The 112,415-nt window shown below is 40.2% G+C and overlaps 3 protein-coding genes and 1 long non-coding RNA gene across 4 annotated transcripts in view; 2 read left to right on the top strand and 2 right to left on the bottom strand.

Annotated features, from left to right (window-relative positions):
- Positions 1-12,805: 12,805 nt before the first annotated feature.
- LOC135990924 (uncharacterized) lies at positions 12,806-21,121 on the top strand. Its single transcript, XR_010606466.1, has 3 exons — positions 12,806-12,913; positions 15,061-15,126; positions 18,514-21,121. It is a non-coding gene; the product is annotated as an uncharacterized LOC135990924 (long non-coding RNA).
- A 13,108-nt stretch (positions 21,122-34,229) lies between these two features.
- Positions 34,230-79,836, top strand: CDHR1 (cadherin related family member 1). Its single transcript, XM_065639224.1, has 17 exons — positions 34,230-34,290; positions 35,034-35,129; positions 43,848-43,993; positions 44,840-44,890; positions 46,211-46,300; positions 46,806-46,892; positions 48,489-48,605; positions 50,241-50,384; positions 54,190-54,268; positions 57,194-57,294; positions 59,021-59,224; positions 62,129-62,281; positions 65,187-65,351; positions 67,517-67,584; positions 70,210-70,438; positions 71,373-71,627; positions 78,821-79,836. The coding sequence occupies exons 1-17, from the start codon at positions 34,230-34,232 to the stop codon at positions 79,370-79,372; spliced, it is 2,598 nt and encodes an 865-aa protein (XP_065495296.1). The 3' UTR covers positions 79,373-79,836.
- A 3,816-nt stretch (positions 79,837-83,652) lies between these two features.
- Positions 83,653-86,808, bottom strand: LRIT2 (leucine rich repeat, Ig-like and transmembrane domains 2). Its single transcript, XM_065639449.1, has 3 exons — positions 86,726-86,808; positions 85,543-86,324; positions 83,653-84,464 (listed from the first exon to the last, which is right to left on the bottom strand). Exons 2-3 carry the CDS (start codon positions 86,309-86,311, stop codon positions 83,653-83,655), a joined length of 1,581 nt encoding a protein of 526 aa, XP_065495521.1. The 5' UTR covers positions 86,312-86,324; positions 86,726-86,808.
- Positions 86,809-108,616: 21,808 nt separating this feature from the next.
- LRIT1 (leucine rich repeat, Ig-like and transmembrane domains 1) overlaps positions 108,617-112,415 on the bottom strand; it is a 10,324-nt gene continuing 6,525 nt past the window's right edge. Inside the window, exons 3-4 of the mRNA XM_065639402.1 lie at positions 112,075-112,380; positions 108,617-109,599 (exon numbers count right to left, since the gene is read on the bottom strand). Of these exons, the coding sequence (XP_065495474.1) occupies positions 108,617-109,599; positions 112,075-112,380 (1,289 nt within the window). The remainder of the gene's footprint in view (positions 109,600-112,074; positions 112,381-112,415) is intronic.

Genomic DNA, 112,415 nt, shown 5'->3' with positions numbered 1-112,415 from the left:
TTCCTCCTCAGGTTCTACCTGTGGTTTGGGGAGTTAGCTAAAGTTCATTGTAAATGCCACCTGAGATACAGTGAGAGAAGTGGGAAGGCGGAAAATAAGCAAACTGAAAATGGAAGACTAGAAGCAATGAACCAAGGTCATTTTCAGACTCACCCAGAAGAAGAAAAAGTAATTAACAAATGAGGTCAAAGAATATATAAAATTGTAAGACAGCAGTGTGTCAGGGGAGTAGTTGGAAGACGAGAGATGGAATGAAAACACAGATTACAGCCTGCTAACCTGTGATTCAGAGTCTGTCAGCTGGAAGTCTGAGGCATCTGTACATAAGGCATTAATTTTATGAAAGGAGCAGCAAATGTTGTGTTACGTCTTTGCAGCTGAAAAGGGCTTTTGCTGTTTGCTAAGGTGAGTTGGGAGCTGGGGAAGAAATGGAGTGCAGAGGTAAGTATTTCTGAATCATCAAGGGAAATAAGGGATGCATCCTTAGATTCCCATTACTAATACTTTATGTTCAACAGCCACAAAGAGTCTCTCAAAAATTTGAAAAAAGTAGTTTGAGTTCTTTACCATTACATTAAGGTATGCTGCAGAGTGTCTTTTTACTTGCCAAAAAGAATACAATCTTAAAATTGCAGTTTTCATAGAGTCATTCTTTCTGGAGGTGGTATGCTAATGTTTTGTAAGATTCATTAGTATTTTGTTAAAAGCTTGTGCCATTCTAAAAAGAATCTGCATTTTGTGTATGAGATTTTTTTCTAACCAGGTGGAAGCAGCTGCTTGTGCCATAAGGAGAATAAATCAGTTGGAGCAAATCGTCTTGTTAAATTTAGAGATAAATGAAACTAATTTTTGAGCTGTGAGAAGGCAGAGAGCATTAAGAACATGCAGGATACAAAGTTAATTTAACTTAGACTAGTTATGGTGAACAAACATAATTCTCTGCGAGTATGTGCTGGAATCCATTTTCAAAGGGAAAGGGTATGTGATGTAGAATCTGCAGGTTGTAGTTGTGCTCACTATATTAGACACAGTGAGGACAGCACCTGGGGAATAGTAACTAGCAAAGACCAGAATGAAGAGCAAGACCAAGGTTATAGGTCTCCTAGCAGTTTATGATGAGTTGCTAATCACTTGGGAGGGTGTCCTGGAGCAGGCTTTAAAATATCTTCCATGAAGTTTTTTCAGCAAGTGTCCTGCCACTCCTCAGTTTGTGCCCTGCAGGTAAAGCCTCTGTACAGCAGCCAGCTGATGTGCCTGGGAGTCTGGTGTGTGCTGTTCGTGGTCTCCAAGCTCTGTGTGTTCACTCTTCTGTCCCTTCACAGGTCATTGTTCTGGATAGCCTTGCACTAGTAAGGTTGGGCTGGTAGCTGTATTGATTTTGCTTGGTTTTAACTTTCTTCCTGCAGACAACTTGGCAAAGATGGAATAACAGATGTGCCCCTTTCCCCCTAGTTTCCTTTGTGATTTCTGTTCTCTCTGTAGTCTTTCAAGACCTTAGATGTGGTGAGGGACAGTTTATCTGGTAGCTGTCGGCTTCTAAACAGCATACTGAAGCGAGGCAGGGCTTCATCCAAAAAATGTGCATTGGATGCAGTGCTAAGTGTGTGACGCGTGAGGGAAACATTTTCTTCTTGTGGTAGTCCAGTCCTCTAGTTCAAGCAAGATGTGATTTAGGAAACTGGTTTTGACAGCAAATCTGCCAGAGCTCGCACCTCCATGACAGGGTGATGAGAGGAGCTCTGTAACCTCCTCATTATGGAAGCGGATGTGTTCCCATTGCGTGTCAGTTTTTCCCCCAGAGTGGGGAAAAACACAGGCACCTAAAAAGGGGGGGACCTATCTCTCTTGCCATTTACCATGGCTCTCAAAGATTTGTCTTTCACTCTCAGCCGCTGTTTGAGAAGGCACTTCTTTGCTTTTTCCTTCTTTCAGAAACATGAAAGAAGAATACAAGACACTATAGGGTCTTTTGTACAAAACAAGTAGTCTGGTTGCCCAATGCTTAGTTCCAGAAAACTGAGTATGACAAAATTTTAAGTGGTACAATGACAAATGTCTGGGCAGGCGTCTTGCTCTTAATTTTCCTGAATAGATAAGTTATTCAGCTGGCAAGCCTCCCAAGCAGAAAACACTGTGCAGCTGTCAGCCCCTAGGGCTTCTGGAAAGATTTTGTGATTGATCTGCATATCAATCTCTTTTGTAAAAACATAGATAAACCCTGTCTGTACTGATCTGACTGGAGGTGGTTTCAGGGATAGTAAGAGGAGTTTGTCCTTCTGAGTAGGTATAAATGCCGTTACTTGACCATGGTGGCCTCTTCCTGGTTCTTCTGTACATTGTGGATATGTTGATCATTTAACACAACCGAAATAAGTTGACCGTGTGAAGTCCAGAACTTGCACTAAGGCATTTAGAGGCTAAGGCTGTCTCCATTTCTATAGTGGTATGTGTTTCAACTTTGCTTCATCCTGTCAGCTCCTACAGAGAGACATTTGTCTGAGGAGAATATTTCATCATTTGCTTTAGTGTCAGCTACTTTTATCAGCTTGCATGAGCTAGTTCAGTGGGCACCATTTCAATGCAATGTCCCCTGAAGCATTTATGGTCACTTCAATTGTAATTATGTGACTAGGAAGGAGTGGAAGAAAAAAACACGTACTTCATCTACAGTGGTTTTACTTTTAGCTAGAAATTTGATGGGGTAGAGAACTCTGCTAAAGCTTTTATTGAGATACCAAGTTTTGTCTGAATCAGTCTTCATAAGAGCCATAAATTATAGGAGAGAGAACTTTCTGCATTTCAGCTCAGCTTGTATATCTTCTCATTCCCTGGGGTCTCAAATGTAGTTTGCAAACATATCTGGAATTTTGTTTCCTTATGTTGTCTAGGGTGAGAGGAAGACTCTGATCAGTTACTCTTACAAGATCTTCGGAAATCCTGAAGGGATGTATTGCTTTAAGAAATGCAGTTGTTGTTGTTTGGTTTTGTGGCTTGTGGTGGTTTGGGTTTTTTTTGGGGGGGGGGGGGGCGGGGGGGCGGTTCTTTTTGGTGTTTGGGGTTTTGTTGTTGTTTGGGGGTTTTTTTGTTTGGTTGGTTTTTTGCCCTTTTTTTTTTTGTGGCATCATTTTTCTTAGAAAGGATGGCAATGGATGAGGATGTACTCTACTGTAGGAGGACAAAGTGATCTTTATCTGTGGATAGACCATCGCTTAGGCAGGAATGAGGTGGATTGATAGTGATGGTAGATGCATACCATCCTGTGTCCAGTCTAGGTGGGATGGTGCAGTGACTTTAGGCTTGCAGTCAGTAAATTAAGACCTATGACTCAAAAGCCATTACTTTGAGACAAGGAAACTATGGTGCCTCTGCTATCTCACCATTGCAGTGGTGGCGAGTTAGTGTCTAGAAGAAGTCCAGTACTTTGATAGATACCTAGAGCACTGTACAACTTACAAAAATGTATAACTAGTATTCTTCATGGAAGTTAAATATTTAATGATTTTTTTATAAGACTGTTCATTCACACATACACAAAAAACCCTATCCCCTATCTTTCAGTTAAAGTTCCTGTGTACAAGTTAGTAAACATAAATGCCTTACAGAAGTGCTAAAGAATTGCTCAGAAGCCTAATGATGGTGTCTGCAAGAGCAGACCAAACAGTGTCAGAACCGACTGAAGGAATTAACAAAGATAACATGTCTTTCCGAATCTATTCCCATTCATGACTGGCAAAGGAGAGGTTGTTAGATCTAAAAGTCATCACTCTGGGACATGTGTGAATGAGACATTTGTGCTTCTAGCCTGTGTCAGTTCTGTGTTACACTTGTGTTCAGAGGCTGTTGTTGGTGAAAGGGTGGTTGGCCACTGCTGGGTCAGTGACTGATCTCGGAGCCTGGGGTGAGCAGGTTCCTTGCCTTTGTAGCAGCTGCCAGATGACAAGTCTGAACAGCCATCCACACTGAGGGTTGCCACAGATTGATGTGCTGTTTTCTGTGTTGTAAGAGCCTATTCCCACTTCATTACGATGACTAAAGGTCACCGAGGTGGTTGGATGTTGAAATAAATCCAATTCTTAACATAAATACTACATGGAAGGGTTATTTAAATGCTTTTTTTTCCAAGATGAATCCGTTTCAAAATTGAAATGAACTTCTGGCGAACATTTCTAAATTGTAAGTTTGCTATAAACTGAAGATCATTTGTCGAAGAAAAAAATAAGCTACCTTATCAAATTCTTTTCAAATATCAAAGAGTTTTTAAAAAGTTGTCCTGCTCTTTAAAGTCAGTGGAAATAGGGAGGAATGATCTTGGTGTTGGAGAGCAGTTCAAGCTGTGTAAAGGTAGTAGGCTTGCCAAGTGTTATTGTTTTATAGGTGTGCTATTATATAGGTTTCATGAAGGCCAGTGCATATTATCTCACAGCTTCCAGCAGTGTTAGAGGTGGGGTAAGTTGGGTATAAGTTGCCAACATAATTATGTTGTGTCTTCGTAAGATGAGATGTAAATTTCATTTTGTATTCTGCTGTGCAAACTGAAAAGATGTGTATGAGTCAGGTCTGGCCTTATACAAGCTGACTGTGAAAAACACTTTCTTAGGAAAATAACCGATCTATATGCTTGTTAAAAAAATTGAAGTAAATTATTAAAAAATATGCAGCTGCTTATTTAGGTCACAATTTGAAGTAGAATTACTGAAAAACATCATGGAAATCACTGGAAACATCAGCTGTAGTCAATATTTAGGATCAGATTTTCATTTAATTGCAAGATAAATATATGCCCTGTCTTTAACGTTCTTTAGCACACGTAACAAAATAAGGAATTCCTGTAAAAGATGGGGAATTAGTCAAATTCCGTTTACATATCATTGAGTCATGCCTGGAACTGCAGAAAGTCCCACAGAGTTTTACGGTCATAATTAGGTGTATCATTTGTCCTTTTTATATACATGTAAGTAACAACACAGAAGCACTGGCTGCAGTGCTGAAAAGGAAGAAAATGGAAAACGAGCAGGCGTGAGAAGTGAGCTGAACGTGTTCTCATGAGCAGCAGTGACAGGACTGGGCAGAGCGTGTTTGGCCAACTGAGTGTGTGCCCTGTGGAAAGAAAGCAATGTAGCCAAGGGCCTGAGGCAGAGGCAGAGCTCTGAGACAGTCAGGAACCCTCCTGCTACTGCTGTTCGGTGGCTTACAAAGGAGCAGCAGGGATGAATATTGGAAGGAAGAAAAATCAGCCCTTACAGTAAAGGCAAACATTTATCCTGGCCTAGGTAATGGATAACCAACACCTGCGTGCGATCTGAACAATGGAGGGAGAAAGGAAGGGTAGAGCTGGTGACAGCAAAGAATAGCTCATCCTACCACAACAGCAAGGAATTCCTGAATGCCAGGGAAATGAGGAGACTGCCAGCTGTATAGGCAGGAGTTAAGTGAGGGAGCCTTGCAAAAATCGCAAATTAAGAACCTACTCGCCTAATTCTCTAGTAGGTGAATCTAGTGCTTTAATATTATGAATGTTGAAAGCAGAATAAGCATGTACTTAGCTCTGTGAATGTGAAGTGTTTGTACCTTCTTCAGGTATGCAAAAAGTAGTAGTGCCTTGTAGGCAAAGGCTGTATTTTGTAAAAATTGATGTGAACAGTTATGATTATATCAGCCAACTTTGAACCTTTCCTTAGGGAAACAATGAATGTGTACAAATGTGAAACAAGATTAAGACTGGATATTAAAACCTGCTTTTAAAAATCATAATTTAAAATTGATTATTTGAAGCACTTTAATGTCTTCCATAGTGCATGGGGACCTACTACAGTCCATTGTGGTTCCAGTCTTATGAGGTCCTAATTTAATTATAGGCTCAACTTTTGCCATAGCTGTAGTGTTCCTTAGTATATTTGTTATGCTAAAAGTCCCCTTGAAAAGCAGGAGATTTTAACAAACACCTGAGTAGATAGCAAGTTGGGAGGGGGAAGAAACAACAAATAAACCAAAACCCACATTAACTTGAGCCACTTCTGGCATTCTAGCCGTAATTAGGTATGTCACTCTGAAGTATGTGGATGTATTTGTCGGTGTATATATATACAGAACACAAGGCTTGTTTGTACAAGAAAAGGGAAGGGACAGGGAAGCAGTCTGTCTTAGAATTTATGGGTTTCGGGAAGGCGGTTGCTGAGAATTGGCATGGCTACAGCTCGGTGCGGCAGGGCGTGCTGTGGAGCCCAGAGGGCTGCTGCGGCCAGGGAGAGCATAGCCTTCTCAGCCGTGGGTGACAGCAGCTTCTGCTCCATGGGAAGCCTGGTGCTGCTGAGACAAACCTGGCTGTCTCCCAGGGGAGAGCTCTGGCTTCTTCTAAGACCCCAGGATAACTTGTTTCAGCGTGGTGTATGCATCTGCAGGTTTCTAGCCACAACATATTATGAGAGGTTATCCTGGCTGGACGATTTAGCCCACATGAGGAGTGGGAAAATTTATGCCTGAACTTTCTCTCCTGTGAGGAATGGTGGTACAGTCTAAGCATGTATATGATTTGAGACTTGTTCAAAAAAATGAACACTTAGGTTTTCATGCGCTTGTGTTTTATTGAAAAGTCAAAATATTTCTGAAAAAAAAAATTTTAAAAAACCCCAGACTTGTGCCTTGGGAAAAAAAAAAAACACACACACACACACACACAACTACAACAAAACACAAACCACGAATCAGTTTAAACAGATGCAACAAAAACTATTGTTCACTGTTACCAGGTCATAATGAAGGAAAAAGGAGACGGGGGTGGAACTGGATGACGGAGGGAGAAAAAGGCATGGAGTGGCAGAAGGGAAGAAAGTATCAAAAGAGAACAGACTCAAGGGCAGAAACTGGAGGTGACTACAAACACCAGGTGAAGAGATACTTAAAAAGGTAACCCAAATGAGTGTAATTACCGGCACAGACATGCTGAGTGGGGGACACAGGCAGCCAGCAATAATAAAGCTTATGGGCAGATTATGTGAAATAAAGATAAGAATCAAATAACGTAAGACTAAAGATAGTTTCTCTTAAAGAAGGTGATGTGTCTTCAGCAGAATGAATGAAAGTATCTGGGCTGCAGATGCTGTACGCATTAGAGAAGAGCAAATAGAGAAATTTACTGTTCCGCCATACGCTCAAGTAACAATCACTGATCCTCTCTGGTCTGAGGGCTAAAAATATTTTGCAGGTAACATCATCCTGTTTGCTTAATCAAAGCTGTGGAGGTGGTGGCAGTCTCCCTTGGCATCAAGCAGACTTGGAAGTTTGTGGGCAATAACTTCAGACGCATCTGGTGAAATCCTTTGTGCTCTTTTTGGCACAATAGCTTTTAAGAAAATGGTTGATTTGGCTTCTCTAAACTCAGAAGTACAAGTGCACACTGAAAGGCAGAAGCGTAAACCATTTAAACTGTTTCCCTGGGCAGACAGCAGAGCTTCCTACCACCTGCTTTGTTTCCCCTCTGTGGGGTATTTGGGTGTGCAGCGATAAGTAAACAGGTTTGCCTCATTTCCCGTCACAGTAGCTGGAAGGCTTGGATTGTTGTCACAGAGGAGACCAAGTAGCAGCCTGCCTCCTTCAAGCAGAGAACAAAAATTGGGCATCCAAGTAGCACATGCTGCTTCCTTGCTTGGAGTGGATGGTAAAATTACAAGGCGGTTATCTATATTTAGAAAAATAAGTCTTTGTAAATACTCTTGTTGCCAATATTCCATCATAAATATTTCAGAAGAAAAATGTTTCTTTTTTCAGGTAGATATTGGAAGCAGATGTAGTGCATTTAACATTCCGATGCATTTCCAGTTTAATTAAACAAGCATAGCTGGAAATATCTGTAGCCATTGTGATGAGAGGTCCTCTTATGCAGCTCATCTCCCATCTTACCTGGTTACCTTCCTCTTCCATGTGCACACAGGAAAAGAGGGTGGTGGTTCTATTCAGTGCTAAAAAGACATGAAAAATTCTTTGGGTATTGTCATGGTTTAACCCCAGCTGGCAACTAAGCCCCACACAGCCACTTACTTCCCCTGGGTGGGATGGAGGAGAGAATCAACAGGGTAAAAGTGAGAAAATGCGTGAGTTGAGATAGACAGTTTAAGTAATGCAAAAGCCACACAAGCAAAGCAAACCAAGGGCTTCATTCACCGCTTCCCATGAGCAGGCAGGTGTTGGCAGGTGTTCAGCCGTCTCCAGGAAAGCTGGGCTCCATCGCATGTAACTGTTACTTGGGAAGACAAACACCATCACTCTGAATGTCCCCCCCTTCCTCCTTCTTTCCTCAGCTTTATAAGCAGAGCCTGATGTCATATGGTGTGGAATATCCCTTTGGCCAGTTGGGGTCAGCTGTCCAGCTGTGTCCCCTCCCAGCCTCTTGTGCACCCCCAGCCCACTCCCTGATGGGGTCAGGAGCAGAAAAGGCCTTGGCTCTGTGCAAGCTCTGCTCAGCAGTAACTGGAACATCCCTGTGTTATCAGCACTATTTCCAGCACAAATCCAAAACATAGCCCCATAATAGCTACTATGAAGAAAATTAACTCTATCCCATCTAAAACCAGGAGAGGTATAAAGTCTTAGTAGGTTTGAGTTAATATTTGCCTTTTATGAGATTGGTTTTGTTTCTACTTCACCTTTATGCTTAAGGAAGAAAGCCAGTTGAGTGAGGCAGCTGGCATTTTAAGAGGCAGAGCTGAGATGCACTCAGTGATGTGGTTTTCCTTTTTTATTTTTTTGTTATCAACAAAGATATCTTGATATGAACAGAGTCATTCTTCAGGCAGGAGTGGAGAGGTGGTAGTTCTGTGTTAACACAAAAGCATGAGAAGACCTTGAGTGTGAGTTTCAGAAATAATCACCTTAAAATCAGTGAAATTAAAATTGGTTTTGAGAGTAAAAAGCTTTAAAACAGTCAGAATAGGTAACAAGATTTTTTTGGCATGAGAGATTTAACCATTTATTGTTAGGGAGACTATGTCTTTTCATTACTAACCAGGTTTTTTGTTCTGAGTTATCATTAAAACACTGTTCACATGGTTGCAACCTATATATGGTTATGCAAAGTCACAAAATTGAATTGTCAGTAAAGCAAGACCTTTCCTTTCTTTTTCCTTCAGGAAAAGCAAAGCAATACAGCTTTTGTAAATAAAATCTCTGTATCATGTTTAATGTACAGCTTTTGTCTGGGGAAAAAAAAAAAAAGTAGAATTAATTTAACTAGCAGCATATGTAGTAATACATCATAAACCACATTAATTTCCTAGGTTTTCACAGGCTTAAATCCACAGATAAATTAAAGACTTCAAGATTTAAATGATATTTGATTCAAAATTTTATAAGTGCAGTGGGTTGAGTTCTTTGGAATTAGGCATATAAAATTTTTTACTTTCTTAATTATTGGAGCCATACTGAGAATCGCTATTAACTGCTTATATCTAGACTTCATTTGCAATTATAATTATTGTCCTATATTGTGCAATGTCATCGTGCATACATGAGCTTGCCTAGAACTTTCTCAGAAAGTGTAATGGAGATAAAATACTGTAGCCACTAATTGAGATACATAGTTACTTCAGTGCTACCACTATTAGGGCAGTCTGATTGAATGTTGCAGAAGAATGACTCTCCTTCCTCTCCTTTCGTGTGCATTATCGACATTTCAGATCTTTGCAAACCTTAGCAAGCAGGTATACTAGCCCATGAAATTTCCCAGCTCTGTTTTACATGCTCAGTTTAGGTTGGTTTTTGTCTGTTGTTTTTTGTTTTTTTTTTTTCCTTGAAAAAGATAATGTCTACTTGTTCTCTGCTACCTGCAGATATTTGGTATATGTAGTGAGATTGTTACTACTCAAAATCTCTCACTGGATATTTTGAAGGAAAAGATGTAATAAAACCAGCAGACAACTCTCTTGTTTCTGTCCTTTTTAGTCACCAGTGAGGAGATAATTGCAAGGGTTGAATGCTGTGCTAAACCTTTAGCAATGTGCCTGCCTGGACCTTTCCTCCCTGTGTTTTATAGTAGTTTTACTGACAGTGAATTACCATCCAGCCTGCTTTTCTTCTATTTAACTAACAAAATTGACCTAATAAGTGGAAGAATGAAAATGGTTTGTAAAGTCACATGTTCTATCTAAAAATCTCATTTTCTTCCCCATACCCTCTTTCTTCCTCAGCTTTGCTGTCAAGTAGTACAGGACTTAAGGGTAACTACCACATCTTCACAAGAGTATCAGCCTAGAAAACTGAGAATTTCCATCTCGAGATCTTGGTGTAATTTAGCACCCTATACAGGAAAGTCACTTGCCATGTTGTTGAAATGAAGTGAGTACTTTCCTGAGCAAGACTGGACAGAAATATGGCCAAAGGTTTCCCTAAATTGGAGTAGGGTGGGCTGTGCCAGGTAACTGGCACAAATGCAAGTTTGAAATTCTTTGGTAACAAATCAACCTTGTTCTGCTAAAATGGAAAATTCCTGATGAAATGGAAAGATTATTTCAGGAGAGTCAGGCTGAAGAGATTCTGCTGTTGCCAGCTTAGATTTGATTCTGTGCCCAAAGCTACATGGGCCGAACTTTCTTCTCCATTTAGAGTTCATCTAAAGCGATGTGATGTTTCTGTTGGTACACTGAAGCTGTAAATTTTATTCAATTAATAAAATGGAGTGCAGGGATGTTTTCATGTCAAAAATAATGCTTCTAGTTTATGTAACTAGTTCTAGTTTATATATTTTATGTAACTAGTTCTTTTTATAAAACACTTAAATGACAAAATCTACGTGGGTAATGCTAATGATTGTTCCCATTTTAGAGGGGAGTATAAAACTCTACAAATTAAAGATTGATTCTGTGTTAACCAGCAAAAACGTTGACTTTAAAAGTACAAAGTGAGGGCTCACATCCATATGTTTCAACTATTCAAAATAAGCCTGAGATCATAAAAATGACATCGATGCTTTGTTGCCCCATTCATCTTTCTCCATTTTGACGGAACTGTGAAAGTACTTTCTGAGAAGCTTAGCATTGATGTGAACTAAAAACCTTACAACAGTCTGAATGGTTGAGGTGTGCCACTGGTGAGGCAGGGCTGTTCGAAAAGCATTCTGAAGATACTACTATCTGTAGCAAGTGGTGTTAGTGACTTCATCCAAGAGCCTTCCTAGTGTCAGCCTTGGCAAAAAAAGACTCTCAGGCATTAGCTATCTTGCCCCTGACAAGCAGAAGAGCAGGAGGATGTGAAAGCTCTGATGCTGGAAATATTCAACAAATGTTAAAAGACCGTCCTCTTCTAGGAACAGTGTGAAACACAGCTGGCAAATTTTAAATTCTTTTCATTAACTGTTTTGTTGTAGCCCTTTCAAAATGCTACTTAACCAAAATACTAGTTAGAAAGTAACCCAGTGCTTTCTGTAACATGTCGTTTTGGTGGAGTTTGCCAAATCCCTCTGCTTGTTAGAAGTTCTAGGCAGGAGTGTTTCCCTGGCAGGTAGTCTGTCTTGTGATACCCTCCAGGGATGGACGTTACACTGGAACACGCTGCCTGGGAATTACAGGGTCACCCGGATGGAAGTGAACGCTTCCTGGGATTTTGGGTGACGATACTGGGATTTTGCAGCTGAGGTGGGGATCAGTGTCTGCCCCGCATGAGTTGCAACATTTCACACTGAAACTGGAGCTGGGAGCAGCCCACAACAAACCTTCCTTGGTTTGTTTGTGTTACACATAATTACCATTTCTGTGGTCACATGTTTTAACTAGAGTTTGCACTTTTTAAGTTTCCTTTTTATAAAAAACGTATACTGTCACTGGTTTAAAATAGTCTTCTCCCCTGTCAAAGAAAACAATGCTTCAGGAAGAGAAAAGACATTTTCATCCAATATGTGGCTATTGCTGGGTAGGAACATAGAAATAAGCTTTTGGGGCTAAAATTGGTAGATAAAGGGGTGACCCGATTTGGAAGGCTGCTGATCCAGTGCAAGAAACAAGCCAAATCCAAAACCTGAAATACAAAACCTTTGAAATTTGGGGGAGAGAGGGAGAGGGCAAGGTACGTGCAGCAGAGTGAAAACTTCTGCTGCAATTCCAAGTCTGAGTGGCCTGTATGTAGAATATTCTGGTATTTGACACCCAAATCTTATCAGAATAAATTGTAATGCCTTAAGAGATTCAGGTCTGCATTTGATTCCTGCTTGAAGCACTTTTTTTTTTTTCTTTCTTTTTTCATGCACACTCCCTGAACCTTGATACTCTGTTGAATTTAATGGACTTCTTAATCTTGATTGTTAACTGGAATCTCTGTACAGACTTAATTATCCAGATATAATAGATACTGAGAAGTTAATAATAAACTCAGAAATCTGCTCCTTAACCAGCTGTCTTGTTAATTATGTTGAACAACACATCTGCAATTGCTTTGATTTAAACAGTCTGGGTTTTGTTTGCCTTTTCAGTTCCAGTTCACTGTCCGTGCAGCTTCATTTAGCTGTGCTCTTACCTTTCTGGGCATGTAAAGGAGCAGACAAGGACACCTAAGGAGGCCGCTGTGAACCACAGGACAACTGCTGGGCACTAGAGCATGCCTGTATGCTCTAATACTCAAAGCCAGGTGCTCCTTTTTAGGTGGTAATGTAGCTAATTGCTGTCTGATTTTGAGTAAATGCTTCTTGGAATAGGAAGGGCTGTTACTTTTCATCCCTTGAAGTGCGATACAAAGGCCAAATCTCCACCCATTTTGAACACAGTGTTCCTTTCGATCTACCTTATAAAAAGGTAAGTTTGTGCTGGAGGGAGACCAGAACAGTCCTTCAGCCTCCTTGAAGACATCTTGTGACTAGTTGGAAGGATGAAGCTCCTGACACTTTGTGGCTTTTTGTTTATCTTTCTTTTGTGCCTCAATACCTTTACTGCAGAAGGTACAGTATATTTTCCTAGCAGCACAACTGTCTCTTTTCCTGTTCTTTACTTTCGTGATATAAAATGCTTATTCTCTATGTTGATTTTAATTAAAGAAAACAAACAAATCTTGACAACTGGAAATGAGAGAATGAATTTAGGAAGGGATTTAGACTACAGAATGTGGGTACATATCAATGCTTTGGTTTATACAGTAGTGTTTCCTCTCTGCTAATGCCTGTTGCCTGTAGTACAGCATGATTAATTTTTACCTTAATCTGTGTTCTGAAACCGGCTCGTCTGAAAAAAAAAACCTGTTATATTTTTCCGGTAGATAACCATCTGCCAATCTAAAAATAATATATTGTCTGAATAGTGAGAAAAGCATTAATGGAAAAAGTTTCTACCCACAAGGAATAAGGGAATATGAAGCCGTCAGGTCACCAGAGCTGGAGTAAATGAGAAATTCCTTGTAGAATAGTGACACAGGTGAGAGTAGCTCTTCTGGCTTTCAATCAGTCTTGACTTTTTTTTGTTTGGTTGGTTTTTTGTTGTTTTTTGTTTGTTTGTTTTTTAACCACACTTTAATTGCTGTATTACCTTGTGGCACCAGTTACTGTTTTGCAGTATTCCAAAGTGCAAAAATTCACAGAGCAGTTTAAATCTTAAAAACGGAGGTTTTTCCATCTGTCTATAGCCTCATCTCTGGAGATGTCATTCTGGGTTTGCAGGGAGACAGTTTAGTAGGATTTTTGAGTTGAAAGGTGTAACTTTTGGAGTTACCTGTTCAGATTTGATGTTTGATATTGTAAATCTCAGAGACCCGCTATGATTGTTCTATGGTGTTTATTTTATACAAGATGTAGAGAACGAATATGAAATAAGAAAAAACAAGCTAAAAGTTCAGAGGTCAGGAGCAGATTTGGCAGCATGGCAGGAGATTTGCCATGTTTCATATTTTCTAGAAACCTTGTAAGAATCCCTTTATCTGTGGATATGCATGTGGAGAAACGTGGAAGCTGTCTTTCAAACTGATCAAGTCAGCTGCCCAGTGTTCTCAATTACCCAAGTCTCTTCTGAGTGGTAGAGTTGTTTGCCAGAGCTGTGGTACCTGAAATCCTTCTGCTCCCTTTGCATTTTCTACTTCTACTTATTGAGGCTTCCCTGACCCCTTGAGGGAAGACTAAGAAACATTGTGAAGGGAGTTAGAGAGTTTCTAGATGTGTCTGCAGGAGCATGCAGAAGCCTGTCCAGGAAGGACAGGAGACGGCAATACCCAGCAAAACCCAAATGAATATGTGCAGGATCCTGTAATAATGTTCCTTTCTTGTTAATGTGCATCCTATGGGTTTGGTGCTTCACCGAGTCGGAAGGTGTGGAGGTGTGCAAAGGACACTGAACGTAGGAGTGCCTGGGTGTGCAGGATGAATGAACTTCCACATAAAACCTGACCGGACACCGCAAACCTCTTGGATGCTAGAGCAGGCACCATCACTAGCCTTGGCTGTAGAACTGTGCCACAAGAATTTCCAGGAACATTGAGCATATGTGACACTTTGAGAAATCACCTACTACTGTACTTTCTGCTCCATCTCTGCCAGAGTCAACCTTTCTTATGTGTTTAATGCATCCAGCACATAATGTGTCAAGTGCAATCAACAGCTCACTTATTTAGGTCTAGTAGGGAGGGAATAATGAAATGGCTTTGTCTGTCCAAAGCAATTTATGGTACTCTCCTGTGCATATGGACAGAGAGATAATATTTTTTTTTCCCTCTTGGTAATCTTTTACATTTTCATTAAGTGATACAATTATAAAAGGAGTGCAGAGTCTTTTTCTTGGGTTAAAACTGCTGGAATTTGATGCTTGTATTGCCTGCCAACATGTGACATTTCAAAGGGTAAAAAATCTTCACAATGTATCTGGTGTATCTACTTGTAATGATGGAAAAGAACAAATTAATTTCTGTTCCATGCTAGGAACAAAGCTCTGCATGGATGTAAAAATCAGTCATGATGATCCTTTGTTTCATAGATCTCTCTGTTCAAGGATTTCAATACTGAATATGATAATCAAAATGTCTGTGGAATCTAACCCATTCAGTGTATATATACAGCTATTTTCATTATCTGTCTCCACTGGTAATGTGTTATTTTTTCACCCTTAGGTCAGAAGGCTAAAAAACGCATGTGCTGCTCAAAACTACCCAAACTCAACCAAAAAGCACATGAAGGTAATGAGATTTACAGTTTCATTACGTTAATTAGGTAAGCATTACTGATAAATCACAGCACTTAGAGGTTTTCCCATCTGCAAACTTTGCAGAGTTTTCCATGCAGGTGAGTATTACCTTCATTGTACCACTGAGAAACTGTTCTCTTTTCTCAGTCAACTTACTGACTGTTTTGATTGGGAAGATGTAAGAGTAGAAGATAATCCATTGATTCTCACAGTATAAAACATTCAGGAGAAATATGATCTGGTCTGATCAAAGCATAAAGTGTTCATATTGGTTCCTGCTTCTTAGAAGGTCTTACTGTTGTTTTGAGGGCAGGAAGGATGATATCGTAGCATAGATCTGCATTGAGAAGAACAGAAGCTGCAAAAGTGAAAGTTTTATGGTGGCTTTGCCTCACTGTATTCCATCACTATCTGTGTGGGGCTGTATCCCTCTCCATGTTTTGAGATATCGGCCAAAGTATGATTCTGTAAATTCCTAGAAATTCAATTTTTGAGCTGCAGGCCTGCCGGGAACAAAGATTACCTGGGACTGAATTTGTCCTAAATATGGGTGGCTAAAGGCTGAACAGGTAAAAGAATACTTGCATTGAAGTATTATACTTGGAAACCTCTTGTAGCCAAATGCCTTCCCTACCTAGAGCAAGTGGAAGGGGAGGGCCACCCTATAGTCTTGACACCATTTATTCTAAGGAGAAATACAGGAAAGCTGTAGCATTCAAAGTCAGGGCAAAGCGCTTTTTGCTTTTTAAAGTAGCTGCATTCTGGATGGGAGTTTCAAGTGGTTCAGTTTCTCTTTTCAGAAAACCAGTCTTCACTTCTTTTTTTTCTTTCCTTGTTTTCTGACTGTCTGGTGATTCACTGTGAATTCATAGTCAGATGCAAGTACTTCCAGCTACAAGCTCAGTATTCCCTGCCTGTGTAAGTTTTGTTTACTTAAGACACCCTGTGTAAACACCCTGTGTACTTGCACAGGGCTGCAACCACCTTCATGTGCTTGGCTCTGGAACAAGATAATGCAAGGAGGGAGTAAGTCGGCTAGGACATAACTTAGCTTCTTGTTTAGTTGCACAATGGGAGAATTAAATCTGATATCCAGTTCTAGTTAGAGCTATTTCTGATAGCAAAAGGAAGATTTTCTGCAGAAAGAATCAGTGTTTTCCAAAGCAGTTATTGAAATTTCTGCCATTTTATCAGTGCTTTCGCTGTATGGCAGTTTTATCCCTTAGCAATCTTGTCCACTTTCATATATCCTTACCATGGTGATTTGGCACCATCACTAGTGTGAAAACGGTCAGATTGCTTCTTCCTAGACATCCATAGTATCTCTGGTTTCAGTAAGACGCCAGTAAAAAAAAGCTAAACCATTAACAAATCTAGGATAAAAGGATTAGGCTATGTTCTTTAGAGTAACAACATCTTAAATTTTAAAGTTTCTAAATTCATTAAAATGGCTACCTGATAACTTCCATTAAACTCTGAACATACAGAATTTTATCTAAAATAGTTTGTTTCCTATTTATTTATTTACTTACCCTTTTTTAGTCTTTTTGTCATACAATTACTAATTTGAAGTTGCCAGCAAATTCATGCCAGCTGATAAAATACCTTAAATGCTTTATTCCCTTTTGTATTTGGATAACTTAGGTGGAAATTCGGGTGTTTCTCTGCAGTTTTTCTTCAGCTGGTGCCTTTCCTTCCTTTCCAGTCTCCTAGTGCTGAATCGTGGGCTTTGTTTTATAGGCAAAGTCCCATTGGTATCGGGAGCAGTGAGCACATTGCAGACTTATGTCTGTGGGTCAGGGATTTGTAAGAGTTTGGGGCACCTTTCTTATTTAACTGACAGTTGTAGTAGCGACTGAGCATTTGAGCTATAAATGATCCACAGCAGCAATAGTGGGTTCCCAGCCCGTCCAGGACTGGGGAATGCAATGCTGAATGCACAGAGGTGGCTCTTGTCACTCTTGGCATGAGATGGATCATGTGTCCTACCTGCCTGAACATATCACCTTTCCAAAGTACTGAGATGTCATGCAATGAGCGTAACTATTACTTTTCAATCTGAGGTACCTTCTGCTATCTGACAAAACAGCAGGCACTTAGGCTTTTTTTTCATGCAACAGGCATGAAATCTCTCTGATAGAAAGTGCTTCCAAAGAGAATGTTCCTTTGAAAGCAGGCTGCTGTTTCCTGGGGGTAAAATACAATGACATTGGTCTCGCAGAGCAATGGAAAGAACTATGTTGAGGGGGAGAAAGAAGTACAAAGGAAGCACTCCATTAAAAGCTGTGAATTCACCACAAAGGTCTCCTACAAAGGGAATCTGAAATGCCTTCCTCTGTTGCAGACCCAATAATAGGTGATGATTTTTCCTTGTCCCCTGTTAGACCACCTGATTCTCTGAGCACTCCAGCCTGCTGACTGTAACCATCTCCTGGCCGCAGCTACAGCCCAACCTTTTTTAGGTCAGGGATTGCTGCTTATTTGCTTTCTACAGGGTGCACCTGCCTGCTGCACGTGACTGCTTGTCTCTGTTACACATCTGCTTGTGTGAAAATGCTTGGTCTGAATTCATTTTGACTCTTACCAAGAGGCAGCTGTAAAAGCTTAGGCCTAATGCAGCAACTGCCCAAAGCTAAACACAGTGTTTTGTTTTGAATGCAGTTCTGGCCTGGAATTCTACAATGTTGGCTTTGTTTTGCATTGTTATTGTTGTTATGAGATTTCTGGGTGACTTGTGCTTCCAGGTTCTGTCTTTTCTAGGGGAATATTACTTGTTTTATACAGTCTGCAGGCAAAGGACACTGACTGTTCTGTCCTGTGCTGCTCTTTGTGCCGGGCATGTGCCTGCAGAAAGCTGCAAAGCCACTCAGAGACTCAGCTTAGGAAGGGGGATAATTTAACCATACTGGCTACTTCTTTTGAAGCAAAACCACTGATTTCCTAGAAAGTTGTTCTTCCAGCAGAAACCAATGTCAGCTTGTGGCTTCTGTCCAGAAAATATGTCAAATGTGATCATAGTAAGGGGAAGATAATCTGTAATGGTGTTGATTGTGGGACTTGAGCTCTGGAGGGACAGCAGTACGGCCCCCGTGTCTATGAAGACCTTCATCTGACTGTGGAAACTTCCAGGAGCAGCAATCATACTTTCAGTGCACCCTTGGTATAGGGAAAAAATGCTGCTGGAAATGGGTGACCTCCAGCAATCTAATGGAGAAGGAAAAAAATGCAATCACATGCCTTTTTTAAATTTTCAGATCACTGATAATTTAAGCCTACCCATACAAACATGGCTCAGCTTCAGGTATAAAAGTTTTGTGCCATTCTGCACACTCCCAAATAAACAACTCTGTTTTCTCTCCTTTCCATCTTTGTTTTACAGGTATGTATTTGAAAAGGATTTCAATGGAGAAAAGAAAACACTGCAAGCTTTGTCCTCAGCGAGACACTCTGATGTTTACTGGACCCCTTCCACAGTTAAAATGAGCAGACTGAGAGCAGGGTGAAAAGCATCTGCCTGCCAGCACATCTCACAGTGCTTTGCTTGGTTGAGGGTCCTCCTTTCACAGATAGGACATGAGTGTATATTACTTTTATTCTTTGTTTGGGAAAGGCTTCAGTCAGTACCGTTTATTCATTCACTCAGACTTCTTTATCTCATTAACATTAGTCTGGCAGCTAAACAGTCAGGAAGAGCTGTCTGGTTGTCGCTGGACATGTTGCGTGTTTCTCTGCACCAAACAGGGGTCTAGCTCCTCAAAGAAGAGAAAGAGGAGAGCTGGTTGAAGAGCTGGCTGAATCACCTTGTTTTGCATTTTTGGATTGCATATAAGGTGGGAAAGGGCTGATGTTATTCTTTCTAGTTATCAGTATATATGCATATTTAACCTTTTCTTTGAATGATTTATTTTATATGCACAAAGGGATTTTGTTTGTAGCTAGGCACACGACGATTTTTCCTGCAGCTTTTGCTCTCAGTGCTTGAAATCCACTTGGAAGTAGATTTCTAGCAAGTAAGAAAGAGCTCACCGTTTAGAAAGGGCTGAGAAACTAGATAAGCAATTTGTTAAAATAATGGTAAAGAACCAGATTGAAATGCAGTGGTAAGCTTTTCAGTATCTTCTCTGAGGGTTTAAATCTGGCTTTAAAAGCAGAGGGGCCTGTTCTTTAACTTCCTAGAAGAATGTAATCAAGTGGTTACTAAACAGCATACTGAAAAGGTGTTAAGGCTAATAAAATGAAATCTCTTTCTCCTGAAGCCAGAAGGCAGCTGTTCTTTTAAGGCACCAGAGCTGTGTGATCACCTCAATAAACAAAACTTACTGGAGCATGAAATAAATGCCAAGAATAATACCAAAGGGCTGAATAACAGAGAAACTGAAGCACCCTCTGCTGACACCATTAGCAGTGATTGGGGTCTTCACTCATCTATCTTCTGTCCTTTCCTAACTGTCTTCTGCATGTGCTGATACCTCTCTGCCTGGAGGTGAGTCCTTAAAACAGAATTACTTGGTTGTTCATAAATTCAGTTTTCCTTCTGGCGAATGTGAGGAGGAGTAGAAAGCTTTTCTGCTGTTGGGCAAATGGCAGGTTGCAAATAGTAAATTTTCCCTCAGTACTCGGAGTACTACTGTCTCTCTTAATGTAATTTTCAGTAGGATAGAAATGGCCTTGGTGCCCTTCAGAATTTGGAGGAGTTGAATAGGGATAGTCAGAGGCCTGCTTTAACACACATAGGGTGTGAGGGTCAAGTTTATGGGCACTTATATCTGGCCATGCTCTCATTGGCAATGTTTCTATTGTACTGAGCAATCAGACCTATTTCTGGGTCTTCTGTGTGCTTGTTATTATTTTATTTTCTTTTTGGTTTTGAGATTAGATAGATCTGATTCTCAGCTTCCTATTTTTGAAGAGCTGGCCATGCACAGAATTTTTATGTCAAGGATAAAGGAGTTGCCAGTCCTCCTTGCAAGATTTCCAAGTCAGGAGGTTGGTGAAGCAGCTGTGTCTAATTGTTGTGCTGCTGATCACTGGGTCAACATATTTTATTTCTATTTTGTCTCTTATAGCTCACAGAAGGAATCTGTAGAATACAAATGACGAGTAAATTTAAAAAGCATTTTTTTGTATTAAATATGTTTGCAGCAGGGTTTTACTCTATAAAATGTGGCCATGTGTATTTCCAGCTCTCTATAAAGCATTGCTAACAGGTATGAAGATTCTCTTCTCTAATGTGAGCTTAAGCCCATTTCTTTTATATCTGAAAAATGCTGTATGATCTTTCTCTTTGCCCCACACCGTCCAACCAGTGAGCTTCACACTCTTCAATCTTTCTTCGGGCAAGATGTTCTCTTTGATAGCAAACACATAAGCCCCAAAGACCACTAGCACAATTACAGAAATACTGTGGGTCTCTGGAGGGATCCCAGGACATCATTTAATACACTTCAGCATTTTTACTCACCAGGTTTCCCAGACTGGCCTTGATCTAAGGTTGAGGACTATTCAAGTTAAAGATGTTGCTTGTACGAGGTCATTCTCTTGGTTGAACAAACTAAAGCAGGAATCCTCAAATTATTTCAGCCTGCATTGTTACTGCTGCCCAAACACGCTTTTTTGCTTTGTCCAGAGGTGTCAGGATGTCATGTGTCAGCCCTCGAAGGTGATTCCTCAACAGAGTTTGACTCTTAGGTACCAGGCCATTTCCTCATGTGTTAGAGCTGCCATCATGCCATCACTTACAGGCACCTGTTCTTCCATTTGTTTTCTTTTAATGTCTATGTATATTTGTTTGGTGTTATGTGAGGAGAAACATATTTGCTCAGTGGCTTTTCAAAGTACGCAAGCTGTTTGCTTATATAAAGTAGTAAATTTAGCTTGTCCAAGCTGGCAAATGTATTTTTCTTATATCTTGTGGTTTTGTGTGCACTTGACTGTCAAGCAAGAAAATTGCACAGCCTTCAAGTTCCAATAAAGATGTTTCTAAAGTATGTCTATGCCTGCCAGAACAGATGTCGGATCACGGTCTGACCTTGTCGACTTAGTGAGCCAGGCAGTCCCTTACTTTGTTTAAAGCTTAATACACCATCTAACACCAAATCGTTCCATCTTATTTTGTCACTATGGCTGTGAATTGCAGGAGCACAGGAGAAATGATGCCTGCCGACAGAGGCTTAGCGTAGTTGGGTAGCAGAAGAAATAAAATTATGTATTCTTTATACAAAATATTATCCCAAAAGGTGTAATAGGGGTTCTTGCTGTGAGCTTTTCAGCCCTTTAGACGTGTGGCCCACAACTGATGCAAAGGCCTGCATATAGTTGAAGAATTCAGGATTTTAGCTCTGGAGAAATTCTGTGTATCTGAAGAATGGACTACAACAGCAACTTCTTGTGATTGCATTAGCCAAGGAAAACTAAAATCTTGCAGGGACAATGTAATCTCAAATAATAAATTTAGGTGAAATATGAAAGCAGAGGGATAAATACTTCCTGTTATAGATGTGTAAGAGGTACATGGTATATAAGTGTCCTAGCTTTGTTAAAAAACAAGTTCCTCTTTTAGTGAATTTCCCTGTCAGCTGAAGCCTTCTAAATAACTGCAGTTTTCCTGAAAGCTAGATACATGTTTTGGTAGACATAGCAGTGGAATGCGAGGTCATTGATACGGATGGATGCACATCTCGTGAGAGCAGTGAACTGAAACAGGTGACCAAAAAACTGACCAACTAAAGTATTCCACCCCATTCACGTGATACTTCATGTAAAAGTGGGGGATCATGAGGATCTCGGCTCTTCTCCCTATGGCCGACATTGGGAGAGGACCTTGCGAGTTGTCCCTGTGAACTGAGGCCTAGTGACAGACTGAATCCAGCTCCGGTTGGCTGCAGAGTCCAGTCCAGGACTTCAGGTGCCGGCCCTACATCTGCTGGAGCAGTTGCCAGGACTTTCAAGATTGGTTTTGTATATTTTGTATTATTTTCTCAATTTTTATTAGTAGCATTAGTAAAACATTCTTAATTTTTCCAACTCTCTTCTCTCTGTCCTTCTTTCCCTCCCAATCGCCTGTCCTTAGTGGGAAGTGGGGAGAGGGAGGGGCTGAAGGGGGAAGTGGGGGAGATGGGGTTAACAATACATCTGCCACGGTTTATTGTCACCCCGCAATCAAACCACGGCAATAAGATATGTAACTCTTGCCAAAACTGAGCGGAGTCTCCTAGTGACTTCGGTATTCATTGGATCAAGTCTAGAGATCTGTTGCCTGATTCTCTTTTGTCCAGTGTTGTTGCCAACTACCCACTCATGAATAGCTTCAGAAAAGTATTGTCAGATGGTGAACACAGATCAGATGCATACGCACCTTTTACTGAAGTTTGTTCAGAAGAGAATTGTCCAAAGCTTAGCACTGACTTTCTTCTCTTGTGGGTAAAAGGTGAGGGGAAAACCTCCTTACACATCAGACTTTTTTTTTTTTTTTCCCTCAGATTAGCCAGTTCATATTAGATATGAACAGTTGTCTTCATCACAGCTAATTTCTCTGCAGGACTCATCAAGTATTTTTTTCAATTGCTGATGGGGAGCAAAGAGTGCTCCCTAGTCTTCCATTAAAGGACATGAGCAAAGATGTTGATTCCAACCAATATGTCTGTGGTTCCCAGTAGCCCTTCCATATTACAAGACTTATGGCAGCCTTTGGATAACCTACATTGGTTTTGAATGCACAACTGTCTCATCATGCTTTGGCTTTTGATCTTAGAGCAGGGATATTGACACAGAAGGAATTCCCAAAAATTACTTCCATTTTCAATGTCTCAATGGTGGGAGTCTGTGCTAGAAAAGTTCAGTATCTGGATATGGATTTGTCCAAGTCATCATTCAGCTTTTGTGCCAACATTTGTTTGTGTGTTTCAGATGCACCGACTGTGAATATCTTCAGGTATGGGGGCCTTTATTCCACATTTTCAGGCTGATGCTCCACAAGGGAGTGGCTAAGGCCAGAGATTTGCTGTAGGATAAGCACCTTATGTTCACAATGCCATCTGGTCAGCCTCTGAAAGCATTACCAGAGAAATCAGGTCACTATGTGCCTATGAGAGATCCTAAACTGCACATGACTTGTCTGTCTCCTGCAACCTGACACAATCACAAAAATCTCTGTAGTTGCAAGAAGCTGTCATACCAAGCCCAGCTTCTGTCAGGGGCTCAAACTGCACCCAGGATGTTAGTTCAAGAGCTGATTAGTCCCAGCTGGCAGTACAGCTCATGGGTGATGATTTAAACCTTATAAAGGAGGCGTTCAAGCCCAAGCGTTCAAAACTTCAGTGCACACAAAATGCCTGTTCAATGGATGGTTGTAATTAACTGCCCACTAGACACTTGTACAATCTCTTAATTATATTAATGTGCATACGCATTTGTGTACTGCAGTGAAAACAACTAATATATCCTGGCTGATAGGATCTCCAAGTCCAAAAGCTAAACAGCAGCAGGGTTTCCCTCATGTGACAGGCAAGATGGCATTTAGAACTTTGGTCAGCGAAGAAGAGAGGTTTATTGCTGGGTTCTGTGACGTTGTTTTGGCATCAGCACTGATCCCAGCCTCGGGGAAAAAAAAAATACATATTCCTGAGGCACCATTTGGTTAGTCTGTAACCAACACGGCTTGCCTGGTCTCTGAAAATCAAATCTCTGTAGCATACTCTTAAAACCAACTCCCAGAACTGAAGTGCACTGGAAAATGCTGTCTTCGCTGGGTGAGTTCTCAAGAGAAAACTTCCTGCTTGTGTTGTTGCAGAGCCCTGTGTTGCAGTCAGTGCCAGCGGTGTGATATGTTCACAGAGCAATGCTAAATCCTAGTTGTATCCAGAATTTTCCCCAAGATAACTTTGTACCAAGGTTAAAATATTCAGCATTATCCTTTGACTTAGTTAAATATATACCAATACTGCTGCTTTCTCCTGCAAAAATCTTGAGGTGAGTGGTTGATGAGCTGAAGCTATGGCTAGCAAAGCGCTATGTGTGTGGTTCACCTTAACCTCATAAGCTCCACCTTTGATGATCTTTGGAAGGAACTCCCCTAGATTTCTACCAATTTAAGACTCAATGGTTTTGAGAAAAGATCCTTAAGTCTGAGAAGTGAAGTCAACCAACTCTTTGTAATCTTATTATAAAATGTGCTTTGCACCTTTACCAGTCTGTTGAACAAAGCTTTCTCTCTGCTTCACTACCCAACTTTCTTTCCATGCTTTCCTCTGTTACTAGGTATGATTTTACAGTTTTTGATGCCACATCTTCCTCAGTGGCTGTTCTCGCTGACTAGAAAAGTCATCTTTTTTCTCTTGGTGTGATGGTCCCCCACCCATTCTTTGTCTGTGTGGAATCCTATATCAGAGATTCTTCTGCTGTATGAATTTCCTCAAGTTTTTCTTATTGTGCTGAACTACTTTAATTTGACTTCATGAATTTCTGCCCTTGGAACTGCCTGACGTGCACATTGTCAAAAAGCCATGGTATAAAATAGTGCTGCATTGCATTTGTTTTTTCCAGACATTTTTGTACCAAGGACAGTTTCATTTACAGGATATGAGCATCTCTGTTTCAAGGCACCATATAATCATCTTAAAGTCACAGTATGAGTAGAGATTTTTCTGTCATTTAATTTGTATTTCAGCCTTCTCTGCAATAACTTTGGATCATGTAATCTCACTTACCAGATAATAGATCATAGAATACCAGATTGGAAGGGACCTCAAGGATCATCTGGTCCAACCTTTCTTAGCAAAAGCACAGTCTAGATAAGATGGCCCAGCACCCTATGGAAGTCTGTTGCCAGGTGTTTTATTCGTTCTTCTAATTAACATCTATTGTTGAGATTCTTGCTACATAGTTCTATTGATTTATTTTGTTGACAGATTGTTGTAAAAAGATTAATTCAAATAAGCACGGTACTTTGAGATAAAGTACTTGAAGGTGTGGGAGGAGACAGAGCACAGTGCTCATAGGTAAAGCTAGTAGGCATGAAGAGCCAAACTCTGGGCTCTAGCCAGGTTAAACTACTTGTTTTGAGAACCAGCATACATACAGGACTATTGACTGTAGAAATCTCTCCAAGCAAAGACTAGATGGTTGCTGGGAAGTGTGTGTGGGAACGGAGTGATAGCTGCATGCATTTTTGAGATAAGGTAAAAAAAAGGCTGAGTATTTAGGCCTGTTGTTATAGACAGAAAAATTGTTGAAATATAACTTGCTTTCTAGGGGAGAGACAAGCACTGTTTTGGTGTAAGGCTGCCTGAGTACTCAGATTTGCTCTTGTAACAGCAATCGAAGGCAAAGACTGAGGTATGCCCCAGCCAGTTGGATTTCCGAGATCCTAACAAGGTAAGTACCACAGCACTTAGTCCAGTTTGAGAGTTGCTGAGCTATGGGGTTCCCTTCTAAGAATGGTTAAGGCACATGCCTGCATTCCCAAGAGAAGTCATGAGATCCGCCTGCAACCACAGTGCTGCACGTTTACCTGAGTAAAATCCAGGGACTGTGCCAGCCCCAGGGGCTGAAGTTCTGGTGTGGTCTAGAGTCGATCTCTAGCAAGGGCTTTGGTTCACCTGTGGGTTTTGCATTCATGCCGTTCTGTACTGAGCAGCTGAGTTTGGTTATACACGGCAGTGAAAGGAGCATGTTTGATTTTCATACATCCCCTGGTTCAACAAGTCATATCACTGCCTTGTAAGCAGGGTATCTACACAGTGGTGTCCATGGCATGCACGTCAGCTGGATTTCTGGGGAGAACACAAGCGTTTTCTTGCTCTGCCTTGACAACTCTTGTTATTCTTGTCAGCCACACTGAGTAAACTGTAAAAATCTTGATTTATTCATACCCTAACTCTGACTTATATGTACAATTTTTACAGGCAAAACAATGAACAATACTAGTTTTTACATAAATAACCTGGACTGACTGTCTGCTGCTAAATGGCATCCTTCACACAGGTATGTATCGTGCTTAATGGCACCACGTCCATCAGTGATCACACTGCCAAAGTGAAGGTAGGCTATCTAAATATACCTGGATATTCTAGGGACTATTTGTTCTTTTTCTAGCCCTGTCAAAACAAAATTAGGAGAGTGATATGTAGCTTCCAAAGCAGCAAGGTTACTGAATTGTAAAGAGATTTTGCAATGGTCTTTAAAAGCCTCTAAACTACTAAAATAGCTTAGCAGGAAATTTAATTACTTAACCGCTGTGGCAAACATTCTCTTCTCCCCAGTTACCCATAGCACCTTTTTTTGCAAACACTTTAAAACACTCTTTGGCAGACCGTAAGCAGGAGGGGCCATACCTGTGGTGAAGCACTGGGAGAGTTACTTCTTTTTCCCAGGAATTCTCTAAGCCTTCTCTGCTGTCACCCACTGTGAATGACAATAACTCATGATAAATCATGCAGGCAAATGCTTTGAGATTTTTGTTTTGCAAGCTAGCATTTTTTCAGAGGGGGTGAAAGTACTCTCTCTTTACATATCTGGAGAAAAAAAACCCATAGTTTTGTTGGGAAGCACTTTGACATCTGTTTGGAAATCACTGTGGAAATGCTAAAATTGCTAGGTGTTTGGTGTCTGCTCTCCTTCTGTTTTCCTCCTGTTGTCATTTCTTATTTCCTTTGGAGATGAGGACATCACAGCTGTGTTTCCCTCATAGCAAGACTGTATAAAACTGTAGTATGGCGTTAAACGTATCGTGGCATGCGAAATAACAGGGCTGTCTGACCACACAGAATAGCGTTAGTCAGTTTTTAGGACCACTTTGCCACAAGAAGTCCTGGGTTCTTCCTGTTCCTCACCCATTATCTTGGTGTGTTTGCTTTGCTACCGGGGTAACATTTATTGGTTCCTGATGCAGTACAGTGAGTCATTTCTCACAGTTTGTGCCTGTCAGAAACACTGTCAGAAGTCCATTAAACTGGGGCCCACAGAGAATGAAAAATTGGTTTTATTTAGAAATATGTGTAGAGTTTGGCATTTAAAATACTCCCACAGCAAGAGAAGATTCTGGTCTGACTCAAATACATTAGGCCATCTAAGGAGTTAGGGACAGGAAAATCTAATGGGTTTTTGTGCCTTATGAAGTACTGACCATAATTTGGTCTCAGTCTGTGCATGCTTAAACAATAAAGTGGGTATTTCTTCCTTCAGGGTCTGTCTTGTAACCTCATGACAACATGTCACTAGCAGTTACTGGAACAAGACTTCTGACTTCCTTCTACCTTTTTATGGCAGTGAGAGCGAACACAGGTGAAGTTTTTACTGCAGGTAGACTTCCAGTTCTGGTTCTTTTTTTTTTTTTTTTTTAAAAGCTCTCACCTTCAGATTTGGTTATGATTATAAAGTGCATTTTCACAAGTATGAGATTTGTGTGTGGATGTGATTGTGTACCTGCTTCCTTAGAAAGCCTTGGTATCATTTGAGAAATATGAAAAGTTTCTTGCTATATTTATTGCTTTGTATGTCAGGTGTATATGGGATATGAGAAAATAACCTGAAAGAAATGTAAAACCCAGTGTGAGGATGTTACGTATATCTAGACGTGTGGGTACATATTCCATGTTAAGCAATGGGACAACTCCAAAACAGTTGGGAGCAGAAGAAATATAATTGTTCATGCATATATTTTCTTTGTGTTAATTTATTCAGTAATCCTTCAATGGTGTCTGACAGTATGAAGCTTTCTTGGCTTATGGAGAGCTGGGTATGGTGCTGATAAGAGAGCCGTGGGTGCCTGGTCCAGTGATGGTGTGCCTGTGGAAGGGATGCTGGTGTGACACCTCTGCAGCTCCCTGTGCACCACCACCCTTCCTGCCAGGGGTTTCTCTGTAATCGTGCTCGTGACAGTGCTACAATAGAGGAGCAATGAGGGAGGTGCTTGCCAGGAGAAAAAAGGTGCACGGACATGCGAAAGGGTGATGGAGACCAGCTTTGCTCTGGATCAGGTGTGAGATGAGGCTGTGAGGTGGGAGGGAATGCGCTGAGTGGAACATGTGCGATACAAACAGGAGACTGCAGAGCTGGGAGGTTTATGATCTTGATTTCTCTGGCTTTCCTGCTTATTCTCAAAGAAGTTACCCCTTCTCTCTTTCCTCCTCTGCTTCCGTTGCAACAAAGGGCATACTCACTCCTCACAAATGGCTGGAGCAGAGGGCTCTAACATTAAGAGTCAGTACAGCAGGATGGAAAACAGAGTTTTTTTCCCTGAGAAGGGCTGGAGGGAATCCATGTTTGCGTTCCGCCTGAAACTTTCAGTTTCTCTGTGGAATAATATTAAGCACAATATTTATGTAAAAAATGAAAATCTTTCAAACTGGAATATGATTTTACTGCAATATGAACATCTTCTGAAGAAAGAAGCACCGGAGTTACAACTAAGGTTCTTTAAACTCCTTGAACCAAACAGTATGGTATTACTTTCAGCTTTCTATTACTGAGCTGAGAGAGGTTTATAAATTTGACCAAGATCATTAATGATTGCATTACTATCTTTTGATGACTTTAATGTGAATTTAATGATCTTGGGCTGATTATTTATAGAGGGTCTGTGGAAGAGATGAAAACTGAACTTAGACCCCTGTGAGCCAGAACTGTAACTGTGAGATGATTTTCCTTTCAGATGTAAAAGTGTTAAACTCATTCAATTAATAACACAGTGAGAAGTCGAAAGAGGTGTTTATTGGTTTGCATTTGAATCTTGCAGGACTATAAAATATTCCAAGTGATGGGAGTGGGCTGTGGAGAGATGTATAAACTCTTATGTAGGACATGGCATATTTGTTCTGGCAACAGGGAAGATCAGAGTTTGGTGATCATGGCCAAAGGCTCGAGCGTGTGTCTCTGATTAGATTTAACCACCAAAAACGTGGGACTCTTTCTCTTTTGCTGTTTCTACCGTACAATGGTATTGTGAATCTGCTTCCCTCTTATAGTTGGTAATTCAAAACACGGAAATGGTGATGGACAGTGAAGACATCTGAATGAATTTAGGCTCTTCTCTCCTGACGTCAGACTTAACTCAGGTTGCTGTGGATCCCAAAGCACTTCCAGAGTTTCTCTCAGCAGCCAGACGGAAGCTATGGTGCTGTGCTAGGAAAATGCAAAGGATAGCTCATGTAAAATTCTTCACCACCAAAAAACAGTTGTCTGAAATGGTCGTCAGCATTCCTGGATTTTCACCATCATTTGTACTCTGTAGTAGTGGAAGTTGGTGGAGAGTGATGATGTGCCCCAGTATAATTCAACTCTCTGTCTTTTGTGGGTAGATTTTGAGGGGAAGGGATGATGTGGTTTGGACAGGCAAGAGTGTTTTGTTTTGTTTGTGGTGGGAACTGCACATTTAAACTTTATCTCAACTCTCTGCTTATACTGACTCGGCTCTGCTGAAACAAGGAGCACTATGACCCGCCCCCGGTTGCGGTCAGAGAGTAAACATCCAACCAACAAGTGTGTTTGTTATATTTACTTTCCCTTAGCACAACCTGCTGCTGCTAAGATGTTTGGAGAACAGCTTGGACAATTCTTGCTTGCACCATGCTGTGGAACTTGCGAGTGAACTGACCCTTTGGTGTGCAAGGAACAGCCCAGCTCTGGTTGCAGCTGTGTTAAACTCAGGATTGTTAGGGTATCTGTCTTACCTGTGGTGTATGTCCCAGACCCACCCTGCTCCCTTTCCTTTGCTTTCAAAGCTAAATCAGAACTTCCCTATCACATGCAAAGATGTGACAACAGGGAATGTTTTGAGAAGGGTCTTGAAATTGGCTGAAGCTCCACTTTTGTCCTTTGTGGAGCAGTTCTTACTTTGTGCAGAATGCCTTCAGGTACTCTCCTGCCTCCCACACGCCCTGCCTTCCACATCCCCCCTTAACATGTGATTTAGAGAGGGAAGGCCAGAGTGTGATTTGGACTCTCTCTGCACATGCTGAAGTTTATATGAAGTCTGCAGCACTTTTTACGTTGAATTTATTTATGCACACACACAAAATGCTGAATATTCCTCTCCAAGGTAACACTTAATATCGTATGCACCCAGAACTGGAGGACAAGTATAGGAAAAAGAGTGGCTTGAGCTGTTATTATAGGAATGTGAACTTCAATTCTTATCAATACTGTCCAGAGTCTAGAACTGAGGGGTTTTTAACTCAGATAGAAGCAGGCAGAAAATTCAAAGACTGTACATCTGAAAACTGATTGAAACGCAACTCATGAAAGCCTCGTATTTTTATGCCGAGCAGGCATTCCCCAGGTAGGCAGCTCTAATGTGATTGCCCTGAGGTGGAAGGGCCACCCACACTGTGGAAAGGGTAATTTATCTCTGTGCCTGCTCAGGCTTTGTCCTCCTTGCTCAGCCCTATGGCGCAAGTGGCAGCGAGTGCTGTCTGGGATGCCAGTGACTGAAGAGGGGCACTTGCTCATCCCCGGCTGTGAACAGGCATCTTCCCACCCTCCCAGGAAGGGAAACCCTGAGCTCTTATTGCTAGTGCTGCACAGGGGGGTGGAGCTGTGCTCTTGTGGCATCTTATGTGCAGTTTTAGTGGTGGCATCTGTTGCCAGTTCTAGTCTGGCCTACGCTTTGGGATTGGGCTCAAGAAGAGCTGTCTTGGTGGGGTCCACGATTCCCATATTCAGGGATGTGGAAACGGAGAAAGGTCAGCTCTCAGTACTGGTGGAAGCCCATTTCTTGTCAGCCATACTTGCTTAAGGAAGGCTACTAATCTTAGCCTTAATTTGGGATTTAGGGCCAAGAAAAGTTCACAATGCACCAGTACCGGTACCCCCAAGCTGCGATCAGAAGGGGTGAAGTCTGCAAAAATTTTCATTGCATTATTGTAGTGTGTCCCTCAACGTTTAACTTTTATTCTATAAAAATCTGGGTTGTCTAACAAACTCTAGTAGATATTGCTAATCAGTGACCCAAACACAGAGCTTTCGTTGTGAAAATATTGGATCTTTCTAGATTTGTTTTCATACTGGACAGTAAACAAAGAGAACACCTTGGAAACTAATTGGTTCAGATCAGATGGGTATATTTCATACTTTTGTGTTTCTTGCTACTGGATATGCTAAAAATATATTAAATAGAAAGTTTTTTCTGCATAGAGAAAGATATTCTTCCATTCCTAAAACTGTTGGGACAGAATATATTGCTCCCCTGAAACCCCCTCCTGCCTCTTTCCTTCCTAAGGAGAAAATTCATCAAAATCAGCCTGGCTTCATAAGCTATATTAGCTTCGATCAAAGAATGTTTTCTGGCAGAAAAACACATTCTGTCAAAGTGTTTCTGTGTTAGGTATGTATCTGAGTGTGCATAGATGCATATTAGCTAGGTTTTAAAACTCTAAGGGGATTAAGAGCTCAAACTCATTGAAATTCAGGAGGAGTGAGACATTTTGCTTCCTTGGAGATACAGGCCCCAGAGATTTAGATCCCCAGGGGATGCAGCCAGGGAAACAGACAGCTATTAACTTTGACAAGAGCTCAGCATCACTTTTTCTAGGAAAATACTCTGTAGAAAAAAAAAAAAAATGTTGTCAGTTCTGAAGTGAGGAGGCAGGTGAGAGGACATTTGGGTGCTATTTATGTTTCCTTTTGGGCACCATCAGGCGCATTTTTGTGATTTTTATCAGTGGTTTAATATTACTGTTGACAGCGGTAGCATGGTTAAATCTGTAACAGGGGCTACATTTATTAATAAATCTGTCTTCTGTTTGTGTATCCCCTCCCACACAATTTTCAGCTTTGGACTCCTGTATCGTGAATTTAAATGCACTAAAAATACATTTGTTTTTCTTAGTTGCCTGCTGCAGGGTCCCCTGAGCTTCACAGGCCACTGCTGAAGTCACACATTGGTTCGATGTGGAGCCTATGCAAACACAGCTCTGCAAGAACAGTCATACAGAATCACACCAAAGATCTGGTCTTGTAGGGGATAGTTAGAAGAAGATCAAGATGACAAAGAGCCTATCCCTGGTTTACCTTTTGAGCTTCTGGCTGGTGGTAATTTAGTGCTTTACTGAGCCAGGGTTTGCATCTGTATCATCACATTTACTAGTCATCGATGAACCTAAGCTTCATTAATTTTTCCAATCCATTTTTGAGCCTTTTTAAGCTTTTGCTCTCTGTACCACTCTCTGGCAAGTTCCACAATGAATGGTGAGTTTTATTAATATTGTGCACATGAGACTTATTTCTACCCTTCTAGGAGCCTTACAGTTGATTTGTTCCGTAGGCAGGTGTCCTCCCAGCAGCGCCAGAGGTCCAGAGGAATCTGAAGATGCAGAAATGCCCTGCCCACAGCACGGGAGCATCACAGCACTGCATCTGCAGCAGAGACTTCTCTCCCACAACCTCCTCTGTCATTCGTTCACACTGCAGCTTCAGCAGCTGGTGGGTAAGGTATGCTATAAATATGTGGCAGGATCTAACAGCCAGCTCCCTCTGCAGGAAAAATACGTAGAAACTGCTCAGCCTCTCCCTCTGCTGTGTGTGTGATGAAAGCCAGCCCGGGAGCGCTGCCCACCTTTAGCTCTGCACCCCACAGGCAGGTGCTGGGAGATGACACTCTGTAGGGTTATGTCTAGGGAACACTTACCTCCTCTCTTCTGAAACCACGGCAAATAATGATAAAACATGTGGATGAAGTAGGGAGCCAAAAATCTCCACCATTGCACAATCTGAAGCTGTGTCCTGGCTCTGCACTTGCTTTCTGCATTTCAGACTGTCCTCAGGGGAGCAGCGGCTGCTCCCTGCAGCCCGACTGGGCACTGCGGGACACACAGCGTCCCACAGAGTTACATAGGACCCAGGTGCCCAGCATGGCCAAGCAATGGTCTCCTGCTGTGAGATGGCCTGAGGGGTGGGCAGCACCATCCGTTCCTCATGCAGTTCTGCTGCAGCCCTGCCTGCGGGGACAGGGGGCAACCAGGATGCTGGTGGCTGCAGCCATCTCACCAGCACCCGCGGCAATGGTCTCAGCCGGGAAGTGGAGCTTCTGTCACTTTGTAAAGGATTGCAACGCAGGAATCTTTGACTGATTAATTTCTTAGGCATTTCTTTCACGCAGGTTGTTAATTAAAAAACAGAAAACTCCATTAACACATCCTTAAAGGGCAAGTGCTTTGCCTCAGGTCAAGTTTGAACAGCTAAGCCTCTGGGTAAACATCTTGATTGAAGCGAAGTATTACCACTGATGAAGTTCCTTTTAGGCAACTAAAAGCTTTCTCTGTGGACAACTTCCCAGGCTGGCAGGTTTTTTAACCCTTTAATTTATTGTATTTTATATATTTTAAACTAGTGCAAACACTGTTTATGTGTGGAAAACCAAAATAAGCAATGAAAAAAAGCTACTTTGTTAACTTTTTTCATGTGTTGGTGGATAAACACAGTTTTTAGTATGTTGGTTAAAAATTACCAGCTAAATGTAAAAGATACTTTCAGAAATTCATGCAGCTTAAGAAATAAATAATCAGGCCAGCTCATGAAAAAAATATTTTGATCTCTGCATTTTTACTATGCAATTCTCTGGGGTTTTTTTGCTATCATAAATGTGATTGTTTCCTTTAAAACAGTAAACCTGGTTACTATTTGTTCCTACTGTTAAATTTTCTTCCGTTGTAGTTTCTCAAGACTGCCAAAGCTAAAATAAAGAGAAACCTCTTTTAGGTCTCAAAAATAGAGGACTGGCTTAGAGAATTAAAGATGGAGTTCAGAAAGAAAACAACTTTCTTTTATACCTTCTCTCTGACTTGTGTGTTTGGACAGGACAAAATAGAGTATTAACAGCAAAACCTGTGAGAGTTACACTGATTCTTCCAGATCTTGTCTCAAAAATGAGTCCCACTGCTCCCCTGCAAAGTAATTGGTCTAATTAGGTGCTAGGAAGGAGCTTCTTTAGATTCCTCAGAAATTAAGACGTGTCATCCGCTTAACATCTTAGCATCTGTTTCTGCCTCTTGCATATTTCTCCACTGCATCAGTCTGAAGGACGCTTTCCTGGACCTTTCAGAGAGAAAATCAAAATAAAACAACCCTTGAAACAGAGAAGAAATCGGCCCTTTCTTCAGTGGGATGAAGCATGTAAGGCATTTCACCCCCTCCTTGTTTCTCAGTTTGGTGCACATTTGCCTGGGTGAGTACAAGAATCACTTTGTTAAGTAAAAATTAGGAGGATACAAGAATAACCTTAAATCCTGTAGTAATCCTTACTGTTGTGGTAATGTTTTCCTGAAATATTTTCCTTGGCAAGTGATCCCTGTGTAAATGTTACCCTCTGTGTTTATATATTTGGAGTTTTGTTTCAAATGGGCTGTTTTGAATCTCTAACTGTCAGTCAGTAGAATGACAACTAATTTGTTGTTTCTTTTTTTTTTTTAACTTTGTTTGCTGTTGTCTGGCAGCAAGTAAGTAACTATTTAATTATGGCTAATTGCTCATGCAGTAGGCATAATTTTAAGACAGAATGCACGTAGAGTACTGGGTAAGATACCGAGGCACTGGGAAGGTTTCAGACTTGCATGTGTAGAGTAGGGGAGAGGTGTACAGTCATTGCAAGCTGAAAAGATTAATTTTGCAGTGAAGCTGTCTGGAAGTGATTGAGATTGCTTAGAGAGATCCTGCTAGTTGACTTGTTTCTGTTGTGGTTTTTTCCCTTTCTCTATTTGGTGCCGCGTGAATACTGGCACAGTGGCATGTAGAAGTAATTTTGTTAAAAATATCTGCACAGATATAGTTCTGAAAGTCCATTGCAGCAACTGGGTATGTTAGGCACTCGTAGTATTCCCCAAACAGCTCATGTTTACTGAGAGTCGGGTAACAAAACCAAATAACTCCCACCTACAAAATGCTTTTCTTTGGCTTCTGTTTTGATTGCAGTTCAGGCAAATTATGCCCCCTATTTCTTTGATAACGGAGCCAGAAGCACAAACGGGAACATGGCACTTCTCAGCCTTTCGGAGGACACACCTGTTGGTCAGTATTAAAATGAGTATGTTTAAATTATGAAACTGGAGCTGCTTGCTCTTATGATTAGCAACATATATTTTGTTGTAGGTTGTTGTTATATACTGTGGTCTTACACGTTTTTCTCTCAAGCTTTTAATTGGCCTGAATTTAAAATGATGTGTATGAATTGTAGCTGTCATTTAAAACTTGAATTGTAGCTCCCCCTTTCTTGGTCCACCAATCTTCACAGCATCAGAACAGAGACCTTTGGAGTCAGAAATAAATTAATGGTGGTGAGGGACTTCTTACCAATTCTGTAAATGCTTATGAGAAGAAAGCCTAGTTGCTAGTAATTTTATCAGCCTTGCTAAAAGCAAGCTGTACATTGAAAAGTAACAGAGGCCTGATTTTCTTTAAACACTTGTCACATTTTTCGTGTTACAATACAAATGGTAGAAAATGTTTCTACCTGGAGTGAAAATTGCTTTGTCTGAATAACTGGGGTTTTTTTAAAAAAATTGTTTAGTTTTGTTTTATTGAAAATTCAAAAATTGATGCATTCTTCAGATTTCAGCATTTTAAGGCAGGTCTATTTATGCTTCTTTTAGCTCTAGTTGCATTAAGAAAACTTAAATAAGAGCAAAAAGGTGATTTATAATAATATTTTCCATGGGGGAAGAATAATTTCCTAATATTGAAAAAATTTTATATAAGATATATTACTGTGATAAACATCACCTTTTCTTTGAACATTGTACTGAGGTTTTGATTAGGATTTGCTCCTGTTCGTAGCTTTTACGGACTAAATCAGAAAAGTACTTAGCTATTGCAAATTGAGTGCCATTTATTAGCTGTCTTGTGTATAGTGGAGAGAGATGGCTGTGTGGGAAGGGGTGCTCCAAAACCTTCCCTGCCCAGGGCATAGGCAGCTGGGGGAGGTGAGGGTGAAGGAAGGATACAGAGGGCTCGGCCTCCCCTGGAAGACCAATGCTGCCGCCTTTACCTTCCTAAACATGGCCAGGGTCGGTCACTGCTTTGGGAAGCAGCTGCCTGGGCTTTGCTCAATGTCTCAGTTTCTGGTGCAATGGTGTTGGTGTTAGTGTCAGCCAAGATCCACACCAGGCACGCCAGGGCGTGGGGAGGGGGTGGTTGGGAAGCAGTGACTTCTCCTTTGCCTGCTCAACCAGAGAAAAGGAGGAGGAGAAGGTGGCACATAGCATAGCAGTGACGCATCTAGACAATGAACTTAAAAAGAGCTTGCTTATGATGCAGCAGGGATTTGCTATAAACTCAGTGAAGCTTAACTGGAAACCTCAGCTGAAGTCCAACAATAATGTAGTGGCACTTGCAAGTCAGAAGCAGACCGAGGAGCTGCAATTTTTGCTGGACTTCTGCCCAAATTCACATGGAAACCACACTTGCTCAGCCTTGGCGATCCGGACAGCTCTGCTGGTTGCTGGAGTAAGACTGGTCAGTGGAATCACTTGTCTAATAGTGTAGATAAGGCTTGCCATGCCAGACAGCCACAAAATGGGACCCTGACTCAGTTTGTGTGGGGTGGTGGTTGCCAACCCCACCACTCAAACCACAGGCAGTACAACTCGCTTGCCATCAAACTCCCATCCCCTGGTGTGCTGTCAGCTCGCAGATGTTTACTGAGCATCACCCTCTCGCTGCCACCTCTGGCAGCCCCCTGTGTGGGAATGGGGAGCTGAAGATGGCACAGAGCCACAAGACAGTAGAAAAATGTCCTTCCTTCCTTCCAGGACTGCAGCACCACATGGTCTCTCAGCACTCCCTGCAGCAGCGAAGTACAGCAGTAATTTTTCAGTGCTGGGAACCAGTGTGTCTGATCTGAGGCTCCAGGCAAAAAAAGGAGAATGCGCGTGCCTCGACAGCAAAACAGCAGCATGACGGATCAGAGCCTGTGTTAGCGTTCATCTAACTAGCCTGTGTAAGAATAATGACAAATATATGATGGACTTTTTCATGTGCTTTTGTGTCGTTAGCAACCAGGCTAGGTACATAGAAGTCCCTGGAGAGTTTAGTTGCAGCGGTGACAAAGCTCAAGCTGCTCCATCTTCAGTGCTGCTGTGCCTCACCCCTGCTAGCTTCATCCAGAATGTGTTTGCATGTGTTCACACTGGCTGACTTGTACTTCTAATTTCCTGTATAAGTTTGCTTTAAATGGCAAGAGAGGAGCAGCTTCTGGCTTAAAGGTCCAAAGGTGCCACCAAAAGCATTTCTCTGAGGTGAAAGTTTAGGAAGTGTTGAGCTTATGCTTTTGCAAAGGGCCTAAAGAAACCCTTGGGAAAGCGAAATAAGACCTGCCTTTTGAGAAGTCCAAATGTGGTAGCTTTGCCATGGAGCTGCCGGTGCTTCTTTGGGCTAATTCCCAGAACACCTTGGCTAAAAGTTGTGAGTACCACAGGGTCCTTTCTTCAGAAAGCACTTTGGGAAGTTCCCTTGGGACGTGGCTGCTTGGGGTTTACTCAATGCAAACAGCTGCTGCTATTCTCTGACCATGTCAGCACAGCCACTCCTCAGGGGTTCTTTGCCAGGGAGTCTCCCAGAGGAGGGCACAAACAACACCAGCACTTCTGTGCTGTGGTGCTGGTTGTGCATTCAGCCTTGCATAGAGCGAGAAGAGCAGTGTTCACATCAGACCATAGTTGGAGCTTCATACCAGATCTCAGTGAGAGCTCACACACTGCCTGTACTAAATGGCTGCCAGGCTGGCCCTTTTCTGTGGCCCCAGTGATGGGTCTCGCACCGTGGAGGAGGCTGTTACTCTTCATCCCTCTGCCCTGTCTCCTCCAGAAGAAGGAGAAGGAATCTTGTCTCCCATGTCTGTGTGCAGTCGCGAGTATCCACACCCCAGCAGTCATCTTTCAGTTTGAGCAGGTTGATCAGTGACAAAGCAAGGCAATTAGAACTTCCATATATTTGATTCTGGATGGCTTCATTCAGGCTTAGGTGCTGCACTAATGGACAGATTTCCATTATGTATTCCCTGTGCTTACACAAAATTCGGAGTCATAGGCAGGATGGTTTTCTTGGCAGCAGCCAGTGTCTGATCTGAGCAATGCCAGGGACAGCAGCTTTAATAGACCTCCGGGAGTTTTACAGTCTTTGGTCCCACTGAGATTACAAGCAGCTGGCAAAGTGGTGTGTATTAGTTATATTCCCAGGCATCTGTAGGCAAGGGACTTGCAACATTTTGGAGCACTGAAAGGAGATGATGGATTCTCTATGTGACTATAGAAAGAGAATTTGCAGTGCTGCAGCTGCATGAACTCATCAAATTAAAGAAAATCACATTATCATGCTCTTATCATCCTTAACTTGACTTTCTTTTTGCTTGTGCAGTTGTGCTTGCTTATAGATAGCTGTGATCTACCGAGTTACATGCATTGTGACATAATCTACCATAAAAACAGCAAGTACTGTTTCTGTGATGGCTTGAAAGTCTCTGCAGATTCCCAGATCCCATTTATTGCTGCAGAGCATGAGACCCCTCGAGGTAAGAAGAGCCAGATCAGCAGCCCCTTCCAGTGCAAGAGTTAGGAAGAACAGGAGAAGTTATGAGCTGAAATAGCAGTTGCAGTTTGTGTGGCTGTTTGGCAGGGCAGACCTGTGATTAACTCTTTGCAGAGTTGCTTGTGTACATACAAAATGTACATGTGCTCCTAAGCAAGGTCTTAAGGCATGTGTGGGATGCTATTTCAGGTTGTTTGTTTCATCTTACCTCATTAATCCCTGTAAGCCCTCATAGTGGGGACAGAGAGGAACTGAGAACAGCTGCAGAGCAAGGGATTGAAGCAGACTCAGGCAGCGTCAGTTTGTTACTATCTCAAAGCCCAAGCATCATTGGCGTTCTGGAGATCTTTACATACCTCTCATCCTTGCATTTTTCCTTTCTGTTTTTCCCCATGCCTCCAAGTATGCACTCTTCTGCATTAGATGCCAGTTTGCGGTGGCAGTTCTTTGATCAAAGCTACAGCTGCCAGCTACCTACCACTGCCTGACTGACCACTTCAGATCTCCCCATCCTTCAAGCTTCCTCTCTAGTTCCTACATGCTCCTGGTTTTATTTCTTTCCATCATTCACAGTTGGCTGCACAGAGCCTTCTTGTCCCCTCAGGTAGCCATTGTTCCTTCCCTGTTTTGTATCTCTGATCCAGCTGATGTTCCCCAAACCCATGAGAGTCCTGCTAATGTGTTTCCTGGTCCTTCCTGCAGCGCTTAGCAATCCCACGCTGGCACTCTGCCATTTCTCCATATGTGTTTCTGTGAATGAATGAAACTGCGATGAATTTTTTCTGCTCACAATTTATTTCCAGCCCTCCTTGTCACAAAAAGTATCTGAGTGAAATAATTAGCATGCTTCTTTTTAAAATAATTCCTTTCTGACTAGAAATGACACAGACATGCACAATTTAGCCCAAGCTATGTCTTGAAATCTAGAGACCCACCAAGACCTCACATTCAGATGACTCCAGAAAGGCTAAATTGTGCGAAAGAGCAAAAATATTCAACTTGTTTCAGAAACTAAAATTCCCTCCCTAGGAAGGAACTACCAGAACAAGATGTTAAACACAGCCTGCCCTCTGCATCATTGCAGCAGAGCTGACACTGCAAAAAGCGCAGCCCCCTGCCAAGCAGAGCGCTGCACAGAGACACTGTGGGCTCATAGGTGCTGTTGCCTTCGCTTTTGTTTTTATGCTTCTGACAGAAACTGCAGATACATCAGAAAATTCCCCTCAGATGGCTTCTCCTTGGAGTTGGTTGCTTTGGGTGCCACGGGGGACACATTCCTGGGTTGGCGTTCTGGGCCCCATGCCAAGTGCTTGCCGCTGGACCTCCCTCTCCCCACTGCAGGCACTTGCAGCTGTGGGGCCCATTTCAGTGGCTGCAGTAGCATCCATGGCTTTGGGGCTGCCCATCCTGGCCATGTTTCTGCTCCACTAGGCAGCACGGAGTGCTAAGGCGCAAGGAGGGAGCAGGAATTGCCTGGGTGTGCTCAGGAAGGAGGAGTAGCTGATAGTGAATGGGAAAGGAGATGTTTTCGAGATAGTCTTGGTGTGTGGTCCGTGTCCTCCAGGAGCCTGAGCTCCCTTTGCTTGGGATGAGCCTGGAGTGTAGAACAGCTGTCTGCAGGTTTTGTGTTAACTGTCTGTCACCTTTCCTGGTGGGGAAATGAGCCTTTGGCTGAGACAGGTAAAGAGCAGGTGTGTAGCCCTGGGTGAGATGGCATTTGCTGTGGCATTGGGAACAGAGGTGTCCTGTCCTGGCAGCATTGCCATGGATGTCTCTCTCAACATCTTGTTAACAGATGTCAGCTGTGGTGGCAAAGGACAATTGGGGGACTGAACATGAGTTCAAAATGTGCCTGGCTTGTTTAACTTGGCAGGGAGGCAATTTGATTGCTGAGTGTCGCACAGCAGAGCAGGAGAGTGTGTCTTCATGGAGAGGGCAAAACCAGCCCCAGAGCACATGGACAGAGGCTGGCCGTGAATAAATTTAAGTCAGAAATAAAGTAAGACAGAGAAATGGCATCATGGGTCAGCCGTTCAGCCTGAGTGCCAGTGGCAAAGTGCAGATGACTTTTAAGATGGAATAGAGAAATGGAGTTAAAGCCTGGCGTGGCTCCTGGGAGGCAGCTGTAGCAGGGAGCATCATCCAGCTCCTCAGGACTTCTTGTCCCGGCCTGTGGTGCCATCCCCTACAACTCAGAGCATCCAGTTCTTCCAAGTGGGGCCCTTACATGGAATTTGCCATATCCCGCGGTAAAGGCTCTTCTATTTACTTATCTTTCTGACATAGAGAGGCTGTTTACTTGGTATTCACTGATAAGATTTTAGCTATTTTATTCATTTATTTCTTTTTCAGCAAGTGGAGGCAGCACACCGAGAGAAGATTTTTTTAATTGGCATTAACACTGTGCTGAGAAGTGTTCCTAGGGTGTTAATGGTATGGAGAGTATTGTACAGTGAAATTACAATTCAGACAAAATTAGAAATTATAATGATCTAGAAAAGAAATTTTGATCCACAATCCAATTTAAAAGGCATACAAGCTTCCTGTATTATGAAAAATGAAGAAGTATTAGCTTTAGCTAGGAAGCAAGCAGTCCAGTGTAAAGATCAATGATGTCCTTCATTACATGCTCAGAAACCTCAGTAATCTCAGTCTGAACCAATATCAGTGTTTCTTCTCATATTTAGCAGCAAGAAAATTCCTAGAGAAAAAATTGTAGGAGAGAAAATTGTAAGACTGGAAGAACAAGCCCGGGTTCAAATGTATTCACCTAAACTTTCACAGTCTATTCTTCCCTAGCACATGCCTTGTGATCTCTGAGGACCACTTTGCAGTTCCTGTGCCACCAGTGTTGGTAGTTTGGGGCAGCCCCAGGCACAGCACTAGATCATATGCCTGATTGTTGCCCACAGGCTCCATGAGACCCCACATGTGGGTTGTGGTGTCCATCCTGTTTCTCCACTGCACCGGCAGCGCCGCTGAGCAGCTGCAGACATCCCCACGAGCTGCAAACAGGCGGGACAGCCAGCCCTGTGGAACAGGGAAGGGACAGAAGAGTGAAGAAGAAGGGCAAAAAAGCAACTAAGAAGTAAAAACTTCTAATGACTGAAAAAGGCTGAAGAAAAGCACTGTATTGATAATGAGGTCAGTGAAGTGCTGACAATTGACAACTGAATTCTACATTTGGCCCCAGCTGTGATGTTAAGACAAAGCTTTTGAAAAACAAGAATACACGCAGTCAGTACTGGTGCTGCAGAACCTTCAGCAGTCTTGAAATTTCTGTCTGTAATGTCAACAGCTCTATCAGGAGGCAGGTGTCTTTGCATTTCCTTGCATTTCTTTGTACTTACACAATTCAGTTGTTGCAATCAGCAAAGTGTCTCATCATACTGCTCATTGTCTTTCCCTAATTTTGGGGGGTCTCAGTTGCAGATGTGTTGTTATTTTCTACTCTGTTTTGTGGGAAAAGTCCTAGAAAAATATGATGTTTTGTAGTTTTGTGAACCTCTTGCAAATCTTGCCTATTTATTGGCTGGCTGAGCCAGCTCATAAGAGGATCGGTTTATGCTCCTTTGGGCCCATTGGCTTTTGCACTGTGAACATTTTTCTGCACAAAGTATTCCAAATATTGTCCTGGTAATTATCATAAGAGAGTTTACTCATAAGTAAGCACAGATCTCATGTGACTTGGCATAATCTCTTGCTATGCAAAGAAGATGGCCGTGTTTTCTAAGTATCAGGACTGATGCCTGAACATTGCACATCTGTTAAGCCCACTGATCTGTTTGCTTCACATTTTGCATGCCAAGGAATAAGCAAATGAGGAGTGAGAGATTGCATTGCAAAACTGAGGAAACATTCAAGAAGCTGACCTGTCAGTGCAAGGGGCAGGAGCTCAGCCAAAGCTCTAGAGCTAAACAGCTGATGGATCTGGTCGCAAAAAACTCCACTGCAGAGAGGATATGAGAAAAAGATTAGGACGTTTGAGTACAAAATTAAAAATCTCTCAAACTCAGGGCCAGAATAGTTCAAAACTGGAGTTTTATCGCTTCCCTTTGTAGTGTTTTTCCTTAACTTTATGCTGCTTTCTTAGCAGGGATCCTGCCGTCAGATCTTTGTGTCCTTTGCACAAGCAAAACCCACTACTAACCATTGAGTCACTTGGCTACCGTGTTTCCAGTGCAGACAACTTTGTTAGATGTAAAGCAGAGTTTCTGTTCCAAACCTCTGCAACTTGCATATCTCAGGTTACTTACCCAAGGCAGAGCAGATGGGAAGGAAACAACAACAGTGTTCTGTATTTCAGGCTCAGTTAACTGATATTTCTAAAATGCTTGAAGTTATTTGGCTGAAGATATTAATGCACAGTAGAATGACAGACATGTAAGTTTAAAAAATAATACTAATAAATCCTCACAATGTTCTGAAAACGTGGGTGTTAAAACTCCCCCAGGAAGTATCACTTCTGATAAACAAAGTCAGTTTACTGGAAAAACTGGCACCAATTTCTCAAATGTTTAAAAATAGAAATAACAATCTCTTTTTCCCCAGCTTGTGAAAGAAATACATTGATGAGTTTATAGAGCTTATGCATTGCTATGAGCATGAGTGGGTGTGTTAAGTAGAGAATTAAATGAGAGGGAGCTAATGAGGAGGAGCAAAGTAGGAAAGAAGAATTTGCATCTCTTGGTTCTGAAAGTCTGCAAATGTCCTTGCACCTCCTGAGCCTCAGAGCCCAGGTCCAGTCCTGTGGGAGGGGGCCTTCTGCTGCCAGATCCTCTGCCTGCTCAATTGCAATTTCATTGTCCCCATAGAGCAGAAGTGAGTGAGGGCCTTTTTGTACTGCTGAGATTGTCACCCAGTCATACAGCAGCATCGCTTCTGACTCACCTGAGGTGAGAGTTAGTGAAGAGCTTGTCATCTATGTAAACACTATGATGTGAACAGTATTGATCTAGGTGCAGTTCCACAGGAAGGGGCCTGAACTGAATGAAACTAGCACTGATAAAATTCACTTAAGCAGTAGACTAAAAAGTGGCAATCAGAAGTATGAACTGTCTGCTTTTCTGTATTTCCCAGTAAGTGGGTTTGATTCACAAAAGCTTTCCCTACTGCAGGGGAGCTAAGTTCCAAAGGAACAGACCAGTGAAATCTTCACTGGTTGAAGTAACCACAGGGAAATGCTGTTGAATGCCAATTTTTCAGGTACCCATGTGTACACTCTGAATGGAACTGATCCAGAAGGAGACCCTGTGACGTACGGCCTGGCCTATGAAGCTGGATCAAGACGCTACTTTTCTGTTGACAAGAACCTTGGAAATGTTACGCTGATTGAGGAGCTTGACAGAGAGGTAGAGTGAAATGGCACCACTCTATGTGTTAAATTTCCTTCAGTTTAATTTGATCTATGGCTTTGAAGGACAATGCCAGCTTATTTGCCCTGAGACATCTAATATACTTTGCAATTCTGAGGCATTTTACTTCACCCATCATGTTATTTACCAGTTGACTTGCGCCACTGACATGGCTGTCAAATTTTTGAGCAGCTGTCTGTCCAGCTTTTGCCATATAGAAGTTTACACTTTATTCCTGTTTTCCCCCATCTGTACCCCATCAAGAGCTTAGGGGCAGTTACAGTTCTCTAATCCTCAGACAGGGGACTGCTCTGTCATTAGGAGGAAGTAGAGATTTGTGTAAGCAGTGTTCCGGGTTACTTTTCTGGTTACATCATAGCCCTTTAGCCCATGTGTAACCATGTGGGTTAAAGATGCTCCCAGCAGCAGTGGCCTGAGGCAGCCTTATTCTGGGAACACAGACACTGAACCCTTTGTGTCTTCTTCACAGGGAAGGGTACACAGTAATTAGTAAGCCCTTCAAAATGCTGTGCACTGAGACAGAACAATTTTGAACCAATAGTGCCTTTTTAGGGAGTGCTTCTTGAGAAAGATGACTGATTTTCACTAGCACTTTACAGGACAACAGAGATTCCCAGACCAACCATCTCTTGACAGTAGCCACAGAAAGTCCAAGGAGCCCCACAGCTGGAACATCTGAGGGGTCTTCCTAGCCTCTGCTATGATTGCTTTGTGGTACTAGTTGTGACTTTTGTCTGCCTGCCGAGACACATTTAACCTTGCAGTCCCTTTTCCAATCAGGGCAAACACCATCTCTAATAAAGGAATTTTCTTGGTTTACAGAAGGAAGATGAGATTGAAGTTATTGTCAGTATTTCAGATGGCCTGAGTACAGTAAGTATTTAATGATGCTGTAGCTTGTCAAACTGTCCCTACATACATCCTCCTATTAAATTACCTTACAGGGACTATCTCATTTTATCACAAAACATAGTCTCATTAGTCTTACCTCCTGTTTCAAGAGTTACTGAACTCCCAGTAACTCATGTCTCACTCCAGCTCCTTGCTCAGCTATTTGAGGATAATTACAATGTGGTGTGAGCCGAAAGACTGACTTAGTGGCCTGCTGACTTATAGCAGCTTCCTATGGAGTTTCACTGTCAGCTCAGTAGGATTCATACCTAAGAAAGATGTGGAGGCTTTTTGGAGAAAAGCATGACTTTATAGGAACTAGTACTGGACACTCAAGACCTGGCTGTCCCTCTACCCCTGCAACGCTTCTCTAGCATTGCGTTTAGAAGATTTGCTTAGGCTAAGGTTGTAGGGATTTTCTTGTGTGCTGCTTTGATTATGTTTAATCATCAAGGACTTATCTGAGACATTGCACGAGCATCTAATCCTAGTTCTGCAAACTTCCTTGGCATTTTCAGTTTACAGACAGATGCTGTCACAGCCAGGATATTAGTCTGCCAATAAGAGGACCTGGGCTTCATCACTAGAGATGCCACAAAAGTGGGACCCTCTTACTATCTGCAAGACAGAGTAACCCTAGAGCTATTCCCTGTCTCAAACAACTTAATTGAGATTACTGCAACAAATGTTTGGGAGATGCTAGTGTCCTACAGGCACAACGGCCCTGGCAACCTCTGTAAATAGGAAATAATGGGATCACATCCATGTGGCGACTTGTAAACAATTAGGAAGTTCTGTTGATCAAATATGTTTAGTTTTGTATTATATTTTTAGAAAGAGAATGCAAGATGGATTGTTATGTATTAGCATACCATTTGTACATGCAAGTTATGCATGCTATTAAGCTAGTCTCATGGCATCAAATGAGGCATTAATGAACGTTCTTGGCTGTCGGGTACAAACTTTTGCAGTCTTTTATGTATTCTTATAAAACAAATCATGTTATCTTGAATGCCATAAGAAGAAGAGAGACTTCTGAAAATCAACCCCAATCTGTAATTTATAAAATACTCTGAAAATCCTTGTTTAGTTTGGAGACATCTGAGTGTTCTTGACAAAGCAAGTTCTTCTGGATTGTGGGATTTTCCGTGTTTTCTTTTATGTGCTCAATTTTAGTAGTGCAAAATTATTCTATTACAACATAATTTTTCATTGCCTTTGACTACACCTTAGTAGGCAAATTAAGAGGTACACGTTGAAAAACATCTTGGGTGATAATATGTTCTTCATATTCTACTCCAGGTTTCTGAAAAAGTCAGGATCCTTGTAATGGATGCTAATGATGAGAGCCCGGAGTTCATCAATACACCTTACATAGTCCAAGTCCCAGAGGTTGGTGAGGTTCCTTTGCATACTGGAAGTACATTTCAGTAGGGTGTAAGGAGGAGCTAGTACGTTTTCAGTAAAATAACAAGATATGTAGGGCTAACTTGCATTGTTTTGTTTTAGGGTTTGGATATATATTTAATATTCACTGCAAACTTAGGGAATAAGTCTGTAGGTACTTAAGGTGTGCTATTTTGTGAGAAAGCTCCAAGATATGAGTCATTGGGAGTTTTTAGAATTGACTTTAGTGGGAATAGGATGCACTCGGTCTTAGCTGAGATTTCCTGTCATTTTTATACCAAAACATTTTTCCTCCTTCTTGTTCATTTCCAGTTTCCTCCATTTTTAATCTCTTCTCTCTTTTCTTTCTGCTCTTTGATTCCCTCAATGCATTTATATTCATTCTACCATCACTCTCTTTTTCTACCTCCTTGCATGCTCATTTTTCATTTCTTCTAACTCACCTGGTTTTTGACTTCCGTGTGACTCTGGTAACTCTTCCTGGTCACAGAACACTCCCTCCGGCAGCAGTATCTTTAAGATTGAGGCAGTGGACAAAGACACGGGTTCTGGAGGAAGTATCACCTACTTCTTGCAGGTAAGGTATTACCTAGATGTTCAAAATCATCTCTCATTTACTGCACCAGAAAACAGGCACTGACCAAAGGGATATTGTCTGATTGCAAGCAGTCAAGTGCAGTCCAGGCAGCAGAAGTGGGGAGCTGGAGTTGCCACTGCCACTTGCCAGCAGGACTCCTTTCTTTGGAGTAATAGGGAGAGCAAGTCTAACTTGTAATCTTGTGTGCATATGGGATTTCTAAAGCATGAAATAGCTTTCTTTAGAAAGCAAAATGTACTGGAAAACCCAAATGGGCACTTCAGTGTAGCAGGCTGGTGCGTATTGAGACCTGGATCAACAGTGTGAAATATGAGGTACTAAGTCTTCTCACTGACAAAGCCATACCTGCTTGAAACCGGCCTTTCAGGCATTGCCCACTGGTGAAGAACAGAAAGGGCTTTCTATTTAAAGCTGAATTTCTTTATTACAGACGTTCTGAATGCCAAAAGGGCAACTTTTTGCATTATGTCTTTCAAATTCCTTCTTCCTATAGGCAGCTTCATCCAGATCAGGTGCAGTTCCCCTTATTCAACACGGAAAAAAAAACACAACTTGTTGCAATGTTTCCTGCGGATACAAATATGGAAACAAGTTGCAAGATATTTACATAGCACTAAAGCTAATCCTATTAAGAGTTTGAGCATACTATGAAAGAACACCTTGAGTGCCTTGTTGAAATTTAGTTTTGATTTTGCCAATTCTGATCCATTTAAAGTACAATATGTGCAGGATTCAATATTGCACAGAGCTTTTTCCAGTAGGCTGAGAGACTATGAAGCCAAGGAACAGCAATTTCAAACTTCCATGTCTAGTTGATATATTTATGTGGCAAAAAGGTTACTAAATATGTGTAATTGTTGAAAAAAAAAAAAGTTGCCAGGTGTATTGGCACAATCTCTGGGAATTCTCAAGTTGTACAGAAAAAAGCCTCTCTGAAAGTCTGATGTAGGCAGGGGGTGATATCTACTGAAAAGGCTAAGATTAACCGACAAGTGACTGTTGTGTAGGGATACCCAAATGGAGATGTGTTTATAGATATCTCCAGCCTGGAAGAATGGAGGGAGATATTTTTTAGGGCTTTTTGGAAATCAAGTGTCTTTTAGGTTATATTTGTATATGGCAAAAATCACCAAAACACCACCCTATTGACAATAATCTGTGCATGCAAATTTCCTGCTCTTTTTTTTAAGCCAGCAGAACTTTGAAACACTAAGGGATAACACCTTTTTTCCTCTTCCTTTTCCTTTCATCCTTTTTTTTTTTTCTGTTAAGCTTCCCTACCTTTTTCCATGCAATAAACTGTGTTAACCAGAGTTCAAGATTTTACAATGAAATACTGAAAGACTTTTAAAATCTACATTGCAGGTAACTGATTTATTCTGAATAATGAGAGACTCGTGGTTGGTTCATGAATTGTTCATAAACACACAGAGGTGAAATTCATCAAATATATTATTCACCTAAACCATATCATTATTCTAGTCTTTTCCCTTAGCAGATGAAATAAAAGATGAATCCCTACGGCAATCTTATTTTCATTCCTGTAATATCTCGCTTTTTCTTTTTTTCTTCTAGAACATCCATGCTAATAAGTTTACAATAGACCGTCACAGTGGTGTCTTGCGCATCAAAACAGGGGTCACCTTGGACTATGAGAAATCAAGAACACATTTTGTCATTGTGGTTGCCAAGGTATAAAGCTTTTATCTGAAACTAGAGGCGGGGGGGGGTGTATTTGAGTAGGAGTGATTAGTTCAAATACAAATGTGACTTAAAGGGTTGCTGAAACGTGAAGCATAACATTGAGGCAGCAAAGTCACTCCCTCTGGAACATCTGGAGTTGTAGAGGGTAACATGAAAAAGTGAGGGAGGAAGGGTGACCAGTGTCTGTTGCTCAACAACATCTGGAGACATTCGGAGTGGGTTTCTCACATTTCTCTCAGGCCCCAGTGCCAGGATAGTGAGCCCCACTGCAGAAAGTCACCTGTGCATGTTGAGAGTCACCTAGAAGTGAAGGGTTGGTGTGTGCAGCCCTGGTTTCATAAGCGTCAGCCTCTGGGCAAACACAGGTGCCCAGGGCCAGCTTGTGCTGCCCGGGGCATGGCCCTGCCACAACCAAGGCAAACCCCTGGCAGGCAGGGCAGGTCACGGGCATCAGCCACCGCAAGTCACAGGGCACAGCTGAACCAGACGTCTTTTCCTGAAATATCTGTGGATGCTTCTTTCTTTCACTCCTCTGCTGCCTTGTGGTAGGAGCTTATTGAAATCCTGCAAATATTGCTGCACGTCCCTTCTTGCTACTGTCATTCTCAGCAGTGCTGTGCCTGTGGCACAGCTGAGGATTCATAACAGGCGTTAAAAGTTTATGGATTCTGAAGTAAAGTCTCTCAGAATCCTGTGGGGACCTGTCACACAGACAGGAAGGACAGTTTTGCTGCTACTTATGGGAACTTTGAGTTTCTCATGTTTTATGAAAAATGTACAGATCCTTTTGTGTATTTATGTAGCCAGGGTTTGTTTGAGGAGAAGTAACAGAATTTGGTTGAAATGCTGCCTTTTGAGCAGTAAAGAGGAAAAAACTGAGCATCTCTTTCCCAAAACATGGAATTTTTAGAGTTGGTACAGCAGACATGCTGAGCAATTCACACTCTTATGCACCAGCATGACTACTGACCTCTAGCTGGTGCTCTGAGACTCAGGGTGTTAAAAGCTTCTGAAGTTGTGAGTCATCTTTCTAATTGGCTCTGCTGTATCAGTAGCACAGAGTTGATTGTAGTCAAGTCCGCAGGGACTCTTTATACGCTGCGGCTATCTAACGGTTCTGGGCTGTACAACTCCTCTGTGCTTTCACTTTGTCACGTAAGAGTCCCTAGGAGACTTTGATCATGTGCACTGTTAAATTTTCCCCTGGAAATGCACTATATTGCTACTGCACGTTGGTTTGTATTTACAAGACTATGTGTGGGATGAAAAGCTGTAAACTTCAGTCACTAACTTTTTGCATCTGTTCCTAGCATTCTTTTTCCCCAAAAAACCTTGAATTCCCTGTCCCCTGTGTTCTTGATAAAAGATCACATATGACTGCGTTTATTTGCACAACCACTTTTAATTACTTCTGAGACATCACAAGCTCTTTTCATAATCAAAGAGGGGGTAGGAAAAATGGAAAAGAGGTGGGAACAGGGCAGCGGAGATGAATCTGTGTGTTGAGATAGACAAGGGATTCCTGGGACTGTGCTTCTGAAAGCTCATGAGGCGCATGCAATGCCATGAGCTGATTTACAGACATGTCGCAGCAGCATGATCTGATGATTACTTCTCTTCTAGGATGGTGGTGGGAAGCTCAGGGGAGACAACAAAGTGTTTTCAGCCACAACAACAGTTACCGTCAATGTGGAGGACGTTCAGGACACTCCTCCCATGTTCATTGGTACTCCCTACTATGGATACGTCTATGAGGATACACTCGCAGTAAGTGCTGGTTTTTGCCTGTAGGAGAACAAGTGCAATCTTTCACATCTCAGTCAAGATAGCCATATGGTTTCTAGTACAGGTTTTATTGGAAACTGGGACCTAAACTGTGATTTGACTTCTGGGTGAAATGAGCTGACCCAATCTCAGACTTGTTCTTGTGCAAGGTATGGGGAGAATTTATGCCCAAATGCTCTAGACTCTTTATGCTGTCACAGTGATATCACCTGGGAAGAAGCAATCCTGACATCCCCAAATTGCAGGATACTTTCTGCTCAGTGACAGCTAGATAGGCAGAATGGGCCAGGAAGTCCTCCAAGGCCTAAAACCCACCAGATTATCAAGCCATAGGACCATACTTAGGAGAACCACGTACAAATCGGGACATTGCATTTGTCGGCACGCGTCTGCTGCTGAAGATACCACGTCCTATCTCTCACGGACACAGAATCCAAGGAGTACACTGAGCTCCTGGCTGTGCCATTGCCTGGGAAATGCCTAATGCAGATTTGCTTAAAAGGAGTATACAGCTTAGCAGATGAGTTTATTATATCCACCATGATGCTTCCAGCCATGTATTATTCTTCAAGCTGCAAACTAATGATTTTTGTCTATATCTAAGCAGTGGCATGATCATAGAATAGTTTGGGTTGGAAGGGACCTTCAAAGGTCATCTCGTCCAACCCCCCTGCAGTTAGGGGGGACATTTGCAAGTAGATCAGGTTGCTCAGAGCCCCATGCAGCCCAATCCTGAATGTTTGCAGGGATGGGGCATCTACCACCTCTCTGGGCAATGATATTGTGTATGGATCAACTTTCACCCTGTTACATAAGATTTAATTTAAATTTCCTTCAAACCTACAACAAGAAATGGTATCTACTCATGAAATTACCCAGCACTGGACTATTGATCTCTTTGACAGTGTGACTGCACACTGTTCAGCTGATCTTCCCTTGAGTTTCAGGAAAGATTACATTTTTACTTTTTGTCCAGAACTCCCATGTACACTGCAGGGCTTATAAGACTGTGTATTGCAGTTCAGTGCACAGGCTGTTACATTTCAGCAGGGCAGAGAAGTAGTGCCTGTGTACTTCACAGATGTTTGGAATTAATGATGTTATGTATATTAATTTATTCTGCATAGTTACATATAGATCTTGAAACAACTATCAGGTGCACACAGGAATTAGTGTTTACCATGGAAATGGGAGTCAATAAATGTTAATTACATCCAGCCTGAGCTCATAACTTACACCATTATGGTATTATAATGATGGAAGCATGAATCAGTCCTTCCCAGTGTGGGTTTTGCTATTAGAATTAACTCCAGAGAGCGAGAAGCTCTTGTTGATTTTAGTATTGTTTACATGTTCGGTGTTAATTTTGTCAACTTGCTGCTTTTCTCCTTGGTGGAGTTGTCAGGATTTACCAGTAGTCTGTCACCTTCAAAGGGACTGCACTGCATTTTGCCCAGTAGGCAGATTTTATTGCAGCTTCCAGCATAAATGATAATACAGTTCTGTATTTCCAGTTGCTCTTACAGAACCCTGCTCTTGTTTGAAAAATTCACTCAAGGGTTGTCATGAAAATGTTCCCTCTTGCCATTTGTGATTAACTGACAGTTACTTCAATGTTCCCTGGTTTTGCAGCCAGTAACACTTTAGTTTGGAAGCCTAAATTACACAGCTCATTGCCACTTGGGTGAGCATTTTAACACTGATGGTCATCATCCTTCTGAATTGACAGGAGTAGTCACACAAGCAAATGGGCTCCAGTATACAAGTTCTGTATGAGTGGCCCACAGCCATGTTACTTGCACAAACAGAAAGACAATAAAGATTTAAGGGCAGTTAAATCACCATCATTTTCATTCCAATTTTATGCCCTAAATGTTCTGTGGGCCAAATTGCTTTGTGTTCCCGTTGGCTTTTGCTGCTTGTCTGAACTTAATTAGTTAGGACCGAAATCACAGAATCACAAAATCACAGAAAGTTAGGGAATGGAAGGGACCTCAAAAGATCATCTAGTCCAATCCCCCTGCCGGAGCAGGAACACCTAGGTGAGGTTACACAGGAAGGCGTCCAGGCGGGTTTTGAATGTCTCCAGAGAAGAAGACTCCACAACCTCCCTGGGCAGCCTGTTCCAGTGTTCCATCACCCTCACTGAGAAGAAGTTTCTTCTCAAATTTAAGTGGAACCTCTTGTGTTCCAGCTTGAACCCATTACCTCTTGTCTTACTGTTGGTTGTCACCGAGAAGAGCCTGGCTCCATCCTCGTGACACCCACCCTTTCTATATTTATAAACATTGATGAGGTCACCCTTCAGTCTCCTCTTCTCCAAACTAAAGAGACCCCGCTCCCTCAGCCCTTCCTCATAAGGGAGATGCTCCACTCCCTTAATCATCTTTGTTGCCCTGCGCTGGACTCTCTCCAGCAGTTCCCTGTCCTTCTGGAACTGAGGGGCCCAGAACTGGACACAATATTCCAGATGAGGTCTCACCAGGGCAGAGTAGAGGGGAAGGAGAACCTCTCTGGACCTACTAACCACCCCCCTTCTAATACACCCCAGGATGCCATTGGCCTTCTTGGCCACAAGGGCACAGTGCTGGCTCATGGTCATCCTGCTGTCCACCAGGACCCCCAGGTCCCTTTCCCCTACACTGCTCTCTAATAGGTCATTCCCCAACCTATACTGGAACCTGGGGTTGTTCCTGCCCAGATGTAAGACTCTACATTTTCCCTTATTATATTTCATTAAATTTTTCCCTGCCCAACTCTCCAGCCTGTCCAGATCTCGCTGGATGGCAGCACAGCCTTCTGGTGTGTCAGCCACTCCTCCCAGCTTGGTGTCATCAGCAAACTTGCTGATAGTACACTCAATTCCCTCATCCAAGTCGTTGATAAATATATTGAATAATACTGGTCCCAGTACCGACCCTTGAGGGACTCCACTAGATACAGGCCTCCAACAAATGACCTGATGACTCTTCAGCAGGTGCCTGTGAGGCCATAGGGCATGCAGTGACACCGGGAGCCCACATAGCAGCTACCAGAGGGCATCTTGGTAGTGACACAAACTAAACCTCAGGTCTCAGATTGGTTACTCCAAATTGTGTGGCTCGAGGCAGGTGTCTCTGTCTGCCAGCCCCTGGGGCATAGGTACCCGTGGCCACAGGGGATCTGCAGCTGTTTCCCACCTGTGCCATTGGCACTGCCACAGCCGTAGGCACAGAGCAGCCCTGGGAGCTGTGCGGTGCTGCTGCTGGTCCTCTGGTACTCACCCAAAGCTGGTTTGGAAAAGAGAACATGCGGGCTGGGCAGTGGGCAAACTGGCAGGCGCACGGCATGCCCCATGGCTGCAGCGAGCCCTGCCCTCCTGGAGCAGCCGAGGCACCAGAGCAGGTTGCTCTGCGGGGGTGTGGGCAGTGGCACAGCGCTGGCAGCAGGCTGGTGAGGGCAGGTTGCACAGTGGTTCCATGGGGAGTGAGCAGCAGCAGGAGTGTCTCCACCTTGTGGCTGAGATGTACCTGGGAATAACTCAACTATTTGTTGTGGTAACAACACAGAGTTGGTCCAAGGAGTAGCATTCAGCTCCTGCTCTGCAAAGCCAAGCACTGATTTTTTTTATGGCTGAGACTCGGTGGCCCTCGCTGTGCTTCCCACAGAGCACAAGCAGAAGTACCCATCCCCACACAGACACCTCACTGCAGAAAGATTTACAGAAGTTCAGTTTATTAATACACAGTTGTAATTTCACTGCTCTTTGATCTTGGCACAAAGACTGTGATTTGCCATTTCCCCCCAGGGCTCTGAGGTCCTTACTGTTGTTGCTCTTGATGGAGACAGAGGAAAGCCCAACGGTATTCATTACTGCATCGTGAACGGTGAGTAGACTTGTCTTTATGAAAGCTGAAGGGCAGTCCAAACTAGATCTGACATTAAATTAGAACGGGATATGCTGGAGTTTAATAAAGCTGAGACATTCTCATTAAATAGTGTCAGGTACCTCGAACAGTTCCAGGACCCTGTCTACCAGAGAACAGCCAAGATACAATTCACTGGGTTTTAGTATCTGCCTCATAGAAGTACGCTTGGAGTTGTTAATGTTGCTGATTTGTTAGGCATCAGTAGCCTGCTTGTCATTTCAGCAAGCGTAAAGGGAGACACATTCACTGCTACTGAGCATCTCTATCATTTAATCTGGGAGGCGAGAAAATTCATTGAGAGACCCAGATGTGGTATTTAGAGGGATTTTTTTTATTAATAATGGTGATTAAAGTGGCTAAACAGTCAAACCTCTGGTTTCTTGGAACAAATTATATTTACCGGTGAAGAGACACTGGCTATACACTGCACCGGAAGAAAGTAGATGTTATCAGAAGATTAATGCTTTTCATCAGCTATTCTGTGAGTGTCTGTCACATATCTTTTAATAGCATAAATGTGAGACTTAGCTGAATTGATGGTTCATTAGCTAGTGAAGTAAAGAACTTAGCTCAACTAAACTCCAATCTCCAACTTTAGTTTTGTTTGGTTCTCTCTTCCTCCTAAACAAGACTCCCATGGCAACTGTGCACCCCAGCTCCCAGATGTAAGAGATCCCAAAATTTCACAAGAGAAATCTGAGGGGTAGTTGCAGAGCTAGCCAGTAAGTTCTTCGGTGTTTTGTGTGATCTAAACAGCAAGGTCTGGAGAGGACAGAGTTGCAATTAAGGTTTTGCCTTGATGTGGGATGGGACCCATGCTGAAGTTCCTTCTTCTTAATGCAAGGAAATAGATAGAAGAGAGTAAAAAGTAGAAATATTGAGGGGGGGGGAAAAAAGCTCTAAGAAGAGAATGGAAAATGAGAAAAGCTAAAAGGAAAGGTGGAGAATGAGGAGTAAAAAAAAAAAAAAAAAGTGGGATGAAAATATGCTAGATAAGGGAGAAAAATGAGCAAGGACAATAAGGGAAGGCAGATGAACCAGGGAGAATGTCAAAGGGAAATATGATTAACGAGGAAAGATACCAGATTTCCAAAGAAAATAGAGGAGAACCAAAAAGGTGCTATGGGGTAAAGAAGGTAAGTGATTAGGAAAGAGTGGAAAATGAAGATGGAAGACGACAGATAAGTAGCACAAAATACGACCTAATGGAGAGCAGGCTTTACTCATGCACATTAACACAGAATTTTGATAGCATGAAATTGAAAAGAAGGAAAGGGAATATGCTTTTAGTGCATAGAAAGTTGAAGAAGTAGATAGAGAACAAAAGATTACAACAGGTTTCTGACCCTGCACCTCAAACCCTGGCATTACTTGTGACAAGCTATTATTCCAATACCTGCAGACCGAGTGGGTTCTCAAAAGGCAAGAAAATACTAACAGCAAGTAGGGAATTATTTATTCTTTATAAGCATTTTTTATCCAGGGAGTGCGGGATAATTTTAAAAAATGCTCCAATCCTCTGAACATGCTGTACAAAGGAACACACATAATGCTACGTACTGTCAGTTGCCAATTTCCCTGTGATAACTAGGCAATAATATGAAATATGGTGGCTTGAAACCACTATTGACTTAAGCTTCTTCTCAGTCAGGATGTACTATCCAGGTCAATGTATCTTAATAATTGACCATTGTATGAGTCAATACCTGTTCAATGTTTTGTCTAGTGTACTTTAATGAAGTAGCAGTTATTGTGGGTATTAGCAAAATGGGATGCTATCAGATGGTTTAAAAATCAGCATCAGAATTGAGTTAGAAAAAAAGAAAAATGACTGGGCTTTCAGGTCATCATCCTTTATTTCTGAAGGCTTGATCTCCTTCATTGTGAAAGTTTTTCTCTCTTTTCCCTTCAATGGTAGGCTCTGTCACAAAGCGTAGGTTGTGACCAGTACCGTACATGAGGTATCATGCAGGGGTGCCCACAGCCCCTTGGCAGAGCAAGGCAAGACCCCCCGAGCTGACAGCCAGTCCCTAGCCTGCTTTTGGCCATGACGGTGAGAGGGGTGCAGGCACGGTGACGAGATACCGCTGCCTCTCTGCAACATGGTGCTTCCTTCAGCACAAACTCACCAGGTGTCCAGAGGCTGCAGCCCTGTGACTGATACTCTGTTCAGATCAATTGAATTTAGGTCAGCTGTAGTAAAGTCAGCCTGCAGCCCTGTCCTGCCTGTGTCAGACTCTGCCTCAATGCAGAAAGCTGGGGGTTTTACCCCAGATTCTCCAAAATCCCTTTTTGTTCAGGACATCCTTGCAAGAGGCTGAGAGTTTTTCAGCAACTGAATGTCTAAGGCCAGAAGATGCTTCTCTGGAGATGCTGTCTGCAGAAAGAGCGACTATGTTTCTTTCAGACGTATTGTCAGACTTCTCACCTTAGCTGATATTAGTGAGAGAAATGTTCTTGTTTCTCCAAGGCTTAATTATGCATTTGCTAATTAAAATGAGGAATGTTTATTTTTGTCGAAACCAGCATATAAAGAATACCGCATAATAGAACTGACTACCAAATTTGCATGCCTAGTTGCTGGGGCTTGAAGGGAACCTGACTAGGGTGGGAAGAGGAAAGTGAGGGCAGCTGCCCATAGGGGCAGAGCTCTACTGAACTGTTCTTGGGGGAGGAAATCCTTTTTAGCCCTCATCTGTGTTTTCATCTCACTGTGATCTGGCATAGAAATGCTTCATTTCTGAAAAGCAGCTTCAAATCTGCTAATGGGTATGGATACAAATACGGCCAAGGTTATGCTTAATGAATGTATGGTTGATTGCTCATGCTTGTTCAGAAAAAGGAAGCATGCTGTATAACTAGAGCATCTTGGTTTTATTGCAGGAAGTGAAGGTTCATTCGAAATTGGCAACACAACTGGAGCCATTTCTGTTATAAAAAGCCCAAATCAGCTCAAGAAAGAAGTGTATGAACTAAAAGTTCAGGTATGTTCTTGTGACCATTTGAAGACTGCATGATTGTCTAAAATAGCTCCCTTTATAGCTGACTTTACCTGTTTTAGAAACTACCTCCTATATTTGAGCAGAGTGCCAGGCAGCATAAAACGGAACAAACTGCTTTTGTTCCTTGGGATATTTAGTGTCTCAAATTAGTTCTTTCAAATGAAGTAATCTTGTCTTAATTTCATCTCTGAGTCTAGAGAATCAACATCTTTTACAGTAGGTAGGTAACTGTTCTCTGTGTTTCTAGATTTTATTGCTAAACTGGGAATTAATGTCTTGCAAACTCTGTGTGATGAGAAAGGTAACTGTGAAATCTGTGATTAGTAATAGGACCAGGGTAGATCATGCAATGTCATATCAGTAAGCACTGATCAGTCACATATAAATACATGTTAACACCTTGATGAGCTAGTACCAGTGTGACAGACTGCATTATTTTAAGCAGTTTCTAAAGACCAAGAGTTTAAAAATGCAGAGTTAAATCCTGAAGACTGTATCAGCTTTTTTCAGCAAATGTGTATTACAGCCACAAGAGTTTGTCATGGTAAGGACAATGCTGTCTAAAGGCAGCTTTGGGGCCTTGCACACAGCCAAAACCAGGGTAGCATCCAAAAGGGCGCTTGCTCGTGAGTGGGGTCAAGCTGCTTGCTGAACCTGGGAGATCATAGAGTTCCTGTTGTTGGAGTTAAACTGGGGCACTGTTTCTTCCCCTAATCTCTCTATTTTACTGCAGTCTGCTAGCACTTCCCAGGTACAGGATTAGTTAAGCCCTCGCAAGCTGTTCTGATCTCCTAGTTATATATGTGGTGACCTGGAGCTCATGCAGGCTACAAAGTCTACCTGAGGAACCAAAAGGGTGTTGTATTGCCCAGCATAGGTAGCGACAGGCACCTCAGTTACTACCAGACTAGCATCTGCAGAGAAATTTAGCAGTCTAGTGCCTTTGGTTTTGAGCCCTTTGAGCAAAAAATCATGTTAGAGACAGCTGTTTTATTACAAAAATGCAAGCCAGAGTTTCTGTCCTGACAGAAGAAATATCTTAAGTCCAATCCAGTGAATCGGACTGCATGTTGGAATTGTTGAAATCCAGACAGATTTGTTCTTTCAGTTCAGAAAAATGCCAGCCAGGTTTGCTTGTCTGTCTAAACTATATCCAGTTTAAACTAAGCTCGTCTAGACAGCAAAGCAGAATTTTAAATCACAGACTGTATCTCAAGAAAAACAAAAGTGTGCCATTTTTCTTTTTCAAATATTTGCCGAAATACCACAAGTATAGTTTTTCTCACAGTTTTCAAAGCTGCAGTCCTTGCAGCAATGTGAAAATCAACTACCTGTGGTACCACAGCAAATTTAAATATTGTCTTCCTTTTCTATTCTGTCAACACTTTAGGGGAGCAATTATCTTGCCTCTATTAGATTATCTGTCTTTAGAGAACTGTTTTCACCTAGGGTGAGTTACTAAGCTCGCAAAATGAGGAGAATAATTTTTCACTGGGACTTTATTGGGACTGCTTTATTACCATAATCTTCTAATCATCATAAACTTCAGTGTGAAATGGACTGAGATTTCTAGATAAATATAAGGCTGTCAATCTTCGTACAAGTTAGGGTGTTAGGGTGATTTGTACATGCAGAACAATACCTGAACATGGAACTGAGGAAAGAGAGTATATGCTCATCATTCTTCTTTTTCTCCTGCCTGCTGCAGGCATCAGAAATCAGTCAAGAAGGTGATGTCTCAGCGTACGCTTTTGCCATAGTGACTATAAGAGTGGTCGACCTCAACAACCATCCTCCAACATTCTATGGAGAAAATGGTCCCCAGAACAGATTTGAACTGACCATGTACGAGCATCCTCCAGAGGGTGAAATCTTGAGGGGATTGAAGATTACAGTCAATGATTCAGATCAGGTAAACTATGAAGGAAATTATGTGGACTTTCAGTTTTCCTGCCCTATTTTCCCAGACTAGAAAGAGCTGTCAGGTGGAGAGATGTTATTTTAGGAACTCGTCTATTTCACCTGTATTCCCCAAAAAGCCTAGGGCAGACAAAGCAGTTGTAGGGTCTGTTATCACAGAGATTTTGGATCCAGAAGTATACTTAGTCTGTCATATACTGTTATGTCAGTGAGAAGGGTGGTCCTAAAGCTGCAGCACAATTCTTGTGGTGACTAAAGTTGAACAGTCCTTATGGACTTCCCCTAACTACTGGTTACATTCGGTTGTTGTCAGTGTGATGTCCAAGAATATATTCCCTTTGGAGATTTACTTAGAGTTTCCAAACACTTTAGTACCTTCAAGTGCAATTGCTTTCTATATCCTCTCAGCCCCTGCTGAAAACAATACATTCTGAACCCTTACATTGGTTGTATTACAATATATTATCCTTCTGGCCCTTTTGTTACAGCCAGAGTCTACAGTGCCTGCTTTGGTACATCATTCTCCCTGGAGTCATATTTTTAGATAATCTTAAAAATTATTCCAGAGCCAAACTAACTCTAACTAGATAAAGGAAAAGGAAAGAAGACTCCATCCATCTCAGCCTATCTAACTAACCTGTGATGCCCACAGATACTATGGTGGTGGTTGCCATAGGGATCCCTAAGCTAAATACTGTATGAATGACACCCATTTGAGTTACCCTGAGGTTAGATAGTGACAAGAGAAAAGCTTAATGCATTGGAGAACTGTGTGACTATTGGTAAGAGTGCTCTTATACAACTGCGCTTAGTATTGTGCTGTTTTGACTGTATTGTACTCTGTCAAACCCACAGCTGCTTCCCCCTCCCTCCTGCTGCTCTGCAGCAAGCAGATAAATGATTGCTTTCAAAGCAGCGCTACGTCTCTCCTGCTATTGTCACAGAGGATGTTGTGGCAGAAGGAAAGAAACAAAACCCATCTCTTCTAATTAGAGACAAAATATATATTTATCATACGTAGGCTGACAAAATATTCAGGCTGCAAGTTAGGCTATAAAATAAGCAGAAAACATTGCTAAATATACTGTATAGATTTCTCAAGAAGCTTTACAGTACGGTGTAAGACATCACTCTGGGAGGTGGGTTGCTTTTCTTTTAAGGCATAGAATGCTATATTTTCCCTTAAGCACAAGAGGACTATAGAGAGAAGAAAATTAAACACATGTCACAGCCATCAGTGACTCTTTCTTTTGGGGGAGTGGATGGTACAGGAGAGGAGGAGGAAGCTGTGGGCAAGGTCAGTTTTACACCTATGGTTTGATGGAAATGCCATCTTTACTTGCAAGGACATTATGCAGACATTTCTCCTCCAGCCCTCTTCACTTGACAGGCACAGTGTAGGGCTCAGTGCTGTTGTTCCTTCAGTCATTCCTGTGTCCCACTGCTGTCTGCTTGGAGACATCCAGCAGCATGGCTTCCTCCAAGCACTTCTGGGTTTGGTGCTCATCACTGTCAGAAATCACTCAGACGCCGGAGGGAGGCAGTTCTCTGCCCACCCTATGCCACCATCCCTCCAGTCACGTACAGTCCCAGGTGCAGAGGACTTTGTACGATCAGGCGGTCCGTTGTCCCCATCAGCACTATTTTCCATAGTCTAGCAGCTCTGGCTTTGTGTGTTTTGCTTTACTACCCAGATTTATAGAGTGTGTCGTTGTCTCTCTAGCTGTGGGGGTTTGTACAACCAAACAATGCGGACCACTGATTTTGTACCCAAGATCATTTTGTTTCCCTTGGGGCTACTGCTGAACACTCTTCCTCTTGACATGAACTAGGGTTGCAGCAAGAACTCATAACAAGCCCTCCAGGGATACAGCTGAAAGTGAAGTTATCCTGTTTGAAAGTTATTATTAGAAATTCTTCATCAAGATGCATGCTAGGGGGAGAAGATGGCACCAGCCAGGCAGTGAACCTGGCTGGTTTGTCACAGTGTAAACATGACATTGCTTGAGAAATTGGTGAACTCAGAGAGTTGGTGAGGTGGGCTCAGATCGTTTTCCCACCTCCCCTGAGAATTCCCATTTCATCTTTTCCATGCTCCAGCTTGGTTTAAATGAATTGGTCTGACCAACTGGCTCTGGCTCACTCTTCCCAACTGGCACACAAGTGGTGGTGACCTTTTAGATACTGCTGCTTTCCATGTCCTCTCTGGCTAGAAGGTTTTTCTGTACTATGGGATTTGGCTTTGCAGTTCACCCGAAGCTGTCAAATCTGTGTCACATTTTATTCTGCACAAGTGGAGCTCCTCTCCCCCAGGTGCATCAACTTCCAAAAGGTTTAGTGACTGTAACTCTGGGCTAGCTTCATCCAGTCAGTGCAAACTGTGGAGTACCACCTTTGTTTGGAAATTGCACATCTTTGTGGCTCTGCATCATCATCCCAGGCTGTGCGCTCTTAGGACACAGGCTGGGTTTTTGAGGGGTCCTGACGGGGCAGTTCAGTTGTCTTTGGCAGGAACCAGGAGGAGGCAGGACTTGCCTGCCCATGTGCACATGGTGGTGTCTCTCACTAGCTCACAACATGTGGCGCAAAGCCCAAGGCTGCTTGCCACAAGAGTCCCTCTCTTAAGCCAGTCCTGCTACAGTGTTTTTCCATTATGACTGAAAGAATAACCAAGCTTGTCAATCTATTTTAAGAAAATCTGTGTCCGTCTTGTGACCAGGGCTGGAGGGATTATAACTAAGCTTCTTAGCTGTCTCTCGCCATGGGCTGGAGAGCAGAGGGCTCTGAGCAGTCAGACTTGTTCTAATTTTATGCAGCGTGAAGAAAGAGAGCCAATCTAGGCTGTAAGGAATGCATCGTTCACTGAAAACAATGTCATATCTGCTTTCATTCACAGGGAGCCAATGCTAAATTCAACCTCCGTCTTGTTGGACCTGGTGGCATCTTCCGAGTGGTTCCTCAAACTGTCCTGAATGAGGCCCAGGTTACAATAATAGTGGAAAATTCTGTTGCCATTGACTATGAAAAATTCAAGGTGTTAACCTTCAAGGTACATCTGCTTTCTGAGTCCTCTCTGCCTGTGTATATGATATGTGTATGATAGCCTCTCTATCTGATGTGATTTATCTTCTTAATCCACCTGGAGCTCTCTGATACATTGTCAGTGAGATTATATTCCATGTAAAGGAAATTCATTTCTGCCCCTGGTTCATGAACTTCCAAAGGTTTAATGAATGCATCTGTGGACTAATTTAGTCCAGTCAGTGCAAAATGTTGAGTATTATCTCTATATGGAAACGGCACATGTTGGTAGCTCTGAGTCCTTCTAGACTGAACCCTAAGGATGTTATTTCTGATCTTACAATGACAAATTAACTGGATGAAATCCTAATTTCTCTGGAGCCAGAACTTTACCTGCTTAGTCCTAAGTAATTTGGTTCATGATGATGCTTTTGAATGTTGGCTGGCTGAAGACCCCAGCTGACTGGAAGATAATTTCCCAAAATTGCTCACTGCCTTTGTCGGAGTGTACCTATATCTACCTGGCCTTTTGCAGGCTGGTCTGAGACTATCTCACCCATGCTCCAAGCCAGACATACAAGAACCAGCTTTTATCCAAAAGCTGGACCCTTGCATTATCACATTCCCTGATGGATTCATTGGCACATCAACAAGATAATTAAGTAGTCTGGTTTGTATCAGCTGCCTCTGAGCATGTGTATAGATGATTCAGTTCTGTCTGCAAAGAATGGTGTAGGCAATCCCTGTAATAATTAAAAAAAAAATTGGCAAAACTATCTAGCTGAATATTAACATATGGTAATTTTGATTTTGGTCAGAAAGTGGCATTTTTAGCACCGTTCAGAACACAGCTTCCTGGATTTTGTTCTCACCCTTGCTGCATGTTTTGCTTTGTGTCCTTAGCACATCATTTCACTGCAGTATGCTGCATGTCTCCTCTTGTAAAGTTCCTTAGTCATTTTGAGCTTCATAGGTTATAGATGCTACAAAAGTATGAGGCATCATTACTTCCATTAAAATGGAAGATTCTGAAAGGGCCATAAAGTGCTAGGAAACTAATTATAAGAAGTGCACATTTATTCAGGTTAAACTACCGAAAGACCAGTAAAGAAGTTACACATGACCTCCTCGTGAATACTAATAGAAATCAAAGTAGTTAATGTGATTGCTATGATGACTGAAAGAATTAATTACCAAAAAAAAGGATATATATTTTTTTAGCTTAAGCAGTTAATCACTTGCAGAGGGGGGGGCGTGGTATTAAATTATTTCTACTGGAGAAAGACCATCAGGGTTTGCTAAAAATGCAGAGCCTTTGTCTGGATTCCAAATGAAGAAGGTGCAGCTGGATGCTATGGCAGTAATATATGGCAGCAAATACTTTATAAAGACCTCATTGCCATCTCCATTTCCCTGAAAAGATCGAATTGCTTCCTGCCCAGTTTTAATCGTCAATGTAGTCATTCTGGTTAGAATTTTGGATTAAATATGTTCTTATTTCTGTTTAACATGTATCCCATAGCAGCTTTGAGATGATATCTTCAGTTTTTCTTTTCTGTAAGCAATGATTCCTCTCCTCTGGTTTGTTATTGAACAGTAAAATGCAAGAGAGGAATTAAAACTAATTTCACTAGAAGATGCACTGAAAAACTACCTGAAGCAAAAGCTGCTAGAGAAAATCTATGTTGCATTTAGGACTGGCTCTTAAATGTATTTGGCAGTCAGGACCTCCTTCGTTTTCAGCTGTCCAAGAGCTAGAGTGGGTTTCCCAAGGCATGGCAGCTGTAGTAGTTTGTCTCCCTCCAGCCTGGCATCACAGATCTCAAGTCCCTCTGCCACAGGGGCAGATGGTGCTGTCCCACCTTGTCATGGGCTGACATGCTTTGGGGGCCAAACCTCTTGCCTCCATCTCCTTCAGCTTAGAGTGCATCCCACCTTGACAGGAGCCTGGGCCTGCCCCTCACATTCTGTAGATGCTCATGTCACCTGCAGACCGGGACTGGATGAGGCTGCAATTATCTTCAGTTGCCAAAATCAAACTCTATTTTAAAAATTTACCTGCCACTTTAAAAGACTACATCTCAGTTTGCTCTTCTGGCACTTGTATTAGTTGTTGATATGTAGTCCTGGGAAGTAATAGTTTTATGCTATTTTTTTCCCTCTCTGCATAAAACAAACAATACAGCTCTGCACAAGATATTGCAGACAAGTAAGCTGACAAAAATCCGTCCCTGAAGGAAGATGTTGTCAGTATGTTGGCAAAGGTGGACTATGGCTGCTAAAAGGAGAGGGAATAAAAAGTAAATGTAGAAAACCAAGTAAAAATACTAAGCCCTTATAAGATATTCTAAGATAAACTGATTCTAGCAGATTATTTCTGAATTATTTCGCTGCAGATGTTACACTTTAGTTCTAACTCCACGTGCACAATAAGCAGTAAGATTTTTATCTCTGTGCTGCTTTAGGAGCTGAGATTGTTCCTGAGCAGATTTCTCCTGATGTTTGTGTGACTGTCCCTTCAAAAATTTCTTTTGCCATACTCCCAAACAAAAAAGTTAGCACAGAAACTCAGTGACCAAACTCCCGTTTTAGAGCAGATGTGTCCTACAGTAATTACAAGCAATCGTTTGAGAGTAATTTCTTCAAGAACCCTTTCACTGTTTATTTCCAACCATTATTAATGTTCACACAGTAGGAACAGCTCCAAGAGGTGATACTGAGAAGTCCTCTTTCCACAGCTTGGTCGCCCATTGCAAGCATGCACCAACAAGCCGCGGCTGCACGCTGACCCAGCTCATTATCTCCCTGTTCGGAGCTGTCTGGTCCAACCAGGCTAAAATGCACCAATGTGCCATGGGTAGTGGAAGAAAGCTCCTTTAAGAAGTAATAATAGCTGCTGCTTAGTAATTTCCTAGGTTTTTTTCCCTTCTTAGCTTCTTGCAATAGAAGTGAACACACCAGAGAAATTCAGCTCGACAGCGGATGTAGTGATACGCTTGCTAGATACCAATGACAACGTACCAAAGTTCTCTTCCGACTACTACATCGCCAGGATCCCTGAGAACTCCCCAGGAGGCTCAAACGTAGTTGCTGTTACAGTAAGTTTCACTCATCTCTTAAGTAATGCCCTCTGCTCTACATGTCTGTGGTGACAGTTTGAGTATCTTAAAAATAGTGGACAGGGGCAAGCAGCAAATCTTACTCACCATTCAGCTTCCAGCCTGAACTCCATTTCCTTTCCAGAATCAACAACAAGAACAACAACAAAACACTTCTGGAAAAAAAAAAAAATAATAGTTTGAGGCAACCATATTTCAGAACAACAAATTTACTTTGTTTTTTAATTAAAGACCATTTGCTTTTAAGACAAATCACATGGTCTATGAATACTAAGAAAGCCCCAGTCAAGTCAGTGTCCATCAGGAAGATTCAGTTATGACTAAGTGGACTTGGATTTACTAGATTTTCTTGCTGAAGTACACATATGAAGAAAACAAGCTGGCTGCTTAGTAGGTATAAGTCTCCTCCTCCTGGAAGAAATCTGGCTGCTAAAAGCATAATTAGACAGTTAATGAAGGCAAGAATATAACATTAAAATTCCTAGAGCTGGGAAAGAAAAATCCCTATGTAAGTATCTTCTCACAGTGGGAAAAAATATGCCTATACATTTTCTAATATCTCACATTTTCTTAGGAAGAAAGTCAGGGTGTTGCATGGGCACTATGTGCTGGAGAAGCATTTCCAACTGTTGATGTGAGCTGTATCTCTTCCGTGCAGCTCCTAGGAGTGGAAATAGCTCTCATGTCACAAAGCTGAGAAAGCTCCTGGCCGTGCGGGGCTCGGTGGGTGATGCAAGTCACCTTGCAGAGGCCTCAGGGATAAGGATGGTGGAGGCAGGTTGCCAGAGATCTCCAGCACAGCCTGACTACATGTCAGAAAGAAAATTAAATAATCACAATAATAAAGTGCTGAAGGCAAATTTTAGGGATTGAGGAATGAAAGAAGTGGAACATGAACAATACAGAAAAGGCTATTAGAGGAAACTAATAGGAAATCTGTAGAAAATTGAGACTCCCAAAACATACTATCTTTGCAGCAAGAGGAATTAAAAAAATCTAGGAGGTGGACAGGAAGAAAAGAAAGCAACCAAACTAGTTATTCTGAGTCAAGGTGCACAGGACAGCATAGCTGAGGAGTCCATGTGAAATTCACTGTCATGTGATGTCAACTCAATACAACTCAGATTCACAAATATACTTGACAAACTGAGATACTCCAAGTACTCAGGATGGCAATTCTGGCAGAAGTCCCAGGGATGCAAATGTTTTAGGAAACGTTAGGCGGTCCTAAAGTAGCCTGTGGTCAAAATTATGGAGTGAAAGAAGCTGACAAGCTCATGTCAAAGAACAAAAACCCCACCTATCAGTAGGGCTGCATGTGTGTTACGTTAACCATGCAAGAATCAAAGACATTGTTCCAGTTTTTGAATATTTAAACGGGAAGACTAATGAACCAACCACTTCTGCTGTGAGTTTTGATGGCCGAATTCAACGGTATAGTATAGCATCTCCTCACGGCTACCAGAGAAGTGGGAGCTTATGGAAATAGCTGTTACCAAATCAATAGATTTCCTAGTCCTGAGGTAAGAAAGGAAGCCAACAAGAGTCTGGAACAAAGACATCATCTGGTGTAGTATCTGCATTACTAAAAGTCACACAGGCACAAGAGTGATTAAAATATAAACAAAGCTGAAATATTGTGTATAGATTGAAACGTTTGTTATGCATTACTTTAAATTGAATCAATTAAACAAGCAGAGGCTTAAAAATCCTCTATATGAAGTACATAATTTCGTCTAGGGAATATACATTAATATTTATCTGATAATTAGGAAAGCTTGAGAGTGGGCAGTTTGTTCGTGTCGCTGAGATTAGCTTCATCATCTCTGTTAAAGGAAGGATGTGTTAAATGTCGATAGCTGGAGCCATCTAGTGGCTTTGTCCCTGCGAGAGCCCGGGCACCAGCCTGGCCAGGAGACAGGCGGCATCTCAGCAGCTTCCCTGGGACAGCCAGTGGTGTTTCCTTGTGTGAGATTTTGCAGTTTTCTAGGGGCACGTTTGTTTGTGTGATTTCCTCCTAAAAATGTAATGGCAAAAAGAGGGGAAAGCATTTGGGTTTCTATGTGGCCTGTTATTGAAAGAAAAATGAAGCATTTCTTTTTCAAATTTAGTAAAGGATGACTCTCTTATTTTATTTTCTTAAGGCTACAGATCCAGATTCAGGACTTTGGGGAGAAGTCAAGTACTCTATCTATGGAACTGGAGCAGATCTGTAAGTAAAAAAAAAAAAAACAACCCACCAACCTACATATCTCTAAGCAGAGTTTTAAACACATTAAAACAAACAAGCAAACAAAACCCACGCCAAAATAGGCTTATTCTTGACCTCCTCGTTTCCAAGGACATTTATGCCATATTCTTTGTAAGTTCTGTGGAAAAAAAAAACCCCACAACTATAGTGTGATCATTAAACATCTGCTTCATGAACCCATGGAATTTTGCCCACAAGCCCCCAAAGAGACATAAGACAGCCGAAGTACCAATACAAAGGATCTTTAAAATCATCATTTGAAAAACACTTGTAAGAGAAACTGGTGGGTTTGGTCTGGTTGTTGTGCAAAGTCAATTCTGGAGAGAAAAAAAAAAAAGTCCCTTGCTCTTTCCCCTTCCCATTCCATATAGCTGTACAAATAGTTCTGTTTAAACTCTTGTCAGAACAAATCAAAGACAACAAGACTTTCAAGAATATAAACTTTAGCTTTGGAGGTCAGCTGCATTGGGTGTTCAAAGCATTTTATATATTTAAACCTGATAGTCCTGTATCAGGGAAGAAGGTAATCCGATGCTTACTTGTTTTTGTAATGATGTCAAACTCCTTCTCCCTGTCTTTGGGGACAGTGCTGAGGTAAGAACATCCTGAAGACTGGTTTCTCCCACACTGCTTCCATCCCAACAGTTGCTTGGCCCACTGGTTGGGGCTCCCAGCCATGGCTAGCATCACCTGCCATCACAGACATTACTGCTGGAACCTGCAGCTCCTGGACACGGTGGGGCTGCAGGGCAGAATACTGGAAATGAATGAGCTTTTCAGGCCCTCATCCTCAGAATCCATTTTTCTCCGTACATTATCCACCTGGAGTTAAAGCTGAACTCTTCCTGTTAAGGTGAAAGCCATTTAAGAGGCACAATCAAAGTCCAAAATCCAAGATGTTAAGGGTGAATCTCTTCTGTAGCCAGAAGGATACACATATGTGAGCATTTCCAGGATGGATTATTTTGAGCTCTTCACTAAGTCCTTAAGCCAGCTGCTAACTGCACAGAGACAAGCAGGCAAAGGTCATTTCATGCAGGCAGACCTCTTAGGTTTAATATGTAGCAGCTGGTGCAAAGAAGCTTGTGAAGGTTGTTGATGAAGGATTTAGAAAAAAATGTGAGTGCAACTTTATTCTGATTGGAATTACGGGGATGCTCATACTCACTGTTGTTATGCTGTTGAATGCAGAATTTAAGATGTGAAGACTATTTTTTTTTTCTTTTGTAAGTATGGTTTTTTTTTTCTTTCCTTTGTGCCAGAATGGCATGGCTCTGCAAGGCTGGCTCAGTCTCCTAGCCCTGGGACCTCCAGATCTGCTGAACACAGAGCCTGATGCAGATTTGAGAGTTTCAATTAGAGGCATCATTCTTTCTGTCTCAGGGGTTCCATCAGTAGATATGCAGTTGCCTTGACAGAAAGATGAGTTATACCGGAGTAGGAGGAATAGTGTGTTAACTGTTGAAGATAAAACCATTACGCTGGTAATCTACATCGAAGTTGCCAGCGGGAGTGGGGTGCACTGCTGTAATCTCTTCACATCTCAGTGCTTCTGTTCTTGCACTAAAATGGGGGTGATGAGAGTCCTCACTGCATGGTTAGGCTGGGTTGGGCGCCAAGGAGACACTCAGCATGGGTACTGTTTCCTACCAAGAGTTTGCACAGCTCTGTCTACCTCCAGGTCTTGACTTTCATCAACACTTGTATTTGTATTCAACAGGGTAATGAAAACAATTGAAGATTCTGGGTTACAAAGTGCCCCTTTTATAATCACTCTCAGTTGCATTCACAGTTGGAATACAGAAAATATTTTGTTATCCTGTATGTTAATTAAAGGGTATATAAAACCTTACATCTGTTAAAAACCCTACTGCTTGGAGCCTGCACTGGCAGTCCGTTTTAAAAAGACACTGGGCTGGTATTTTCTCTATAAATCTAAGCTTTTGGCTGACACTTTTGACAATGTCTCAGTAATTACAAATATGTAGAACTGAACTTGGTACAGATAAATCTGAACACCCACTCCATCCCAGTGCCACTCTATGGAAAAGTTATTATTTTTGGAGGAGATAATTTGCCCTGCATTTTGGGGGATTTGAGAGCAGCCATTTTTCTTACCTATTCTGAGAAGCAAAGAGCTTAAATATGATATGCAGCATGCTTCCCTTAGCTATTGAGGTGATATCAATCAATCTTAATATATGCAGGACATGATCTAATACATTGTAGTTATAGACTGGGAAAAAATAGCCAGTTCCTTAATGTTTTAATGCAGAAAATCACTCTGGGAGAAGGCCATCACACTAAGCATTTACTGAGAACAAAGACTTTAACAGAAAATGCACCTAAAATGCACAATAGATAGAAAAATACCAGACACTGTTAGTTCTCTGGCTTTCAAGCCTAAAGGAACTAGCAAAAATATGTAGAGAGAATGATTTGGAAATACAGCCAGACAGGAGTTAGGTGAAGAGTTCCAATCTTTGGGCACAGCATTTCAATGTTTAGAGCCAACCTTTGCTCCGGGCTGTAAACACACATTAAGTAACGAAAAAACTCAAAAGTCTTTCCATGCTTCTTTTCCAGGTTCCTAATCCACCCATCAACAGGTATAATTTACACCCAGCCCTGGGCTGTATTGGATGCTGAAGTGAACTCGAAGTATAATTTCTATGTGAAGGCAGAGGACACAGATGGGAAGTACAGCTTGGCTGAAGTGTTTATCACTGTGCTAGATGTCAACGACCACTCGCCAGAGTTCAACGAAAACATCCAGGAAAAGACGATGATCATCGGGTCACCAGTGAAGATAGAGGTGAGAGACGACACAGTGTGTTGCAAAGTGCTTTGGAAAAGCTCCAGCTCTGCCTTTTATTGCTCAGGGATCATGATGAATGCCTGAAAGTTGGCTTTTCCTGGGGTTTTATTTTGCACATTCATTTGTATATAACTAATGGATTAAAGCACGGAATGATACTATTTACAGACTGCTGAGAAGGAGAAATAAATTCTATAGCCAAAAGATAAAGTTCTGTTACAGTATTTGAACCATCAGCTGGTGGAAGATCCTGGATTATACAGTGATCATAAGAAGCACAAATAAGATGAGTGAATGAAAGTGCAGGGTTTTGAATACTTAACCTTCTTGCCACGGATTTGTGCTCAACCATACAACTTGTTTCCCTTCACTTTGCAGAATTCTATTCATTGATTCAGTGTGGAACAAGAGGTTAAAAAATGCAATAACAATTCACAGGCAATAGAGCAGAATATCCTGTGTTACAGATATTTGGATGCATATAGTGAAGCGTGATTACACAACACCTAATGTTAGTAGAATAAATACCACAGTGCAAAAATTAAGGCACCTATAGCTCATAGTGTGGAGCTAATCCCATTGTTCTCTATTCATTTCACACTTGTCCCCCACACTGTGAGAGAAACTCCCCAGCAGTGCACCATTTGCATTCTACAGATAGGTTATGGTTCAGTTTTTCCTCTGATTTTTTTTTAATCTCAAATATAAATCACGTATACAAAAAGAACTCCAGCCCTGCTGTTTCTCACTAGAAAATGTAGCGTAGCTGATACCAGAAAAGAGGAAATTGTTTCCAAGATGAAACAAAAACAGCCCAGTCATCTCACAGCATGGATATTATTGGAAGTGAACATTCAGAAACTTTCAGTGTTTTGTCTTCAGGCAAAGACACAAACAATAACATCTTTGTTCTTTACACTTCCCCTACCAGGCTATAGATCAAGATGCAGAAGAACCCAACAACATCGTGGATTATTCCATCATGCAAGCAGATCCAGCCAATGTATTTGATATAGACCAAAGCACTGGGGAAATCAAGCTGAAATCCTATATCCGTTCCCTGGACATCATCCACAACATCACAAAGAACAAAGACTGCATATGGTCACTGGTGGTGCAGGCCAAAGACCGAGGCTCCCCATCCTTTAGTACCACAGCAGTTTTGAAGATTGATATCACAGAGGAGGTAAGCAAACGTTTTAGTAAAATCCTTATGTGAGATGATCCTTGAGAGGCACCAAAGAGTAGTCACTGCTTGCTTCATTTCTCAGACTACTTTAAAAATGCTTCAGGAGTTGAACAGCCAAAAAGTTGACAGCCATTGCTTCTCCTTTCTTGCTAGCTCTGTTTTGTAGAGTGTTTCTAGAGCCTTGTGGTGAAGCTGGATTTTACAGCCACCAATGTAACAGACATTTCAATCAGAGAAATTGCATAGGTACAAAGGTAGGAGCTTAATGTGGTTGGGAGATGAGTTTCTTGCATCTGATTGTTAGAGTTCTATGCAAATTAAGGACTATAGACTCCTGAGAGTAAAGGTAAATCCTGACTGCTAAATTTCTTTTTTTTTGTTGTTTTATTCAGGAGAAGAAAACAATCTTTTTCCCCTACAAAAAGTGAATGGAAAGGGGGTCAGAGTGAAATTTATCAGACTAGTTTTGCAAATCAACCTAAGTGACAGGAATAATGATACAACTTTATAGAAATGCTTTAAGGTACATAGAATTTTGGATTTGAGTTTAGTAATTGCAGTATTGTTAGCAGATGAAACAAGAAGACTCTAAAAGATAGCACACGTAGGTTGAGAGTTTCCTGTTAGGCCAACTTTTACATCAACCAAAGAACAAGCAGTGATTTATGGCGAGCAGCACATGCTTGCATGATTCTTATTTATTGTACCTGCCTTGCCATGCCTTTAAGTAGGTACCCACAGGGAGGAAATGGGCTTTAAAGCAGATGAGAAATGCATCATTAGCCTGACAGTCTCTGGACCACACACATATTGCGCAAAGATGCAAATCTCTTTCTACAGGGAGCAGCTGGCCTTCTCTTTGGTCAAAGTGCACTCACTGCTCCTTTAGCTATGGCAGGCTTTCTCTGTTCTCTCCATCTCCTCTTATTCCACTGATACTCCTTACCAGGTGCAGGTATGTGATACCCTACAGCCTGCCCGCCCCTCCCAGGGGAACCGGTTACCTCTCTGTTAGTGTGTGGGGCTGAAGGGTGTCGAGGGGAGGGAGGGTGCCCCACACCTCCTCTGCTGGGGGAGATGGTGTGTCCCTGAACCAGCTGATGTTTTGGGATAAAGAGTTTCCTGGATTTTCTTCTAGTGCATGAAGCAACATCAGCACCTGATGAAAGGAGGTGTCTCCTAAAAAGTCCCCTCTGTTTCCTTTAACCCCCCACCCCTGAACTACAGATTTGGCACAAGGTGAGGGAGAGCCCCTCCTGATAAAGTGTAAAGGGTAACAGAGAAGGCTGGGAAGACATGGATTCCTCTCAGACACAGTTATTCACTTCTTCCCATGCTCTTCTGCTTGCCAAGTCCAAACACAGAGCCCAAGACAGCAACACCATCTTCTTTCTTCACTTGAGTACACCTATTCAGCAGAATCCACACTACTAATCTGACGTCACATCCTCCATAAACTTCTGTACATTCCTCCGTTACTTCTTCTATTGCTTGCAATTATTTGTGGGAGGTTTTTTGTTGTTGTCAGTTTGGGTTTTTTTGGTTTTGGGTTTGGTTTTTTTCTTAGTTTTTTTTTCAACAGCATGACATCTTGCAAAAACCACTCTAGAATTTCAGTTTCCATGTGAGTGGGTGCAGTGTCAGTGTACAAACCCTTGGTCACTCCTTGTGTCTCAGAGACAGCACAGTCCCTGCTAACACTGTGAAGAAGGCGGTCTCTTGGTATAGGGACAGCACGTACACATACACCCTCAGAGGCTGTTAAACATGTACGTTTCATCCCTCTGTGCTCCAACTGTATGAAGTCTCTTTTAGTTAGCTTTTTGATGGGCATTTAATGTGTTACTGATTTTGAATAAAGAGGATATTTTTGAATGCATCCTCTAGAGGTTTCCTGCAGTGTTAATCACACCAAGTAATTAAACAGGCATATTTTCTGATTAACATTTACCATTGCAATTAGCACAAGGCTGTGCCCTTCGAGATCGATGCCTTGTGGCTAAGTTCAGCAGTATTGCACATCAAAAGGACCTTTTGCTCTTGGAATCATACAGGGATAAAAAATTCCAGAGGCCTTTTAATTTAACTGAGGCTGGTTTTATGGAAAGTGGTATTGAGTGGCATCCGTTAATCTCCTATCCTTTCTCAACAGAATAAGAAACACATGCTGAAAAACTCGTTCTTTTTTCACCCTTATATCTCACAAAAAATCTATTCCTGCTGCCCAAGATTTTAATGGAAAGCTGATTCCCACTCCTGATCCTGAGGCTGAGATGGGGAATCCCTCTGTCTCTTCATGACTCCACTGAGGTTCTGCAAGTATCTGGGGGCGTTTACTTACACCTCTTGGTAGACTGAGGCTTAAGTCCACATTTAGCAGCATAATCTGTGGTTCTTAATAGCTTTGGCCACTCATTTAGACTTCTAAACATAGCTGCTGAGTCTCGGCTTTAGAGTCCCCTAATTGAAAGCTTCAACAAATACCTTCTGTGAATTAATGTGGATATCTCCTCCTCTCACACTAACTCTGCAGGCTGGGGAGCTGTGGTTGCTGATGGCACTGAACATCCTTTGCCACATCTGCAGAGCAGTTAGCCTCTTCTTTCCACAGTTACATGGACCTTGAAAAATATTGTTCAGAGAAGGGTGGTTTGATTTGAGAAGTCTTGCTGCATGCTCATGTTTGTATTGCAAAGTGATGTAAATGCAGCCTTCATGTATGGTGATAGCACTGCTTTTTGGGATAAGCACTGGAGGGAGAAGCTTGTGTTCTACCTCAGATCAGGAATTACTTCTGAAGCAAATCTCCTGATCATCCCCACATACTGTAGGGTAGCTCAGATAACTCCAGGCACACAAAGTGGACTTCTTTCAGTCAAAAATGTGTTTGGGGAGCACACCTAGCATGCTTTGGCATTAGCAGGCAGCCTGCCCCTGCAACCAGCCTAGAGCAATCTGAAGCAAAACCCCAGAAATGCTGAATGTGTAGAACTGGGCTCCTCAGAACCAGCTGGTTCATTGTACAGATCCACTTGCTCAGGTCAACACAGCCTGAGTTGTCTGTAATCTCTGATAGCCTGGATTCTTAACAGCTTCACCTACTTACTTAGTCTTCTAAATATAGCTGGTGAGCCTTAGCTGGTCTCGTGGCTGAACAGCTCAACCACACACTCCTGTAGTGTCCAACTTGTGGATACCCTGCCCACTGGTTCTGCTCACTGCACTATGAAAGGCTCTTGAGAAGCTGCTGGGAGGTGTGGATGTCTGCACACTGCAAGCTGTTGTGGCAGGAGAGAGAAGAACAAAGGAAATAAATCACCATTTCAGTAGCGAAGAGAGACATGGGCATTCTCTTCGGTAAACTCAGGTTTCTGAGGAGGAAGCCAAGGAGGAAGGATGGCAGGAACAAGCCCCATGTGCTGCAGAAGGGTATTTTCTGCAGTCTGCCCTTCAGATACGCAGCCTGAAAGCATCTGTCTACACTGAAACTGCACAGTGCTGAGTCTTATGAAACCATCTTCAATAGCATGTGTCAATGTTGGAGCCTCTCAAAAGCTAGGGAGTCCCAGTGACCACTGGACACTTGAACAACCTGCAGGACTTGGGCTGAGGAGCTTGTCTGCAGGGGACAGACAGTCAACAGGGTTCTGTAAGGGACCACACGTGCCCATTAAATAAAAAATAGGTGATGACATCTTTTAATCCAAGCAATTGTTTTAATCCTTTACATTGTATTCTTGTGCCAGGATTGGACTTCTCCTTTCTTGGAGCTGATACAAACAGCTTAGCCACTTCCAAACTTCTGCCACGGTTCTGTAACCCTCTAATTGTCCCCAGCCCTTCTCTGGGCCAGTGCTCATTATAATTGTGAAGTCACAGCAAAAACCAGCAGAGCATTATCTGTTGTGAGCAGTGGTGTTTTAACTCCTTTGATGGCCATTGAGAGTGTGTTTCTTCCAGGTTTTGGCCCACAGAGATATGACAGTGCTTCCCATAGCAGCTTTCATTTCTTTTTATTTTGTATCTTCTTTTGTTTTATGTGTACAAGAAAAATCAGTACTCTTCAAAATGTAGCATGCCTCTTAGGAAGAAACAACAGCTAAATAAACTGCATAGTGGCACTGTTTGTGGACCCAGTTCTGAGACACTGTTGGTAATCGATACAATGACTCAAAGGTGTTTTGAACATACAGGGTAGTGCTGAGAGCCAAAGCACTTAAACTGCTGTGTCCAAATGCTCCCAGACTTTCGCTGCTCAGGCCTCCCTTGCCCTGGTCTGTGTGTTAACTGACTGGGCCACTGTGATGGCACAGACAAGATCACAAAGCTTTTTTGTGACAAAGGCACTTTACATAAGCCTCTCTGCTGGCTGGCTAAGATGATGCTGTTCCAGGTTTGTTTTGCAAGTTATTTCTCTTATTTATCCTGTGAGTGTCATGAGCATGATAAATGGAAATTCTCCCACTTTATGCTTACAAAATGCCCCCACGCAGACGTTGCACAAGAGTTGTTACCCAAGGTTGATTCCAAGCAAAGTCTGTATAGGACAGACTCGGTAACTAGAATGCAGGCTGAACCAGCTAACTGTTAATGGTATTAGTTTTGGTATTAATCACCTCTTCATAACTGGAAGCTCTGAACAGGTGTCAAATTTGGTGAGACAAGGGGGAGTTGAACAAAGCTCAGTTCTGAAACTCCTCATATATTTCCACCAGTTTTTACCCCTGCAGCTGTTACACACTGGCAACACAGACATGTACTTGTGTCTAATCCCATTTATTCAAGGTTTTCAAACAGGTGGTCAAATAACTGTTATTGAGATATAGCATCTTCTTAAGTGTATGTCATCTTTTTCCTTGTGTTGATCCTATACCATTTAGCCATCAGTGCCTTGCTACAAAATAGATGTTGACTGCACTCATAACAAGTGGGCTTATTTCAGGTCATATACTACTTACCCGCTTTTATCTGACACTTAATTCATTAGACTTTCACATGAAGTAAGCCAGGGTTGAATTTCTGTCATCTGATGGGATTTAAATACACAAAATCTATGTAATGCAGAACAGCAAAGCTGATGTGAATCCAAGTTCCTCCAAAGTAATGGGCTGCTCTGCTTTTGGTTTCTAGCTTAAGTCCATTCCTAATTAAATAATAGAAAAACTCTTTGCACAGCCAAATTATTAATATTGTTTGCTACCTGTAAGGTAACACGGTCCATGAGTTTCAATAGCATTTCTTTGCCCATTTCTCTTTGGCAATAGGAAACATTCAGGGTAGCGGAAGAGGGTCTTGGATAATATGTCTGAGATACATTGTGAAAATACAGAGGTGAAGTGAAGACAACGGGGTGTGTGTTAATGAGTTTATATTCACTAAGTTTAGGGATCTGATCTAAAAATAAATAGTGTTCCTGTGTAACACATGACAAGAGGTAGCTCTGAAGCATCCTTTAAGGATACTCTTAGTCATCTCCCTCCACAGACTGGGGAGGGTAAAGATATGAGCATCCTAGTGTAGAGTCATACAGGGAAATCCATCTGATCTTACTTTAAATGTCTAAAAGTCAGAGGTTCAAGTCCAAGCTAGTCACAAGGCTCTTCTGATACTCACTATCTTTGATACCTATTTTAACATGTAGTGACTGCTACTCTGGAGGTGTCGTTTTGTCCCCATTGACTAAAAGCTGGGAGCTTAGACCACTGACTAAAAACGCAGATAACCTGTTACTAGACATGCAAAGTTTGGGTGACGATTCCCTCCTGGAGTCAAGGTCAGAGGAGTGAGGCACGGTGGGTAGCCTTGTCTCTCCACAGCCGCACGTAGCTTTATGACCAGCTCTTGGTAAACAAACTTGCTCATGAATGTGCCATTTCTGAATGAACTCCTGGCCTTGCACAACACTGAGACCCTTGCAGGAGCTTGTATTCATTATGAACTTCTCTTGGAAATGTAGTCCAAAGCTTGACTGCCATGCCATGAATAAGCATGATCTGTGTGCTGCGCTGATACCATTTGTTCCTGTTCAGCCAAGTGTTTATACGTGCTTCCAAACTTCTTTTAGTGTTTCTGGATTAAGCTCCATGTTATTGCAACTGTCTCCTCTCCTGTGCCTAGTTCAACACTTAGCTCCCTTTATTTTACATGCTTTCTATCCTGTACACATTTTGCCCTAGTTCTGTAGTTGTATTTACAATAGATACTGGCCTATTTCAAATATAACTATGTGAGGGTTGACCATTTCTCTTATTTTTGATATTTCCAGATCAAGAACAGGGTAAAATCCTATCTTTTAGGCCTCAAGAAGCGTCCATGGACAATATTTGGAATTTGCATGAGTGGCGTCCTTTCCACCATTTCTGTAACAATGGTGATCTCCACCATCATGTACTGGAAAAGTGTGAAAAGATCCAGACTCCATCCACAGGGCAAAATCCGCAAAATTATACGGGGACGTCCAAGACGCACAGTGTGCTAAGCTGCAAAGTGAACTGGCCATTCATTTGTCCTTAATATGCCATATGTAGCTTCCGTTACTGGTTATTTCATTTCTAAAAACAAAGCTCTTTAGCTCTACTCATGAACCCTACCTCAAAGAGTTTTGTTATGTCTGTAAAAGAGTACTTGAAAACAGAATGCAGCACAGACCTGCTAGCTACTCATTTCTACACTGTAATTTTATAAAGTGACGTTTTCTCATAGTCTTTTTAATGCCATGCTTAGTAATAGTCCTATAAACTGCATCACCGTATCACCTGCAACTGTTTTTGAAAGATCATTTTCTAGTCATAAACTGTTTGGGTTGAACACTATTATTCCTAAGAAATTAACTCTAAAATGTAGTACAAGAATACAGCTGCAGATCCTGGAGCCAGTTATTTTCTTGCTCTGTTCTTGCAAGTTAAACAAACACTATGGTAACACACAGGAATCCGCCCTAATTTGGCAGTAATATTTGGCTTATATTTTGTGTTTGACAGTTGTCCATCTCACAATACTATGCTGCTTACTCAGTCGCCTGCCCCATCCAAATTCTCCAAACCTGGACTGGCTCTTTGACTCTCATTTTTTTTAAGAGACAACTTCCATTAGTCAGCCCTGCTTGTTAACATATTTTGGACAAATGAAAGTTCTGAGTCACTGTCTGTCCCATAGAGTAAGTCATGTGTTTTCTTTGTACTCTTTTACAGACTCTTCACAAAGGGCCTATGGCCGCCTTTTTGATGCAAACTAAAGATAACCCCATGAAAGCCTTAGGAGTGCTAGCTGGTGTCATGGGCATAATGGTGCTGATAACTATCATGATCTCTACTGCCATGTTCTGGCGCAATAAGCGGTCCAACAAAATCATGCCGGTAAGAAGGATCATAAAAAAGAGACAGACCCCACAGTCCCGGACAGTCAGGATGGAGTGGCTGAGGTTCAAGAGGCCCAGCAATGCTGCAGAGAAGTTTGTCGTTGAGGATGACGCCAAGAGCCTACACAACGAGAACAGCAACAACAACATCCAGGCTGCCCCCATGCCACCGACCGCCCCCTCACCCCCGCCGCCCCCCATCCCGGCTCCCAGGGAAGATGCCCCAGGGTGGCGGGTGCCAACTGTGTCCGGCTCCCTCACTCCCAAGTTTATAAACAAGCAGCTGAAGAAGAGAGGTCATGGCAGTGCTCACAACGCCCTTGTGTCAGAGCTCAAAATGAAGTTTGAGAAGAGGAACGCAGCTATTGGTGAGCCCCACATCTAGGTGCCCTTGGCAGCCCCCAGAGACTGCGGGCTGCAGCTGTGCATGGATATATTTATGTGCTGTGGTCTTCCTCGTGTCTGTCAGCACTCTGTGAACTGAGAGCAGCTTCTCGCTGTGATAGCCATCCCTCACCTTCTCCAAGTATTACATGGTACAGAGTCCCCCCACTCATAGCAAATGCTGTGCTCCATGCCCTGTTGTGACTGCAGTTCCTTCATCTTGTGTCCCAGTGCTGGTCCCTCCCTGCAGACATCTGACCAAGGTGCTGAGCACCTTTGCGCTGGCCACAGACTCCCCAAGTGAACGGGGTTCAGGTTGCTCCTGTTTTGGAGGTCCCTAACCAGAGTCCCGTTTTTTTAACAAGGCGCTCAGCAGCCAAGGCACTGGAGGATGCCACTTCTGACCTGATCTGGCAGGTGGGTTTCAGGTGTTCAGAAACCCATCACTTTAAATCCCAGACCCACTTTTGAAGATGTTGGCCAGGCTGTGGCACCAGCATTGAGTCGATGTGCAGGTTTCCTACAGCAGTGACTCTGCACACTGCAAAAGGGTAGCATGTAGCTGGTACCTGCTGTCCTTAGTGGTACCTGGTGTCCTCAGGGCATGACATGCTTGGCAACAGCTGGCGGAGCGGTATGCTCATGGCCTGAGCACCTTCATTCCCACAAGGTAAGAGTGCAGGCTTGCAGAAGTTCTTCATTTTTTCTACAGCTTATGCTGTGTTTTGCCAGAGCATATTGACATGATGCTGTGCTTTGCTTCTGCTCTGGACTTGCCTGCTAATCAGGGAATGGGAGGTCACCTCAGCCTTCCCTAGACCAGCTGGAGCAAGACTGGAGTGCAGAAGTTCAATACCAAAGCTCGCTTGATACGGCCTCCTTCTGACACCACGTCCCTTAAAGAAGGGGGGGCTCGCAGGAGAAGGCCATGATTAAAGCAGCAGGGAAGACAAGGTAAAACCAAGAGAAAAATGATAAGTGAAAAATATAGGTAAGTGCTGGAAAGTTGCATATGTTGGTCAGTGAAGTGTCTGGAAAGATCACTCGGTTTTGTACACTGCTAGCAGGAGGTGATGGGGAATGCATTTCTTCACTTCTGCGGGCTTTCTCCAGGGACTCGTGAGGACATTTCCATAAAATATTCTGCTTTGTCCTGTCAGTATTTTTGAGAGAATTATGCAACAGTTAAGGGTGGGGAGGGGACTTGGAGGGCAGCAGACACTTTTTTTTCTTGCAAAAAGGCACCGAAGGCAAAGCACTTTTTTTCACTGGATCCTACCCCACAGTTTCTCCCTCATGTTAGTTTCTGAGGAGATATTTTTCAGCTGGGCCTGGCTGTTTCACATCCCCTGGGGAGAAAGGCAGCATGTACTGGGCTGGCTGGGGAGCAGCACCCTGCACCCTCTGGCTGAGCCCTGGTCCCAGTGGGCAGCTGTGCTGTCATGGGTCAGCACCATGAACATCAAGATGGGGAGCAAACCCTACAGGACAGAACCCTCTTATTTCAAGGGGGTCATAGACTCTTCTCTAGCTGTCATTTCAGCTGGACCAGCAGACCTTGCCTTCAGGAGCTGTTCATCCCTCACCCCATTAGCTGGTCTAATTCCCTTTGCAGCAGGATCTCATCAGCTTAGGGGATAGGAGGTAGAATGAGAAGTTAACTGTTTATGGGAAAAATATTGTGGTTTTTAACTTCATTTCAATCCACCTAGAAGTCAGATCATGGCTCATGTCACCCACAGGCTGAGCCAGGAGCTGTAGCCAAGAGCCACAGCAGGGTCCCAGCTGGGGGACATGGCAGCAGCGCTGCTCCCAGAGCTGCTCCTGCTGCATCTCTTGTTTCCTCCACTGTTCTCTTGCTTACCCCTCCTCCTGGGGCTGCATGGCATGAAGTCCAGGGCCTCGTGTTGTTTGTAGTCACCTCATCCTTGTCCTCTGGCCATGAGCCAGTGAGATGGAGGGGACATGCAGCCCCCAGCCCCATTCCTGGTGCCTGCACGAGCACGCGCCTGCTGCTGGTTGTGTCTCCACCAGGTTCTGCAATGTTTCCCGAGGTACCAAAAGTTTGTGATTTATTCCCTGTACTCCTGTTTTCCCCATGTATTGAAGCCAGTATTTGATGTTCATTCTCCAATGATGAAAGCCTATAAAGACCATTTAGTTAAGTGAGATTTAACAGGAATTATAGGCTTACAGTCTTAGAGATTATATTTAAGAGGGAATAAAGATGTTTTATTACTATGTTGTGAAACTTTTTTCCAGTTACTCTGTATATCAAATTCAGGTTGTTGGGGGTTTTTTTATAAATAAACCTGAAAAAGGTAATTCTCTGCATGGTGTGCTTCTGCTGGCAGTGGTGCCCTGTCATTGCTTGTTATGTGACTGCACAAGCACAGGCAGCCCAACTGCTTTCCAGGATGACAAAATGGCCCCTGGCAAGGTGGCAGGTTTAGTTTGATGCCAATGCTCACTGGGTACATGATTTATTATGAACTTTCTACACATGTAGATGGGATGTTCTGTCTTTCCGTGGCTGTTTTCTTACTGTGATTCAGCAGCTCTCTCTACAGTCTCACTTTTCTGTTGTTCCTCCATGTTGACTGGGGTGGGAGAAGGCCAGTTACAGGCACTGGTTTGCTTTTCGCTAGCCCTTGTACACAGCCCTGTGCTGGTCCTCAGCCAGCCTGAGCCTGTATGCACCATCTCCCCAGGAGTTTCTCCAGAACTCAGATGTCTCTTCACTTGGCCAGCTGCTTCTGCCCCTTCCTCTCCACTCCAGATCCCCTGTCCCTGCTGCTGAACCCTGGAGCTCCTTGGCATTCTGGTTTCTTTGCAATTTTTAACTGCACAGGAATAGAAATGAAGCAGAGGATATCTGCATATTCTGAAAATCCGCAAGGTTTATTACTTGGACACTAAAAGAGTGACAAGATTAGGAACTCCCTTGAAGTATAACACCAAGTCAGCATTGACAAAACAGGTCTCTGTTCAAAAGCTGTGCAGTTACAGCAGGAGGTGCTGGGGGAGGAAACGTGGGGCCTGAGGAGACACGGCACAGAAAACACTCGCGGAAAAAAAGGAAAAAAAAACCAAAACAAACAAAAAAACTCCCCCACCCCCAACAAAATACAACTAGAAAGCTGAACTGCCACATAGTGAAGCTCGCATTAGGCTTTATCTCTGCTTGCAGCTGAGGTTTCTACTCTAACTTTTTTCTTTTTGAGGTGGACTATAACAACACATAGGAGAAGGGCTGCAGGTCTATTGGCTACATGCTTTGGTTGTGCTGCAAAGTATGAGGCTAAAAAAAGAAAAAAAATAAGTCACATGTTGTCAGACACCTGAGGAACACAGCATGAGCTGCTTGGTGAGTAGGGGCTGTTTGCTTTTACATGCATTTTGTGGGCTTTTTGCCTCTAGAAAGGAGGCAAGCTTTGGTTGCAAAGCAGCAGGATGGGCAGGTGGCCAATCTGCATTTGGGGTAGGTGCCTGGCTTGCACCTTTGGCTCACAAACACTGGCTCCACCACCCCCTCCTCCCCCAGCCACTTATCCCTCCTGCCTGGTTCATGTCAAGTGTCCCTGTACCTTCTGTGTCATCCTGCAGCCATTGCACCATCCTGGGAAAGAGACAAGTGGTGAGGAGGGTGGAAGAGAAAACAGCACTTGAGTGTTTGCCTGCAGAAGACTAACTGTTCATTTTTCCACAGCTCTTGTTCGTAACTTTTAAAATAGCATATTAACACAACACTTGTGTGGCAATAGGTGCTAGATGTGTGTGTGCGTGCACGTGTGTGTGTGTGTATGCGTGCGTTAGTCTTCGAGAGAGAAAGAGAGAAGGGGTGTGTTAGTGTGAAGCTAAAACGGTCCTCTAAGATATGGTTGGACAAGTAAAAGGTCCCTCCTCACCTGCCTCCCCTCGCTGAGTGAGATAAAGACACACCTGTGCATGTCAGCATGGGGAGACCTTTGGCCTTTTGCTACATGCCTTGCTATTGGTTTTGGTTTGGTGGGGGTTTTTTTGTTAATGCTTGTTTTCTTGTGTATTTGTGTGCGTTGCTCCATGACAGTGCTGTGGGGCAGCCTGGGGGATGCGGGAGCACAGCTGCACACCCTGCAACCACACGGCCTGGGCACCCCCATTCCCAGGGCTCCCCAAGCCTGCTGCGAATCCTGGTTGTGCTCCCTGCTGTGCCCCGAGTCTTTGCAGCCAGGAGCCTTCCTTGCATGGTCCTTTAAGGAAACCAGCACATAGCAAGGCTCAAGGTCAGCTGCAGCCGGGCTAGTAGAGGTCAGCGCTGTTCCTGTGGGGTGGCCGGGTCTTGCCAGGCTCCTCACGGGCCGGGGCCTGGCGGGCGCTACGGCCGCCCTCGTGGCGGCAGAGCCCGTCCTCGCTGCCGGCGGGCAGGCTGTCCAGTGTACTCTCCTTGCTGCCAGCAGCCTGTGCCTGGCCGCCGCGGCGCCGGCGGGGACAGGCGCCGGAGCAGCGGGCCAGGCAGCCGGGGCGAGCCTCAGCCGTGCAGGCATACATGCCAGCAGGCACGGCCAGCACCATGGCGCAGACGATGACGATGATGTGGATGAGCTTCTCACGCTGCTCCAGCTGGCTGACGTCATTGCCCGTGACAAAGACAACGCACTGGCCCTTGCGGGGCGCTTGGTTGCGCACGGCCACGCAGACCTCGTACTTGGTGGCGGGCAGCAGGTTGGTCACCGAGTAGGTGTTGACGCCAGGGCCAATGTAGATGGTGTCCTTCTGGGCGGCATCGTAGCGGCCTACCAGGAGTGTGTACCAGGTCTCACCTGGATCTGCTGCTGCAGCTGCTGCTGCAAACCACTCCAGGGTGATGCCGTAGACTGTCTGCTTGGCGATGCGCACTTCTACGTGCGCGCCTGGCTCAGCAGGGCCGATGGGGGCCCAGGCCGAGGGGGTGGTGGGTGCCCACGAGGCTCCCACGTGGAGGGTGATGGCCACTGAGGTGTTGCCCAAGAAGTTGGCAGCCGTGCAGGTGTAGATGCCGGCGTCCCCTGGCCGTGCTGCCGGGATCAGCAGCTCTGAGCGGACGGTCTCCTCGCTGATGGGCTCGGTGGACACTGCGGGCAGAAGAATGTCAGGCTTAAGAGGCTCAGGCCGAAAGAGGCATGTGGAGCCAGGAAGCATTAGGCTGGAAGTGAGATACAGCTTTAAGAACAGTACAGAAACGCCTTTCACCCACCTAAACAGAGGCGTATGGCTGTGGTTGAGAAAAACCTGTGTGTACTTAATGCAGCATGTGCTTGTGGCAAGATGCACAAGTGCTGCTACAATGCTGCATTTAAAGCGAATATCAGTCCAGGATTAAGGGCTAATGCTATCTTATTTAGCTGGCTGCCTTATTAGGAACACATAGAACCTGTGCAGTGCCCATGTGCGTTACAAGCTTACCTGATGAAAATAGCAACTTGTCCTATTGAAGGCTCTTAGTAAAAATAAATGTGAGGTCAGCTGAGTGTAGGAGCTGAGCTGGATGGGGAGGAAGCAGAAAAAGCCTCATATTAAGAGACCCTCAATAATAACTATAAATAAGCAAAGTTTATGGACAATGCCACCTATTGTTTTTGTTGTAGAACATGAATGGACAGAAGCAAGAGGGCTGCAGGATTTTGTGGTTGTGTGGGTATTTCTTGAGAAAACATATGGGAATAGTACAGAAGTATACAAGTGTGTATGTGTGTGCATGCTCCTACAAACACATGTATGTACAAATATAATTATATAGAGAGTGTGTGCATATATATGTAGTACATAATATTATAATGTAAATATATATGAATTAATATACCTAGATAACTAATATGTATACTGATGTGTTATTAGTAGTTCTTACATCATGTGTCATGATAGAAGAGCTATTACTAAATAAAAATAATTGTGTAAAAATGAGGCTGTGCTCCTTTCATCTTTGACTGATATCCTGCATGATGCAGCTCTTCTCATGCTGGTCAGATGCTCTTAAACATGTAGGATGAGTGAGATTATTTGGATTATTCCACCACAATAACTGTGATGCTCTAAAGGGACTGAGAGCTGGTGTGACTGTTGTGGGCTGAATACTTATGTAAGTAGACTATCAGAACATGAATTTTTAATAAAAATAATTTTTTTTTAAAAAAAAAAAGAGGCTTTACTTACCGTTGAATGCCCTTAAAAGTTTGAGTGCGTATGTCCACCAGACAGCCGGGGAAGGGCTGCCTTGCACAAAGCAGGTCAGGGTGATGTTCAGCCCCACCGGGACTGTCAGGTTGGTGTCAAGGGCTGAGGTCAGGGGCTTCATGCAGCTGTTGAGCTCCACTTCATGAAAAAACTTCCCTGCCCTGAATTTTGGCCTTGAGCATGTTAAATAGGAATTCATCAGAATAATAGGTGGGCCAACCGACTTGATAAACTGGACAAATCCCCGTAGGCGACAGTCGCAAATCCAGGGGTTGTCATGAAGGGCCAGGACTGCATTGGAAATAGCTTCTATCTGCCCACCCGCCCTCTGGCTTCTCTGGTAGACAGGCCAGCTGTAGAAGACATCCCTGGATACAACAGTAAGCTGATTTGAGGATAGATCTAAATAGGTCAGGTTGGGCAGATAGCGGAGCGCATTTTCTGGAAGGACATCCAGCCGGTTGTGCTTCAGATCCAGGATTTTCAGAGCTGGGGTGTCTTGAAATGCTGTCCATGGCACCGAACTTAATTTGTTCCCTTGCAAGCGTAGCTCCTTCAGAGCTGGCAGATATTCCAGGCTCTTGATGTGCATCACCGTGATGTTGTTAAAATTGAGCCAGAGATACTCCAAGGCACTAACATTCTCAAAAGACCCGCGAGGCAATTCTGTTAGGTGAGAATTTTCTATTCTAATTTTCCGGATGTCCTGAGGGATGTTTGCAGGGATCTGCCTCAGCAGTGCAGACATGCAGAGCAAACTCCTAAGGAAGTAAACCAGAAAATTCTCCAGGTTGCACACCATGTTCATAGCAAAAAAAAAAAAAAAACCAGTTCCATATACAGGTCTGCAAGCACTTGCATCATTATAAGTCATTGTATACATGGCATGCATAAGGCATTCATACATCCTTCCCTGGGTTTTACACCCATTTTCCCACAAAGAATACAATAAAGTAATAAAAATTGCTACATATGCAACTACATATCTCAGGGCAGTCAGAGAAATCTCATTCTGTGCTCAAACTAGTACTATTGAAATATTAGAGGAGGCATACCATGCAGCCATCTGTTTGGTTTTGGTGCTCACATCATCAGCCAATATATACTGAGACTCTCTGAGCTACTTTGCTGGTGCTACGACTACGGTAACTACTGTTCTTACCTTCCAAAGCTGTCTTGAGAACAAGAGCATCCTGTGACACAAGATGAAACAGATGAGTTTATCCTGTGGAAGGCCAGAAGAAGAAGAAAAATGCGACAAATAGGGTCCATATTCTCCTTTAAGAAAGCAATGACCAGGGTTTGCACCAAACATACTAAGAGCCTCCAAGAGGCAAATCCTATTAGCTGTAATCTTCCTTGACGCAGAAATAAATCCTGCAGGGGACCTGACTCTCAAGAAGAGATGTAGTGTGGTTCATAGCTTGTGTCGAAGTGCTAAAAATCACCCCTGAGACTACTCCTGGCATTTATTCTTTAGCTGCAGGGATTCTGCCAGACATTTATTTGGTTGCTAATATGAAGACGGAACCAAAACCATGTCTGTTCCCAGGCCCTCGCAAATAGTTAACCAGGCCTGTTTCTCATCTTTCTCCTCTCCTTCTCCTCTTTCTTCTCTACTCTTCTCTTCTCTTCTCTTCTCTTCTCTTCTCTTCTCTTCTCTTCTCTTCTCTTCTCTTCTCTTCTCTTCTCTTCTCTTCTCTCTACTCTTCTCTTCTCTTCTCTCCTCTCCTCTTCTCTTCTCTTCTCTTCTCTTCTCTTCTCTTCCCTTCCCTTCCCTTCCCTTCCCTTCTCTTCCCTTCCCTTCCCTTCCCTTCTCTTCCCTTCTCTTCTCTCTTCTCTCTCTCCTCTCCTCTCCTTTTCCCTTCTCTTCTCTCCTCTTCTCTTTTCTCTTCTCTTCTCTCTCTCCTCTCCTCTCCTTTTCCCTTCTCCTTCTCTTCTCTTCTCTTCTTCTCTCCTCTTCTCTCTCTCCTCTCCTCTCCTTTTCCCTTCTCTTCTCTTCTCTCCTCTTCTCTTTTCTCTTCTCTTCTCTCTCTCCTCTCCTCTCCTTTTCCCTTCTCTTCTCCTCTCCTCTTCTCTTTTCTCTTCTCTTCTCTCTCTCCTCTCCTCTTCTCTTCTCTTCTCTTCTCTTCTCTTCTCTTCTCTTCTCTTCTCTTCTCTTCTCTTCTCTTCTCTTCTCTTCTCTCTCCTCTCCTTTTCCCTTCTCTCCTCTTCTCTTCTCTTCTCTTTTCTCTTCTCCTCCTCACCTCTTTTCTTCCCCACTTTTCTCCTCCACTTTTCTCCTCTTTATCCATCTTTTCTCCACAGTTCCCTTTCTTCTCTTTTCACCCTTTTTCCTCCTCTTATCTATTTCCTTTTCTCTTTTTTTTTTCTTTTCTCCCCTTTTCCCCTCCCCATCTGTCATCATTCTCTCTTCTTTTCTCTTATTGTCTTTTCTCCTCTCCTTTCTCCCGTTTTCTCCTTTTTTTCTGTTCTCCTCTTTTATCTTCTGTTATTTTCTCCTCCTTTTTCTTGTATTTTCTCCTCTCCATTTCTTACATCTTTTCTCCTTTCCTCTTTTTCATCTTCTCTTTTCTCCTCTTTATTCCTCTTTTATTTTTCTCCTCATTTCTCCTCCTTTCTGCGCTCCTTCCACTTATTCTCTTCTTTTGTCTTATTTTCTCTTCTTTTTTTCTCTGCTTTTTTTCTTTTCTTTTCCTCTCCTTTCCTTTCCTTTCCTTTGCTTTCTTTCCTTTCCTCCTTTTCTGTTTTCCTTTTCTTTTCTCTTCTGTTTTCTCTTTTCTTTTCTTTTTTCCTTTTATTTTCTCTTCTGTTTTCTCTTTTCTTTTCCTTTCTTTTCTCCTCTTCTCTCCGCTTGGCTTTGCTTTGCTTTGCTTTTTTCTCCTCTTTTCTCTGCTTTGCTTTGCTCTTTCTCTTCTTTTCTTTTCCTTTCCTTTCTTTTCTTTTCCTTTCCTTTCTTTTCTTTTATTCTCTTTTCTTTTCTTCATTCTTTTCTTTTCATCTTTTCTTTTCTTGCTTTCCCTTTCCTTTTCTTTCCTTTTTTTCTTATTATTTTCTTTCCTTTCCTTTTCTTTTCTTTCCTTTCCTTTTCTTTCCTTTTTTCTTTTTTCTTATTCCTTTTCTTCTTTTTTCTTTTTTCTCTTTTATTTTTTATTTTTATTTTATTCATTTTTGTTCTCTTTTTCTTTCATTTTTTCTTCTTTTTTCTCCTCTTTTTTAATTCTTTTTTTTTTTTTTTAATTTTTCCAAGTGTTCTTTTTCAATCTCCTGTATTTTAATGGCATTTATCAAGGCAGAAAACCACTAGTAAGGGCCAGATATTTTGTCAGTGCAGTTTGTACTGCAGAATCGATCAGGCACCAATCCCTGGCCACAGGTTTTTGCAGGGTGCACTATTGCACATGAGAAACACATCCTACTTCTCATACTTAATTTGCTTTGTCACAGAAAAATATAGCAGTATTTTTTTCCCTGTGAAACAACTTCACTCCTCCCACTATCTCCATTCTTACACATTAGTAATGAAAACAACAACGTAGCTACAGGCAGTTTTGATCTTCTCTAAGAAAATAATACCTTAGCTAATCTCTATTGTATAAATACAAATTTCAGTGCTATTTGCTGGCATCTCTGAAAGACATGTGCCAATTTCCTGTCACATTGAAAAAAAATTTCAGTCTAAATAATTCTATGAGATGGAATTTTGAGTAACCATTTTTAAAAAATATTATTATTATTATCTTAGTCAAAACAGCAGATTTTGGTTAAACTCAAGTAGCACTGCAAAAGAAAAAGAAAAAGGAAAAGGAAAAAGAAAAGTGAAAAAATAAAAAAGAAAAGGGAAAAAAGAAAAAAGAAAAGAGAAAAAATAGAAAGGAAAAGGAAAAGAAAAAAAGGAAACAAAAAATTCAGAAAAGGAAAATGAAAATTTAAAAAAGGAAAAGGGAAAGGAAAACGAAAAAAGGTAAAAGAAAAGGAAAAAAGGAAAAGTAAAAGGAAAATAAAAAACAAAAGTAAAAAGAAAAGGAAAAGGAAAATACAAACGAAAAGGAAAAGGAAAAGGAAAATAAAAGCAAAAACTAAAAGGAAAATTAAAAGGAAAAGGAAGTGGAAAAGGAAAAGGAAAATAAAAAAAGGAAACGGAAAAGGAAAAGGAAAATTTAAAAAATGAAAAGGAAAAGGAAAAGGAAAATTTAAAAAAGGAAAATGAAAATGAAAATGAAAATTTAAAAAAGGAAAAGGAAAAGAAAAGGAAAATGAAAATTAAAACAAGGAAAAGAAAAAAAGGAAAAGGAAAATTTAAAAAAGGAAAAGGGAAAGGAAAAGGAAAAAAGGTAAAAGAAAAGGAAAATAAAAAACAAAAATAAAAGGAAAAGGAAAATGAAAATACAAACGAAAAGGAAAAGGAAAAGGAAAATAAAAGCAAAAACTAAAAGGAAAATTAAAAGGAAAAGGAAGTGGAAAAGGAAAAGGAAAATTAAAAAAGGAAATTGAAAAGGAAAAGGAAAATTTAAAAAATGAAAAGGAAAATGAAAATTAAAAAAGGAAAAGGAAAATGAAAATGAAAATTTAAAAAAGGAAAAGGAAAATTAAAATTTAAAAAAGGAAAAGGAAAATGAAAATGAAAATTTAAAAAAGGAAAAGGAAAAGGAAAATTAAAATTTAAGAAAGGAAAGAAAAGGAAAATTAAAATTAAAAAAGGAAAAGGAAAAGGTAAAAGAAAAACGAAATGGAAAAAAATTATAAAAAGGAAATGGAAAAGGAAAAGGAAAAAAGGAAACAGAAAATTAAGAAAAGGAACAGGAAAATGAAAATCAAAAAAGGAAAAGGAAAATTTTAAAAAGGAAAAGTAAAAGGAAACTAAAAACAAAAAGGAAAAGGAAAATTTAAAAAAGGAAAAGGAAAATAAAAACGAAGGGGAAAAGGAAAAAAGGAAAAGGAAAATGAAAATCTAAAAAATTAAAATGAAAATGAAAATTTATAAAAGGAAAAGGAAAAGCAAAATAAAAACATAAAGGAAAAGGAAAAAAAAAGAAAACTAAAAAAAGGAAAAGGAAAAAAGGAAAAGGAAAATAAAACCAAAAAGGAAAAGGAAAATTAATATTTAAAAAAGGAAAAGGAAAAAAGGAAAAGGAAAATTTTAAAAAGGAAAAGGAAAATTTAAGAAAGGAAAAGGAAAAGGAAAATTAAAATTTAAAAAAGGAAAAGGAAAAGGTAAAAGAAAAATGAAAAGGAAAAGGAAAATTAAAAAAAGGAAATGGAAAAGGAAAAGGAAAAAAGGAAACAGAAAATTAAGAAAAAGAAAAGGAACATGAAAATTAAAAAAGGAAAAGGAAAAAAGGAAAAGGAAAATAAAAATGAAAAGGAAAAGGAAAATTTTAAAAAGGAAAAGGAAAATAAAAACAAAGAGGAAAAGGAAAATCTAAAAAATGAAAAGGAAAAGGAAAATGAAAATTTATAAAAGGAAAAGGACAAGCAAAATAAAAATGAAAAGGAAAAGGGAAAAAATAGGAAAATTTTAAAAAGGAAAAGGAAAAGGAAAAAAGGAAAAGGAAAATAAAAACGAAAAGGAAAATGAAAAAAAAAATTAAAAAAGGAAAAGGAAAAAAGGAAAGGGAAAAGGAAAAAAGGAAAAGGAAACTAAATACTGAAAGTTAAAGGAAAAGGAAAATTAAATTTAAAAAAGGAAAAGGAAAAGGAAAATTTAAAAAAGGAAAAGGAAAATTTAAAAACAAAAAGGAAAATTAAAATTAAAAAAGAAAAAGGAAAAAAGGAAAAGGAAAAAAGGAAAAGGAAAATTTTTAAAAGGAAAAGGAAAATTAAAAAAAGGAAAATGAAATGGAAAATTAAATTTTAAAAAAGGAAAAGGAAAAAATGAAAAGGAAAAGAAAAAAAGGAAATGGAAAAGGAAAAAAGGAAACAGAAATTTAAGAAAAGGAAAAGGAAACTGAAAATTTTAAAAAGGGAAAGGAAAAGGAAAAATGGAAAAGGAAAAATGGAAAAGGAAAATAAAAATGGAAAGGAAAATTTAAAAAATTAAAAGGAAAAAGGAAAATTAAAATGAAAATTTAAAAAGGAAAAGGAAAAGGAAAATAAAAACCAAAAGGAAAAGGAAAAGGAAAATTAAAAAAGAAAAGGAAAATTAAAATTGAAAAAGGAAAATGAAAAAAGAAAAAGGAAAATTTTAAAAAGGAAAAGGAAAATTAAAATTAAAATTTAAAAAAGGAAAAGGAAAAGGAAAAGAAAAATGAAAAGGAAAAGGAAAAAAGGAAAAGGAAAATTTAAAAAAGGAAAAGGAAAAAAGGAAAAGGAAAATTTCAAAAAGGAAAAGGAAAAGGAAAAGGAAAATAAAAAGGAAAAGGAAAAGGAAAAAAAACCAGAAAATTAAGAAATGGAAAATGAAAGTTAAAAAAAAAAGGAAAGGAAAAGGAAAAAAAGGAAAAGTAAAAGGAAAATTAAAATTAAAAAAATAAAAGGAAAAGGAAAAGGAAAAAAGGAAAAGGGATATTAGAAAAGGAAAAGGAAAACAAAAATTTAAAAAGGAAAAAGAAAAAGAAAATTAAAATTTAAATTTAAATTTAAAAAGGGAAGAGGAAAAGGAAAATAAAAATGAAAATGAAAAGTAAAAGGCAAAGAAAAAGGAAAAGGAAAAAAGAAAGTAAAATGAAAATTAAAAAAGGAAAAGGAAAAGTAAAAAAGGAAAAAGAAAAGGAAAAGGCAAATAAAAATGAAAAGGAAAAGGAAAATGAAAAGGAAAAGGAAAAAAGGAAACAGAAATTTAAGAAAAGGAAAAGGAAACTGAAAATTTTAAAAAGGGAAAGGAAAAGGAAAAATGGAAAAGGAAAATAAAAATGGAAAGGAAAATTTAAAAAATTAAAAAGAAAAAGGAAAATTAAAATTAAAATTTAAAAAGGAAAAGGAAAAGGAAAATAAAAACCAAAAGGAAAAGGAAAATGAAAATCTAAAAAATGAAAATGAAAATGAAAATTTATAAAAGGAAAAGGAAAAGCAAAATAAAAACATAAAGGAAAAGGAAAAAAAAAAAGAAAACTAAAGAAAGGAAAAGGAAAAAAGGAAAAGGAAAATAAAACCAAAAAGGAAAAGGAAAATTAAAATTTAAAAAAGGAAAAGGAAAAAAGGAAAAGGAAAATTTTAAAAAGGAAAAGGAAAATTTAAGAAAGGAAAAGGAAAATGAAAATTAAAATTTAATAAAGGAAAAGGAAAAGGAAAAAGAAAAATGAAAAGGAAAAGGAAAATTAAAAAAAGGAAATGGAAAAGGAAAAGGAAAAAAGGAAACAGAAAATTAAGAAAAAGAAAAGGAACATGAAAATTAAAAAAGGAAAAGGAAAAGGAAAAAAGGAAAAGGAAAATAAAAATGAAAAGGAAAAGGAAAATTTTAAAAAGGAAAAGGAAAATAAAAACGAAGAGGAAAAGGAAAAGGAAAATCTAAAAAATGAAAAGGAAAAGGAAAAGGAAAAATTATAAAAGGAAAAGGACAAGCAAAATAAAAATGAAAAGGAAAAGGGAAAAAATAGGAAAATTTTAAAAAGGAAAAGGAAAAGGAAAAAAGGAAAAGGAAAATAAAAATGAAAAGGAAAATGAAAAATAAAATTAAAAAAGGAAAAGGAAAAAAGGAAAGGGAAAAGGAAAAAAGGAAAAGGAAACTAAAAACTGAAAGTTAAAGGAAAAGGAAAATTAAATTTAAAAAAGGAAAAGGAAAAGGAAAATTTTAAAAAGGAAAAGGAAAATTTAAAAACAAAAAGGAAAATTAAAATTAAAAAAGAAAAAGGAAAAAAGGAAAAGGAAAATTAAAAAAAGGAAAATGAAATGGAAAATTAAATTTTAAAAAAGGAAAAGGAAAAAATGAAAAGGAAAAGAAAAAAAGGAAATGGAAAAGGAAAAAAGGAAACAGAAATTTAAGAAAAGGAAAAGGAAACTGAAAATTTTAAAAAGGGAAAGGAAAAGGAAAAATGGAAAAGGAAAAATGGAAAAGGAAAATAAAAATGGAAAGGAAAATTTAAAAAATTAAAAGGAAAAAGGAAAATTAAAATGAAAATTTAAAAAGGAAAAGGAAAAGGAAAATAAAAACCAAAAGGAAAAGGAAAAGGAAAATTAAAAAAGAAAAGGAAAATTAAAATTGAAAAAGGAAAATGAAAAAAGAAAAAGGAAAATTTTAAAAAGGAAAAGGAAAATTAAAATTAAAATTTAAAAAAGGAAAAGGAAAAGGAAAAGAAAAATGAAAAGGAAAAGGAAAAAAGGAAAAGGAAAATTTAAAAAAGGAAAAGGAAAAAAGGAAAAGGAAAATTTCAAAAAGGAAAAGGAAAAGGAAAAGGAAAATAAAAAGGAAAAGGAAAAGGAAAAAAAACCAGAAAATTAAGAAATGGAAAATGAAAGTTAAAAAAAAAAGGAAAGGAAAAGGAAAAAAAGGAAAAGTAAAAGGAAAATTAAAATTAAAAAAATAAAAGGAAAAGGAAAAGGAAAAAAGGAAAAGGGATATTAGAAAAGGAAAAGGAAAACAAAAATTTAAAAAGGAAAAAGAAAAAGAAAATTAAAATTTAAATTTAAATTTAAAAAGGGAAGAGGAAAAGGAAAATAAAAATGAAAATGAAAAGTAAAAGGCAAAGAAAAAGGAAAAGGAAAAAAGAAAGTAAAATGAAAATTAAAAAAGGAAAAGGAAAAGTAAAAAAGGAAAAAGAAAAGGAAAAGGCAAATAAAAATGAAAAGGAAAAGGAAAATGAAAAGGAAAAGGAAAAAAGGAAACAGAAATTTAAGAAAAGGAAAAGGAAACTGAAAATTTTAAAAAGGGAAAGGAAAAGGAAAAATGGAAAAGGAAAATAAAAATGGAAAGGAAAATTTAAAAAATTAAAAAGAAAAAGGAAAATTAAAATTAAAATTTAAAAAGGAAAAGGAAAAGGAAAATAAAAACCAAAAGGAAAAGGAAAATGAAAATCTAAAAAATGAAAATGAAAATGAAAATTTATAAAAGGAAAAGGAAAAGCAAAATAAAAACATAAAGGAAAAGGAAAAAAAAAAAGAAAACTAAAGAAAGGAAAAGGAAAAAAGGAAAAGGAAAATAAAACCAAAAAGGAAAAGGAAAATTAAAATTTAAAAAAGGAAAAGGAAAAAAGGAAAAGGAAAATTTTAAAAAGGAAAAGGAAAATTTAAGAAAGGAAAAGGAAAATGAAAATTAAAATTTAATAAAGGAAAAGGAAAAGGAAAAAGAAAAATGAAAAGGAAAAGGAAAATTAAAAAAAGGAAATGGAAAAGGAAAAGGAAAAAAGGAAACAGAAAATTAAGAAAAAGAAAAGGAACATGAAAATTAAAAAAGGAAAAGGAAAAGGAAAAAAGGAAAAGGAAAATAAAAATGAAAAGGAAAAGGAAAATTTTAAAAAGGAAAAGGAAAATAAAAACGAAGAGGAAAAGGAAAAGGAAAATCTAAAAAATGAAAAGGAAAAGGAAAAGGAAAAATTATAAAAGGAAAAGGACAAGCAAAATAAAAATGAAAAGGAAAAGGGAAAAAATAGGAAAATTTTAAAAAGGAAAAGGAAAAGGAAAAAAGGAAAAGGAAAATAAAAATGAAAAGGAAAATGAAAAATAAAATTAAAAAAGGAAAAGGAAAAAAGGAAAGGGAAAAGGAAAAAAGGAAAAGGAAACTAAAAACTGAAAGTTAAAGGAAAAGGAAAATTAAATTTAAAAAAGGAAAAGGAAAAGGAAAATTTTAAAAAGGAAAAGGAAAATTTAAAAACAAAAAGGAAAATTAAAATTAAAAAAGAAAAAGGAAAAAAGGAAAAGGAAAATTAAAAAAAGGAAAATGAAATGGAAAATTAAATTTTAAAAAAGGAAAAGGAAAAAATGAAAAGGAAAAGAAAAAAAGGAAATGGAAAAGGAAAAAAGGAAACAGAAATTTAAGAAAAGGAAAAGGAAACTGAAAATTTTAAAAAGGGAAAGGAAAAGGAAAAATGGAAAAGGAAAAATGGAAAAGGAAAATAAAAATGGAAAGGAAAATTTAAAAAATTAAAAGGAAAAAGGAAAATTAAAATGAAAATTTAAAAAGGAAAAGGAAAAGGAAAATAAAAACCAAAAGGAAAAGGAAAAGGAAAATTAAAAAAGAAAAGGAAAATTAAAATTGAAAAAGGAAAATGAAAAAAGAAAAAGGAAAATTTTAAAAAGGAAAAGGAAAATTAAAATTAAAATTTAAAAAAGGAAAAGGAAAAGGAAAAGAAAAATGAAAAGGAAAAGGAAAAAAGGAAAAGGAAAATTTAAAAAAGGAAAAGGAAAAAAGGAAAAGGAAAATTTCAAAAAGGAAAAGGAAAAGGAAAAGGAAAATAAAAAGGAAAAGGAAAAGGAAAAAAAACCAGAAAATTAAGAAATGGAAAATGAAAGTTAAAAAAAAAAGGAAAGGAAAAGGAAAAAAAGGAAAAGTAAAAGGAAAATTAAAATTAAAAAAATAAAAGGAAAAGGAAAAGGAAAAAAGGAAAAGGGATATTAGAAAAGGAAAAGGAAAACAAAAATTTAAAAAGGAAAAAGAAAAAGAAAATTAAAATTTAAATTTAAATTTAAAAAGGGAAGAGGAAAAGGAAAATAAAAATGAAAATGAAAAGTAAAAGGCAAAGAAAAAGGAAAAGGAAAAAAGAAAGTAAAATGAAAATTAAAAAAGGAAAAGGAAAAGTAAAAAAGGAAAAAGAAAAGGAAAAGGCAAATAAAAATGAAAAGGAAAAGGAAAATGAAAAGGAAAAGGAAAAAAGGAAACAGAAATTTAAGAAAAGGAAAAGGAAACTGAAAATTTTAAAAAGGGAAAGGAAAAGGAAAAATGGAAAAGGAAAATAAAAATGGAAAGGAAAATTTAAAAAATTAAAAAGAAAAAGGAAAATTAAAATTAAAATTTAAAAAGGAAAAGGAAAAGGAAAATAAAAACCAAAAGGAAAAGGAAAATGAAAATCTAAAAAATGAAAATGAAAATGAAAATTTATAAAAGGAAAAGGAAAAGCAAAATAAAAACATAAAGGAAAAGGAAAAAAAAAAAGAAAACTAAAGAAAGGAAAAGGAAAAAAGGAAAAGGAAAATAAAACCAAAAAGGAAAAGGAAAATTAAAATTTAAAAAAGGAAAAGGAAAAAAGGAAAAGGAAAATTTTAAAAAGGAAAAGGAAAATTTAAGAAAGGAAAAGGAAAATGAAAATTAAAATTTAATAAAGGAAAAGGAAAAGGAAAAAGAAAAATGAAAAGGAAAAGGAAAATTAAAAAAAGGAAATGGAAAAGGAAAAGGAAAAAAGGAAACAGAAAATTAAGAAAAAGAAAAGGAACATGAAAATTAAAAAAGGAAAAGGAAAAGGAAAAAAGGAAAAGGAAAATAAAAATGAAAAGGAAAAGGAAAATTTTAAAAAGGAAAAGGAAAATAAAAACGAAGAGGAAAAGGAAAAGGAAAATCTAAAAAATGAAAAGGAAAAGGAAAAGGAAAAATTATAAAAGGAAAAGGACAAGCAAAATAAAAATGAAAAGGAAAAGGGAAAAAATAGGAAAATTTTAAAAAGGAAAAGGAAAAGGAAAAAAGGAAAAGGAAAATAAAAATGAAAAGGAAAATGAAAAATAAAATTAAAAAAGGAAAAGGAAAAAAGGAAAGGGAAAAGGAAAAAAGGAAAAGGAAACTAAAAACTGAAAGTTAAAGGAAAAGGAAAATTAAATTTAAAAAAGGAAAAGGAAAAGGAAAATTTTAAAAAGGAAAAGGAAAATTTAAAAACAAAAAGGAAAATTAAAATTAAAAAAGAAAAAGGAAAAAAGGAAAAGGAAAATTAAAAAAAGGAAAATGAAATGGAAAATTAAATTTTAAAAAAGGAAAAGGAAAAAATGAAAAGGAAAAGAAAAAAAGGAAATGGAAAAGGAAAAAAGGAAACAGAAATTTAAGAAAAGGAAAAGGAAACTGAAAATTTTAAAAAGGGAAAGGAAAAGGAAAAATGGAAAAGGAAAAATGGAAAAGGAAAATAAAAATGGAAAGGAAAATTTAAAAAATTAAAAGGAAAAAGGAAAATTAAAATGAAAATTTAAAAAGGAAAAGGAAAAGGAAAATAAAAACCAAAAGGAAAAGGAAAAGGAAAATTAAAAAAGAAAAGGAAAATTAAAATTGAAAAAGGAAAATGAAAAAAGAAAAAGGAAAATTTTAAAAAGGAAAAGGAAAATTAAAATTAAAATTTAAAAAAGGAAAAGGAAAAGGAAAAGAAAAATGAAAAGGAAAAGGAAAAAAGGAAAAGGAAAATTTAAAAAAGGAAAAGGAAAAAAGGAAAAGGAAAATTTCAAAAAGGAAAAGGAAAAGGAAAAGGAAAATAAAAAGGAAAAGGAAAAGGAAAAAAAACCAGAAAATTAAGAAATGGAAAATGAAAGTTAAAAAAAAAAGGAAAGGAAAAGGAAAAAAAGGAAAAGTAAAAGGAAAATTAAAATTAAAAAAATAAAAGGAAAAGGAAAAGGAAAAAAGGAAAAGGGATATTAGAAAAGGAAAAGGAAAACAAAAATTTAAAAAGGAAAAAGAAAAAGAAAATTAAAATTTAAATTTAAATTTAAAAAGGGAAGAGGAAAAGGAAAATAAAAATGAAAATGAAAAGTAAAAGGCAAAGAAAAAGGAAAAGGAAAAAAGAAAGTAAAATGAAAATTAAAAAAGGAAAAGGAAAAGTAAAAAAGGAAAAAGAAAAGGAAAAGGCAAATAAAAATGAAAAGGAAAAGGAAAATGAAAAGGAAAAGGAAAAAAGGAAACAGAAATTTAAGAAAAGGAAAAGGAAACTGAAAATTTTAAAAAGGGAAAGGAAAAGGAAAAATGGAAAAGGAAAATAAAAATGGAAAGGAAAATTTAAAAAATTAAAAAGAAAAAGGAAAATTAAAATTAAAATTTAAAAAGGAAAAGGAAAAGGAAAATAAAAACCAAAAGGAAAAGGAAAATGAAAATCTAAAAAATGAAAATGAAAATGAAAATTTATAAAAGGAAAAGGAAAAGCAAAATAAAAACATAAAGGAAAAGGAAAAAAAAAAAGAAAACTAAAGAAAGGAAAAGGAAAAAAGGAAAAGGAAAATAAAACCAAAAAGGAAAAGGAAAATTAAAATTTAAAAAAGGAAAAGGAAAAAAGGAAAAGGAAAATTTTAAAAAGGAAAAGGAAAATTTAAGAAAGGAAAAGGAAAATGAAAATTAAAATTTAATAAAGGAAAAGGAAAAGGAAAAAGAAAAATGAAAAGGAAAAGGAAAATTAAAAAAAGGAAATGGAAAAGGAAAAGGAAAAAAGGAAACAGAAAATTAAGAAAAAGAAAAGGAACATGAAAATTAAAAAAGGAAAAGGAAAAGGAAAAAAGGAAAAGGAAAATAAAAATGAAAAGGAAAAGGAAAATTTTAAAAAGGAAAAGGAAAATAAAAACGAAGAGGAAAAGGAAAAGGAAAATCTAAAAAATGAAAAGGAAAAGGAAAAGGAAAAATTATAAAAGGAAAAGGACAAGCAAAATAAAAATGAAAAGGAAAAGGGAAAAAATAGGAAAATTTTAAAAAGGAAAAGGAAAAGGAAAAAAGGAAAAGGAAAATAAAAATGAAAAGGAAAATGAAAAATAAAATTAAAAAAGGAAAAGGAAAAAAGGAAAGGGAAAAGGAAAAAAGGAAAAGGAAACTAAAAACTGAAAGTTAAAGGAAAAGGAAAATTAAATTTAAAAAAGGAAAAGGAAAAGGAAAATTTTAAAAAGGAAAAGGAAAATTTAAAAACAAAAAGGAAAATTAAAATTAAAAAAGAAAAAGGAAAAAAGGAAAAGGAAAATTAAAAAAAGGAAAAGGAAATGGAAAATTAAATTTTAAAAAAAGGAAAAGGAAAAAATGAAAAGGAAAAGAAAAAAGGAAATGGAAAAGGAAAAAAAGGAAACAGAAATTTAAGAAAAGGAAAAGGAAACTGAAAATTTTTAAAAGGGAAAGGAAAAGGAAAAATGGAAAAGGAAAATAAAAATGAAAAGGAAAATTAAAAAAATTAAAAGGAAAAAGGAAAATTAAAATGAAAATTTAAAAAGGAAAAGGAAAAGGAAAATAAACACCAAAAGGAAAAGGAAAAGGAAAATTAAAAAAGAAAAGGAAAATTAAAATTGAAAAAGAAAAATGAAAAAAGAAAAAGGAAAATTTTAAAAAGGAAAAGGAAAATTAAAATTAAAAAAAAGAAAAGGAAAAGGAAAAAAGGAAAAGGAAAATTTAAAAAAGGAAAAGGAAAAAAGGAAAAGGAAAATTTAAAAAAGGAAAAGGAAAATTTAAAAAAGGAAAAGGAAAAGGAAAATAAAAAGGAAAAGGAAAAGGAAAAAAGGAAACAGAAAATTAAGAAATGGAAAATGAAAGTTAAAAAAAAAGGAAAGGAAAAGGAAAAAAAAGGAAAAGTAAAAGGAAAATTAAAATTAAAAAAAATAAAAGTAAAAGGAAAAGGAATATTAGAAAAGGAAAAGGAAAACAAAAATTAAAAAAGGAAAAAGAAAAAGAAAATTAAAATTAAAATTTAAATTTAAAAAAGGAAGAGGAAAAGGAAAATAAAAACAAAAATGAAAAGTAAAAGGCAAAGAAAAAGGAAAAGGAAAAAAGAAAGTAAAATGAAAATTTAAAAAGGAAAAGGAAAATTTAAAAAGGAAAATGAAAAGGAAAAGGCAAATAAAAATGAAAAGGAAAAGGAAAATGAAAAGGAAAAGGAAAAAAGGAAACAGAAAATTAAGAAAAGGAAAAGGAAAATTAAAAAAGGAAAATAAAAAGGAAAAGGAAAATAAAAAGGAAAAGGAAAAGGAAAATTTTAAAAAGGAAAAGGAAAATATAAATGAAAATTAAAATTAAAAAAGGAAAAGGAAAAGGAAAAGAAAAAAGATAAAGGAAAAAGAAAAAGAAAAGGAAAATAAAAAGGAAAAGGAAAAGAAAAACAAAAAGGAAAAGGAAAATATAAATGAAAATTAAAATTTAAAAAGGAAAAGAAAAAAAGGAAAAGGAAAAAGAAAATTGTAAAAAGGAAAAGGAAAATTAAAATTTAAAAAAGGAAAAGGAAAAGAGGAATAGGAAAAGGAAAGCGAAAAATAGAATATAAAGGAGAAAAAATTAAAAAGAAAAGAGAAAAAATAGAAAGGAAAAGGAAAAGGAAAATAAAAACAAAAAGGAAAAGGAAAAGGAAAATTTAAAAAATGAAAAGGAAAAGGGAAAAAACATAAAGGAAAAGGAAAAAAGGAAAAGGAAAAGGAAAACAAAAATTAAAAAAAGAAAAGGAAAATGAAAATTTAAAAAGGAAAAGGAAAATTTTAAAAAGGAAAAGAAGATAAAATAAAAAAGAAAAGAGAAAAAATAGAAAGGAAAAGGAAAAGGAAAAGGAAAAAAGAGAAAAAATAGAAAATAAAGGAGAAAAAAATTTTTTTAAAAGGAGAATAAATAGAAAGGAAAAAGAAAAGGAAAAAAGGAAAAGTAAAGGGAAAATAAAAACGAAAATGAAAAGGGAAAAGGAAAAGGAAAAAAGAAAAGAAAAGAAAAGAAAAGAAAAGAAAAGAAAAGAAAAGAAAAGAAAAGAAAAGAAAAGAAAAGAAAAGAAAAGAAAAGAAAAGAAAAGAGAAGAAAAGAAAAGAAAAGAAAAGAAAAGAGTGGAGAAAAGATGACAACAGAAAAAGAGGAGAATAGAAGAGGGAATATGAAAAATTAGAAAAGGGCAAAAAAGAAAGCAAGATAAAAGAGATCAAAGAGGAGAAAAGAAATTAGGAGAGTCAAAAAGAAGATTAAAAAAGGAGAAATAAAATTAGGGAGGACAAAATAAGAAAAAAAGAGAAAAATTAGGAGAAAATAGGAGAAAACAAAAGAGGTGAAAAGAGGAGAAAATAGAAGAGGAATAAAGAAAAGACAACAGAAAGGAGGAGAGGAGAAAAAAAATGAGAGAGAAAAGAAGAAAAATAAGAGAGGAAGAGAGAAAAGAGCAGAAAAGACGAGATAGTGGAGACAGTAAAAGACAAGGAAAGTGGATCAAAAGAAGACCGTCCCCGCCCCACCTCCCCCCAAAAAAAAAAAGAGAAGAAGAGAAAATAAGACAAGAGAATAAGTGAGAGGAGAGCAGAAAGGAGGAGAAATGAGGAGAAAAATAAAAGAGGAATAAAGAGGAGAAAAGAGAAGATGACAAAAGAGGAAAGGAGAAAAGATGTAAGAAATGGAGAGGAGAAAATACAAGAAAAAGGAGGAGAAAATAACAGAAGATAAAAGAGGAGAACAGAAAAAAAGGAGAAAACGGGAGAAAGGAGAGGAGAAAAGACAATAAGAGAAAAGAGGAGAAGAGAGGAGAGAATTATGACAGATGGGGAGGGGAAAAGGGGAGAAAGGAAAAAAGAGAAAAGGAAATAAGATAGGAGGAAAAAGGGTGAAAAGAGAAGAAAGGGAACTGTGGAGAAAAGATGGATAAAGAGGAGAAAAGGGGAGGAGAAAAGGGGAGGAGAAAAGGGGAGGAGAAAAGGGGAGGAGAAAAGGGGAGGAGAAAAGGGGAGGAGAAAAGGGGAGGGGATAGGGGGAGGGGAGAGGGGAGGGGAGGGGAAGGGAATCTCCCCAAACAGTTTTAGCTGCCGACATTATATTTGTGTTTCATACTGCAGTGGGATTTTTTTTTTTCCTTTCTTAATGCATTCCAGTTTATATCTGCCTGTAAATGTAATGGTCACTTTTGTGACAGCATATGTCCACTCAGTTCAGCTGCTCTTTAATGTCATGTGGCATCGTGGCCAAAGCCAAAATGCAGAACAAGCTGTCTAAAACCCAAGCTGTCAAAATAAATCATCATAGAGACATTGCCTGCTAATCCATGGGAAATAGAATATAAGAGACTGCGCTGATTGCCAAAGCAAATGCCAAAAGGACATCCCCTGTGTGCTCCCAGCAATGGCAAGGGAGTCAAACTCCATCTTGAAAGGACAGGCACACACAGGTCTGTACGAAATCAAGTCCAGACGTATGCTTTACAGTCTCTCTGCCAGGGATATCAGCATCAGAAATCCCTGCTGGGGAGGATATATGAGGCAAAGGCTGCAGTTGGGTATTTCAGATATGATGCGCGTTACAGCAAATGGTACAAGCTTGAAAAAGCAGCTTTAAAGAAGAGGAAGGTGATGTTAAAAGAGGTAAATAAGACTTTTCTTTCACAAGCCTTCAACAACAGCATCTGTACAAAATTGCAAGTCTTCTCCCAATTTTTTTTAGTAACTCTGGCAGGGTCCTCTGGGACACTGCAGCTCCAGCCCCACCACAGCAAGTCCCACAGCGAGCTGGCCAAGGGCACAACCCACCCCTTTCACCCTCTGGAGAAAAGGCAAGGCTGTGTCTCTCACTCAGGGCAGCAGCAGAGTCCGTCTCCCATGCTGAAACCAGGAGCTGAGGGCCAGCATGCTCCCGTGTGATGTGACAGCGGTCACAGCAGCTCCATGTCCCCACTAGCAGCCCCTGGCTCTTGGGAAACACGGGCGCCACTCCAAGGCTCTGAGGAGCTCCTGGTCCCACAGTCTGGGGCATACACACTTCTTATCTGTTTGAATCTTTGCTGGCAATTACTATTTTTTTTTTCTTTTTAATTTTGATTAATAGGAAAGTAAAATGGGGGACAATTCCTTTGCTCTGTTTTGGGCAACAATTTGCATCTTCTGTTCATGGACTTTAAATCTGGTGAGGTGCCCACTAAGCCACAGTACTATAGCACCGACCATTGATTACACACACCCTGAAAATTTTCAGACATTCCTGGAACACTTCCAACATTGAGGGACTTTGATGTCAGCTTATTCAGGAGCTTTTTAACTTTTAGATATTATTTTACCATTGGAATGCTGTCAAAGTCATTCTTCAATGTCCATTTTAAAAAATATCTTGAAAAATGTGTTAGTCCTTCTTAACATTTTTGCATTTTTTTCAAAAATGTATATATGTGCACATGCACGCTTTAGTGTCCTACATTTTTTAAATAATATTAAGACCTTTTAGTCTATTATTTCTGGGCACACAGAAATAAATGTGAAAGTGACCACGCACAACAAAATTATAGCCTTCCAACATGCTTAAATCACACTGGAGAAATAAGATGTTTGTCAGCCTGAACATTATTTTGCATTTGTGGAATTTTTATACATACATGTCATTAAAAATATTCGCAGAGACTTTATAATTCAGAGCCAATATTAGCCTTTGTCTGGATCTACTCAGCAGATAATGTGGACACTTTTTAAGATGTTTGGAAAAACATATTTCAAAGCCTCAACATGTTCTTTTACATTTCTTCTTGCACTTCAACAACTCGCAGTACGCCTTTTTATTAGGTTGGTGCAAAAGGAATTGCGGTTTTTACATTGAAATTTGCTATTTTATATTGGAATACGTTCTTAAATCAATGTGATTATGTTACACATCATTTGAATGTGCTTTTCTTGCTTTATGTTTCTTTGCTACTGAATATTACTTGCTGTTTATTTTATATTTATTTTAGACTACAGAAATTATGTTAGAGAAAGAGCAAATTCAAGCAATTTTCTTATTTGAGTTCAAAATGGGTCATGAAGCAGCGGAGACAACTCACAATATCAACAACACATTTGGTCCAGGAACTGGTAATGAACATACAGTGCAGTGGTGGTTCAAGGAGTTTTGCAAAGGAGACAAGAGCCTTGAAGATGAGGAGCATATTGGTGGTCATTGGAAGGTGACAACAACCAGTTGAAAGCAATCATTGAAGCTGATCCTCTGACAACTCCATGAGAAGTTGCTGAAGAACAAAACATTGACCATTCTACAGTCATTCAGCATTTGAAGCAAATCAGAAAGGTGCAAAAACTCGATAAGTGGGTGCCTCATGAACTGACCAAAAATTAACAAACTCGTTGTTTTGAAGTGTCCTCCTGTTCTACACAACAACAACAACAAACCATTTCTCGATCTGATTGTGAGGTGCGATGAAAAGTGGATAGTATACGACAACTGGCAATGACCAGCTCAGTGGCTGGACCGAGAAGAACCTCCAAAGCACTTCCTAATGCCAAATTTGCACCAAAAAAAGGTGACGGTCACTGTTTGGTGATCCGCTGCTGGTTTGGTCCATTCCAGTTCTCTGAATCCCAGTTAAACCATTCCGTCTGAGAAGTCTGCTCAGCAAATAGATGAGATGCACCGAAAACTGCAATGCCTGCAGCCAGCACCAGGCAATATAAAGCGCCCAATTCTTCTTCAAGACAACACCCGACTGCACGTCGCACAGCCCATGCTTCAAAAGTTGAACTAATTGGGCTACGAAGTTTTGCTTCATCTGCCATATTCACCTGACCTCTCACCAACTGACTACCACTTCTTCAAGCATCTTGACAACTTTTTGCAGGGAAAATGCTTCCGCAACCAGCAGGATGCAGAAAATGCTTTGCAAGGAATAAAAAAACATGCTTCTCATTAATAAAAATGTGTTTGAGCCCTGTTATAATGATTTAAAATTCACCATCCAAAACTACAATTACTTTTGCACCAACCTAATAATAACTTTGGGCACATTATTTCATTTATATTCTGTTCAGTTCCCTCATTTTGATGGCTGTTTTTCTCCAGATGCTTTTAAGAAAAAGAAATAAAAATTTTTCAGTACACTTCAGAGCTATTTTGATTCATTTTTAAAATACAATTACCTTATTTTTTAAAGCTTATCCTTAATTTTTCAATTTTACACTGCTCTGATTTTCAGAATAAGTATAAAAAGACTGTGTGGAAGGAGGAGCTTATCTTTGTTGCATATCCCATGAAGTGCCCATCAAGGAGTGGCCCATACTGCTCTCCAAAGCGCTCAGCTCAGGCAGTCGGTGCAAACATGCCTAAAGGAGGTGGACAGTTACTTTATTTGTAATTATTACTAAAGTGGTCCAACATTCATCTGAGAAGCTTAATAGTAAAAGTAGGGAACATTGTATTCCAAGATATATTACTTACAGTGCCAAAATATTAGAAATAGACCCCAAAGAGCAACAAATTGTTCAAAATCTGTCACAAAGAGATTATTAACAGAGGAAAAGTTTTACAAGGAAAAAGAAAAACAAACAGAACAAAGTGTCAAAAAAATGCTACTAATGCAGTAATTCTAAAAGATATTCAGATGTTTGTTTCAGTTCTTACAGCACATGCCTGTCTGAGGACTGACTTCGACCGAGTAAGAAGTTTTTTCCAGAGATGAATATTCTCCTTGTCTGAACTCTGAGCCAGCTCCGTTCACATGTCTTGTGACCAAAGAGGGAAACTTGCCTGAGCTAACCCTGCTGAAACAAGGTGCATAACACCCCTGCAGTTAAAGCAACAACAACAAAGAAGTCCAGTGAGGTATTATCTTTACATGCCTCAAGCCACTGCAAATCTGACCCAGAGCCTTGAAGTCACATTCAGCAGAAAATCTATTTACTTAATGGTCTGAAATCTCACTTGCAGTTCAGCAAGTATAGGGTTTCTCTTCTGACCAACACCACACAACACAGAGCTTATACAAGTTTCTATCTATTGCCTGTCTCATGTGAAACATCAGTGCAGTAGAGAGGCTTGTTTTGAAGCCACAGGAGCTGAGATGCCAAACTATAAGGCAGTGAGAATAGTCATAGGAAATAGAAAAGAAAAATCATGTTTGTTCTACTTGGGATCGCTATTTATTCAAAGTGCAAAAAATATCCAAGAGAGTCTGTAAAACTTAAGACATCCACAGTAAATGTCACAGGATGACCTTCCATCCTCCTCTCTTTGCAAGCAAAGAGCCACAGTGTTGGCCGAGCCTTTGCCTTTTCCACTGCCGACTCACATACCCTGTGCTGGAGCATGCGCCCAGGGAGTGGCTGAGAGCTGCTCCTCGCCAGGGCTGGATGCGGCAAATTACCCAGCTCATGCCTCCAGGCAACCGGAAGGTAAATACCTCTCATTCCCAGTCAGCTCCTGCAAACGTGACTTACAGGAAAGGCCTTGGGCAGTACCTCCACTCCGTTCACTGTAGGAGAGCTTTAGGACAGCCTTGGTTCTTCAAGGCCAGCTTATGCATCCAGGGCCATGTCAGGATGATTTCTGCACAGCCCAGTGATACTGCTGCAGATGTGGGCAGGAATCAGGCTCCATAATACAGCAACCCTTGTAACTCATCCCAAGAACTGCTACTGGAACAATATTTTTGTTCCACCTTGGAGAGACACTCTAAAAATCACCCTGGGAAATGCAACTGTATAAATAAATAATAGATCTATTACCTACTACATATTTCTTCAATTAATTTGTTGTATCAAAATACGTAATTTTGCAAAACATTATTTGTAAACCTAAAAATCTACGCAGTTCAGTGACAGAATCAGCATACATTATTTTATACAGAGACTGACAAATTCTCCCAACACAAGAAAAATTATTTAGCATTAATGTAAGGAACACAGGGAGTCCTATCAGAAAGTATTGTAATGTATCCTCTATTGCTAGTATTTATGCTGAGATCAAATGACTTGCTTTTTCAATCAGGCCAAGTAATCTGACATAACTGAAACCCTTCTGTACAAGAAGGACTTGAAAAATCCATACAGGGCTCCATTCCAACCAATGAATTTTGTTAACACACACTGTATATACACATCCAGAACATAAGTGGAGATCTTTCCAATAAATTTACAAATACACATTTCAAAAAAATTCAGAAAGCTTTATCAGTTATCTTTTCAACTTGGCCAGATCCCTCCCATTCAACATTTGGCATAACATATGTAATTTTCTTTATGAAGAATAATTATTACACAGAGAAAAACTTTATATACAGTATTAGTACATGAGGAACTAGAGTGTAAAATTATACAGCTGAGAAGTGCTTTGTGATAAGCACCCAGATCCAAATTCCAGTGAAACTGCAGGACTTCAATAACTTATTAGCTCACCCTGCCTATGAAAGTACATTTAGAAGAATAGTAGACAGGTTTTTTCAGGGTTCTCGGACTTGTAAAATGTTTGAAACAGAAAAGTCCGCACTGGGCCTCTGCCACCACTGCTGCCATGGCGGAAGTATGGCTGATGTATGGCTGGCCAGCAATCTACCACTGCATCCCATACCCCTGCTCTGCAGGATGCAAGGTATTTTCATGACCAAACCACAAGTGTCTATCTTCAACATCAGTTTTGTCAGTACAGCTGGCAGCAATGACAGGGCTGGTCTGGAAGATTTTCACAGAACTGTTTTTCAGTATGATTACAAAGTATTATAAAGCCACACACAATTTGCAGAGTCGGCTATTCTGTGATTTTCAGTAGCACAGCTGATATAAAACACACTCTACAAATTACAGCACAACTAGAAAATGCCAGCTAGGCCTGATACTATAAGACCTGTGCAGTACTGTTGTCCAAGAAAATCTTAATAATAGTGTTTAGGGCCAAAATGCAATTTAAAAATGCTCTTTACTATATATTCTTAGGAGTGGATTGGGTTTTGTCTCTTGATTTCTATCTCCTTTGTGCATTTATCTGAATTCAGAGCATAGAGCCATTATTATGTTGGACATACTAGAAAGGGTTGCTGTACATCTGTGTTTAGTGATCTATTAAGCATCAAGCTGCATGTTTCATGCAAACATGGGGGATGTAAAAAGTGAGACACTCAGTCTTCACCTTCATAGATATTTATATTCAAATTACTAAACGCTCCCCTGTTTGTCAACCAAAAGAACATCAAAAGAGCTGAGAATAAAATACCTAGCATATTGCAGAAGGTACTAAATAACACCAAGCAGAGCACACTCAGAAATGTTGCTTAACGTCCTCACACTCAGTGTGCACTCTTCATTTTACAAAAATAGAAGTGGTCCAGGAGAACGAGGCCATTATCACAGCTTTTGACTGGGTACAAAACAGCAAACCCAAAGTGGGAAGAGCAACTTGTTTCTGTAAAGCCTGGGCACCATCTACCCTCTTGCCGCCTCCTCCGGAACATGTCTCAGACAGAATCATTGACAGGGTAGCCTGCAGTGCTGAAGCAGGGAGTCATATATACAGCCACGTGCTTTCCTCCTAGCGAGCCAACAATCAGCCTAGTTGCTATCAGCAAAAGTATTCATTAGGTTGCCCCTCTATCTTTGGTATTGCTTCTGAGTCCACACTGGATCGGGCAGACAGTAGCCTGTTCGACTCATCGGGGGTATGTCTAGTCAAGTATTCTCCTTCCACACCTTTTGTCTTGGCCCCAGGAGACAGGCTTTCAAAGGTGACATACGACTCCTGAATTTCCTTGGGTTTCCGCACAAAGCATTTTTTGCAGCGTCTTTTCAATGCTCCACAGCAGACCACCAGTGTCAGAGGAACAGCAATGACACATGCCACGCTGATGACAACCACATTGATGAGCTTCTGGGTCCCTCCTGCGCTGGCAACTTCATCTGTTGAAAATATGATGCATTGCTCCTTCCTGGGGATCAGCCCTTTCACACAGACACACACGATATATTTGGTCTTTGGCAGCAGCCCATAAATGGTGACCTTGGTCTTCCCCGGCTCCACATTGATCCGTCGCATGTCTCTCTCTCCAAAGATGGCGTAGAGGACACTGAACACTGTCGTGTTCTTTGCCAGAGGCGCCTTCCAGGCCAGGGCGATACTCTGGTCAGTGTCTCCTATCACCCTGACAGACCTCACAATTCGCTCCGGCTCCTGCTGACCTGTAGGCGGGCTCACCAGCAGGTTTCTAGGGTTGCTATCTTGTGCCATGTCTGGGAGGAGGCCCTCTCTGGCACCCAGTCCAGCGCCCAGGGTAGGCACAGTGGAGGTGGTGATAACGTATCTCGCCACCAGTTTGTCATTGTAGGCAGCTGCCTCCATCCCGCTTGCCTTCCCGTTCCATGTGCCTTTGGCATTAGAGTTGGGGTCGTCCGTGCTTTCTGAGTCTGTGATGATGAGAGATATGAATGCCTCTGTTGCCCCCAGAAAATTCTTTGCTTTACAGATGTACTCTCCAGAGTCGAAATAAGAGACTACAGGCAGGCCCAGAATAGACCAGCTCATCCCATCACTTGAAATCTCTTGGTGAACTGCAAGGAAGTAAAAATGTAAAATAAATAGGCAATAATCAATAGAATTAATAACATGTTTGTAAAATGTGAAGATTAAATCAACCAAATGTCTGCTTGATACCGTAGAATCGTAATTTATTTTTGCCACCAAGAACATCACCAAATCAAAGTAAATCCAGGAAAAAAGGACATTAACACTAAAATTAGGTTACGTTGGGATTTACACTGCTTCAGACCAAATATATGTGAAGCACTGATGATATTTCCTCCCAATTGATGTACAGTTTGAAAACAAAACAGGAAATGTTCTTCCATTAAAAAAAAAGAAAAAAAAGCTTAAAAGCTCTTATGTAGGTACAATACTTAAAAGAGTGGAAGGAGTGGGTGGTAACACAACCTAGTTGAACATTAGATGCACTTCTCTCACTCACAGAAACTACAAACAGCGGAGGTCTTCTAAAAATTTTATATGGACTAGTCTAGAGTGTATGGAGAAAAATAGCTGAAAAATAATATCCCTTTTACTGCTAAATTAATGCAGTTTTTATAGTAGGTCAAACACAGAGAAGGCTGATCATTTATCACTGAATGATATATACACAGCTGAGTGTTGATTTTCTCTCTTGGTCTAAAAGGAGGCTAAAACGAGCTTTATTTGCCTTTTTCTATTTGTGCAGGGAAAAAAAAGGAGCTGGGATCATGCAAGAGGGTAAAACACCTTCTTCATTATTTAACCAGCCTCCTGGGGATGAGCACATACTATCTCTGCTCTTTCCCACTGAAAGGTAAACCAGGGAGATGTCTGAAAGGCAAAGGTAAGACAGGATACAAACTTCTCCCAAGCCCTCATGTGGTCAGCATCCAGCCTTAACAACCAGGGCATGTTCCAATGGTAGTGAAATACAATGCCAGAAGAAGTTACTTTTTCAGTTTAAGTATTTACTGAATCATCCTACAACACTTCCCCATACATACAGACTGTGGGCTGTTGCTCACTCCTTTCTATTCAGAACACCAACATTTCAGTCATATTATAGCATTGGCACAGAAGCTGCCATTGCTGAGAAATAATGTATATTTTCAGCTAACTTTTTATTGAAAGGTGTTAAAATCTGATTTAATGGGGCACAAAATACATCATTCACAGTTGTAGCTCAAAGTAAACTCAACATATGCTTTCAGGAAAGCATCCTGTTTGGTTTTTTGGTTGGTTTTTTTTGTGGCTCTCTTTCAAGTGTAGGAATGTTCACAGCGCAATGGGTAGACATTATAAGTATGAAGAGCAGCTCTGCTACATCCTGCATATTGTGCACAACAGAGCAATGACTTGTGAAGATCCCAAAAATTATATTTATTACAAGTGGTTCTACTGCTGTCTAAGAAAAATGCTCTCTCCTCTGTTTCTGTGCACCGAGGAGCTCAGTAACCCTTTGAAGATCAGACCCCATCATTAGCGATCAATCTGCTGAGTTTAGACTCTCTGTGAAAGTTATAGGCAGGCCTAGGAGATAGAAGCATTCAGGGGAGGTTGGAGGGATGAAGGTTCAGGTCTTGACCTAAAACCTCTTGGGCAAAAAGCTAAGGATGACTGCCTTGAGTACAGCAAAGGTTTCTTCCCTAAATTCCCCACACATTAAAGGACCAACATTGCAATTTTAAGTCCAGACATTCCTGTGAATTGAAATGAAAACATGATGGTTGATCACAAAATCAGTGGTTGGTTGAAGGCTTCCCCTACAAGAGGGGTGAGCACAGAAAAGGGACATGGTCAGTATTTCTCCCATGGAGCATTTTCCCAAGAGACCTTGTCAGTCCATCGGATATGAACCATTTCTTGGAAGCATTGTCACTGAAGTATTATATCCTTCAGCAGTTTAGTGGCTTTTTTATCTTTTAATATATCACTAACGTTGCATGTTTTCTTTCTTTGCTACAGTAGATTTGAATCCCAGTTGAATTCATAACAGATATCTCTCTGTCAGAGATCTTTACGAACAGATTAACAGTAGCTCATCATTAGTCTCAAAGACCCATAAAATAATTCAGTGGGAAGCCTTTTAAGTGACTTAATAACTAAACAACTAACCCAAAGCAGCCTCTTGCTACAGCTGGACATATTTCATTTCTTCGGCTCCAACAGATTTGCAGAAAACCCCTTGACTTGTCTCACCACTACCACAATTGTTACGAAACAAAGCACATCAAACTTTTTACACATGATAGAGTATACATTTATCTGATGATATTTACATCAACATGTACACAAATTTATAGTCTATAGAAAATCACAATGCAATAGTGAATTATACACAATACTATCGTGTATTATAGTGAATTTTAATTTTGCACCACCTTCTTTTTGGTGGTCTTTTGTCAGCGGGAAGGATCTGTTGTCAATAGAAGCTTCCATTTGCTGAACAGCCTGTAGAAAATAAAGATGCAGGTCTCCCTCACCCAGTCCATGTGTACATGAAAACCTTAAACCAAACCCACCTGTGCCATTTAGTTGAGCACCATCAGCCCTTCTCCAGCTGAGTTCAGGAATGGGCATCCCTGTTGTCCCACATCGCAGTAGCACGGTGCTGCCCAGGATGGTCTTTACTTTGGCCACGGATGTATGTACAACGGGGCTTTGACACTTCCTTAGCTCAACTTGGCTGAAGAAGACTCCTGCAAGGCTCCGGGGGGTGAAGCATTTCAGCCTGGGCTCAATGAATGCTATGTTAGGAGACTGGAAATTTAGGAAATGGACCATTTCATATAGACTGCAGTCACATACCCAAGGATTGTCTTGCAAGCCTGTCAAAATAAAACAGAGTACTAGGTCACTCCAA

The sequence above is a fragment of the Caloenas nicobarica genome, chromosome 7, assembly GCF_036013445.1.
Source record: "Caloenas nicobarica isolate bCalNic1 chromosome 7, bCalNic1.hap1, whole genome shotgun sequence".
Classification (NCBI taxonomy): domain Eukaryota; kingdom Metazoa; phylum Chordata; class Aves; order Columbiformes; family Columbidae; genus Caloenas; species Caloenas nicobarica.
Note: the sequence above shows the minus strand (reverse complement) of the source record. Positions and strands in the feature narration are given on the sequence as shown.

Bases quoted from the DNA above. Each gene is read 5' to 3' on its own strand.
- CDHR1 (XM_065639224.1), top strand. From the start codon at position 34,230: ATGAAGCATGTAAGGCATTTCACCCCCTCCTTGTTTCTCAGTTTGGTG. The intron at 62,282-65,186 runs GTACATCTGCTT...TTCCCTTCTTAG, and splicing joins TCAAGGTGTTAACCTTCAAG to CTTCTTGCAATAGAAGTGAA. The intron at 70,439-71,372 runs GTGAGAGACGAC...TTCCCCTACCAG, and splicing joins GGTCACCAGTGAAGATAGAG to GCTATAGATCAAGATGCAGA.
- LRIT2 (XM_065639449.1), bottom strand. From the start codon at position 86,311: ATGTCTGCACTGCTGAGGCAGATCCCTGCAAACATCCCTCAGGACATC. The intron at 84,465-85,542 runs GTAAGTAAAGCC...TTCTGCCCGCAG, and splicing joins ACTTTTAAGGGCATTCAACG to TGTCCACCGAGCCCATCAGC.